Source organism: Leptodactylus fuscus, chromosome 2 (genome assembly GCF_031893055.1).
Source record: "Leptodactylus fuscus isolate aLepFus1 chromosome 2, aLepFus1.hap2, whole genome shotgun sequence".
Classification (NCBI taxonomy): Eukaryota; Metazoa; Chordata; class Amphibia; order Anura; family Leptodactylidae; genus Leptodactylus; species Leptodactylus fuscus.
Genome location: NC_134266.1, coordinates 220228008 through 220372186, shown reverse-complemented (window position 1 = coordinate 220372186; position 144179 = coordinate 220228008). Strand labels below are relative to the sequence as shown.

The window sequence follows — 144179 nt, the reverse complement described above, 5'->3', positions numbered from 1 at the left end:
GGACCGCTCAGATGTCAACAGACTGACCCCCACAATCACAGGATTCAAGAAGGCCCTAAAGACTCACCTATTCAGGTAGGCCTACAACCTCCAATAACACTACTGTCACCACACCGCCATCTGAACTGTCTCCCCCTCTCCTTCTGTCTCTACCCCCTTCCCCCATAGATTGTAAGCCCTCGCGGGCAGGGCCCTCTACCCCACTGTGCCAGTCGGTCACTGTTAGTTTTATATCTACCTGTATATTTTGTGTATTCTATGTAACCCCCAAATGTAAAGCACCATGGAATTAATGGTGCTATATAAATAAACAATAATAATAATAATAACAGACTTATGAAATATTTGGCCCCTGAAGATTCTAATTGATGAAACGCGTAGGGATAGGCTTTTCATAGATATTTAGTGGAGCTTTGGTGTAGATGTACCGTGGCTTTAAGGCTTGCACCATAGGAGCAGTTGGTATTCATCCTTTACCCCTGTTGGCGTGGTATTAGACCAGTAGCCTCTGGGGAGGGGGTGATATTGCTTCTCCACACGATTGTGAGGTGTATGTCCCCGTGTATGCATGAGCCAGAGGACATCTGCCCATTGCTTTTTTGTCTATGAGGGAGATAGATATGTGAGGTGATAGAATATGGGCAGGAGCGATATTTCCATTTTGACTCCCACGTGAGATATGATACAAATGTGCACAGTGATGTGCTGATGGTATCAGTTTGACCGTTGTGTTACCCTGAAATGTATAGTAACACGTTCCATTCGTTACTAAAATAAGAAACTCATGCACTGGGTTACCAGAGCTCAAGAATAGCAGGTCTAAATTATCTATCTGGGCTTTTGAGCAAGCTGAAAATTTGCTTTGGAAGTGGAAACTTGATGGAATCTTTCCGATTACTAGAGCACTGTCTACAGTCAATGAGTAGTCCCTGATTCACACACAACATTATGAATTTCTCAATAGGGAAACTCTTCATAGTCTTTTCTTTTGTACCCAAGAATTCCCAAATGTAAAATTTTCTAACTAGGGCTTCTGCTTTGTCCAAGGCAAGATATGATCAACGACAGACTTTTAGTAAGATAAGAAAAGTGTTACAACTACCATGGATTACACAATTGTGAAAGGTTACATGATGATTCTGTAAGAATCCGAACCACAGCTTTCTACAATAACCAACTGAACGGGCTTCCTATTTCTATAAAAAGGACAGTGAAAAAACAGAACATATAAAGCCTTTGATTTAGTTAAATTTAAGGGGTGTCCCAACTTTACCCATTTCTTACAGGATCTCCCATTCTAGTGACTGTGGTGTCTCCTACTGCAGCAGATGTTGTTTGCAATGCTCTAACATTTTTATTCTTTTAATACAAAAATAGAGAGAATTTAATTTTAGTTAGTATTATAAATTGTAATAATAATACAATACAGTACAATAATACTTGTATAGATGGTAGAATCCATTGCTGACTGTATGGCTAAAAAATGTGACACAGGGGAGGTACAACACTTTATCACATCACAAATAGGATAGAAAAAAAAATCTTTATTTAATTTAGCCCATATAGATTTTATATATACTGTATGATACAATTTAACCACAGAAAATCCCCATGGTCTATGATCCATATCCACCAAAAAAAATAGATAAAAACTTAAATTCGTCAAAAAATACTCTGAAAATTACAGTAAATCAATATACCAAATAAATAATATATCACAAGTCACAAATGCAAAGTAAATCACAAATAAATCACATTTATGTATACAGAAGTGTCAGCATTGTTGGTATCCTTCTGTATACATAAATGTGATTTCATTGGCATTTGTGACTTTTTATATATTATTCATTTATAATAAACTAGCCTCTGCCCGTGACTTCGTCTGCATGTTGTTGGCGTCGATGATCCACCTATATTCAGCAAATTGTTGGCCTCGATGGTTTGCCTGCTCCACCGTTTCGGCAGCTCTTAAACTGTCCTGCTGCTGAACTCATTCCTCGTGCTGTGCCTGTGATTGTTCCGGCATCTCAGCAGCTCGCTTGGACACCATATAATGACCTTGTTGTTGGCGCCGATGATCCCAGTCAGCTCCACTTGAGAAGAACTCTGTTGACTTCTGGCTACATTCATAGCTGTCATTGTTTTAGAATTTTGCAACAAATTAGATTTTCGTTTTCCCGGCATGTTTAAAAGTAGCAAACTGCCAATTTGTATTAAAGGGGTTTTCCAATCCAGTGTGTCAGCAGTGCCTGGAGCAGATCAGATAATATACAAATGTGTGTACAGAATGGACTGAGGGTCAGCTGAGTGTTTACATATATACCTAACAGAGCAGCTTTATCAGCAATCTCCAATTAACTGAGATAAGCTGCTGCCAAGAGCAGTGTAATATAGTATATGAATATAAATTCATAAGAGTCGTGAAGCCATGTCATTTAGTGGGATAAAAAGTAGCCTGTGTGTTAATGGGGCCACACGGTGGTTCAGTGGTTAACACTGCAGTCCTGCAGCGCTGGAGTCCTGGTATTCAAATCCCGCCAAGGGCAAAAAAACCATCTGCAAGGAGTTTGTATGTTCACCCTGTGTTTGCATGGATTTCCATCCCATAGTCCAAAAAGACATACTGATAGGGAAAAATTGTACATTGTGAGCTCTATGTGGGGGTCACAATCTACATAAAAAAAAAAAAAAAGTAGCCTGTGTGTTAATCGAGGTTACAAACTTTCTATGTGTTAAATTTCATTCAAATCAGTTCAGCCGTTTTTGCGTGATTGAGGAACAAACATCTAAACATCAAAACACAAACTTTCATTTATAATATTAGAATTAAAATAATTATTTGGCATATTGGTTTACAGTCCATGTGCATTTTTTTATGTATTTATGATTTTTTATTTATTCTAAATTAAAGATGTTTTATATCCTATTAGTGGTTGTGCGGTTTTACATTTGTAGGTGGTATAGATTTATATACACAGCATTAGGAATGCTTTGCTAATATGTCCCTAAATTTAGCTCTACTTCTATAATTCTTTGTACATCTTACAGGGGTTGTCCAGGCAAAAATTTTAGATTTTAAACTGTTTCCCAGTGTTCCGGTGCCTCCCAGAATGTTCCGGTTCTGCTGGTCCATTGTTATCTCCCAGTGGAAGTCCCTGCCAAATGTGACTGGTGAGACAAATCAGCGGCCTCAGCGAAGGACATATGATGTCACTACCTTGCTTCCCTTGTTTTATAGTTACAGTGTTGGCCAAAAGTATTGGCACCCCTGCAATTCTGTCAGATAATACTCGTTGTCTTCCAGAAAATGATTGCAAGCACAAACTGTTTGGTATTAATATCTTCATTTATTTTGCTTGCAATGAAAAAACACAAAAGAGAATGAAAAAAAAGTCAAATCATTGATCATTTTACACAAAACTCCAAAAATGGGCCGGACAAAAGTATTGGCACCCTCAGCCTAATACTTGGTAGTACAACCTTTAGACAAAATAACTGCGAACAACCGCTTCCGGTAACCATCAATGAGTTTCTTACAATGCTCTGCTGGAATTTTAGACCATTCTTCTTTGGCATACTGCTCCAGGTCCCTGAGATGTGAAGGGGGCCTTCTCCAAACTGCCATCAAGAGATCTCTCCCCCACAGGTGTTCTATGGGATTCAGGTCTGGACTCATTGTTCCAATGTTCTTCCTCTGTGTTGCCGTCGAAGGCAATGTTTTTGTCTTTTCATGCGAATGCTTTTCATCCTATAGGCAGGGTCTAGATCCATGTGGTTTCTGTTGCCTTAGACCCACATTGGCCTGATAGCAGTCATATTGCTCACCCTCAAGATTACTTTGTTTTCTTTTCATGTTAAACCAAAAATTCTTCAATAAAAGTTGATTAAACATAAAATTATGAACAATGGAGGGTTGAGCTTTTTGTTTTAGTTTTAGAGATTGCCGCATCAGTGGTGGCAGTCTGTTATTTTGTTTGATCACCAATAAATTCAAGTGTGAATGCAGGATCTTCTCCTACATGTCGTGTCCCTGAATGATATCCTGTCCACAATTAGGAAATCATGGCTGGGTTTCTCACAAGTCTCAGACCCTGCGGGGTTCCAGCATTCGTGGTCATGTGTGTGGGTAGCTGATTAAGATGGGGGACTGTCGCCACCAGTGGTGTAAGTAGGAATGGCGGGGCCCCGTGGTGAACTTTTGACATGGTGAGACCCGCATCTTTCAGATATTTATGCCATATAAAGAACTGTAAGTTTTTAAAATAGTCTGGACATCTCTATGTTCAAATTGTATTTGATTGCTTAAAGGAAAATCTCCAAATTTTTTCATGTAAAAATACTTATAGCATAACATCATTATCACCTATTGAGTCATGAGCCAAATTGCATATGCCACTAGAGAAAGCCAAATGAAGTCTCCACATTTATACTACAAAAATATGTATGTCAAGTACACAAATAATTTATATAAGGCTAAGGCCACTTGTATCGGAAATGCAGCATTTTTTGTTGCAGATTTTGCTGCTTTTTTTTTTTTTTTTTTTGAGCCAAAGTCAGGAGTGGCTTGGGATAGAAATTATAAAGGAAACACTCAGACATTTCCTTTCTGTTATAGGAGTTTTCCAGGTAGAAAAATCTTTTTTTTTTCTTTTAGAAAGGTCTATTAAGTGCTAGTAATGGGTTAATAAGTACACCCATATACCTTTAGCAGTGTTTGGAGTGATTTCTGGGTGTCTCTGATTGCTGCTAGCATCCTCTGCTCTTCTGCCTTTGTTTACTTGGTGTTAGCTTCCTGCTGTGCAGCTTCCTGTGTAGCTTCTACACGAGTTCCCTCTCAGTCAGTCCCCTCCCTCCATTACAAAACCCTCCCTGTCTCACTAAGCGTAGCAATCCAGGCCATTACTAGCCCCTCTCACTCTCCCCCATCTCCATAATCTAGCGATCCTACCCATTACTAGCCTCTCCAACCCTACCCCATCTCTCTCTAGCCTAGCAATCCAGCCTATTACTATCCCCTCTCAACCTCCCCCATCTCCCTAGCTAACCTATTCCGTCCACTACTAGCAGACAGGAAGAGGGGATAAACCTTTCCCCAGACACAGGAATGCTTGATAAGTATTAAAGGGGATAGAAGCGGTGAAAAAGAACGTCACTGGATTATCAGAAAGTGTCCCTAGGATGGTCACATGACCGCTCCAGGGATATGGGTGATTATAGATTTTGTTTACTTGAAGTAAATTAGAAGTTAGGCGGGGGGAGGGAGCTTAGTTTAGTGGTTAACTGTCAGTTTATCCTGGGTAACCCCTATAAATCCACTCCTGACTTTGGCAGCAAAATCTGCAACAAAAAAACACATTTGCAACATGGAGCTTTAGTCTAAGGCTAGTCAAAAAGTGTAGCATTTTTTTTGCGACTCCCATCCACACATTGCTGAAAAATATGTGTCAGCAGTTTTGGAAATCTCAGCATGTAAATATACCTACAGAAAGGTTGGCAGTTTCCCTAATGGTATAATGGAAGCTGAAAGTCAGCAGAGGAAATCTCTGCAAACTTTCAGTAAAAAGCGCTGTGGGAAAAACCGCGATGTGTTGCCACTGTGGTTTTTCCCGCAGCATTTTATTGCTGCCTAATGCTGGATTTATACAGCACATTTTTGCAGAAGTACTGTATACTATGAATAGTATATTTCTATTTTGTCAGTAAACCACAGAATTTCAGTGTTCATTGGCATATAGGTGAAATGTATAGTAACATGTGCTGGACATTACGGTATGCAGTTCTTCAGAAAAGAAAAAAAAGCCCAACTTCAGGAGGAATTGCCAATGTGCAGTTAGGAAGTGTGGTTTTCACTAGGAAAGTAGACAGTCACATGCCCTATTATAAAGACTGCCCACTCCGGCCATTGTAAGCTGAAAATGTAATGGAACTATGGGGGTGCAGATCTTGGAAGTAAGGACACGTAGGATGTGGGTGAAGTCACAGGTACAGTGCAGATGGGTTATCCATATGGTTGCTAAAGTTTTGTCAAAAGTTGCATGTTTGGAAAATCCCTTTAACCCTGACTGCAGGGTTAAGATCTGCCATTAAAGAAATTGGACAAATAATGCATCAGCTAAATCCTACTAGGGGGACAAGGAACTGAAATATCTAAAAAAAAATGTCAATCGCTGTTTAAAGTGAGCACTATATTTAGAACTGGATGAGTAAGCAAGTGTCCACAATTGGATGATTGCTAAGAAAATCCATGATGTTGAAATGACATCCATCTGACATATGCATCAGGGGTGCTGGTAGGCAGAGAACTGTCTCCTCTCTTCATTTCTGTAGATGTAGATTACTAGTAATAGTAATATAGTCACTGGTATACATTATCATGTATGAGATACATAAAGATGAACATTTCTCCAAGCCAAGTAACATAAAACAAAAGTGACAAAAATCTCATAGGCTAAGGACTCACGTAGTCGAAAGGCAGAGTTTTTGGATGCTGAGGAAAAAAAACCCTGCGTTTTACAGTACCAGCAAAGTGAATGAGATTTCATTAGTATTGCAGATTAGTGTCGGACTGGGGTGTCTAGGGCCCACCAGTGGAATTATTTCTAGGGGCCCACCATCAGGACCCTGCAGACCAGTGATACTGAGACAGGGCGGCTAAAGGTAACATGTCGGGAGCCATGCTGCTCACCCACCATACACTGTGCACCACTTCACTACCTAAACCCACTGCTACACCCTGTATGGCAAATGAACAGCGCGGCTCCTAGAAATGTTACCATTACCTGCAGCCACACCGTCCTGGAAGAGCTGATCTGCAGAGGTCCTGGCTGTTGTATCACCGCAGATGTAATACTGACGGCCTATCCTAAGGACAGACCATCAATATTCGAAAGGTGGATAAGTCCTTTAAAGATTTGTCCAGGAATTGGAACAACCCATGTGCCGGGCGGGAGGTGTAAAATTAAAAAAAAAAAAAAAAAAAAGAAGCACACTCATCTGTCCTTGGTGCTGGGTTGTCCGCGGCCAGTGTCCACTCAGTCTCGTGCTGCCACCTCCTTGCTGGGAGTCCTGCACCTCATGTGACTGCTAAGAACAATTAGGTACAGGATTTCCAGAAATTAGGCGCTACTATGAGACTTAGACACAGGCGGGGAAACAATGGGGTGCTGGGGACAGGTGAGAAGGCTTTTTTTATTTCTACACCTCCCTGGTGGCCGCCACAGTGATCGCTCGAGTTTGTGGACAACCTCTTTAAGCTAAAGCCTCACACTGCAGAAACACAGCGTTTTTGGCTACGGCAGAAAAAAAAATTATGTGTTTTACAAAACAAGCAAAGTGAATGAAATTTAATCAAATTTACCTCATCCACACATTGCAGGAAAAAAAAAGTACTCAATACATTGTATATACTACACTATAAGGCTAAGGCCCCATGTAGCAAGCCGTAGCAAAAAAGCGCTGAGGGAAAACACGAGTTTTTCCTGCAGCGCTTTTTGCAGAAACTCCACAGAGGTTTCCTCCGAGGACTTTCTGCTTCCATTATACCTATAGGGACACTGTAAGTGATTCTGTAGATATAAGTAACATGCTGCGATTTCCAAAACCGCAACGGTTTTGGAAATTGCAGCATTTCCGCTTTGTGTATTTTTCTGTAATGTGTGGATGGGATTGCGCACACTATATACCTACACACAGGGGCGTAACTACCATAGAGGCAGCAGAGGCGGCTGCCACAGGGCCCGGGCCATTAGGGGGCCCGGTGACAGCCGCTACCGCTGCGGTGCAGGGGCCACTAAGGGACATAATACTGTGTGCAGGGGCCACTAATGGACATAATACTGTGTGCAGGGCTTACTAAGGGATATAATAGAGTGCGGAGGAGGGGGTCGGTCGAGGTCTTCGGCGTCGGTGTCAGTTGGGGGGGGGGGCCCATGTCAAAAGTTCGCCACGGGGCCCCGCCATTCCTAGTTACGCCACTGCCTACACACTCATAGATATACATTCATATGCCATATATAAGCCATATATACACTTATATGAATGTATGAATACTATATATACATATACACATTATTATAGCATACTGTATACAATCACACATACCTGTATCCAAGCATACAGTCCTCATACAGTATACAAGACACATGCTTTAACCCTTAAGTACTATCATGCTGTCTATCATAGTGATATGTGTATGGTAGTGGTGCATGATAGACACCATGATAGGACTTAAGGGTTAAACAAATGTACACATATACATAATAAATATTACATTTTACCATAAAAAAGAAAAAAAATATACTCACATTTGTGAAGCAGATCATCGCAGCAGCAGACTCCTCTGTCCCCACACGGTCCGATGTAAGCGATGACTCACTGCTGGGAGGGGGAGGGGAAGGAAGTCCGGGCTGCAGACAGATCGCTTCTAAAGATTGTAGGGAGAGCTGCTGCCCCTGGTGTGCTCCCGAGCCCCGATGTATACTTTCCCCATAATAATAGGGAAAGTATAGCACTGGCAGGAGGCCCCTCTGTGCAAGTGTCGGGGCCCTGGGAAACTGCCGGCAGCTGGGCATCTTTAATCATTACAGTGCTGCCGGCAGCCTGGGGCCCCGAACTGATAGTCAAGGCTTGGGCCCACCGGGGGATTCACTGGTACCCTGGCGGGCCAGTCCAACCCTGTTGCAGATGGCCATGTTTAGTGTGCTATCTGTGTATTTCACGAATAGCATACTGACCCTTTCATTTCAATGGGCCCATAAACACGACTGTGAATTTCACAGTCCCATGTGCAGCCACAAAATATAGAACGGGTCCTATTCCTGTCCTAGTTTAGAGCCCTTGGTTCCATGTCTCTTATTCAATTAATGAAAGGAGTTGCAGAAGCACAGTCTGTGCACAGATGGCACACGGGAACATCCCTGTGTCGCCCATGTGCCTCCTGTGCTTTTAATTCATGGCTGGCAGGTTACAGCACCATCGTTTGCAACTGGCCTTTCCCACACATTGCAGAAAATAAAAGAGCTATAGAAAAATTACATTTTCAAAATCACTAAGTCCCCACTTAAAGGGATTGTCCAGGATAACTGGAAATCCCTACACTAATCTAAACTCCATGGGAAGAATATGCAAATCTGTCTTCCATGATGTAATTAGGAAAACAGCTGCTGCCTCAGTATTGCAAACCAATAGAGGGCGCTCACTGGAATGTGCAAGCCTGTCTTCCCTGATGTAATTAGGAAGACAGAACTCCAGTGAAATAACCCTTAACCCTAATCTAAACTCCCTCACCCTCCTACTTTCTAAATAACATAATTGATCAAAATGTATAATTACCCATATCCTGGGGCAGTCACGTGACATTATCCGGTGACAATCTGTTTCACCATTTCTGGAAACAGATCATCACTACTACTCCCACCCATCCACCCCATTATACTTACCCTCCAGGGTTCTTCCTTTGAGATGGCTCCTCCTCCTTTACTGATTCTGCAGGTGCACCCTTTTCTCCAAGTGCTGTCGATAATCCTCTTCTAGTACACAGCTTACACACATGTGCAGTAGAGGTGGATCATTGTTGTAGAGAATAGAGTAGCGATGGAGAAGATGCTGAACCATGTAAACAAATGAAGATACCAGGAGATACCAGAGACACACAGGAATCACTCAAAACACAGCTAAAAGTATATGGGTGCATTTATTAACCCATTAATAGCAATAATAGAAATTAAAAAATAAAACAAAAAAAACAAAACACTTTTTTTTTGCCCCAAAAAACCCCTTTAAACTAAGGCTCCACATTGCAGAAACACAGGGTTTTGGGCAGCAAAGTGAATGAGATTCTGATTAATTATGGAAAAAAAAAACCTGCTTTAACAAATTAACCGTGGAACTGTGAGTGATTTCCCTATAGCTTTAAAAAGGGAAGGAAAAAGGCATGGGCAAATTGGCACATGAATAAAATATGGAGGTTGTGTGTTAAAGTCTTGTAAAATATGGAGGGATGCAACATAGGGATCCTGGCATTTTACCAGCATGCTGCAATTTTTTTTTGGATGATTTTTTTTTACTTGTAAATAGGGGATGTTACCTGTAATCAGGAGGCATAGCATGTAAACAAGTGGTATGACCTGAAAACTTTTTTTTTTATACTTAAACGGGTTTTATTAAAGATTTTTCAATAAAATACAGAACGAACAGAAGAAATACAGTCGAGCAACAATGCAGGAGCATACAAATCAGCGGGCAGGGAAGCCAAAAGGGCCCCCCTCCACACAAACCAAATACAGCCCAACAAGAGAAGGAAAAGGGAAACAAGAGAGGAACACAGAACAAACAAACAAGCACAAGACAAATACGGAGAAACAATAAGTAAGACAAGAAAAGCAAGGAAAAAAGGGAGAAAGAAAATAGACGGCCAGGTGACACTCAAGCGAAGGCAGAAGAGAAGGCAGATGATTCCTGAAACATAACCCAGGGACGCCATCGAAGTTCAAACTGGGGATAAGAGGGAGAGTCTTCCACCACCAAAGTCTCCATCCGCTGAATAAGAAGGAACTCCTGGAGGAAGTCAAGCATGGAGGGGGGAGTAGGGCTGCGCCAGCGTCTAGGAATGACAGCCCTGGCGGCCGTGAGGAAGTGCCCCAGAAGGTCCTTCTTAATCTCCGACAGACGGCCAGGGATGACCGACAGCAGTGCCAGCTGAGGAGAAACAGCCACCGAGCGCCCACTGACCCTGGAATACAAAGAAAACACCGCATCCCAGAAGGGGCGCAGAACGTCACAATCCCACCAAATATGAAGCATAGTACCCCTAGCGGAACCACAGCGCCAACATGAGTCCGAAACAGCAGGAAAGATCCTATGAAGAAGCACTGGACACCTATACCACCGGGACAGAATCTTATAATTCCTTTCCTGAGCGCTACACGGGAGGGCCATCTTGTGAGAGAGCAGGAAGGACCTGTCCCAATCCGCAGACGACAGACTCACAGGAAGATCGGCATTCCAGGCGGCAACGTATGAGGGGAGTTCCGCAGTGACATCCGAGAGGAGCACATCGTACAACAGTGAAAGGGCTCGAGGAGGGGAGGACCGTCGCCCGACATAGGATTCCAAAGCCAAGGCAGGAGAAGAGAGGCGAGAAGTGAGTGAGAACCGCTGCAGAAAGGATTGAAGCTGGGCATACTCCAACCATGAGAGGCGCAAGTCGGGGTGAGAACTACATAGCTGGGCAAAAGGAAGGAGCGGGGAATCGCCCGCCACCTCCTGAAGACAAGTACAATCCAATCTGTCCCAACAAAGGAACCGATCAACCAAACAGCCAGGGGGGAACATAGGATTGTCAAAGAGGGGAGTCAGCGGGCCCGGAACACGGGCCAAACGGCCAGAGGAACAAACCGAATCCCACACTTTCAGGAAGTGCGAAGGGAGGATGTAAAGGCCAGGGGATTTGGGACGAAAGTGCGGTGGAATCCAGGGCCAAGAGGACAACGAGGACGAAATCAGGTCAAATTCAATGGAGACCCACTGCTTATCACGGCAACGGAACTGCCAATCAAACAAACGAAGCAAGACCGAGGCCCGATAGTAAAGGCGCACATCCGGGAGGCCGACGCCTCCCCTGTTCTTGCGCCGGACAAGGGTACTAAACCCAAGTCTGCTCCGGGAGGAACCCCACACAAATTTCCCAAACAGAGACTGTACCCGAGCTAAAAAAGCACGTGGGAGAGGGATGGGAAGGGCCTGGAATAAGTACAGGAACCGAGGGAGGACATCCATCTTAAGGGCATGAATTCGGCTAAACCAGGAGGGGAGACGGGTGCCATAAGAACGTAGGTCAGCAGCAATGGAGTCCAGAAGCGGGATATAGTTAAGCTGGAACAGGGAAGAAGGATCAGGGGAAATGTGAATCCCCAAGTATGTGAAGGAGGTAGGTTGCCACCTAAAAGGGAAAGACTGCGCCAGGAATTCAGCCTCGGGAGAGGGAAGCGAAACATTAAGGGCCTCGCTCTTGGACAAGTTGACCTTAAAGTTACTAAGGGCACCGAATCGGGAAAATTCACGCAAGACCGCCGGAAACGATACTCGCGGTTCCGAGACGTACAGTAAAAGGTCATCCGCATATAGGGCCGCCTTGACCATACGGGATCCTAATTGAATACCATGAACATCGGGGCAACAACGCAGAGCAACCGCCAGATGTTCCATCACCAAAGCAAAAAGCAACGGCGAGAGGGGGCAACCTTGGCGGGTACCGTTCCGGACCGGAAAAGGATCTGAAATTACGCCATTCACCCGAACACGCGCCGACGCAGCCCCATAGAGAGCCAAGATCTTGCCCAAAAATCCCGAGCCAACCCCGATCTGTGCGAGAGTCTCCCTAAGAAATCCCCAGTGAATGCGATCGAACGCCTTTTCGGCGTCAAGCGAAAGCAAACAAAGAGGAACCCCAGAGGAGCGGGCAACCGAGACGGCCAAAACAGTTTTGCAAACATTATCGCGCGCCTCCCGACCCGGGATAAAGCTGATCACTGTGAACCAAAGCGGGCATGAAAGGAGAAAGACGGTTAGCCAACAATTTCGCATACAATTTCACATCAATGTTGATTAAGGAGATAGGCCGGTAACTCCCCGGACATACAGGATCTTTACCAGGCTTAGGGATCACAGTGATCAGAGCAGACAGGGATTGCGCGGAGAACGGAGACGAGTCCCCCACACTATTAAACACCCGCGCCAAATCCGGGGAAAGGAGAGAACTGAAACATTTAAAAAAGCGAGCAGTGAACCCGCAGGCGTGGACTGGATTACCGCGGCAACTTCCTCCAACGAGAACGGTGCCTCAAGAGCTTCCGCGTCGTCACAAGAGAGGGAAGGGAGAGCAGTGTCAGAGACATACTGACGGATCTTACCTCTAAGCACAGACGGATCCAAATCCGCGTATTGACCGTGAATATTATACAAGTCTGAGTAGAACGAGCGGAACCCCGCGGCAATGTCAGAGGGATTGTGAACGAGACCACCCGAATCCTTACGCAGACGCGGAACGTACGCAGGGGAATCTCGCAGATGAAGACGACGAGCCAACGACCGACCACATTTATCAGCAAACTCATAATAATGTTTTTTAACGCGGTCCCGGAAGCGCAAATATTTCCCATCTAAGAGGGCGCGAAGTTCCTCCCTAGCATTAAGAAGCTCCGTATAGGTTGAGCGGGAGCCGGACTGTTTATGAGATAACTCCAGATCATGGATCCGGGTCAAAAGGGTGGCAACCCCAACGGCTCGTTCTCTCTTGAGACGAGCGCCATGCTGGATAAGGACCCCCCTTACCACGCACTTCAAAGCCTCCCATTGCATAGGGAGGGAAGTAGGATCAGAAGCGTGATCCAGCCAAAAATTCCGGATGGTCTCCCCGACAGCCTCCTTATAGGGGATATCTTTCAACAGGCAAAACGAAACAAAGAATCCAGCTCCACTCCTTGTGTCCCTTCCGTTTCTTTAAAACATAACTTTTATTTTCATCTTGACATAAAAGTCCAAATTATGTTACAGGCATGATGGATCATATTATATTCCCATGTCTCAGGAAAAAAGAAAAGCCAGCTAACGCGTTTCGAGGACCGTGGTCCCCTTAGTCATAGCATGACTTAACCCACCTCGAAAAGGCTATAAATACCTTATCCACAATTACGGACACCTGTGAATACCGGAAGAGAAATTAACCCCTTCATACGCCGTAAACACAGGATTAAAAACAACAAGTTAAAATAACGAACACAAATTCAAATCCAAACTAAACATGGTATATATGTATGACATCTCATTTCAAAATGATACTCTATTGAAACATGAAGAATACTACTTGAGTTGAGAAAAATATGCATTCTGAAGAAAATACAATTAAATAACAGATCTCCAATAGTCAGTGGCATGAAAGAAAACGCCAAAGAGTCGCAACAAAATTCTGTAGAATCCAAAGCGATAATTAGGACCAATACTAACACATAAAGATATAAGCCCTATATATATGTTCAGCCAATTGTAATGGTTAGCACATAACATATTCCTGTATAGGCCCAAAATATAGACAATTCCTAATTTTTCGAAATAAATTATTCAAAAAACCTTTCTAACGCAATTCATCCTCAGTACAAAGTCCTGAGTAGTACTCACATATGACGGTAACCTGATTATCCACAACTCAGTCAATGCCGCTACACGCATGCGTCTATCTTCTTTCATAAACTACGGTCCCTTATCGGCCGCCGTAGTTTATGAAAGAAGATAGACGCATGCGTGTAGCGGCATTGACTGAGTTGTGGATAATCAGGTTACCGTCATATGTGAGTACTACTCAGGACTTTGTACTGAGGATGAATTGCGTTAGAAAGGTTTTTTGAATAATTTATTTCGAAAAATTAGGAATTGTCTATATTTTGGGCCTATACAGGAATATGTTATGTGCTAACCATTACAATTGGCTGAACATATATATAGGGCTTATATCTTTATGTGTTAGTATTGGTCCTAATTATCGCTTTGGATTCTACAGAATTTTGTTGCGACTCTTTGGCGTTTTCTTTCATGCCACTGACTATTGGAGATCTGTTATTTAATTGTATTTTCTTCAGAATGCATATTTTTCTCAACTCAAGTAGTATTCTTCATGTTTCAATAGAGTATCATTTTGAAATGAGATGTCATACATATATACCATGTTTAGTTTGGATTTGAATTTGTGTTCGTTATTTTAACTTGTTGTTTTTAATCCTGTGTTTACGGCGTATGAAGGGGTTAATTTCTCTTCCGGTATTCACAGGTGTCCGTAATTGTGGATAAGGTATTTATAGCCTTTTCGAGGTGGGTTAAGTCATGCTATGACTAAGGGGACCACGGTCCTCGAAACGCGTTAGCTGGCTTTTCTTTTTTCCTGAGACATGGGAATATAATATGATCCATCATGCCTGTAACATAATTTGGACTTTTATGTCAAGATGAAAATAAAAGTTATGTTTTAAAGAAACGGAAGGGACACAAGGAGTGGAGCTGGATTCTTTGTTTCGTTTTGCATGAATTTTTCCCACAGCCGATGGGTAGCATCCGATTGCAACCTCCGTCCCGGGACTTAAGGATCATCAACCACCAACATTTACTCATCTGAACATAGTTCAAGTAAGTGGGCTGTATTTTCCCTTCCCCACACCCTTGTTTTTCACATCTTTCAACAGGCCCTCGTTCAAGCGCCAGTTGAAAGGGCGCTGCAGTAAACCAGGGATGTCCAAAGTTAAATGGACAGGGGCATGGTCCGACCAAAGAGTCGAGTCAATACGGACTGCCGGGGACCAAGACAGGGCGTGATGGCTGGTCAAAAAAAAGTCAATGCGACTATGCGAATTATGAGCCGGGGAAAAGTAAGTATAATCCCTACCCTGAGGATGTAGGATACGCCAAACATCAACCAGTTGGGAATTGTGAAGGGCCGACAATAAACGGCGCAATTGTGAGGGAGCATGGGAAGGGGTGCGGGGGGGAGGAGTCAACCTGAGGGTCCAGGACGAAGTTAAAATCACCACCCAAAACCACAACCCCTTCGCTGAAGTCTGCCAGTCTGCGGATAAGGGATCTACAGAACGCCAGCTGACCCTGATTCGGGAGATAACAACCGGCCACGGTGAGAACCGTACCTCCCGTACGCAATTTCAAGAAGAGGAACCTACCCTCAGGGTCGATACAGGTGTCCAGGACCTCGTGCTGTAAGGAACGGTGGATAGCAATCGAGACTCCCTTGGACTTAGCAACTGGATTGACGCTGTGGAACCACTTAGGGAAGTGACGGCTGCGAATATCCGGGACGTGATCCTTCTTAAAATGGGTCTCCTGCAAAATAAGGACATGTGAGCGCTGTTTATGCAACTGATACAAAATTTGGTTACGCTTCTGAGGGACATTTAGGTCCCTAGCATTGAGGGTGCAAAAGTTGACTGAGGACATGGCCAAGAAAAAAGAGAAGAAAGAAGAGAGAGACGAGACAACCAGAAGAAAAACAAAAAACAGTCAGGGGGTACAAACAAGAGAGGAAAAAGGGGAGAAGAAACAGACCGAAGGGAGACACAAAAGGAAGAAAAGCACGAAAGACAAAACCAACTAAGTGGGGTGGAGGGAAGAACTCCACACAAGAAGGTGGGGAGACGGCAAAGAAAGAGTTGCCAAAGACCACGCAAACAGAAAGCGTGGAGACCCCGGTGGGAAACGGGCTTTTCCAAATAAAGAAGCCGGCACCCCATCCCGGGCCCCCAGGCGAAAACGCCATAACCATGAATACTCTAACACAAAATGCTGACCAACCAGAATATCACAACAGAGGTCCGTACAACGCCCCATAGGGCATTCTAACAAAAAAAATAAAGAGAATAATGCAGGCGGACCAAACAAAACCACCTAGGCTTCAGAGAGGGTGGGAACCCACAAGCAAAATATGTCCCAAAACCCTCCCACAAATGTCCCCAAAAAAAAAGAAGAGAGTCCACTTCGGGCAAACAGGGATAACAGCGGGCATTTCAGCCATCCGCCCCCTCCGGGGAGCGGGTCTTACGATGCCTCCTAGAGCGCCTCTGAGGACGAGCAGGAGGAGCCGACAGAAGATCACCAGGGAACGGGGGCCAGGAGAGGGCGGGAACCGACGGGAGACCCAAGGTAGAAGCAAAATCATAAAGTTCATCCGGATGAGACATGGAGACGACACGACCACCATGACGGACCTGTAGGCGGAAAGGGAAGCCCCATGTATACGGAACTTGGTGCTGGTTGAGAACTTCCAGGAGGGGTTTCAGTGCTCTCCGTTTAGCAAGGGTGAGGCGAGACAAATCTGGAAGCAGTTGCAACTCAAAGTCCTGAAACAGAACCTTCGGGACTTCCAGGACTTTGCGCATAATCGCCTCCTTCAGCTGGTAACGGTGAACCCTGCAAATGACATCACGAGGCCTATTGTCACCAGGAGGGCGCACACCCAGAGAGCGGTGCGCGCGGTCAAGTTCAATAGACGAGTCCAAGGGGCCCCCAGGATGGAATTGAAGATGGTGCGCAAAGTAGCATCCAAATTTTGCGGTTCAACGGATTCAGGAAGACCCCGCACTCTAATGTTATTACGCCGGTTGCGATTCTCCAGGTCATCCAACATATCGGACCTGAAAACTTTTGAACTGTTTCTCCCTCAAAATAATTTTCAAAAGTTGGCAAGTATGGTTAAAATTCCTGCAGACTGCTCCTTTGCCCCTCACGTAATCTGCTCCCTACAACCCCTCTTTCACATAATACCCGTAGTTTCCCCCTCATTGGTCATCAAGACTCCACACCTTCCACAATGCTATCAGCAGCAGTTGGTGCAACTTTACAAGGACCTTTCAGAACCTATGGTAACATCATCCTCACAGTCTAAGGTCCTGGAATTTTCAAAAGCATTAACTAGACATAGGTACAGGTACTAGATATGGGTGAAAGCATCAGCAATAGCATATTTTAAAACTAATTTGGCTGGGTTCACAAATTGCGGCCGCCGCAAAATCACGCGTATACGGTCCCGGCTCCCATCGAAATCAATGGGAGCGTATACGGCCCGCAAAAGCTCCCGTGGCGTCTACGTGCCAAATTACGAGCCAAAATACATCGTGTGAACCCAGCCTTTGATGACTACCTTGATTGTTTCTTTAACCCCTTCCCAACATACCCCGTACTAGTACGGCGGATGTCGTATATTTAGCTATGGCGGCCGCCCAGGAGCCGAGTGGCCGCCATAGCCACCAGGTGTCTACTGTTTTATACAGTAGACACCCAGCGCTAATGCCTCCGTTTGGTGCCCACATCGATGGGGGGGCATTAACCTGTCCGGCACCTCGACCAAAGCTTTGACCGAGGCACCATTTTCCCGGTGGCGCGTGGGCGCCACCATTTTCCCGGCGATCGCCAGCATTAGGAGCAAGCTCCGGGTCCGGGATCGTGTTGCCATGACAGCGGGGAGCCCTGTGAAGGCTCCCCGGCCTATCATTCACTGGCTTCTATTGCAGGCTACTCTACAGCCCCACTTGTAAACTTGCCCAGGGCCCCACTTTGTCTAAAACCTGCCATATACTCTGCTACTATGTGAGTGAGGGAAACTTTTTGACACTACTGTGTCTTCAAGATAAGAGTTTACTACTGCATTGAAAGAGTCAATAAGTCAATTAACAGCCTCTTTCTCCACCCTCCCTTCTCTGTAGCATTCTGTGTGGGCTGGATACAAATAAGGACTATATGTAAACAAACAGTCTGAGTGAAGCTAAAGAGGAGGAGTCAGCTTAATAAGTGGAGAAGGAAACAGATTTCTTTATTAAGATACATTACAAAGTTTCACCTTGACTGTTTTGATTTGTGGTTTTATAATTGGCATGGATTAAGAGAACAAAACTGTTATAAATTAGAGAAGAATATGCAAATCTGACTTCCAGGATGTAACTAGGATGTCAGTGCCTCAAGTGTGCACACCAATAGAGGGCGCTGACTGAGAATGTGCAAGTCTATCTTCCATGATGTAATTAGGAAGAGAGTCTCAGTCAAACATCAAACACACCTATAGAGGGCGCTCCCTTTAACATCATGCCGACCTACTCAGAGGCCTTTGTTTGCAATGATGTTGGTATTATACCAGATACAGTCTACTCAGCCAAGGACTGCCGTTTCGATGTATTTGCATCTCATCAGTTTGGCGTAGAGAGGACTGATCTGGCAAACGGCTGTCCTTGGCTGAGAAAACTGTATCTGGTATAATCCCAACATGGGGTCTGTGTGCTTTCACTGTACACCACTTGCTAATGTGTTCAGTAGTCTGTTTGGGGGGGGTCCCCATGTGGACTTCCTGAATGGATTACTGAACGCAGATGTGAACCAAGCCAGAGTGTGTAGGTATATATTGAGGGCAATCCCATCCACACATTGCAGAAAAATACACACACAATTTCCAAAACTGTTGCAGTTTTGGAAATCGCAGCATGTCACTTATACCTACAGAAACCCCTGCAGTTTCCCTATAGGTATAAGGCTTAGTTTACACAGGGTTTTTTGGATTGGAACCTCCTCAGGTTCCGATCAAAAAAACGGGTCACCACGACTGAAAGCCGGTGCACTGCACTGGCATCCAGCCGCGCATTCTGCTCCAGATTAGGCCCAATGAATGGGCCTAGTCTGGAGGAGGGAGTATCTTCAGGCCAAATTGCGAGGCGACTCGGCCTGAAGAATGAGCATCTTACTACTTTTTTCTGGGAGCCGGAAGAGAAAAAAGACCTGAGCAGCTCCATTGATTTCAATGGGAGCCGTCTTTTTGGCCTCAAAACCCTGACCAAAAAAACTCTGTGTGAACTCATCCTTATAGTAAGATGCTTAGTATATTGAGATAAGTATCAGGCCCAACAGTGAAATGCAAACAATAAACACTGTGGAAAAAAATTGCGGCGAATCTCAATGTATTTTTTCCACAGTGTTTTTTCATTGCACTTTTGATGCATTTCCCCCGCACTTTCTCCGGCCATGTTTTTAGAAGCGCACACATTTTAGAATTTGTGGCTGTTCCACATCTTTTTTCCTGCAATGTGCAAATGAGGTAAATTTGATTACATTTCATTCACTTTGCTGGTTTCGTAAAACACATAATTTTTTTTTTCTATAGTAGCCAAAAATGTTGTGTTTCTGCAATGTGAGGTTTGAGGTATTTATGGCTTATTCTGAGCAAAGGCAAACACCAAACTTAAACAACAGGCTGCAGACACAAATTTACACAGTCTATATATATATATATATATATATATATATATATATATATATATATATATATATAAAATGTTATAATTTTTATTATTCAAAGAATCATAAAAGTTTTCTTAGATCAGCAAGACAGATGGAAAAGTAGTGAATACACGGATACAAACCAATGCAACAACCGACAAAACAAACACAATCATGCTACTGAATAGCAATCTGAAACACACATAAAGGTCATAAATATGCATACATACACCTCATAAATATAAAAATGAAAATATTCAGAGTGTGTAAAAAATAGGCACTAAACCTCTATATCAACAAATATAAATGGTGTGTCAGAATATAAGGTATCAAAACTGATTACAGGTGAGTATAATAGCTAACACTGCATTGAAGATAAATATCCATATAAACAAAGTGCAAACATATCAAATATCTATTAGTACCTACAGAGTGTATAATACATTCCACAATAGTAGAATCTGCAGGAACTATAAATGGCAACCACCACAAATAAATTGGAATTGAAATTGAAGAATAAAGATGCGGAGCACCTGTTGTAAAGAGTGATCGTATATAGACCAGGCGGAATGTGGTACAACAACAAAAGGGAAACCTCCTCCCACGGCTGTTAACCCCAACATACAATAAAAACTCTAACACGCACTTGGATGGTAAAATAGTGGGGGTCGGCCACAGCTTTATTAAACTATAAACATATCGGCAGGCCCTGCTATCCCCCTCCCCTTTACTCTTGGACCAAGCGCGTCACCAGAATGCCCCGCCACCGCCTGCGGTGTGCATGTGTATGATGTTCAACGGGTGACGCGCTCCATCTTCTACCACCGATGACCAGAAGGGGAAGGGAGGGGAAAGGCGCAAGGTCCCGCCAACATGCAAGCTGTGACACCTGAAAAAAATAAACCAGAATAAATAACAAGGCAAAGAAACAACGAAACCAATAAATAATAAACAACCGTAATAATACACAGAGAACCAACAACAGTGGGGAGGGCGGGAGGGAAACACGTCCTGCTTCGACGCTGGCGGGGATCCGAAAGGAAGTCCCCGCCCAGCGCCGGAAGTTACATAGGACTCGTAACCCCGCCTCCTCCGAAAACCCCGCCCCGGACAGCAACAGCCGCCGGGAGGGGAAAAGAGAGGAGGGAGGGGGAGCCACACGCCCGGTCAAGACCCGGACAGCTTAGGCAGCCGTCCGGGTCACAGACCAGGCGGAATGTGGTACAACAACAAAAGGGAAACCTCCTCCCACGGCTGTTAACCCCAACATACAATAAAAACTCTAACACGCACTTGGATGGTAAAATAGTGGGGGTCGGCCACAGCTTTATTAAACTATAAACATATCGGCAGGCCCTGCTATCCCCCTCCCCTTTACTCTTGGACCAAGCGCGTCACCAGAATGCCCCGCCACCGCCTGCGGTGTGCATGTGTATGATGTTCAACGGGTGACGCGCTCCATCTTCTACCACCGATGACCAGAAGGGGAAGGGAGGGGAAAGGCGCAAGGTCCCGCCACCGGACCCCGACGTAAACCTACAAAGGGGTCCGACCCCCCTCCAAGAGCATGAAGAGCGCACGCTCAATGCCATCCTGAAGCCCAGACAAGAAAATGTCTAGGCCAATATCAGACAAATGGACACCATCCCTCCGGAGCAGCACCCTGTTATCACCCTCAAGCTGCCTGTGCCGAACCACGACTCCCGATCGGGAGCGCACGTGGCGCGAAACACGCAAATTGAGCAGGCGCCTTGCACGCTCCAAAGCTGCTGGGTCTCGAGCATCACGCCATCTGGCCCGGGGAACAATTTCGGACCATACAATAACAACATCCTGAAAAAAGGCAGGAAAGCGGTCAATATCAGATCTAATCAACGAAATCAATTCGGACAAGCGTATCACGCCCAAATCGTTGCCCCCGGCATGAAACACCAGCACCACTGGGGCCTGGGAGGTCCTCCCAATTTCGACAACTTGAGGCAACATTTCCGACCAACTCATCCCTCGGACTCCATGCCAGCGCAGCTCCGCCTCTTGAAAACCAAGCTGCAAACCTCCAGGCCGGATGGCAGCGCGCCGCGCCGCCCAATAGATGTACGAGTGGCCTAGAATCCAAACCACCGGATATGGACCTAAAATAGAGAACAAAGTTAATGACCCTTTTTTTTTTTTTTTTTATAAGTTATCAAAGAAAAATAAACACCACAAACCGCAAAAGGTAAAAAACAAAGCTAAGCCGTGAGGAGACCCGGGCGTACGTAACGCCGATAACAATTAGACCGCCAGCGGCCAATACGCTTAATTTCCTCCTCAGTGAGGCCCGCCGCATCGGCCGCGGTAGCTGCCCCGATGCGAAAAGAGTGGGTGCCAAAGTCCTCAGACGGAACCCCTAACGCGGAAAGACAGCGCTTAAACAACGATTCGAACTGGAACCTCGTAAAAAATGAGCCATCAGCATGAACTAAGAACTGGCTAGACAAGGGGCGAACCGCAACAAAACAACGCACTCTATCAACGGGGCATAAGGGGCCTTCTAAACGCGAAATAGTCAACCAAGTACCTTGCCCGTAGGGATCCGTCTTAGACCGTTTAACCCGAACACGAATGGAATCCTGCAACACCACCACATCGTCTGCAGCCAACCCACCCGCTGCTCGCCGAGACGGAGCGACTAATTCACCCACACGCAAGGCACCGAAAAAGGCTAAAACAAAAGCGCAACTCAACAACAACGCCTCAAACGGAGACGAACAAACCGACTCAGATATCCCGACCAGGCGACGCAACAGGAAAAACGAAATCGGTCGACGTTTATCAACCGGGCGGGCCGCCTTCTTCCAACCACGCAAGATCAACTGAAAAGCAAACTCTTTCGTCACATCCGGAAAACCCAACAACTTAAGCCCAAAGGCTACACCCGACAACCTTCTGGCCGCGGTAGCGGCCGACACAGCATCTGACCTCAAACGAGCTAAGTAAGCAAACGTTAAGTCCCTACAGCAGTCAGGATCTAACAAACTCTCCGGGGAACCAAAGGACAGCCACTCATTCCACGCCTTACCATGCGCTGCCCACGTCGCCGGCGTAACAGAATCTTGCAATAACGGGCTCAAGACCGCAGAACCAGGTCCCACAGCAAAGGAGGGCACGGGCAGCCCACCAAATCCGCTCTCGGGTGCAGGTCTCTGAAGCGCTCCCACTGAAAACGAGAAAGAGAATCAGCAACAGTATTATCAACACCCGGGACATGGCGAGCCCTGAAAACCAAATTAAACTGTAAACATTTCAAGACTAAACGACGAAGCAAAGCTAAAACAGGTAAAGAGCTGGAAGAGAGGCTATTTATCACAGATACCACACTCTCATTGTCACACCAAAACAAAACCCGCTGGTCCGCCATGTCCGCACCCCATAACTCCAAAGCCACTACAATAGGAAACAGCTCCAACAAAGTGAGATTACGGGTAAAACCCTCGGACAACCAGCTTTGAGGCCATGGAGCAGCGGACCAGCGGGAACCAAAAACGGCTCCATAACCAGACGAACCCGCAGCATCAGTGAAAAGCTGAAAGCAACAGGCGAAACGCAGATTCGATATCCGATTTCGCCATGAGAGCACCCCTGCCAGCATTGACCACCAAAGAGACCGCTTTATCAAAAGAAACATAGGACACCACCGTCTCCTCCTTCGGGATACCATCATTCACGGATTCACCCGGAGGAAATGACAAGTGATGTATCAATCTGTATTTGCCGGCCTCCTTCTTCGGGACCAAACCCAGCGGGGACACCCTGAAATTTGGAAAAGGGGGTTGCGCAAATGGGCCGGCTAAACGGCCCAACTCAACTTCTTTATCAATTTTGGCCTGAGCCACAACTAAATCTTTCTGAACAGACCGTAGATTATCAGTAAACATAACAGAACAACTAGGAACGTGAGGTATATAGAAACCGAACATAAAACCATTAAACAGTAGGTCTGCTTCCTGTCTCTTGGGGTACCTGTCGAGCCAGGGGCGCATCCTTACTGCGCTCACCGGCGTCCTCGGGTTTACCCGCACCAGACTTGGCGGCTCTGCCGCGCTTGGCGCAACGCAGAGCGGAATGTGCTCCTCCGCAAATCGAACATTCATGCTTGAAACGGCATGAGGTGAAGAAACGACAGTGTCCTTCATTAAACATCCAGCAGGCACCTGGCCTGCGAACGGCCGCGGAGGGAGAACCAGCTCCCCCAGCGGCCGCGGATGGAAAGGGAGAAGAAACCGGCTTCGGCGAGAGCATCAACTGAATCCAAATGTCGGTAGCCTTAGAGGCCCAACCAACTTCCGGCTGAAGCGCCAACCTACGCCGGAACTCCTCGTCGTATCTCCACCATGCCGTTCCACCATAGAGCTTGTGAGCAGTAAAGATAGTTTCCAAATACACGAAAAGATCAGCCGCCAAAGATGGTGCTGACTGACACAATATACAAGCATAAATAGCAAAAGCTTGTAACCAATTAGAAAATGTCTTGGCTACTTTGGGCTTCTTATCTTCACCCCGACCAAACCCTCTCTCCTTATCAACCGTCATCTGATCGGGGGACAACAAGAGCCAGATGTCAACATACTCATTAGCCGTGATCTTGTGGCGAAGCTCAGCTGGGACATGGGTACCCAACGGAGCCACCGCGCAAAAATAAGAATCACGGAACCTCAAACCGGAAGGAGGGGGAACCGGCTCAGGCTGTGCACTAGTTGCCCCTGGAGAAGCAAGTGACTGCCCCCTACCTTCCAACTGACTAACCATTGCTTTTAACACATCCAATACATCACCACCAGCCGGTGGTGTTTGCGAAGACCAAGCCTGTGAACAGGACAACTCACCAGCCGGAATCACTGGGATCTGCGACGAAGCGACCAGGGGTGGAGGCAACGGAGCCACAACAGGAGGAGGTTCAGGAACCACAACAGCAGGCACGACTGGAACGCCCTGGGCGGAACCGTATTCTCTCCTCCCACTCCGCCTCCTGGAACTCCTGCTATAATGCGAACGCCGGGACCTACGGGAATCACGTGAGGAGGAGGACGAACGAGACTCCGACCGACGCTGGCTATAGCGAGACCCACGACGCCTCCGGCGACTTCGCGACCTAGAACGACTACGATACCGCCGAGACCGCCCAGAACGCATCGACACATCATCCTCCGGCCCAAAACTCCTGTAGGAGCGGGCCCCAGACCCCGGCGCATGACTAGACAGGGAACGGGAGTGACCAGGTGGCAAAACATGAGGAGTTCCAGGCACATACTCTACATCAAAGAACTCCTCTTCGCTCTCCTGAAACAACACTGGGGAGGCTGCGGCCGGCAACGGAGCCAACGCAGACACATGATCTAAAGTGCCAGCCGCCGTATCCTGGGCTGGTGCAGCACTGTCAACCCCCGCAGGGGTGGTAGATGCCCTCCCAAACCACCGCGCCAATCTACCCGGCGGCGGTGGGGGTGCCCCAGGAGGAACCGCAGCCGCAGCTGCACTAGGCCCCACAGGGGGCGCTACAACTAAGGCCTCTTGGGAGGCTTCCCTAGGGGGAGCACTCCCTGAAACATGCTGGGAGGAGGGCGGGGGGCCCATCGCCGGCCTAACCGAAGGGCCACTGCCACTGGAGACCGGTGGGGGGGGAAGGGGAGGAGGGGGGGCGCCCCCCCCCCGCACTGGCTGCCATAACGGAGACCGGGGGGCGGCGCCCGCGAGCCCGGGTGCCCGCACCCCCAGACAGGGAAGCTGCGCGCCGCCCGGTGCGCGCAGGAGCCCGGGCGGCACGCGATACTGAGCGGGCGACCCCCCGCGCCGGAGCCCTGCTCCGGCTACTGGGGGCCGCATCAGGGGACAGCCGCACGGGAGGCCTCGCCGTCCTGCTAGGCCGGGTAGAGGCCTCACGCTGCGGCATCGGTGGAGCGGGAGGCAGGCTGGAGCCGCCGCTCGCAGTGAGCAGCGTCTCCAACCATGCCGTCCCCTCGTCCCTTACCCTCTGTTGCAGCAGCTCCATGAGCTGCTGTTGACGAGCCGTCGGGTCCATCGGCGCTGCAGGGAAACACGTCCTGCTCCGACGCTGGCGGGGATCCGAAAGGAAGTCCCCGCCCAGCGCCGGAAGTTACATAGGACTCGTAACCCCGCCTCCTCCGAAAACCCCGCCCCGGACAGCAACAGCCGCCGGGAGGGGAAAAGAGAGGAGGGAGGGGGAGCCACACGCCCGGTCAAGACCCGGACAGCTTAGGCAGCCGTCCGGGTCACAGATGTCAAATACACTATTTCACATAGCCAAAACTCCACCTGAACTAAATATATGTTGTAAACATTAGATACCTGTAGACTTGATGGTGTGACTCGTACGGCTGCTACACTGGAGACCCCTTGGTTACAACGCCTCGACGCGTTTCGCCTGGCAACAGGCTTCCTCAGGAGGCATATGCTGAGCATAGGCCATAAAAAAGATGAACCCTGAACAACCCCTTTAATATACATTACACAGTTTAACGTCCCCCTTCTGCATAGGATGTTCACCCCATCACTGCTCCCACACAATATAATGGCCCCGTCACTGTTCCCCATACATTATGGGGGACCAGTGAAGAGGCCACTGTATGGGGGGACCAGTGAAGTGGCCATAAAAAATTTGGCCCAGACAACCCCTTAAAACAGGTTGTCTATAAACTGGAGTGATCATTGTGGTGGCCGCCAGGGAAGTGTTAAAAAAAAAAAAAAAGCATACTCAGCTGTCCCCAGCACCCCGTTGCCCCCCGCCTGTGTCTGTTCAGTCTCATGGCCTCATTTCTGGAAATCCTGTACCTAACTAGTCTCAGCGATCACATGAGGTGCAGGACTCCCAGCAAGGAGGCTCCAGCACAAGATCGATTGGACACTGGTGGCGGACAAGGGAGCGCTGAGGACAGATGAGTATTCTTTTTATATATATTTATTTTTTATTTTACACCTCCCGCCCGGCACATGAGTTGCTCCAATTACTGGACAACCACTTTAAAGGATTTATCCATGTTTCTAATATTGATGGCCTGTCCTTAGGATAGGCTTTCAATATTAAATCTGGGATGATACAACAGCCAGGACCTCTGCAGATCAGCTTTTCCAGGACACTGCAGCTACAGGTAATGGTAACATTTCTAGGAGCCGCACTGTTCACTTGCCATAAAAGGTGTAGCAGTAGGTATATGTAGTGCACATTGTATAGTGGATGAACAGCATGGCTCCCGACATGTTATTACCTTTATCTGTCAAGTCTCGGTGTTGCTGGTCCGCGGGGGTCCTGATGGTGGGCCCCTAGAAACAATTCCACTGGTTGGCCATAGACACCCCAGTCTGACCCTGTTAACAGTGGATCAATTTTTCATCTATATCTAAATACCTGCTGTCCTTGGTTGACAAGGATGAGCTGTCATGTGTATCAAAAGTAAAGTGGTGGACACATAACTGTACTGACCCTATTAATGAAATGAAATGAATATGTTATAAAGCAGGCAAACAGGACAACATGTAAATGACTACATAAATGGCAGAATGGCTGTTGTCTCACACTGCACTCCCTAGAAAGAGTTAATAGAAGTTGATCAATAAGTAATATGGACGTCATCCTGCAATAAACAATCTTCATACATCAATGTGTATGAAACATGTCATCATGGTAACAGCATCCACCAGCAACCAATAGGATTGCTGGATCTGAGTTTGAAATGACAGTTGGCTGCTGTCAGTTACTTGTCAGTGATGGCGGGAGAAGGTGGACATGTGTGTGCGGAGCTGCAGCAGTGACACCTTCAGTAAGTGACCGGGAGCTAATCGAAATACTGAAGATCTAAGACGTGACTGATCATTAGCCAGACATCTTACAGATAGTGGATGGGGGCGACTGTTAGTAAATGTCCAGTATTGGTCTCTGTACACATGAGCTTCTCTGGACATTATTCTGCTCCATCATTCAGATAACATAACAATCTCTCCGCTCATTTCTACATGTTTTTCCCTAACACCAAAGGCATCATTTGTCATCAGATCGCTCTGCTCAGTCAGGCCTGGGCTGTTATGGGGGCAGACAGGGTAGCGCAGTCAGGGGGCAGGCAGGGTAGCGCAGTCAGGGGGCAGGCAGGGTAGCGCAGTCAGGGGGCAGGCAGGGTAGCGCAGTCAGGGGGCAGGCAGGGTAGCGCAGTCAGGGGGCAGGCAGGGTAGCGCGGTCAGGGGGCAAGCAGGGTAGCGCAGTCAGGGGGCAGGCAGGGTAGCGCGGTCAGGGGGCAGGCAGGGTAGCGCGGTCAGGGGGCAGGCAGGGTAGCGCGGTCAGGGGGCAGGCAGGGTAGCGCGGTCAGGGGGCAGGCAGGGTAGCGCGGTCAGGGGGCAGGCAGGGTAGCGCGGTCAGGGGGCAGGCAGGGTAGCGCGGTCAGGGGGCAGGCAGGGTAGCGCGGTCAGGGGGCAGGCAGGGTAGCGCAGTCAGCTCTGCTACTCTACATAGTTATATAAGTGAGAACCTGACGTACTGATATTACATTTCTACTATTATTATTAATGACATCTGCCTTCTATTTGCATCCATTAGGAGCCAAAGTTATAGGCTTTCTTAAATTAGTATATGTTTGTCTATAGCTTCCTATGGGGTCAACAGATGTCACAACATGGCTGCAATATATTTGTAGTCAATACATAGAGAGTACACTTATATTCACTGTATAAGAAAGCACAGGCTGCAGTCAGAATGTATACTGTCTGCAATGTGTTTTGGCAGTAGTAGCCTAAATATATGTACTTGTGATGCATATAGGTTCATGCAATGGAAACATCTACCAGAGATTTATGTCAGCAATGTTACCAGACATGTATGTAATGTAATGTGAATAGAGCCTAACCAGCGGTAATGTTGTCTACCTTGTAGCTCGGCTTTTCTCCCTTCCCGTCAGGTCCTTCAACTTCACTGGAAGCTGAATAGAGAGTCGGGCACTATAGCTAGATGTCGGGCCCTATACATAGATGTGATCATTATAAGTAACATTAATATACTATATATAATATAAAGCACATCAGATGTATAACAATGTCATTACATATGCTCCATAGAAAACGTTTTGTCTTCTCTTCGGAAATATTTACTTGTGGTTCAGCCTGTCTCCAAGTGATATACTTTACTGGAGGGAAATATCTTATAGTTAAAGGGGCTATCCAGTTTCTAAAATTATTGGTCTAACCTTTGGATAGCCCATCAATATAAGATCTGCGTGGGTTCAAAACCCGGGACCCTTGCAGATCACCAGTACCAACGAAGTGTGCTTGTACTCGCTACAAATTGTAGCAACGAGTGTAGGTACTGATGTCTATGGGGCAGTTTTGAATTACCTACATTCGCCACAACAGTTTGTACAGCAATGTGGCTCTCCTGCGTTGCGTGGGTATCTGCAAAGTCAGATAACCCCTTTAATACCCTCCCAATTGAATACAAAAGCAGCAATGTTTATTGTTATAGCATACATCCCAACATTCAGACAGAAAGAAGGACAGAATGTGAGGCGCCATGGCAAATTTATTGTCCCACAGTCCCTCTCCTCCTGACACACTTTAAATTGGAGACAAATAGAGGTGGGCATTAAAATGGGGTAGCTGGAAGAGGACATTAAACTGAGGCAACTAGAGACAGACCTGATTAAGGTCCTCCTCCATCTATACCCATTTTAATATTCCCCCTTCATCTGCCACCAGTTTACTTGCCCTCCTTCAATTGCCACCGGTTTAATGCCCCACCTCCATCTGCCATCAATTTATTTCCCTTCCTTCATCTGTCGCCAATTTAATGCCCCCCTCCCTCTGCCCCCAGTTTAACAGTGGTGAAGCAAGCACTGTCCACGGACGGGTCCTGCTTCACCATTGTATTCAACTCATCTGCGTCCTCTCCTGATACAGTTGAATCCGGGACATACCTCATGCCAATGGGGACCACAGGAGAGGACCCACAATCAGGGACTGTCCTTCAGAATCCAGGACGGTTGGAAGGTATGGTTATAGGGCCAGTGCAGACTATATTGCCTATGGCACAAAAACTGATCATTCTTGATCCTTCCAACACATGACTCTGACAGACATGATTAGTTTATTGTACCTCATTATAATATATTGTTTTATTTATCAATATGTGATATAGTACAATGTCACTTTAAGACCTGTCAGCCCACTTGAGGAAATTATTGACAATACATATCTACTATGACTTCTATCATAAACCTTGTTATTATCTAACTTACATAGTTTTAATTTCATATCTACACAGGATAACATAGAATGAAAGCATCAGAAGCACAGAAGCATTGAGGTGCCATGTAGAGAGTGTCCATGTGTAATGTCTTTATATTTATGTAATGTACTGTACTGTGTGTGTAGATAGATAGATAGATAGATAGATAGATAGATAGATAGATAGATAGATAGATAGATATGTCTGTAAATAGTGACTACTTCTAAAGAACTTACTGAATGTGTGATTAGCTTGTGATGTTGTGTTGCACTACCACAGAATTAATCTGAATTACAGGATGGTCCCTGCATGTATTTGCATTTCAGGGCTTGCCCAGCAATTCATTTGAAATACTAGCTGGCCTCTGAGGAGGAGATGCTACTTGACAATTCATTTGAATTAATGGGCTGCTCCTGCTAAGACTTCTGCCATGTAGCTGGTGACATATTGTGCCAGCTTCAAGTTAGACTTGATCTTAAAAAGGATTTAAATATCATTGTGTGCTTCACATAGTGTAAGCATATCCATGAGTGTGTGCTGCACATTGAGTAAGTGTATATATAAGTGTGCTGGAGATAGGGTAAGTGTATTGGGTATATTTGGGTGTGTGCAGCTCCTAGAGTAATCGTATTTATGTGTATGTGCAACACATTGGTTAAATGCATATATAAGTGTGTGCTGTACATAGGTAACTGTATACATGAGTGTGCTGCACATAGGGTAACTATATATGAGTTTGTGCAGCAAATAAGTTAAGTGTATATATAACTGTGTACGGCACAGAAAATAAATGTATATATTAGTATGTGCAGCTCATATAGTAAGTGTTTATGGGAATATCTGCTACACTTCGAGTAAGTGTATTTATCATTAGGTATGTGAGTATGAGCAACACATAAGTTAAGTGTTTTTAGGTGTTCAGCACGTAGGGTAAGAGTATATATGAGTGTGTACCGAACATAATGTAAATGGATATATGCAACTCATAGATGAATACGTATGCATGAAATTTTGCAGCATGTAAATTAAGTGTTTATATGGATGTCTGCAGTTCATAACTATATATATATATATATATATATATATATATATATATATATATATATATCATTGTATACATAAGAAGCATGTGCTGCACATAGAGTAAGTATACATATACTTAATGTGTGTGTATATATATATATATATATATATATATAGTGCTTTACATACTGTAAGCATTTCTCTTAGTGTATGTTGTACATTGAGTAAGTGTGTGCTGCAGATATGGTAAGTGTATATTTGAGTGTGTGCAGCACATAGAGTAATTGTATATATGAGTGTGTGCAGCACAAAAGGTAAGTGAATATGTGTATCTGCTGCACTTATAGTAAGGATATGTATTCTTGTCGCCTGTCCAAAGTGTAAGCTTGCATATTAACCCCTTAAGGACCAGGCCATTTTTTGGTTTCGCATTTTCGTTTTTCCCTCCTCACATTTCAAGAGCCATAACTTTTTCATTTTTCAGTTCACAGAGTCACATGATAGCTTATTGTTTGCGGGACAAATTGTACTTTGTAATGGCACCATTCAATATGCTGTGCAATGTACTGGGAAGCTGGAAAAAAATTCAGAATGAGGCGCAATTGGAGAAAAAATGCATTTGCGCCATTTTCTTATGGGTTTAATTTTTACAGCATTCACTGTTTGGTACAAATGACATGTTACCTGTGTTCTACGTGTCAGTACAAACGCGGTGATACCAAATTTATATAGTATTTGAAATTTTTTGATACTTTTAAAAAAATGATAAACTTTGCAAAATAGAAAAAAAAATTTGTGTCATCATGTTCTAACACCTGTAACTTTTTCATATTTCCATGTATGGAGCTGGTTGTGGTGTCTTTTTATGCGGGACAAGATGACGTTTCTATTGATACCATTTGGGGAAAGATCCGATGGTTTGATCACTTTTTATTCAATTTTTTATAGGAGGCAAAGTGTTGAAAAAAACGCTTTTTGGCTGTTTTTATTTTTTTTGCCGCTACGCCGTTCGCAGTACGGGATAAATGTTTTAATATTCTAATAGTTCAGGCATTTTGGAGCGCAGGGATACCTAATATGTTTATGTTTAATGTTCTTTAATTACTTTTATAGCTGATCTAGGGAAAGGGGGGTGATTTGAACTTTTATATTTTTTTAATTTTTTTAATACTTTTAAAAACTTTTTTTTTTCTTCTGTTACATTTATGATCAGACCCCTTAGGTACCTTGAAACCTAGGGAGTCTGATCGCTCATACTATTCACTGCAATACTACAGTACTGCAGTGAATAGGAAAATCGCAGCACTTCTATTAGACGATGCCTCTGGCATCGTCTAATAGATCTAGTGCAGAGACAAGCCTGGAAGCCTTCAATAGGCTTCCGGCTGTCATAGCAACCGATCACCGCCCTCTTGTGACGTTCAGGAGGGCGGCGATCGGCAAAACATGGCGGCGCCCATGCCGCCGGCGCCGTTTACACACTGCGGTCACGTTTGACCGCAGTGTGTAAAGGGTTAACAGCAGCAATCGGCTCGGGCACCGACCGCTGCTGTTAGTGGCAGGTCCTGGCTGTATTATACAGCCGGCATCTGCCGTGTATGGAGCGAGCTCAGCGTGTGAGCTCGCTCCATACATCCCCATGCGACCCATGACGTACAGTTACGTCAAGGGTCGCTAAGGGGTTAATGTGCCCAACACATAAGTTAAGCACTTGTTTGTTTTCAGTATATAGGTTAGGTTTATGTATGACTGAGTGCAGTACATTATGTAAGTGTATGTGAGTTTGTGCAGCTCATAGGGTAATTGTATTTATGTGTATGTGCGGCACATTGGTTAAGTGTATATATAGGTTTGTGCGGCACATAGGTAACGGTATACATGAGTGTATGCGGCATGTGATGTAAGTGTATATAAGAGTATGTGCAGCACATATAGAAATTGTATATAAAAGTGTGCTGCACATATGGTAACTATATATGTGTTTGTGCTGCAAATAAGTTAAGTGTATATATGACTGTGTAAGGCACATAAAATAAATGTATATATTAGTATGTGCAGCTCATATAGTAAGTGTTTATGGGAGTATCTGCTGCACTTAGAGTAAGTGTATTTATCATGTATGTGAGTAAGTGCAACACATAAGTTAAGTGTTTTTAGGTGTTCAGCACATAGGGTAAGAGTATATATGAGTGTGTACCGAACATAGAGTAAATGGATATATGACTATATGCAGCTCATAGATTAAAACATATGTATGAAATTTTGCATCATGTAAATTAAATGTACCGTATATACTCGAGTATAAGCCGACCCGAATATAAGCCGACCCCCCTAATTTTACCACAAAAAACTGGGAAAACTTATTGACTCGAGTATAAGCCTAGGGGGGGAATTCAGCAGCTACTGGAAAATTTTCAAAAATTAAAATGGTCTGAGTTTTTGGGTGCAGTAGTTGCTGGGGAAGGGGAGGGGGTGTTTTGGTTGTCTGTCTGCTCCTTCCCTGAGCTTGAGGACTGTTTTTTCTCCCCCCACTTGGAATTCAGCCTGGCTGTATATAGGGTATCTGCAGTGCTCCTATTAATCCCTTCCCGACGGAACAGGAGCACTGCAGATAACCTATATTCAGTAGACCGGGCACTGTCAGACACAGGGATACCTAATGTGTTTGTGTTTCACAGTCATTTTCTACTTTTGTATGTATTCTAGGGAAAGGAGGGATTAAGAACGTAATTTTTAAATCTTTTATTTTTTTGCACTGTTTTATGGGAGATTCTACACATTGATATTGTGGCTGGTCATAGACCCCTACCACCCTCCTAAAAAAAAAAAAATTTTTTTTTTTTTTTTGCTGACTCGAGTATAAGCCGAGGGAGGCTTTTTCAACACAAAAACTGGGCTGAAAAATTCAGCTTATACTCGAGTATATACGGTATATATGGATGTGTGCAGTTCATAATTGTATATACATCATATAATTGTATACATGAGTGTGTGCAGCAGATATGGTAAATAATTAAATATATATTTATATGAGCGTGTGCTGCACATAGGGTAAGTATATATACTTATATATATACATATATATATGAGAATCTGCTGTTGCTAGAATAAGTGTATAAATGATTGTGTGCTTCACATAGTGTAAGTGTATCTATGAGTGTGTGCAGCACATTGAGGACGTGTGCGCTGCAGATAGGGTAAGTGTATATTAAGTCTATGCATGTACATGCAATGTATATTGTAACTGAATATATAATTGTATGCTACACATAGCATAAGAGCATATATAAGTGTGTGTACCTCATAGGTTAATTGTAAGTATAGGTATTTGCAGCATATATGGTAAGTGTATATAGAAATATTGTCTGCACATATATTTATGTATGAGTGTGTGCAGCAGATAGGGTAAGTGTACACATAAGTACTTGTCTCACACATGGTAAGTGTATTCATGAGTGAGTGCTGCATATTAAGTAAATGTAGCTATAAGAGTATACAGCTTGTAGAGTAGTTGAATATATGAGTGTGTGCTGCCCATAGGAAAATGTATATAAAATGTTGGCACCTCATAGGTCGAGATTATGTATCAGTATGTCCAGGATATACGGTAAGTCTATAAATGTGAGTGAGCTTCATATATGCTAAGAGTATATATAAGTGTTTGGAGTTATAGTTTAAGTGTATATATGGGTATGTGTAACACATGACGTAAGTATATATGAGTGTATTCAGCACAAAGGGTAAGTATATATCTATAGAGTAAATGTCTGTATCATTGTGACCTTCACATAGTGTAAGTGCATCTGAATTTGTGAAACACAAGTGTTTGTGTTGCACATTTGTTAAATGTATGTGTGTGTGCTGCACATTGAGCAATTGTATATATAAATGTGTGGAGCACATAGCATAAATGTATATATAAGTGTGTGATGTACATAGAGTAAGTGTATATATAAGTGTATGGAGCACATCGAGTAAGTGTATATATGAGAATCTGCTGTAGCTACAATAAGTATATAAACCATTGTGTGGGTCACATGGTGTAAGCGTATCTATGAGTGTGTGCAGCACATAAGTGGTTTTATGTGTTCAGCACACAGGGTAAGTGTATTCATGAGTTTGTGCTGCTCATAGACTAAGTATATGTAACATTATTTACTTCAGTTTCTGCGAGAGAATCTTTTAGTATGTGCAACACATAAATTAAGTGTTTATGTCTGTGCAGTTCTATGTAGGGTAATAATATGTATGACTATGTGCAGCATATATACTAAGTGTATATATAAGTGTGTGCAGCACATTATGTAAGTGTATTTATGAGGCTGTGCAGCACAAAGAGATAAGTGTATATGTGTATCTGCTGCACTTATAGTAAGGATATGTATTCTTGTCAGCTGTCCAAAGTGTAAACTTACCTATTACTGTCCACAATACGTAAGTTAAGCACCGGTTTATTTTCAGCATGTAGGTTGTTTATGTATGACTGAGTGCAGTACATTATGTAAGTGTATGTGTGAGTTTGAGCAGCTCATAGGGTAATTGTATTTATGTGTATGTGCGGCACATTGGTTAAGTGTATATACAGGTGTGTGCTGTACATACGTAACGGTATACATGAGTGTATGCTGCATGTGATGTAAGTGTATATAAGAGTGTGTGCAGCACATATAGAAATTGTATATAAGAGTGTGTGCTGCACATAGGGTAACTATATATGAGTTTGTGCTGCAAATAAGTTAAGTGTATATACAGTCCTATGAAAAAGTTTGGGCACCCCTATTAATCTTAATAATTTTTAGTTCTAAATATTTTGGTGTTTGCAACAGCCATTTCAGTTTGCTATATCTAATAACTGATGGACACAGTAATATTTCAGGATTCAAATGAGGTTTATTGTACTAACAGAAAATGTGCAATATGCATTAAACCAAAATTTGACTGGTGCAAAAGTATGGGCACCTCAACAGAAAAGTGACATTAATATTTAGTAGATCCTCCTTTTGCAAAGATAACAGCCTCTAATCGCTTCCTGTAGCTTTTAATCAGTTCCTGGATCCTGGATGAAGGTATTTTGGACCATTCCTCTTTACAAAACAATTCAAGTTCAGTTAAGTTTGATGGTCGCCGAGCATGGACAGCCTGCTTCAAATCATCCCACAGATGTTCAATGATATTCAGGTCTGGGGACTGGGATGGCCATTCCAGAACATTGTAATTGTTCCTCTGAATGAATGCCTGAGTCGATTTGGAGCGGTGTTTTGGATCATTGTCTTGCTGAAATATCCATCCCCGACGTAACTTCAACTTCGTCACTGATTCTTGAACATTATTCTCAAGAATCTGCTGATACTGAGTGGAATCCATGCGATCCTCAACTTTAACAAGATTCCTGGTGCTGGCATTGGCCACACAGCCCCAAAGCATGATGGAACCTCCACCTAATTTTACAGTGGGTAGCAAGTGTTTTTCTTGGAATGCTGCTTTTTTTGTATGCCATGCATAACACTTTTTTATATGACCAAACAACTCAATCTTTGTTTCATCAGCCCACAGGACCTTCTTCCAAAATGAAGCTGCCTTGTCCAAATGTGCTTTTGCATACTTCAGGTGACTCTGTTTGTGGTGTGCTTGCAGAAACGGCTTCTTTCTCATCACTCTCCCATACAGCTTCTCCTTGTGCAAAGTGTGCTGTATTGTTGACCGATGCACAGTGACACCATCTGCAGTAAGATGATGCTGCAGCTCTTTGGAGGTGGTCTGTGGATTGTCCTTGACTGTTCTCACCATTCTTCTTCTCTGCCTCTCTGATATTTTTCTTGGCCTGACACTTCTGGGCTTAACAAGAACTGTCCCTGTGGTCTTCCATTTCCTTACTATGTTCCTCACAGTGGAAACTGACAGGTTAAATCTCTGAGACAACTTTTTGTATCCTTCCCCTGAACAACTATGTTGAACAATCTTTGTTTTCAGATCATTTGAGAGCGGGCTGTCCATGCTCGGTGACCATCAAACTTAACTGAACTTGAATTGTTTTGTAAAGAGGAATGGTCCAAAATACCTTCATCCAGGATCCAGGAACTGATTAAAAGCTACAGGAAGCGACTAGAGGCTGTTATCTTTGCAAAAGGAGGATCTACTAAATATTAATGTCACTTTTCTGTTGAGGTGCCCATACTTTTGCACCGGTCAAATTTTGGTTTAATGCATATTGCACATTTTCTATTAGTACAATAAACCTCATTTCAATCCTGAAATATTACTGTGTCCATCAGTTATTAGATATATCAAACTGAAATGGCTGCTGCAAACACCAAAATATTTAGAACTAAAAATGATTACGATTAATAAGGGTGCCCAAACTTTTTCATAGGACTGTATGACTGTGTACGGCACAGAAAATAAATGTATATATTAGTATGTGCAGCTCATATAGTAAGTGTTTATGGGGGTCTCTGCTGCACTTCGAGTAAGTGTATTTATCATGTATGTGAGTAAGTGCAACACATAAGTTAAGTCTTTTTAGGTGTTCAGCACATAGGGTAAGAGTATATAGGAGTGTGTACCGAACATAGAGTAAATGGATATGAGTTTATGTAGCCTATAGATGAAAACCTATGTATGAAATTTTGCAGCATGTAAATTAAGTGTATATATGGATGTGTGCAGTTCATAATTGTGTGTGTGTGTGTGTGTATATATATATATATATATATGTATATTTATATTCATATTAATACTGTCGGCAGTTCAACTTATATAATTTCTGTGTATGATGTACGTGTATTGTTTTTGTATATGTGTATAGTGATGTTTTAGTAATAGTTATAGAAATAAGTTAAATCACAACTTTTATATGATATTTCTGTGCCCATCAACCACTTATTGGTCTTATTACGATGGGTCCCTACACTAACACTTTATACATAGGGCAAGAGATAATGTTCTAACATATTCACTGTTAAAACGCAGTCTGTTAGATCTTGATCTCTGGGGTCTCGTCTATAGGGGAGGTATATCAGTATAACATTTCTTATATAAAGTCTTAGTGTAGGGACCCATCTGAATGAGGTCGCCGTGACGTGGCAGATGGGCTCGCACAATTCACAAAACTGTGCGCTAAGAACCTCACATTTGTAGCTGTAGTCAGTGATACATGATAGTGTTCTTGTAACATTTTATCATTTCAAGTCCCTTACAAGAAGTATAAGCTGACGTGTCAGATCGGGTCTAGTCTATTGTTTTTCTAAATCTATTCTAGATGCATCAGTCCTCATCAAATCTACCTGATCTTTCAGTTTCCCCTCCATTAATTTACATTTTAGCTTGACCAGCAGGAATATCCCATCAAGAAATATTTATCAACAATCCACAGGGTAGATGGCATATATTAGGGAGCCTTCACACGGCGTTACGCTGCGCTCATTCTGATTGTAAAAACATGTTCAGAATGCGCGCGTAAAAAGCAGCTCCCATTGACTTGAATGGGAGCCGGCATACGTGCGCTCCCCATTGAAATCAATGGGAGGCTTTTTTCCCTATTGCTTTCAATGTGATACGCGCATAATACATTGAAAGCAATAGGGGAAAAAAGCCTCCCATTGATTTCAATGGGGAGCGCACGTATGCCGGCTCCCATTCAAGTCAATCCCCTACATAAAACTAAAGGCTAGCTTCACACTAGCGCTTGTTGCCTACTTATCAGTGGCATAACTAGTAATGGCGGGGTCCCAAGGTGAACATTTGAAAAGACCCCCTGAGTATAATGGTAGCTGTGTTTATGGGGTTTGTGGGCCTGCAGCCTTACTTACCGATCCCAGCGCCTGCTCACAGCTGTCTCCGCAGAAGTGGAAGTGCCGACGGCTGAGAGCAGGCGCCAGGATCGGTTACTGCAGCAGGTAATGGCCTATAAACAAAAAAAAGTAGTGGTAGTGGCTGCCACCAGGCCCCCTGTCCCCAAGCCTGACACTAGTGTGACCTAGAACAAGCCACATAAAGTTATGATTGATATAAAAATAAAAAGTGATGAAAGTAAAAGAAAAAACAGGGCGCAAAACCCCACAGCCTTGGTGAAGGCTCATAGAGGCCCCACATTAGGCTTCTCCCTGCACACTCCTCACTTCTCAAGCTGCTCCTGCTACACACAAAGTAAAATGGCGCCACAATTATGCTGATTGGTCCCAGGTCCTCTCCGTTCCAATGGGCGTGGCGCGGCCAGGTCACGTGATGTAAACAGTCGGTTTCTATGACATTGCTGTGTACATTTCATGTTTTTCCTAGCTGCCTTCTTCATGCTACCTCTGTCTGTTCCAGCCGTGACCTGCGCAGCCGTAAATGGCGTGGGTAACATAAGCCGCCATTAATCCCGCGCCGCCATGTCGCTGTATCGGGTTTCTCCTCCCTCAGTCTTTGCCTCGACCCACCTATGACGTCACACAAGCAGGTGTCGGAAGGAAACGTGGTGAGAGGACCAAGATGGCGACTCCCTATGTGACCGATGAATCCGGTGAGTGTAGCACCGGGAGAGGACAGGCGTGCCTGGGTCCTAGTCACTTACGGCGGATGTATAGTAGTGGGTGCATAATGCTGCAGCGTGTGGTGAATGACAGTGGGTAGAGGTGTGTACGGGGAGCCCGCCATTCATCCATCAGTGTGCGCCTCAGAGCTCCGGGCATCCCCTGTCACAAGATACAGTGTCCTACCAGTCATCCACCGATGTGTAGTATATATATATATATATATATATATATATATATATATATATATATATACACACCACCTATACACACTTACTACAGGGGCTCTACAATACAGGTAACCTCAGTGTGCAGAGCATACATTGTACATAAGCTGTCCATATCTATTATACAGACGAGCTGTAGTTGTATAGTTGCCCAATGACCTCACAGGGGAGTTTTAGTTCATTTATTCTGTTACCCCGTTAGTGAGGCGTAAAATAATAAACACTATGGTGCACATTTGTAATAACTGGCACCAGTCTACATAACCTCTGATACAGTGGTCACATCTGCACCGCTGTGCCTGGTATTGTCTGCCATTGACTATAGTGACATCTGTCAGTGTCTGGTCCTTTAATCTGAATCCGCCAGATGATATTTAGCAGTTACTGCAACGGAGTCTCTAAACAGATACTTTCATGTAGATATGAACCCGACACAAGTCGGTGGAGGGTGCGCCTTATATATGACGAGACGCCTCCATTTTCATAAATGATACACACCCTTTCACTAGGCCCTGTGCATGGAGGGGAAATGTACGCCAGTTCATAACTATCTTACGTTCCCCACAATTTATTCCACATTTCCGGGAAATTGATTGCTCTGCCCCTTTTGAGGAAAGTGGGGAGGAAAGTTACATTTTTTATTTTGCCCAAAACACATGATTTGAACAAAAAAAAACACAAAAAAACTAACTTTTTATTCCTCAATATGTTCACCTGTCTATTTTGCCAGGAATTCAGAGAGTCTGAGTTCTAGTTCCTGGGCTTCACCAGTACATCAACCAGTTAGTGACTGAGCCCTTATACCCAGCATCAGCGCCCAACCAGATGCGTTCCAGATCTCTGCCTACTGTCATTCATTCTAGTTACTCCCAGAGGATAACACAATCAGTCCATGGTCATGTGATGGACAGACAGATTCTCAGCTCATTACCAGGCAGACGTCTGATTACCGTGCTGTGACTATAAAAAGCTGTTCACCTGTGTGTCCATGACATGACCGTTGACTGTACATCACATGACCGTGGACTGATATTTATCCACTGGCAGTAAACACAATGAATGACAGCAAGCAGATTTTTTTTTTATTTTGGAAAATTGTAGAATTTTTCATTGTACAAACAATAACATTTGTCTGTCAATATTGGACAGACAAAATCCTGCATGTCCGGCCGAAAAAAAAACTTTCCCCGTGGAGAGGCTGCAGGCAGACACTGGGGGTCACCTTTAAAAATCCATTCAAATGAATGGATTTTAAAGCTGGCCTCCGGGAAGCTGCCTCCTGTCCAGTTTCTTGGGGCTAAGGACAGAAACCCGGCGGAATGACACAGGACGGACATGGGTGCAAGTGTGAGTGCCCCCTAAGGAGTAAAAACATAAACTAGAACACCCTTTTAAATTTTGCCAATTGTCCACAGATGCCCCTTTTTCAGACTAGATTTATCGCCGTTTCTATTTATGATTTGGGGATATTTTTTGGCTATGTGCACTTTCCCTCTGTTTATAAAGGCATACTTGCGCCTTTTTAGTGCTGTTTGAAATGACAGGCTTTTTTGCACTGCTTACCGTATTTTTCGGACTATAAGACGCACTTTTTTTCCCCAAAATTTGGGGGGAAAAGAAGGGTGCGTCTTATAGTCTGAATGTGGCGCCTGGCATCCGCTGTACTAGAGAGACGGATGCCGGCAAGGGATAGACGCCGGGGCCTGAGACATCGCTGCGCTCCTCTGTCCTGCATGAAGCCGGCAGCGGGAGGAGTGATGCTATTCCGCTCCTCTGTCCCCCCGCCGCTGGCTTCATGCAGGACAGTGGAGCGCAGCGATGTCTCAGGCCCGGCACCTGTGCTGGCGTCTATCCCTCCCCGGCATCCGCCTCTCTAGTACAGCGGATGCCGGGTCAGTATCGGTGGCCCCTTCTCCCCCGGGGCCGGTCCCCACCGGCCCCGTACCTGTGAAGTTGCAGGCCGGCTGCTGCGCAGCGATATCGCAGGAGCCGACCTGTTCGGGTGAGAGCTGGGAGCCTAATGAGGCTCCCAGGCCTGTCACTGCTGTATTAGTATTGCGGCTGGTCTCTATGACCAGCCGTAATACTAATAGACAGAATGTCCCATAGACGGCAATACAGTTGTATTGCCGTCTATGGGACTTGCAATCAAGTGACCGCAGGTTCAAGCCCCCGGGGGGGAATAAAATAGTAAAAAAAAAAAAAAAAGCTTTAAAAATATAAATAAAAGTTCTAAATCACCTCCTGTCCCTAGGAAAAAAAAAAAAAATATATATATATATATATATATCATATATCATAAACCACCGGGTTTTTTTTCAATACAAGGTGATCTAAGCAATAGATATTCCCCAAAATGGTATAACTAAAAAGTACAGCTGGCCCCGCAAAAAAAACGCCCTATACATCCCCGTACAGCTGCAGGGTCACCTGTCAATGTGGCCTTGCAGCTGTTGCAAAACTGCAACTCCCATATATTAAATATTTTACCATTTTTTGCTTCAAAATTTTTTTCCCCTATTTTCCTCCTCTAAAACCTAGGTGCGTCTTATAGTCGGAAAAATACGGTATGTATTGGTGTGCATTTAGGGATAAAAGGCCAAAAATGCATTATAAAGTAGAGTGAAAAAACAAGTAAAATATGCAGAATTTACACCAAAAATGCAAGACCTTTCTCCAGCTCCACGTCAGGCTGACTGTGGATGGGACTAGTGGTAGATGGCTATCCCATTCACTTCAATTGGAGCACCAGAAATAGCCAAGGTACAGCACTCCATTGCTCCCATGTGGAGAGGGGAAAGGGTTCTGCAGTCTTCTCCTTGTGGGAAAACCCCTTTAGTTATTGCTGTGTTTTTTGAGCCAAAACCAGGAGTAAATTCAGAAGGTATGGGAATTTAAAACGTGAGAATTTGTACTTCTTCCTTTGTCATAAATGCATGTTGAAGTGTTACTATAGATAAACCACCCACACATTCCCTGACAAGAAAGCAAAGTGACTGGCCTTTCATAGAAGCTTTCTAAATAAGTGCAGACACATGATTCTTACAGAAACAAGCTGAAAACCAGACAGAATGAGAAGAAAATAGGCATGAGAGGCTTAATAAACACCCTCCATTGTGTGTTGTTAGATTACCTATTTAAAGGGGTTCTCCAAGATTTCAGGTTAATGATGGCACTGGTCATCAACATGCGATTTAGCCCCCCCCCCCCATCGATCAGCAGTTTTTTGCATTGTGTACTGAGCCATATAGCTCTGTATCTTATTCAGTAGTTGTGCCCTCCTGTTACATTATACAATAGTGCATGTAGACCATTGTATGGAGCCAGCTGTAAACGCCGATCAAAAAACAGCTGATCGATGTGGGTGCTGAGTGTTGGATGGAATACATCGCTAACATAAACTTTGACGTTTCCATATGTTACCATGTACCCAGCAAATTCCATAAGATTATCCTTTTGGCATACTGTTGGCTATTATACAACTGCATACCCTTTTTCACTGTGTGCAGTGGGTAAGAGCAAATAAAGATCTGTCCCTTGTGGTGTACTGTATGCTTGTCTTACAGTGCTAGTGATGAGTGATATACAGTATAGAGCACTGTATGCTTGTTGGTGGTATACTACTAGAGGTGTACATTGGGAATACTTGCAGTATACACCTCAGACCTATAATGTGGATAGAGGCTAATGTGTATGAGCAGCTTTCATCCACTCCTCAGCACTTCTCTACATTGTGTTGTCTTACATTTTACACAAACTACCATTCTGAAGTGCCTGCTAAATAAATGATGTGTTCCTTGTTGTTTGTGGGGACAAGTTCAATGAAACGAAATTCAATCCATGTAACACTACAGTACTATGCCTTGCCAGAAATCAATATGCTACGGCACGAGTGTATGGTAGACAGATCTCGCGTGCTATCGGTACAGAGAAAATTGGAAAGTAGATGCTGTAGGAACAATTCACAAAGTGCTGACATAAGACAGTGCCCATGGTTGTTATAATCAGATCTTTGTAAAGATATGCCATTATCGTTGCTGAGCAGTGACCCCGACAGCTCCCTAATGTAAATTACTGTGGGGAACTTGTATTTACTGGACCCTTAAGTGTTAAAGGGGTGTCCCCAGACATATATATATATATATATTATTTTTTTTTTTATTATTTTATACTGCTGCTATTGGGTCAATATTCACAAAAAACAAGTTGTCACTTTTCCCCGGCCTTCATCTCCAGTGGTGGCAGGTCAGTTAGTTTGTATATAGGTCCCATGCTGTTTGTATGAGGAGACCTCAGCAGCCACCTCTTCATAAACAGCACATCGCAGCAGTAACGTACCATTTGTGATTGGCTGCTTACCAGTAATCCAGCACTTCATTAAAAGTCCATCATTTTATTAGTAAGCCATTAAAATCTATCTATCCATCAATAAATACGAAAGCAGGCCAGCACAAACATCTAAAATCCATGCAGTGCTGGCGAAGTTCAGACCAGCCCTTGGTCATAACCTTATACCTCCTGCACCTGGGTTATGAGTAAAGACATTTTACATTGGACAACAGATTCAGTTTTAACATTAAGAATTTTATGGATTTTTTTTTTTTGTTGTTGTTGTTTTATTTGCTACAAATCAAATAAGAAATCAAAAATAATGGGCATACAAGGGGGTGATGGGGAGGGCCGGGAAAACCAGAAACGGCATAAAAATACAGGAAGGAAACGTAGGGGACACACACACACACAAAAGCTCTGTTGCAGCAGAGCCGCATAATTAGCGCATAAACATTGAATTCACTTCAAATACCATGAGAAACAAACCTAACGTCATGTAAGAAAGGAAGAAAAAATAGCGAGAGAAAGGGGGGAAAAGGAGAAATCAGGAGGGCACAGAAGGAAAGCTAGACCAAAATTCAGCGGAGTAGTAGAAATGATGCTACAAGAGCCATGTGCGCTGGTGGGCGCTATCGTCATGTTTCAGCTCTGCGATTAGATTTTCCGTACTGCGCATGTTTAGGACCTCCTGAAGCCAAGACAATAAAGAAGGGGGGAGTCGTGGATTTCCACAGCCTAGGGATAACCGTTCTCGCTGCTACTAGTAGGAAACCCAGAAGCCTGCGGGTACACTTCTGGAACTTAGTGGGAAAATAGAGAGGAGCAGGGTCATCTTCCAAGGCAATACCAGTGACCGTCTGAATAACACGACAGACACCTGACCAAAAGGGTTGTAGGAGTGTGCATCTTCACCATACGTGCGCCATCGTGCCCCGGCCAACATTATATCTCCAGCAGCGGCCCGAAGTGGAGGGGCACAACTAACAGATTCAGATTTAAATGAGGTTAATGTTTAGATGGAATTTTTTAAAGGGGTTGTCCAGTTTGTTAATGACCTCTCCTCAGGTTAGGTCATAAATAAAATTTAAGTGGAAGTTCCACACCCTGGACCGCCACTGATTAGCTGTTTGAAGGTGTTGCAGAGCTCATGCAAGCGTCATGACGCCTTCTCTGTTTACATTGCACGCTGTTTTATGGCAGCCATGTGATGTAATTACGTCCTGGCCCCATATAACTGAATGGGACAAAGTTGTAATTACATTGCGTGGCTGTAATAAAAATAACACACAAACCGTGAAGAGGTCACTGCGCTAGCACAAGTGTTCTGACCCATTCAAACCGCTGATCAGTGGGAAATGAACCGCGCTAAAGTCTTATTGATGACCTATCTAGAGGAGAGGTCATTAAAGGGGTTATCCGGTTTCTAACATTATGGCCTACTCTTAGGATAGGTAATCATAATAGATTTGCAGAGTCTGATACCGTGCTGCTCACTTACCAGACAAAAAGTAGCTGTGTTTGCAAATATTGCAGCGTTGTCTTATAGATTTTATTGGGGAAACATTGTCTCTGACTCACAGCCTTGATCATAATTGTATCACGGATGTGAGTCAAGTTGTCAGGTACACTTGTATCATATGTAAAATTCATGTGAGTTATATATAATTAACGCTCATCCGGATCTCTTGTGGCTATAACATATTGAATGCAGTACAGTCAACAGGGCAATCCAAAGCTCATCTAGCCCCGCCACAGTATATAGCAGGATCACTATATATCAATTGTGACACATCCAGCATCATATAAGCTTGTAAGCATGGGCAATGTTATGTTTAACTCCAGCTGCTGCCCAGCAAAGTGATTTATTTATTGTCCTTTGTGTATAAGTGATTTATTAGGCTGTGCTGGTCATAAAATATTTATCCCTGAGTACCAAGCACAGTGCTGTTCATCGTGTATGGGATGTGTTTGGCATTGAGTTCAGTCCAATTTACTTGAATGGGACTGAGCTGCAGCTGTATCATGTAGCAGCTTTAAGCCAGGGCCCTACGCTGTGTATTACAACATTGCATATTAAAATACATGCAATATGGCTAATCCCATCCACACATTGCAGTGGAAATGCTGCGATCTCAAAGATCGTTGCGTTTGTAAACTGCAACATGTCAATTATACTCATGGAAACGCTGACATTTTCCGTATAGGTGTGATAGAAACAGAAAGTCTGAAGAGGAAAACCCTTAGGACTTTCTGTGAAAAACACTGCAGAAAAAAAATTACAATGCGTTTCCTCCGCCGTCCTCCCTGCACCGCTTCAGGTCCTTTCAGGTTGCTATATAGCCTAAAGGGGTTTTCTGTTCTAAAAATATTGCTGATATCCTAAGGATAGGGCAGCAGTATTTTAGTTCTAAAAAAACCCCTTTTAAGCTTCCTTCCAGATTATGTATTTCTGAAGTTGATTATCTAATATCTACAATATCTGCACTAACATAACTTTCATGGTGTGACACAGTTTGCTCGATACTGAAAGAAACCGTTTTAGAAATTCTTCTTCTGGGACTGCTAACAAAGTTAGAGGAAATTTAAAAATAGAAGATAATGGAAATAACAAGATAATGGAAATAATAAAAAAAAAATCTTTCTAAAAATAATTTCCTATTTTAAGCTTTATAAACAGGTGAGTTTATTCTCAAGGAACTGGAAGTAGCAAGTTAGGATAGGGGAAATAAGAAGCATTTTACATCCTTTCCCACCTCCAGTCATAACAAGGGCTCATTCATACTTGACTATGAAAATACAGATTTGCAGTAGTTTTGTTTCTGTTTTGTATTCTGAGGCTTATTTCACATCTGTACCGGAGTCCGTCGCAGAAAACACCGAAGATTGACAGTTGCGAGGAAAGTACTACATGGAGGAATTTTATTTTTGCTTTTATCTCGACCGCTGTCTGGCGGACTCCTGACAGTCCCCATTATAGTCATAGGGGTCCACCGGCCAACGCAAACGACTAAGACCATGGGCAGTTGTGAACTTAGCCCGAGTAGTCCATTTTTCGGCAGTATTTGTTTTTGTTTGAAAAAAGAATGTTTCTTGGTTTGCTAATGTTGCTGAAATACAGGTACTAAAATATGTAACCAATGTGAACTATGCACATACAGCAAACGTGCGCTCCACCTAACTATCACTCCATCTCACTACTCCCATTTGCTTCAAATACTCCTTGAACAACAAATCCATATTGTGTTTCCACCATTTCTGCCGAGAGAAATCCAAGTCTAATGGAGACTCCTACGCAGATTTGATCACTATGGGGTATGAATGCTAGTACAGTACAGTGCAGCGCTTCTATATTGCAATGTACTGTAGTTTACAAAGTGAAAGGAAATCTATAAGACTCTTATAGGCCAACTTATGATGTGTGGCCCTTACAATGACAACACATCCACACTCTGTGATCACATGGCACCAACTCAGTTCCCGATCAGCACCATCTTGATAATGTAATAGTACTTCATTTTGCATTACGTCAATTGAATGGTTAAGGCCTCATTTACTCAGGTACAAAGCTGTTAGCCACTGCAGCAGTTCACTTGAGTATTATTTATGTCTTTATTTATGGGATCTATCTTTATTTAAAGGGGATGGACCAAATTTATAAAGCTTAGACCCATCTATAGAATAGGTTATAACTTGCCGATTGGTAGGATCTAACCATTGGGACCTCCACCCAAGTACAGTACTTGGCTATCTCTTAAAGTAACAGATAAAAGCAGCCACAACATTCCTGCACAACCTACATCTCCATTCATATGGGGGGAAAAGGACCCCTGTTCTCATGATAGGTGGGGATTTAGTGGTTGGACCCCCTCATCCAGCGCCTATAAGTATGGGATCTATAAATGGTCTGTCAGAGGTAATGCCCAGTGGAGACGGCGTTTCATTTTCATTTGTAGCAAGTGTGGCTCTGTTTCTGATAGAAAACAGCCATGTTTTTTTTCAGTCCTGGACAACCCATTGTCTACTTTAATGTGCTGATGGTAGTCCCAAAATATATTAGATAAGGTAAAAACATTACAACTAAGTCTGTATTATATACCCAGATATTTAGTCTTATTGTATAAATATAGGCATTATTCATATTGTAATGCTACATTTTATTTTCTCAAATGAAAGGGAAGTACATAGCAGCGACCCAGCGTCCTGATGGCACCTGGAGGAAGCAGAGAAAAGTAAAGGAGGGATACGTGCCTCAAGAAGAAGTCCCTGTGTATGTATCTGCCATTATGCATCTAATATAACAGCTTTAAGATATTTAACACTGGTCATCTACAATAAGCATGCAGTAGATATTACTATACCAGTTTAATCTTGTTTTTCCTATTTTTATTTTTCATCCACATGAAAAAGCTACCTAATTGAATCAAAGGTCTTCTTCCTAGTGTTGTTTATTAGTAGCTCTCCCGAGTCCCTCGCTGTCCACTGCTGGAAAATGTGTAGTCCTTACTTGAGGTCACATGACCTTGTCACATGTACAGCACCATAGTTATTGATCACTGTGGTGTCGATATAACTTTTTTGTATTTTTTGCTTCATTTACATAAATGCACAAATACACATTCACACATAAACAAGCAGTTTGGATTTGGGGTGGAATCTATTTTAAAGTCTAACATTTGTATTTACGGTCAGAGGTTAAAGAGTTTAAAAAAAAAGTGGTTGCCTTATGAACGTCTATCCATATATCCTGTTATACCCCTTTTTATCAACCAGAATGAAGAGCCTCTGTATAAGCAGATCACATTGTGGTGGATTAAAGCTGCCTTGCATTACTGCCATGATTGATAATGTAATACTGTATTCTTCCTACATGGAAAAGTCAGACAGGAGCAGAAGTCTCATTCAGAAAGGAGCAGGATGAAATAATTTTCCGAGAAGCAGCTCTAGTCTAATCTATGGTTTGTCACTGAGCTGCAATACCAGACACAGGCCATGGACAAGTGTGGCACTCTTCTTTGAGAATAGCTGAGGTTTTTCCTAATATCTCACAGCCTATTATGTGAAAATTAAATGTAGGTACAGGGTTATTGCATAATTTAATTATTTGACACACTTTGCATTTTTTCCTTACTTATCTTAACTGTGTTCTTGCAGGTACGAAAACAAGTATGTCAAGTTTTTCAAAAGCAAACCCTCACTTCCTCCTGGACTTAGCCAAGTTGAGCCCCCTGCTAACAAAACTCAACAGTCCGCCAAGCCGGAAATGGAAACCCCTCTGTCTAAAACAGCCAAAAGGAATCTGAAGCGCAAAGAGAAAAGGAAGCAAGAAAAAGGAGAGCGAGAAGCGGTGGAAGATGCCAGGCAGGACATGGAGAAGGTTAGCATTTCGGAAACTGATGTGCAAAAGGACAAAGCAAATAGTGAAAATGCTGCTGCTGAGAAGGCCAAGAAACTCAAGAATCTGCGCAAGAAGCTTCGGCAGGTGGAGGACCTACAGCAGAAAATAGACTCTGGAGAGATCAAGCAGCCTTCCAAGGAGCAGTTAGAAAAGCTGGCTAGGAGGAAAGCACTAGAGGAAGAGATAGAGGACCTGGAACTGGACTTGTAGAAGAGAAGGCATCCATCACTAGCTAGACTGCCAGAGGACATATTAGGCATTTTCTTTTATTTCCCATTCATGTTCCAGTGTAGTTTCCCAGAGAAAGCGGTTTCTGCTATTCCAAAGGACCTCTAATGGAGATCTAATTTCCAGCTCGTGAGCACATACATGAGGAGAAAGATACCATCTACACAGATAAATGTGAACTGACTATCATGTTTAGGTATCTCAAAACCACATTATGTAGCGCTCCATGTTTTCATTGTGGAGAACTTATCATGTCATGACCATCCATGTTTTGTGTTGTGCCGACAAGATTAGTCTCTAAATTTGTCAAAGGGTTCTCGAATTGCAGAGAGTGCTGACCTTTGGAGGCTGTACAAGATTAAAGCAATAATTTGTTTAAAGTACATTATGTATCTCTTCTATAGCAAAGTGTATAATTTACTTACGTACCATATTGTTAATGAAGTTGTAGACAAAGAACAATATCCCAGTGTCCCAAAGAACATCACATATTACGCTGAAATGGCATCTGAAGAAGGACATGCGCATTAGCAATAATGAAAGTATCATGGTACATCAGAATGCAGGTACACATGTTCTTTACATTTTACCAAATTTGTGGAGTTTAATTATTTGTTTTTTTTTTCTTTAAGGTGGGTGGGGTGTTAAAGTTAACTAGTAGAAATGTAGAGTGTTTCTGCTTCAGTCTGATACACAAAGAGATATGTCCATCATGTATTGGTAAGCCATAACATAATCACTGGGGGTCTGGCTGTTGGGACCCCTAGTGATTTCCTCAGCTTTACCTAGTGAAATGCCTTGACTTTCTAGAAAGGTAGAAACCCTTTAAGAAGCAAGAATTGGTTACGTATCTATACCTGGCCCAGGTTTATGTTCTACTGCAGGGTGTCCTATTAAGTGACTTAAGTTGAGTTTTGTACTTGATAACAGGGACTCAAATGTCTCCAAAAATATCCCATCACTTATTAAGAAAAAGCGACTCTTCTGTACGGCATATATAAATGTGCCCTGATACAGGAGGTCAGCTAGTTAACGCCCCGTCCCCTGACCTATTGTGTGATGGACATTTTGTTCCCTTTGCTTTGCGAATGATGTGAGATGGTGCTCAGTACACAGAGATTTTCCATCATGTTGGGAAATCAAACATGACACAAGCGTTTTAAAATGTAGTACTCATTATTCCTCGTCCCTGTGGGACATACAGTCATAAACTTACCAGCAACCGTAAAACAGGAAAAAAGAGGAATACCACAGTATTAGGAAACGCTGCCTCACATGCACTGACTGTACACTAGTGCAGCTAAGGGTTCATGGTGCGTACACTAGGTATGGAAGATGCGGTCATGTTATATAATGTACAGTCCTCGTCTTACAAATCCTTTGTTTTAAGTGATTAAGTTTAATAAAGTTACAACCAGGTGACATATACGTGTATACAGAAGAGTACATATACCATGTAAGTAAGTTAGGATCACCTAATATCTCATTATGTGCAGACCACTTTAGTAGCGTCTGTGTCATATGCATATTATTCTTGGCCCCTTCTTTTGTGTTGGGGAAATCATCCTTGCATTTATTTGAACTGTATTGTATTGTTTGTTACTATTGTTTGTTTTTTTGGTTTTGTTTTTTACAAAAAAAAAGGTGTAATAAATATCATGTTGCACCAAAGAAATTAGTGGATGTTCATTGTGTTGCATATTGCGTAATTTACCACTAGAGGGAGCTAAGAGTTTTGCAGAGGAGCATGCCTTGACTTTTGCCTTTCAACTAATCTTTGAGAAAAGCCATAGCAAAAATTAATAATTGTTTTCAATTAATTGCATATAAACAAAAATGGCTAAAGAATTTTTTTTTTTAACAAATGTTATAACCTCTTCAGTGTGAATGAAAGTGTATCTTAGTTTTCATGAAAAGTTGATCTATCTGCAGGGTCTTGTTGGGCAGTCTGTTCTATGACTGTGTAACCCTTCATACATGGTGTCCTATCAGAGTTTCTGCTGCTAATATCTCCATTATGGCTGACGCACAATTTAAATTTGTTTCTGAGGCTGTGAGTGTGTACAATAATGAGCTGTCTGTCCCCCTCCCCTAACCATTATATGGTTTGCTATTGTACTCCTGGCAGAATTGTATGTAAACAAACCAAAAAATAGATGAGAAAAGCCCAAGTGACCATCATATAGAAGATCCAAGAACATTGAACTGCAAATATATGCAGGCAAGACCTAAGAAAAGAGCAATTTATGAGCACAGGTGAGTAAGCTGCTTGCTGTCTGTGAATACAAGTACATAGAAGACTTTTCTTACACTGTAAGATGTGAGATTTGCAGAATGTTCATACCTTTAGACTAGTGATGTATCGTTCACGAATGAGCTGCCCCTTTGTATTGACGGAAGGCAACTCCTAGCTGGAAGCCAGCAGTTTACCTTTTTTCTTGTTGACACGACAGAATAGCCTTAAGAAAGGCTATTCTTCTCCTACCTCTAGATGTCTTCTCCGCCCCACTGTTCGGTTAAAATCCCGTTTTTCGACGGTATGCAAATGAGTCCTCTCGCAGCACTGGGGTGGCCTCCAGTGCTCAAACGGCACTGGGGGGCTACCCCAATGCTGCAAGAGAACTCTCCAACGCCGCTTCCATCTTCTTCAGGAACTGGATCTTCACGCATCTTCTTCCAGGGGTTGGCTTCAAACTTCTAGGCCTAGGGAAAAGCTGACTGCACATGCCCGCCGGCCACAAGAAAATAGCTTATTGGTGTAAGCGGCCATTTTCTTGTGGCCTGGCGGGCATGTGCAGTCAGCTTTACCCTAGGCCCGAGGCCTAGAAGTTTGAAGCCAACCCCCGGAAGAAGACGCGTGAAGACCCCGTTACTGAAGAAGATGGAGGTGGCACTGGAGAGTTCTCTCACAGCATTGGGGACACCCCCAGTGCTGTTTGAGTACTGGGGCCTGCCCCCAGTGCTGCGAGAGAACTCCTTTCCATACCAGCGAAAAATGGGATTTTAACTGAACAGCGGGGCGGAGAAGACTTCTAAACGTAAGAGAAAAATAGCCTTTCTTAAGGCTATTCTGTCGTGTCAATGAAAAAAAAAAAAAAAAGTTTTTAATGGTATAATCTATTTCATAGCCTCATGAATATGCGGTTTTATATACCACTAGAAAACTGTAGGCTTTCCCAGTTTGTGCCCCTGTGGTGGAGGTATCGGTGCCATTAATTTTGGCACTAATATCTCCCCACTGTCAGGTGATCCTCACAGCCTAGCGTCATCATTGTTGGCTTTCTAGTGGTATATAATACTGCACATTCATGAGGACATGAAAGGTCTTTAAACTTGCCCCCTTAATTACAAAGACCGCCCCATATGTGGGTAACCCCACCCCTACTGGTCTAACCCTCCTGAGAATAGGTAACAGAATCATTTGAACCTAATTTTATGACTTCCAGTAGTTAACAGCAGCCATTAGGGTAAAAGGAGGAGTAATAGGGTGTCTGACTGTCTAAGCAGATCCAAATGATCCAGTGCACTAAAAAGAGCCGAAGTTCCCATCATTACTTTGCATGAAGTCAGTTTGCAGATGTGCTGTGAGGAGAATCAGCCCCTCCCATCTGCATTCACTGTATGAAGAGTGGAAAGAAACTCCCCTAGTAATGGAGTGAACTGCAAATTAGCTAGAAGGGAGACACCTAGTGGCAGGAACTTTACAGAGGTTTTTCAGGCATAAAGCATTAATTAAAATGCATTATGTTTTGTTCCAGAAGCACATGTTCCATTAAATGAGACTAAGTTGTCTGATAAGTGACGCTGGTTTCACACCTGCGCCCGGACTCCGTTCTGAGTTTTCTGTCTTCTGCATGCAGAAAACGGAAAGCTGTCAGACCGGGTCCGGCTGTGAGCACCGGTGAGCGTTTTATGCCCTCCGCCGCTAAATCGTTTTTTTTTAAACCGGACACAGAGTACTGCATGTCCAACTGAAATGAATGGGTATGAAAGAGTCCCGCAGCTTTCCGTCTCCTGCTCTGTTTTGTGCAGGAAACGGAAACCTGTATGAACGGAGACCGGGCGCAGATGTGAGCGAGCCCTGAGTGACCATTTAAAGTTATCCTGACAGAACTCATGGTAGCCAATCACATTAAACAAATATTGGCTGAACCACTAAGTTCAGCATGATGCAATACATGTAATGTGTGCTTCCCCGATAACATATGTAATAAGGGAAAGAAGGGTGGCTTATGTTGGATATCAGCATGACTAATTCTTTTGTTGCCATCAGAGGTGTCTGGCAGCAGCTTATTCCCCTCTCCCTTCTGAGTTCTGAATTCAGCTTCACTGTCGGCTTTCTAGTGGTATATGAAACCGCATATGCCTGAGGACATGAAAGGTCCTCCTTAAGTGTCGAACTACCAAGTATCATCAATGGATGACCTATCCTGAAGTTCCGCAATTGAAAAGTGTCAGCCCCTTTCCTACATGTGCCAAACATAAGAGCATTTTCTTTGTCCTTGGAGCCTACCCTAAGCAAGATCCAGAAATTCTTCTATCTTCCCTGCTGTCTGAATACATTGCTTATTCAGATTAAAATAATTGGAAATAAGCAAAATTAGGTGCTAAAATTAGACATTTACATTTTCCTGTTACTAATACATGACTGAAAATGAGACATCAGGAGCAAGAATTAAAGTTTGCGAGGATCAGTGGTGGAATGACACTGAGCTTCATGCCAGGATTTTCTAAGATGGCACCTGGACTGTTACAAGGTACAAGATAAGGTTACAAACAAGCAATATGGTAAGATGTAGCGTTAAAAATTGGCCTGAGAAGTGTTATTTTTGCATATCATATCTTGTATCCCCCCGAAAAGAACCTGTAAGCATCATTACTGTGGAAAGCTGGTATGTGTCTTTGTACTTTATTATCAGTATGGCTTTCACATTTTCTTCTGTTTGTTTTGTTTTTGTTTTTTTAAAAATGCCAATTTTCTTCTGTTTGCATCTCAAATTCTGATCAGAGAAATTGGTCATGTGACTTCAGGTGATGACAGGACCATGAGTTAGGCCCCATGCACACAATAGTTTGTGTTTTGAATATGAGTGTTTTTACATCTGTTTCTGATCCATGTATCCGTTTTTAATGTTGGTGTTTCATCTATTTTTCAGGGTTGTTTTTTTTTGTTTGTTTGTTTTTTAAATTTTTTAACTGTCTTCTGGCAATGGTTCAGTGAAAAATGGATGTCAACCGGCTGAGATAAGACTGCTGTCCAGAGACTTCAGTGGACTTCAGCTTAGGTCTGTAAAAATGGAGTGTTGATTCACACGACCACGCTGTGTGCTCTGCTGTGAAAAAGTATATTTTTTACAGCTGAGCGTAGACCCGAGGGCAACCTGTTTTCACAGGATCCTTATATAATTTATCTATTGAGAGACAGCTAAATCCTACATGTAGGATTAAGCTGTCGGCTTGAAAAATCAGACAACTTTGTGAACGGACACTTAAGGACAGACACGGACTCAATGCAAAATGTAACGGACACAGCTAGTGTCCGATGCTAATGTCCGTGCACTATTTTGAAACCTGCCTAACTGAGCCAAGGCCCTTATGAGGGCCCTATCAGGATTCGGTCTGCTATCCAGTGGATTTAGTCTGCTATCAGGGAGGTCTGTCGGCTTAAGGACAGGTTACCACCTCTACATACAGTATGACTGCTCATTCCACCAGAGCTGTTGGTGTCTCCTGAGCTGTTCGACATCAGGCTTCTGTCACCCAGGTCTGCAAGGCTACCACCTGGGCTACTGTCATCCCTTCACTAGGTTCTATCAGATTGATTCTCTGCCAATGCCAGTTTGGGTCATAAGGTTCTGCAAGCGGTTATACACTACATTGATTGCATATTCGTGTCATTCCCTCCCTCTGGGACTGCTTTAGAACATCCAATGGAGTTGTGTCCTCCAATGAAATAAGTGAGAGAACTGGATTTTTGTACTCTCCATAAAATAGTTTTCTTGGGGGACACAGATACCACCGTATTTTCTTGTTGTTCCAGTCTCAGGCTGATCTGGTTCTGTTCTGGGTTTAGGACATGTTGGTGGCTGCTGGTTCTCTGTTCTGCTTTTTTCTTAGTCTTCTCTCTCCTTCTGCTGCGGTACAAATTGGTTAGTATAGAGTCTCTGGAGACGGTATAACCCACAGGCAGAGCTGACATCTTTTTCTATTCCAAATGGCCAGGTCTATACCCCTGGTGCTGTGTCCCCCCAATGAATACAACGAGAAAAGGATTTTACAGTGAGAACAAAAATACAGTTTTCATAGTCCACAGTATATACTGCTGATGCTCCTATAACTTATTCTGATTTATAGATATCTACATCTTCCTGGTACACATCTTTTTTTAGTCACATAGCTTATATTTCTGTTGATGAACTTTATAAGATAAGATAATCCTTTAATAGTCCCACCGTGGGGAAATTTCAGTGTGTTACAGCAGCATAGTAATACAGATACAGGGTAATACACAGTAATATATTACAGAAGGACATACACATAAGCTCAGAATAGCAGATAGGAGAAAAATACTAGGAATCAATAGCAGCTAAGGAAAAGAAAGAAGAAGACTTCAGGATCATTTAGCTCTCTCTCGTCGCTTGGTCTGATGTAGATCATGTAGTTTGTTTTAGGGGTGTGATATGTCAGATCTGGAAAAAGTCTGACAAAACATTTAAAATATCCTCCCTGGAAATCGAAAAATATCCAAACCAACATATTAGTTTTTGACTGATAACAGCAATTGTTGTTTTGGGTAAAAGAATGTGACGTATCAATGGCGAAGACTCAAAAATGTATACTAATTCTCTGCTAGTGACACCTAGTCAGTGACACACATAGGCAGCCCACTAGGATATGTCCAGACACATTAAATGCATGTTGGAAAAAGTCTACAACACAAATGAAAACTGTCAGTGACCGACTGCTTCACCCAATTGGAGATCCTTCCTCCCAATGGCGGTCAGGCTGTATAATCTACATCAGGCTAAGCGGAGGTCACTCCGCACAGAGAACTAAATGATCCTGAGTCTTTCTTTTCTTTGTAGTTGCTATGACTCCAAGTATCTTTCTATCTGCTATGAACTTGTATGTGATCTTTCTTATAATATATTACTGTATTATCCATGCTGCTGTAACACACTGAATTTCCCCATGGTGGGACTATTAAAGGATTATCTTATCTTATAGTTTGAGCTGCTGGTGATTCGCACTTTCATCAGAGGCAGATCCTAGAGTCAAGATGGTGAATCTCCTGAAATTTGATTTAGCTTAGATTTTCTTGAACAGTCAGTCATTTTGGTCCAAATAAATTAGTTCCAAATTTGATGGTGCCCTAAAAGTAATTTCTTGGACTTTTTTTTTAGAAAGTGAATGACCAACTGGTGTAGATCATCTGGTCTGGAAGGTTAATTTTCATCACTATAGCTAGGTCAAGGACTTAGCTTCAGTGAAATAAAGGAACCACCTAAATCTAAACCAGTCAATGACAGCTGTAAACTTACTATTATTATTGAAAATCAGTAATGGCCTGGTATCAATGACCAAGAGCTAAGTCATTTTGAGCAATTTCATCTAAAACAAATTTCAGAGGTTTCGGATTTGATGGAACCCAAAACTTCAAGAATTTGGGAAAAACTGATTTATAATTATTTGATTTGCTCATGGAAGTTTCCATGCAAATGTAGGCATCAAAATCTCCATAAAGAATCTTCCATGAACCTACACTTGGACATCTTATGACATCTTGCTAACATCAGTTATTTCTTCTTCAGCAGTTCTCATGATGAAACGTCTGCCTTATGTTTTGTGGTGCTATTGTCACCTATTCAGCAGACAGTCACATGCTTCTTAAACACAGTGCACACAGTACATTGAATTTCCTGCGAATAACATTGCCTTACAATACATAAGCTGATGTTTCTGCAAACACTTCACACCGCCACATTGTGTAAGCATGCCATGGTGTCTGGGTATGGTGAGTCACAGCACAATATTGGCTTGCGTGTTTCTGGTGCTGGCAGTTTTATTTTTGCCTGGTAGAACTTGTGGATTAATCACATTGCTGCCATCACAAGGATGTGGGCACTATTTGAGGAAGGGTGTGAATTTGTCATATACTTTTTTGTCATTAGAAATTTTTATAGGCAATGTAACTTTCCCTATTTTGGTAATGAAAAGAGTGCCATTCTAGGTTATTAAGTATGTACTTAAAAGGACAGAATCATCTCTAATAGGCAAGTATTTGACATGTGGAAGTAGGCTATGGAATGCAAAGGGGACCATACAGAAGGCAAAATTTGTTGGGGCTCTGTATTGGTACTGTACCCTTTGGTGGCCATCACTGTATATGGTGGCATGCAGGTACAGCTGTGACTCTTACTTTATTTGTATCTGATAAAGGGGGGGGGGGGTCACAATCTCATTCACTGGGATGTCACTTAAGTGAGTGTGGCCAATGGCACACATCATCTCGTAGTGAGATATTGCTTTCTCTTTATATGTATGCATGTAAGTCAGAAGCAGGAGAGGGGTTGTCAAGGTCTCACTATGTGACTGGGCACTGTCAGGCCGGTAAAAAAAACCCCACCTCTGGCAATGGAAGATTTACAAAACCTAGCTGGAGACGTAAATGTCACTTTACATGTTGGTCAAAAAATATTACAACCACCATTTAAGAAAATGAGTGTTGGGGGACAATGTCAGAGCGCAGTCATGTCCCCTTGTTGTCTCTGACCTCCAAACCACCTACTTGACAGTAGAAGCCTAATTAACATGTCATGTGCTGAGCCTGACTGCACTGATTGGTCAGGATTGGTGGGAGCTAGAGGAAAAAAAATCCAAATGTGCTGCAATCAGTGAGATGTACCCTGTAGAAGGATGAAAGCATATGTGGATGTGGTGAAAAGAGCTCTTTAAGATGCCTCAGAGATCACCTAGTAAAGTAGAGCACAAAAATTACCAGAGGACAAACCAGAACCTAGTGTCTCCTTTATTGGAATATATCACAGGCAGCTTTGGGAAGCTTTTCCTGTTATTCTCTAATGGGACCTGCTTTTTATATGAATATGACGTGCACCATATAAAACCAGCCTATAGATCACCTTTGTCAGTCTGAGCTCTCTGTAATTGTGCTGAGATCTATGAACTCCTAATGCTTCTCTGTTTGTGTAAGTGACCCCGCATTCTCCACCATGTTTGATTTTCCACTTCTGTGCTTTGTTCATTTAATTTTTAGATCGATGTGTAGAAACGTAGACAACATTATATGTTAATACTCATTGATTTTATTCGATGACAGGGCAGCTGGTGGCTCAGTGGTTAGCTCTGTAGTCTTACAGTGCTGGAGTCCTGGGCTTGAATCCAGGCAAGGACAGCATCTGCAAGGAGTTTGTATGTTCTCCCCATGTTTGCCTGTGTTTTGCTCACACACTCTAAAGACTTACTGATAGGGAATGTACATTGTGAGCCCTATATGCCGTGACTATTAATAGTAAAGTGCTTTATTTAGGGGGTCTAGTCTGGGGACCATTTTTAGGCTTTTTTTTTTTTTTTTTTATCTGGGATATATATTATTTTGAGCTCTGAATTAAAGTGGTAGTCTGGTCCCAAAATGATTTTTCATACTGATGACCTATTCACGTGAACAGGAGCTGCAGCAAGTGCTCCCTGCCCACTGCCATAACTTCTGACACCCGCGCACTGCCAAAGCAGCTGATCTGTATTGGGTTTAAGTGTGGGACCCCCACAGATCACATACTGATGACCTACGCATTAGATGGGTCATCAGTATGAAAAATCATTTAAGGGCCAGACACCCTCTTTAATTTATTGCTCTGATACAGGGCCTGAATGTATTTGTGTAGCTAGAAAGGATTAGTCAGGAAATAATTTAGGAGTCTGATCTGGGGTCTGAATTTATTTTGGAACCTGGTCTGTGATAAATTTAACTTGGAGATGGGTCTGTGGTCTGTATTTACTTGTGCTTCTATAGACCCTGGGGTTGACGGCAGGAGCAAACCCTGAAGTTGTCATGAGTTGTCTTGGTGGTATGGTCCAGATGAAGAAGAAAAGGTAAGAAAACATCTACAGTCAGAGAGAACATACCTGTGAGTCACTGGATATAGAGAGAGTAGTCACACAGTTGTCAATACTAGCACACAAAGGTGGTGATTTCTATATTCATGGCATGGCAGGATGACTTTGGGATAAGGGGTTGCCCAAGTTTGGGGAACATCCCAGGACCTATGTTCAACTCAGTCTGCCACTGTATATTATCATAGATATACTATGGATTATACATCTACATGCTTTAAACATAGAAACATACTGATGTACAGAACAAGAATCCATTATAGGAGAGATTAAGACCTCACATGCTCTTTTTGTAAGAAGTAACATAGGTAAATATTTGTTTTGCAATGAATGTCCTATCCCGCTATGGCCTGAGTTATCTCCTCTATATAGACACTTGGATCATCAAGGCACAGATCCAGATGTTGCATGAAAGGCAGCTCGCTTCCTGGAAGTGTATTCATGTTTTGCGCAGTGAGTAACCATAGAGAACTTATGACAAACACAGAGTAGGTCAGGACATGAGGCAGATTCTGATGAATATTGCTGTGAAACATCATCTCCACATATAAGACACATTGCGCAATACAGTACACTCATAGTGTGGTCTGCTTACAAGCATATGTAAAAAGATAAAATTTTGCAACGTACTATTAAACTTGATTTGCAAAATGTGGCAAGTGCAGCATGTAATACGTCCTAGACGGGCATATGAACAAAAATGGTGCCCACTTGATTCTAAATGCTAATACTTGACCTACCTACAGCTTAACAGTACGCAGATTCAATGCTTTAGAATACATATGCTTGGTAAGCAATATTCTCAACCATCACCACATGGAAGGCATTGCATCGTGCAGCCGATTTGGGGATATACAACACTGATCTATTACTCACTCTGGCCACATGACCATTTTACTGAATACTCTAGTCACAGCATGTAAGGAGTGACTGCAGCCACAAGCATGAGTGTAGGGAGCACTGCAGGAAAACAGGCCCCAGCAGCCAGTCAATCTTCACTGAAAAGGGCAGGGTAAGCGCTCCCCTCCTGTATACACCATTAGTCTGCTGTATTATTACTGCTATTAGCCTAGTGACTGAATACAGCCATGGCCTCTGGCGTAGACTACTAATCTAACAGGTCCTGTTCTGTTCTTTCTTCCAAAGAAAAACTCAAGTTCAGATCTTCCATTATTTAGCCTAGGGCTGGATAAAGTTTGACAGAGGCCCCTGGGCAAAAGAATCCATTTCTGGGAAGGCGGAATATAATGAATGCAGATATACTGCCATAATACTTTCCAAAAAAAGTTCTGTGCCAAAACAAGTGCAATAAACATAGTGCTGATATCATAGTTCCATACAGATGCCAAGTAACAGTGCCCAAATAATACCGTAACTATCAATCTAAGATAACACTGACATTACCTGCCAGGGAGAAAATTTAGAGTAGACTGAAGACAGGAAGGAGTGCTAGAGGGTTTTGTCCATGCTACGATCCAGGCCTTATTCTGAGCTGCATCACCTACTCTTATTTTTGTAAAATCCACAACTTTCTTACATATCCAGCCTTATTTTTAGTCTTCCATTTTAGTAGCTTAGTGCTGTACGAGGCAAAAAGGATGTATCCCCCTTTCCCCTTAAGGTGCCCATCTGCATAGATGTACAATATATCACAATAATTAAAATATAATATGGAAAATCAGACAACACTGTTCGGGTGCACGTTGAGAGACAGTATGCAAAATAGCTGTCCTCAAAAGTAAGAAAACCGTCTATCCAGTGTCACCTTCAGCTTGCAAAAGTATTCATATCCCTTGAACATTTTGTCACCTTACAATCACAAACTTAAAAGTATGTTATTGATATTTTAAGTGATAATCAACAGAAAGTGGCAGATAATTGTGAAGTGGAATGATACATGGTTTTCAAAATCTAATCAAATAAATATTAATCAAATAGAAATCTGAAACGTGTGACGTGTAAAAGTATTCAGCCCCCTGTACTCTGATATCCCTAAATAAAATCCAGTGCACACAACTGTCTTCACAAGTCACTTAATGAGTTAATAGAGTCCAGCTTTGTGTAATTTCGTCTCAGTATAAATATACCTGTCCTGTGAAGGCCTCAGTGGTTTGTTCGAGAACACTAGTGAACAAACAGCATCATGAAGACCAAGGAACTCACCAGAAAGGTCAGAGAAAAAGCTGTGGAGAAACTTAAAGCAGAGTTGGGTTATAAAACCATATCCCAAGCTTTGAGCAGTGAGTACTGTTCAATCCATCGTCCAATAATGGAAAAAGTATTCTATAGCTGCAAACCTACCAAGACATGGCCGTCCACTTAAAGTAACAGACCGAGCAAGGAGAGCACTGGTCAGAGAAGCAACCAAGAGGCCCATGGTCACTCTGGAGGAGATGCAGAAATCCACAGCTCAGGTGGGAGAATCTGTCCACAGGATAACTATAAGTCGTACACTCCACAAATCTGGCCTTTATAGAAGAGTGACAAGAAGAAAACCATTATTAAAAGAAATACATAAGAAGTGCCATTTGCAATTTACCACAAACCATAAATGGACACAGCCAGCAAACACGTGGAAGAAGGTGTTCTGGTCAGAGGAGAACAAAGTTGAACTTTTTGGCCTAAGGGGGCATTCACACGGAGTAACGCCGGGCATGTATCACAGCCGTACACGCCGGCGTTACGGCAGACTGCCGAACACTTCCCATTCACTTCAATGGGAGCGCTCGTAACAGCGGCGTTTACGAGAGCTCCCATTGAAGTGAATGGGAAGTGTTCGGCAGTCTGCCGTAACGCCGGCGTGTATGGCTGTGATACACGCCCGGCGTTACTCTGTGTGAATGCCCCCTAAATGCAAAGCGCTATGTGTGGTGGAAAGGTAACACTGCTCCTTCTGAACACACCATCCCACTGTGACACATGGTGGTAGGAGCATCATACTGTGGGGAGGACTTTCTTCAGCAGGGACAAGGAAGCTGGTCAGAGTTGATGGGAAGATGGATGGAGCGAAATACGGAAAATCCTGGAAGAAAACTTTTTGGAGGCTGCAAAAGACTTGAGACTGGGAAGGGGATTCACCTTCCAGCAAGACAATGACCCTAAATATACAACCAGAACTACAGTGGAATGGTTCAGATCAAAGAATATTCATGTGTTAGAATGGCCCAGTCAAAGTCCAGACCTAAATCCCATTGCGCATCTGGGGCAAGACATGAAAATTCTGTTCACAGACGCTCTTCATCCAATTTGGTTGAGCTTGAGCTATTTTACAAAGAATAATGGGCAAAAATCTCAGATGTGTAAAACTGGTAGAGACAGACCCCAAAAGTCTTGCAGCTGTAATTGCAGTGAAACCTGGCTCTATAAAGTATTGATGTAGAGGGCTGAATACTTTTGCACATCACACTTTTTTGATTAAAATTTTGAAAACCATAGATCATTTTCCATCCACTTCACAATTATTTGCTACTTTGTGTTGGTTATCACTTAAAATCTCAAGAAAAATACATTTAAGTTTGTGGTTGTAAGGTGACAAAATGTGAAGAAGTTAAAGGGATATGAATACTTTTGCAAGCCACTGTCTGAGCCATTTTAGAGCCCTTGAGACATGACTGGAGCTATTGGCAAAACTCTGTTTTTCCCAAGGAGCATTTCCTGTACGTCTCCTTACCACTGCTGGGTCTCTGAAGGAAGAAACAGAACCTTCCAGGAGCTTAAATGTAGAGAAAGAAACTGAGACCTTTCTTTCACGGACTTGCGTAATAACATATGGTGAACATGCCACTTAAGTACTCTGAGGAGCGGCATTGTATTATGTCTTCTGTACCTGCACAACAACTGGCTCCAATAGAAAGTGGAGACTACTTGGTATGATTTCCTAAATGTGTCTTTGTGTGAATCTGGCCAGGCTTAGAAATCCTTTGTTCAATGAACTGGGCTTGTTTTGTACAAGTGCAAGACCTGAAACTTTGTGCCTTTAGAAAGCCTGGCTTGTCACAAAATGCCTTTCTAAATGACTCTGTGCTCCAGGAATTGATGCTTGTTACGGTCATGTCCTACCTGCAATTGTGCAGTATTCAGAATATTACTACCGTAATAATGTCTGCTCTACTATTTCATCCAGAGGTGTCACCTGAAGCTCTTGACTCTACTGTTTAACCCCTTTGCGCTCCATGCCATGCTATTATATCGCGCTGAGCATGTAGTTAACGGAGGAGCTGGACCTGTGGCATTACTTCCAGCACACAACTATATTACACAGCCAAAGCCTTAGACTAGTCACTGGAGTTGGAAGATAGACAGATTCTGGCGGATTAACCCCTTGGATACTGTGATCAACAGCAATCATGGCATCCAGAGGAGGTTTGCAGACAAGATTGCCCTCCCCTTGACACTCCTCAGATCCCCTGCAATAAGATTGCGAGGTCCGAGGGGTTGTCAAAGCAGCCAGGGGGACGAGCATTGGATCCCTCACTGCCTATGTACAAACAACATGATGGACATACATGACTTTATCTTCCATTACAAAAGTAAACATGATGAAAGCTAGCTTACGTCGTGTTGTTTACATTAGTGTCAATGGGAATGGACACAGAATCAGTCTGTGACAGTTTAATGTCCATTGCTGTCATCCTAAAATGGAAGACAGCAATGGACATTATCAGGTAGTGTGAATTCCCCTTACATGCAGCTTTATGAGAACCCTGCTTTTACTTTGATATATGTTGCCAGCATTGTTATAGTAACCGCATACCTTGTTTCAGCAAGCTTTAGTTTTGGAACTGAGCAAGCTAGGCAGTAAGTTCGTGTTGGTCATGTCCTTCAGACATTCTGTGAATCTGACTAGATCTGCTAAATCACGGTATTACGAATGCTTCGTTATTGCATAATATCTTACATTCATAGTACAGGATATGATCTATAACATCTGCTTTGCCTGTTGTAGCATTTCCATTGTAAGTGCATGTTGTGAACTCGATGTTGGGGGCTATTGGGCCCCGTGAACGCTTTTAAAGGTCCATTTTCTGTTGGTTCAAATTAACCCCCAGAGATTTTGTGTGTCACTGTATAGATTCATTCCATAGACACAACTTTTCTTGGTCTTGCTTGGTTGCATCAATTATCAGCCATACTTGCCAACTCTCCCGCAACATCCAGGAGGCTCTCAAAAAATGGGATGACTTAAGAACAGCGGGCAAATCTCCAGGACCTGTCATCTTATATGTGATTTAGGCACCTTTTGTGTGTCTGAAAAAAGGGGAAGGCCAGCACATTTAGTGCCCACCTCATCATAAAGGGGGCATGGTCATGAGGCTTTAGCTACGTCCAGAAGGGAGTGTGGCCACAACCATAAATATTAGTTATGCGCTCTGTTGACAGCCATTGTGTTGTTTTTGTGGTGGCCATACTGACCTTTGTGTGTCCTTTATGTGAAATGCCTTTTAAAGTTTTTAGACAAAATCTGACCCCAGATGGTCCAGAGTACCCAATGTGTATAGCTGTCCCTGCCACACAGAAAAACATACAAAGGAGGGCTTTAATTTACATTCTGTTAGGTTTATCTTTTTCTATCTAAGGCTGTAATTTTGGTTTATGCTGGGTGTTCAGTTTTATATCTTAAAAGGAGATGGAATAAGATCAACCAAAGCCTCTGGCAGTGAATGTAACTGCAACACCCACAAACATTCTGAGCTGCAATATTAATATTACAGGTTCATGGCCCCAAGGAGGTTTTACAGATGCAAATATTTTGCAACACCAACTGTATAGAAAAAAAACACAACAAAAACACGACATATAATGTTATGGTGCAAAAAAAGAAGACACCATAAAATAAAGTTGCTGAAAAACAGAGTCACACTAGACCACCAGTCTACCCCACACATTACAGTGAATCTATCAGCTTCCTCAAGCATATTCAACCTAATAATGTAAATTTGTAGATTAACAACTTTGAAGTCTTATGCAAAAGACAAAGTAGGTGCCCTGATCTTGATACTTAGTAATGGGTGATGTCATAGCAATGGAAGAATCAGCTCACAGTTAAGGGGTAGGACAGATGGGAGGTGGTAGAGCAATACCGATGCTCTAAAAAACTGAAGTTCTGCCCCCAGTGCACCAACTAGCTCATTTTGCTAAAACGTCAAAGCTATAAAAGTAACATATATAACAAAGGTTTATTATTCATCATTGTAATGTGCTTCGTAATATGGTGTTGGCAGGTGCGTATACTTGGAGAAAGTGATAGACTCCTATTAATAGAAAACTGTCAGGTTGATTTGGGACACTAAACAATCTTATGGTGTGTCGTCCAAATAACTGTGTAATGTAATGTAGTCTATGCCCCAATAACCCCTTCACACAAAATCACGTACGTGATTAGGTGTGAAGTTGTGTATGAACAGGACTCCAGAGCTGAGCTCTCTCCATACATGGCAGATGCCGGCTGTATAATACAGCCAGCACCCATTGTTAACAGCTTTGTTCAGCGCTGACAATGTTCGCAGCTGTTAACACTTTATATACCATGGTTAAACGCAACCACAACCAGGTTCAAGCTCCCTAGGGGGTCTGAGAATAAAAGTAAAATAATTTATTTATTTATTTTAAGTATACAAAAAACACAAAAGTTTAAATCTCCCCCATTTCCCTACATCAGATATACAAATAAATTAAAAAAAAGTAAACTTAAACACTTTAGGTGTCCCTGCACTTAAAAATGCCCAAACTATTAAAACATTAAAATATTTATCCCATACGGTGAACGGCGTAGTGGGGGAAATAAATCAAAATGGTCAAATAGGTGTTTTTTTTTCAACTTTTTGACTCCTATAAAAAGTGTAATAAAAAGTGATCAAGCTATCAGATCTTCCCCAAAATGGTATCAATAAAAATGCCATCTTCTGCTTTTTTTCCAATTCCATTTTATTCAGATTTTTTTTCCCCAGCTTTCCAGTACATTGCACAGAATATTGAATGGTGCCATTACAAAGTACAATTTGTTTCGCAAACAATAAGTCACTATGTGACCCTGTGAGCTGAAAAATTATAGCTCTTGGAATGGGGGGAGGGAAAAATAGAATGCAAAATGCAAAAACAAAAATTGGCTGTGGCATGAAGGGATTAAAAAAACTTTGTACTTCCCCAGTGGTTGCAATCCCACTGCCTTGTAGTTCTTTAGTAATGCTGGTAATGAGTACAACTTGGCTTTAATGTGCATCAGACCACAGCACCATACTGAAGTGTACCTCCCCGGCTTCTTCGAAAACGTGCAGGAGGTGAATGTGCTAGGAATGAGTTTAGGTGCAGTTTGTTTTCTGCAATGCGGGTGCAGACAGTATTACAACAGGCCAACTTGGGACTATAAACCACTAGTCCATAGGGACCTGTGGGTAGTTTAGTGTCCCAAATCAACCTGACAGGTTCCCTTTAATCAGATCTTCCTAGATTCACAATAAGCCTTCTGGGGTCTGGCATTTATTCTGCTTTGCCTTGTACTGATTTTGGCCCTGGCACAAACCATAGGTTGTGCTGAATATTTGTAAATATTGGGCCCCATTTATCAAAACTGCCTAAAGGTATGTTCACACAGAGGAATTTGTTGTGGATTTCGCACCCGAATCTGGGGTAGATACCTTCTGGAATCTGCCTCCCATTATTTTCAATGGGAGGCAGAAATTGCAGCAGGATGTGGAAAAAAGAAGCATCTTGCTTGATCTTGCGCGGATTCTGTAGCTGATTCAGCCGTGGAGTCCACAACTCAAGATTCCTTGTAAAAAAAAGAAATAAGCTGTGCTGCCATAGGTTGCTATGGACAGCGGTTTGCAAAATTGCCAAAAGTAGATTATGGTGACTGTACTTAACCCCAAGTCAGTTTTATTCTGGTTGTGAAATGTTTAGTCTTGTATAAGTTTTCTATGATAATGTATCTCTATGGGGCAGACAGATAGCTACATGTTGTGGCACTATGTTACTTATTCCTTAGCTAAGGGCAATGCTCTTCTAATTTGGATTGACTTTAAAAGACAGTTATTTAATCCATCTGGCCAAGAATGTATTTACCATCATTATTAATGAATTGGCAGGCTATCTAAGTGTTATGAAATATGTCATTACATAGAGTTTATTCATCCGTTTTATAAGTCATTGCCCTAGGTTTAAAGCAAATATACCAGCGCCGTGATCTGTCTAAATATAATACTGTGGTTGAAGAACAAATGTTATGTAAACTATATAAAAACAGCAACCAACACAACACGAGAAAAAGGTACTTAGGAAAATAAAGAATCCAGAGTTGTACAATATATATGTAACAAAGGGAATACATTGACAACCTAGGGGTGGGAGACTTGGCAATTCTTGCTGAAAATGATTTACCTTTCATGTTACTGTCCACCATTGATCACCGTGTTGGCTCTTCTGTGTACATAGGCACAAACTGTTTGCTGCCGTTACTTATAGAGACTGGAGCGCTATTTCTCTGAAAGAGAGACCCAAATAGATCCAAAATTACAGTGTACCTAAACCTTAGACAAACATTGCAGACATAGTAGTACAGCGTGTGTAAATGGGGCCTAACACTATTTCTGGCCACTACATGACTTGTATGTGCAATGTCTAGCAGTCTTCCCCTCCACAGCTTTCTGTGTAATTTTCCCTGAGAAGGTTGGCAGGGATACGAGGTTCACTCAACAAATACTTTAAGTGCTCCTGCCCTCAGACACAGCTGCTTCTCCCTTCAGCCTCCAGGAGGTCCCCTGCGCCATGCTGCATAGTGTCCCCTTGAGGGCTGAAGGGGAAGCAGTGGCAGCTGTGGACAGGATTGGGAATTGACAGCTAATTCAGTAGCTGTTACCTGAATGACATCACATTAGGAGGCCTCACCTCACTTGTTCAGGTCACTGTTCCATATGGAACAACGCCTTATGACTTAGATAAGTTGCATTTCTGGAATTTGAAGTTCTATGATCAACCTAATTCTATGCCTCAGTTAGTCTTACTCTCCCTTCTATAGTATTTTTCACCTCTTTATTGAAAAGGGTAGATAGAGTAGGGGGTCACCTTATTGAGTTTTCTCACTGCCACTGCCAAGATCCTCTAATCTTCTCCAGACCAAAACTGAGATGTCTTCAGTTCCTTACTGCGACTGTATCACACAGGATTCCCATTGACACTTCCAGGTGCAAGCAGTAACTTTCTACCAGATTTTTCTAGGTGTTCCTTAAAACAAAGGTTGGCCCTTTGCCCTTTATGAGGCTCATCTACAGACCCACAATATATCCTACAGATGGTGGTTTCCCTTTGCTCTTCCCATGCAGAAGGGATACATGAATATCTCATGACCATTCTGAATTGCAGGGTTTCTTCTGTGAGATAGAGCTACCAGACTTCTGTCCCCAACTGGACTATGACCTCTATGACAACAACCCTGGTTTCTGACAAGCCTTTGTCTTGATCTGCCATGACCCGCAAGAACTCCAGGTAACCACGTTATGTTTTTGTTGCCTATCTCACTTGCATACTTACCTTGATCTACTCTCTAATAGAGTGACGTAGCTTGTTTCCGGTCTTTATGCATTAGAGCAGGGGTCCTCAAACTTTTCAAACAGGGGGCCAGTTCACTGTCTCTCAAACCAGTGGAGGGCCGAAATAGAGTTTAAAAAAAAAAATTAAGATTATATACTCCACAGTAGCGCCCCCCCCCCCCCACAGTATTATATGCTCCTAAGTATACCCCTACCCACAGTATTATATGCTCCTCAGTACGATCCCCCACCCCACTGTATTATATGCTCCTCATTACACCCCCCTCCACTGTATTTTATGCTTGTCAGTACAACAAACACACACACAAACAAACACATACAAACAACACACTCTATTATACTTAACTATGAAGAGCGTCCTTCTCCTTCAGACTGCAAGCGCGATGACGTCATGGCGTTTGTGTTGGGGCAGTGGTCACTCTCTGCAGTCAGTGTAGGCCGTACACTGACAGCTTTCAACTGTATGCGCAGCGATCAGCTCACTATCGGGGAATCTGATTCAGGGCGGGCCACATGCAGCTGGCCGAATGAATGTCCTCGGCGGGCTGCATGTGGCCCGTGGGCCGTAGTTTGAGGAACCCTGCTTTAGAGGGAGTCTATCATTGAAAAAAAAAAAACATTTTTTTTTTTTTTTTAAACTATTAACACTGTATTGTAGCCTTTATAAAGGCTATTCCAGCGGTACCTTTATTTTCAGGATGCAATATGTAGACTTTGAGCACAGCCGCGTCATCAATCTATTCCAGATGAAATAACATTTGTCTCTCAATATGGATCTGAAGTTCACAACCCCTTTAAGGTGAAAACACGATAAGGAAAGACACTGCAAGTAAACAACTATTACTATTGAGGAGATAGTCTTTAAGCCAATATAAAAGTTGAGAAGGAACATTTTTACCCATAATTATAAGTGACTAGCAGGAGGACCCGGCTTCGCACTGGTATATTTCATTTTTTGTTTGTGTAGTGGCCCCATAAGAATTGTCCAGTTTTGCACTGGTGTATTTTGTATATCGTTTGTGTGTTTCCATAAGCATCTCAATTCGGATATCAGTGAAAAAAGTGCGATCGGTTGTTATGGAGACCTGGAGTAAAGCTGTGTGTATGTGAACTTGTGTAACAGTGTCATCCACAGCGCCCTGACATAAGGCAGTGAAGAAGAATGGCTGGGTTGCTATGGAAACCTGGAGTAAAACTCTAATATGTGTTAATCTGTGCAGAGCCGTGTATCTAATCCTCCGGCTGTGGTATTGTGTGTAGATGCACATATCTAATCCTGTGGCGTGTGTAACTATGCATTGGCATGTATCTAATCCTCCGGCGTGTGGCATTGTGTGCAGTTGCACATAGCTAATCCTGTGGTGTGTGGAACTGTGTGCAGATGTGCTAATCTAATCCTCCTGCATATGGTAGTGTGTGAAGATGTGCGTATCTAATCCTCCAGCGTGTGGTACTGTGTGCAGACGTACATTTCTAATCCTCCGGCAGGCATGTGGTACTGTGTGAATACGCATGTATCTAATCCTCTGGTGTGTGATACTGTGTGCTGACTTGTGTATTTAATCCTCTGGCGTGTGGTACTTTGTGCAGATGCGCATATCTAATCCTCTGGCATGTGGAACTGTGTGCAGATGCTCATATCTGATCTTTTGGCATGTGGAACTGTGTGCAACGCGTGTATCTAATCCTCTGGCATGTGATGTTGTGTGCTGACTTGTGCATCTAATCCTCCAGCGTGTGGTGCTGTGTGTAGACAAGTATCTAATCCTCTGGCATGTGGAACTGTGTGCAGATGCACGTACCTAATCTTCTGGAATGTGTTACTGTGTGCTGACTTGTGTATCTAATCCTCCCACGTGTGGTACTGTGTGCTGACATGTGTATCTAATCCTCTGGCATGTGGTACTGTGTGCAGACCCGTGTATGTAACCCTCTCCGTGTGGTACTGAGTGCAGACGTGCATATCTAATCCTCCAGCATGTGGTATTGTGTGCAGTGGCGCGTATCTAATCCTCCGGCATGTGGTATTGTGTGCAGTGGCGCGTATCCAATCCTCCGGCGTATGGTATTGTGTGCAGTGTGGCGTATCTAATCCTCTGGCATGTGGTATTGTGTGAAGACGTGCGTATCTAATCCTCCGGCTTGTGGTACTGTGTGCAGATGCGCGTATCTAATCCTCCGGCTAGAGTGTGGTACTGTGTGAAGATGCACGTATCTAGTCCTCTGGTGTGTGATACTATGTGCTGACTTGTGTATCTAATCCTCTGGAGTGTGGTTCTTTGTGCAGATGTGTGTATCTAATCCTCTGGCATGTGGAACTGTGTGTAGACGCGTTTATCTAATCCTCTGGCATGTGATACTGTGTGCTGACCTGTGTATCTAATCCTTCAGCATGTGGTACTTTGTGCAGACGTACGTATCTCATCCTCTGGCATGTGGAACTGTGTGCAGATGCACATATCTAATCTTTCGGCGTGTGGTACTTTGTGCAGACATGCGTATCTAATCCTCCGTAGTGTGGTACTTTGTGCAGATGCGAGTATCTAATCTTCTGGCGTGTAATAAGATAAAATAAGATAAGTTAATCCTTTAATAGTCCCACGTTGGGGAAATTTCAGCATGTTACAGCAGCATAGTAATACAGGTACAGGATAATACACAGTAATATAATACAGACGTAGACACACATATGCTGAAAAGAGAAGATATACTAGGAGTCCATAGCAGCTATGGAACGGAAGAGAAAGAAGGAAGACTTCATGGTCATCGTCATAATAATCATTAGTTCTCTGTGCGGAGTGATCTTCGCTTGGTTTGATGTAGATTATACAGCCTGGTCGCGGTTGGAAGGAAGGACCTGCGATAGCGCTCCTTCTCACACTTGGGGTGAAGCAGACGGTCACTTATAGTGCTGCCAAGTCCCATCAAGGTCCCATACAAGGGGTGGGATTTGTTCTCCCGCATGGAGGTCACCACGGAAAGTATCCTTCTGTCACCCACCACCTGTACTGGGTCCAAGGGGCTCCCCAGGACAGAGCTGGCCCTCCTGATCAGCCTGTCAAGTCTATTTCTGTCCCTGGTTGATATACTGTTCCCTCAGCAGGCCACACCGAAAAAGATGGCTGAAGCAACCACAGAGTTGAAGAAGGCCCTAAGAAGTGGCCCCTGGACTCCGAAGGCCCTCAGCCTCCTGAGCAGGTAGAGTCTGCTGTGGCCCTTTCTGTGCAGCGCCTCCAGGTGATCAGCCCAGTCTAGTTTATTATTGAGGAGCACGCCCAGATACTTATAGGTCCTGACTATCTCAATACATATTCCTTGGATCTCCACCGGGGTCAGAGCACCTCTCCATTTACTAAAATCCACCACCATCTCCTTGGTCTTCCCAGCATTAATCCTGAGCTGGTTCCGCTGGCACCATTCAACAAAATCCTGGTTTACGTCTCTGTATTCCCTATCGTTGCCATCAGTGATAAGGCCTACTATAGCAGAGTCATCGGAATGTGTACTGACCTGTGTATCTAATCCTCCAGCATGTGGTGCTTTGTGCAGACGCATGTATCTAATCCTCTGGCATGTGGAACTGTGTGCAGACGAGTGTATCTAATCCTCTGGGGCGTGATTCTGTGTGCTGACCTATGTATCTAATCCTCCAGCGTGTGGTACTTTGTGCAGGTGCATGTATCTAATCCTCTGGCATGTGGAACTGTGTGCAGACGCGTGTATCTAATCTTTCACCTTTTGGAAATGTGTGCAGACGCACGTATCTAATCTTTCGGCTTGTGGAACTGTGTACAGACGCGTATATCTAATCCTCTGACATGTGATACTGTGTGCTGACCTGTGTGTTTAATGCTCTGATGCGTGTATCTCAGCTTGGATATCAGTGTTGGATTGTAGATGTGGAGTGACCGTGTGTATGGCAGTTGGAATATGAGTGAAAGACTTGCAGGTTTGTTTTGGCTAATGGGGGATCAGAGTTTTGGGAAAGCTATATCTTCGGAACGGTATGTCCAAGTGAGTTGGGTTCTTGTCTTAAACCTTCCCAGACACTTGAAGAATCTGTGTACCAAATTTGGTGAAGATCAGTCCAGTCGTTTGGTTGCGCATAAAGAACAGAAAGATAGACAGACAGAAATTCATTTTTATAAGATAGAGAGATATATGCATGCTCTATAAGAAGCCTAACCCTCTCTGTAAACCCTTTATATAATTACCTATTGTAATACATGAAAAACATTTTTTTTTTTTAAATACTCTCTGTATACTTCTGAACATACGGATTGACTTTACTGAATGATGATGAATACTCATTGTAACAATTAGTCCTATTAGGAAAAACTTTTATTATCAACTCCTGTATCTTGCTGAGCATATGAAATGATTTCTGAGTTTAAATTAGGGACATGGAGTTTATTTGGAAAGGGCAGAGACATGGTGACCTTGAAAAGAATGCAGTGCGACAATTCTTCACATGCTAAATATCAGCTGTTCTCACGCTTCTTTACCAAAACCACAGAGTGATGACCTACTACAGGACTCTTTGTAGCAAGCAAGTGAGATAAGTAGCAGGAAAAACATAGCGGAAAGGACATGTGTTTACTAAATTATGATAAATATAGTATCAAAATGATTCTAAGACCTTGAAACTTACCTTACAGTGACCCCGTCAGGTCGTTGTTTATTGACCATACACATATTGTAAAGGTAGCTGACTGATAAGGTGCTACCTCTAATGTAAAGCAAGCCGTCCCCTGTCCCCTGTCCAGTGTCCCGGGGGTTTAGGACGGAAACCCCTGGGTGGACAGCAGCGGTGGTGTGAACGCCCCCTAAGATAGTATTGGTTAATACACTTGGCATTAATGTGTATGTCACCTATGCATCACTATTGATATCATACAGAGATGGAAACCAGTTGATGCCAGGCTTTTGCCATTGCTTGGCTTCCATAAGAATAAAGGATTGGGCGTGTTGATATTTCCCCAATACTTGTACTATTGTTCAAAAGGATGTAACTTTATATGCAGTTATATAGTTGTGATAAAGCTAAGCAAATATATAATGATTGATGTAATAGGATAATTGCACAAGTTCTTGATGCCACCGCTCATTCTGGTATTTTCATAGCCCAAATGGTCACTAACATTTTTAACAACTTCGTCTTGTTTAATATTGTATGTGATTATGTTAAAAATTTAAATGTTTTCTGCCTGAAAAATCAATCTAAGGCTGAGGTCATGTATTAACCTCCCACTGTTGTCTCCAAGACTTCTCTTGTGTAGCACCAGTTTTCTAGAATACACTATGCTGGACAAACAGATTAACCCATTTATGCTTAAAATTCCATTATTACAACTCAAAAATTTCAAGCTCCGACATAAATGGGTTAAGACAGGCAATAAACATTTTGTAGTCTAACACTTCTGGCTTGCTCTCCGTAAACTAACCCTCCTCTGTTCACCCTCCCTTCACCCAACACTATCCCACGGGGCTTGATATCTTTATCTAATGGTTACTCTATACACCCAGGCTCTTTGAATCTGTACATAAAAGGACCCTGGTTGGTGTCTATTCCATACAGCTTCAATTATTTGTGTAACCTTGTCTCATAAGAATGGCTGGATCACTTCTACTACTTCTTCTATAAGCTGGACTACTTCTAGTTCTTCTATCAGCACTGTAAGCTCTTGCAGGTAGAGCCCTCACTCCTATTGTGTGAAAGTGCTGTCTAACATGCTGACAGTGGCGTAACTACCACCGTAGCAGCAGAGGCAGTTGCCACAGGGCCCGGGACATTAGGGGCCCAGTGACAGCTGCTACCGCTGCTATCATTATACTCGGGGGGTCTTTTTGGACCCCCGAGTATAATGATTGGCAGCCCGGGAGAGGTAAGAAACATAAAAAACGCTGTTACTTACCTCTCCACAATCCGGGCAGGCTTCGGCCTAGTCGTGTGACATCTCATGACCCTGGCCTGCGTCCCTGGTCATGTGACGTCTGATGTAATTGAAGATGGACTACTTCGGAGGCCGAAATCGTAGGAGCCGGGAGATAGGTGAGTAACAGAGGTTTTTTTTTAAAAAAAATGTTTTTCTGACCCCTGGGTCTCCAATTATTATACTCTGGGGTCTGTAAAACCGCCCTCAGTATGTGAGAGCGTAGGACTGTGTGTGTGACACTGTGATCTGTAGTACGGGGGCACCACAAGGTACAGTTCTTGCCCCTTTTCTCTTCACACTGTACACTGCTGACTTTAGGTACAACTCATCCAACTGTTACCTACAGAAGTACTCCGATGACTCTGCTATAGTAGGCCTTATCACTGATGGCGACGATAGGGAATACAGAGACTTAAACTGGGACTTTGTTGAATGGTGCCAGCGGAACCAGCTAAGGATTAATGATGGGAAGACCAAGGAGATGGTGGTGGACTTTAGTAAATGGAGAAGTGCTCCGACCCCGGTGGAGATCCAAGGGACATGCATTGAGATAGTCAGGACCTATAAGTATCTGGGTGTGCTTCTCAATAATAAACTGGACTGGGCTGATCACCTGGAGGCGCTGCACAGAAAGGGTCACAGCAGACTCTACCTGCTCAGGAGGCTGAGGGCCTTCGGAGTCCAGGGGACACTTCTTAGGGCCTTTTTCAACTCTGTGGTTGCTTCAGCCATCTTTTTTGGTGTGGCCTGCTGGGGGAGCAGTATATCAACCAGGGACAGAAATAGACTTGACAGGCTGATCAGAAGGGCCAGCTCTGTCCTGGGGAGCCCCTTGGACCCAGTACAGGTGGTGGGTGACAGAAGGATACTGTCTATGGTGACCTCCATGCGGGAGAACAAATCCCACCCTATGTATGGGACCCTGATGGGACTTGGCAGCACTGTAAGTGACCGTCTGCTTCACCCCAAGTGTGAGAAGGAGCTATTGCAGGTCCTTCCTTCCAACCATGACCAGGCTGTATAATCTACATCAGACCAAGCGAAGACACACTGTACAGAAAACTAATGATTATGAAGTCTTCCTTCTTTCTTCTTCTGTTCCTTAGCTGCTATGGACTCCTAGTATATCTTCTTTTCTCAGCTTATGTGTGTCCTGTAATATACTACTGTGTATTATCCTGTATCTGTATTACTGTGCTGCTGTAACATGGGAAGAATATGCAAATCTGACTTCCATGGTGTAATTAGGATGCCAGTGCCTCAAGTGTGCACACCAATAGAGGGCGCTGACTGAGAATGTGCAAGTCTAACTTCCATGAAGTAATTAGGAAGACAGAGTATCAGTCAAACACACCTATAGAGGGCGCTCTCTTTATAGGGAGCGCCCTCGGCATGATGTTAAAGGGAGCCAGTGGAGCGCTCATGGCTTAATAAGACTCCACACACCTATATGGTGGTCTCTTCCTATGGAGTGATGATATCCCCTATGCTGCTGTAACATACTGAAATTTTCCCACTGTGGGACTATTAAAGGATTATCTTATCTTATCTTATACAGTCCATGGTCATGTGATGGTCAGGTGGACAGCTTGTTATAGTCACAGCACAGTAGTCAGACATCTGCGTGGTAACGAGCCATGCACCTGTGTGTCCATCACATGACCATGGACTGTATATCACATGACCATGGTCAGAATTTCATCACATATCGGAGGAAGCTTCACTGACTACTTCTATTTTATGCCAAGAAGACTATACTGTTGAATTGGAAAGTCCCTTCCCTCACAAAATGTGTGCAAGTCATGGACACAGATTTCCCCAAATATAAATTGATTTATGCAGCCAGAGCTGCCCCAGTCCACTTCATGTAAATTTGGGATCCACGGATCAATTCACAGACAGCTATTAGCCATTGCTGTCTTAGATCTCTCTGGCCAAAGAGGTGCACAAGTGTGGATGTGCGTGGAAGGGAGGTGGAGGGTGAGATTTCCAAATCCCCTGTACTAGTTAACACCAACCGCACAATGTCAATGTGTGTGTGGCTATTAGTGGCGCCATAGTTTTGTTCGAACTCAGGGAATAACTAAGGCAATTCTTTTTACTTGACATACATCTGATTATTCTGCTGCGGACACTTCTACATTGTCTACAATATCCACATTGTCTCCACTGACCGCTAACCTATTTCCCTATTTCTGGCCCTGAGTGCCTACGTTGGTTTTCTTCTGTATTTTGTACTTCTGTTCTATTTAAAAATGGAACAATAAATTAATTGATAAAAAAAAGATCAATCTCTTCTATTTTATGTAAAAATCTCTTTTTACTTAATAGCACAAGATTTAAATTGAAACAGATGAACACAAAATCCTTCAAACGTCTGCTTATACACTTCAGACACACATAGTAACCAATGTCACAGTATGACTAAGGCTTCTCTATGATTAAGAGCTTGTCTGAACGTGAGAGCAGCATGTTATCTGTTATAGCTGCAATCTTGTGCCTTGAACTATAACAAAAGATTTTATTGATATTCTCTGGTGTCCGAATCCACAGTTCTGTACCATTCGCTGCCAGTGGTTTCTGAAGCTTTTCACTTGAAGACCAACATATTATTCCCATGAGAACCAAAATGGCTGATAAGAAGTAGCTTATCCATAAAAACTTGGAAACTTAGCACAGGGAAAGAATATTTCACATAGTTTCTGCATAAAAGGATAGTCTTTGAGACAAACTATGAAACATCATTGTATGAAACGCAAACTGATGACGTGGTCTAGAACAAAATAAGGAAAAGCTTATTCCGGTGATCGGTATTCTTTATCTGATTTTCCTTTTCAGTGGTAATATTTATGCCTGTAATTTAACCATATATATCTAAAATACAAAGTACAATTACATTATATATAATACTAGCCTCTGCCTGCAACTTCGTCTGCATATTGTTGGCGTTGATGAAACGCCTATATTCAGCAAATTGCTGCTGTCGATGGTTTGCCTGCTCCGGCATTTTGGCAGCTCTCACGCGTGCCTTTGATTGTTTGAGCATATCAGCAGCTCGCTGGGACACCATATAATGAAAGTGTTGTAGGCGTTGATGATCCACTTATTTCAGCAGGTGTCAAGCTAGCCTGCTGTTGAACTCATTCCTCGCGCTGTGCCCATGATTGTTCCGGCATCTTAACAGCTCGCTGGGAAGCCATATAATGAGTGTGTTGTTGGTGCCGATGATCCCCATCAGCTCCGCTTGAGGAGAACTCTGTTGACTTCTGGCTACATTCATAGCTGTTGTTGTTTTAGAATTTTGCAACAAATTAGATTTTCTTTTTCCTGCCATGCTTAAAAATAGAAAACTGCCAATTTGGATTAAAGGTGTTTTCCCATCCAGTGTGTCAGCAGTGATTGGAGCAGATCATATAATATGCAAATGCTGTACACAATGGACTGAGGGTTAGGTGAGTGCTTACATACAGAGGTAACAGACCTGGCTTTACCAGAACCAGAGATAAGCTGCTGCCACCGCAGTGTAATATAGTATGTGAACATAAATTCATAACAGTCATGAAGCCATGTCATTTACTGGGATAAAAAGTAGCCTATGTTTTAATCGAGGTTACAAACTATCTATGTGTCAAGTTTCATCTAAATCCATTCAGCGTTTTTATTTGTGATTGAGGAACAAACATCCATACACACAAAGATTCATATTTATAATATTAGTAGGATATATTACACACACACATACAGTGGCGTAATTAGGAATGCCTGAGCCCGAAGGTGAACATTTGAGACAACCGTAAACTCCTCTCAATCCCAAAGTATTCTAGAGTCATATGTGAGGCCATTTATCCAACAGCTAAGGCTTATCATGCTTCTGGACAATGATCCCAAGCACAGCAGCAAATCTACAACTGCATAGCCAAAAACAGAAAATAATTAAGGGGTTGCAATACCCCAACCAAAGTCCAAACCTAAACCCAATTGAAATGCTGTGGCGGGACATTAAGAGCCGTGCTTAAGGGAATGCCCACAAATCCCAATGAACTGAAGCAATTCAGGTGATATACTTATACTTCTACATAAATGGCATTTCTATTTTGGCTGTATTTTGTAGTATGATGTGCTATGTATTAAGAATTGTTTAATTTTAGCTGCAGTGGGATTAAAAACTATACTATCGTTCCCTAGGGCAAGGTAGTTCATGACACATTATTCACATAGATACCTTACTTGTTCTGTCGTGTGCTGTCTTGAGCTTACACTAATCACTTTTCCATTTGATTTAAGAACACATTGCTCTCTTCATCCTTGAAGGGGATGGCAATATTGTATAATGACAATAGTATAATAATGTAGGGGCAACATGGTAACTCAGTGGTTAGCTTTGCAGCGCTAGAGTCCTGGGTTCGAATCCTACTAGGAACAACATCTGCAAGGAGTTTGTATGTTCTCCCTGTGTTTGCAGGGATTTCCTCCCATTCTACAAAGAGATACTGATAGGGAAAAAAACAACCATATAAATTTGTGATCCCTATATGGAGCTCACAATCTACATTTAAAAAAAAATAGTATAATAATGTAAAAACTGTAGACTTTGATGTTACAGTCATTGTAAGAGCTGTGTGTATTCAAAATGCCCTTAGGCCCGGTTCACATCTGCGTTTAGTATTCTGTTCAGGGAGTCCGCTTGGGGATCCCCCCAAACAGAATACTGAACGCAATGACAAGCGGTGAGCAGTGAAAGCACACGGACCCTATAGACTATAATGGGGTCCGTGTGTTTTCCACGCGGTGTCCACACGAGTCATACAAAGAGGAAAGTAGTTCATGAAGTACTTTTCTCTCCACATGTTCCGTGCAGAATGTTCAGGGGGTCCTCAAGCAGACCCCCCTCAATGGAATACCGAAGGCAGATGAGAACCAGGCATTACACGTAATGGTACAGAATAGATGTAGAATAATTAATACAGATTTTGCATTAAGGCCCAGGAACCTTAAGGGCCCGTTCACGCGGAGTAAACGTGCGTGTATTTTGGCAAAATACACGTGTAAAAAATACACGTGGAAAAATAAGACTCCCATTGACTTCAATGACATTTTTTTCAGCATAAAACGCTCACCGGCGCTCACGGCCAGACACTTTTCAAACCCATTCCGTTTCCTGCCCTGTTTTGTGCAGGAAACAGAAACCTGCAGAACGGAGTCCCGGGCGCACATGTGAATGAGCCCTGAGCTTGACAATCACTGAACATGCTGTGAGGAATTTAATAGGAGTGTGTACATCTCAGGGCCGTGGATAGTACCTTGCCGCAGAGGTAAGGCAATGGGAAATGGAGATCTTGACTTTATACACTCTCTCTCCACGCACTTGACTTAAAAAACCCTCATCTATATATTGAATAGAAGTAACTGAAGGCAGTGCTCAGACATTATATAGACAACACTTGGCAAAATGTGAGATGCCATCTCGGGTACTAAACTAAACTGATGGTTTAAGGGGGAACATTGTGCTGACAGGTTCCCTTTATAGACTTGTTCTGGCCCTTTAAGTAGTCTGCTGGTTCATATGTGTACAGTCCCCTCAAACTGTAGCTGCTGCAGTGGTTTATATGTGTCCATGTATGTATGTTGGTATAGTTTTTCCCTCCTGTAGATTCGAGTACCATTGGTGACTCTCACAACTGGGGAGCAGGTAGTGTCCAGCATTGGAATAGTGCTGGATTTGGAGCACTGGTATGATTTGGCCATTAGATGGTATCGTTATCCAATTATTATATTAAAATCTGCTCTGTGTGCTCTTGGACATCTGCCTAGTAACAAGTTGTGCACCTGTCACCATCACATGACCATGATTTTTATTCACTGGAAGTAAGGGCTCGTTCACATCTGCGCCCGGTCTCCGTTCTGCAGGTTTCCGTTTCCTGCACAAAACAGAGGCAGGAGACGGAAACCTGCAGGAGTCTCTCTCACCCATTCATTTGAATGGGTTTGAAAAGTGTCTGGCCGTGAGCGGCGGTGAGCGTTTTATGCTCTCCGCTGCGAAACCATTTTTTTAGAATCGGACACAGTCGGACATGCAGTACTCTGTGTCTGGTTTTAAAAAAAACAGTTTCACGGTGGAGAGCATAAAACGCTCACCACCGCTCACTGCCGGACCCGCTCTGACAGCTTTCCGTATTCTGCCTGCAGAAGACGGAAAGCTGAGAACGGAGACCCGAACGCTAGTGTGAACCTAGCATAAGCAGAAAGTATGAAAGCAAGCAGAGATCTAGAAAACTGTGAGGGACTGATACCCTGAGGATTTTTGGTTAAAACATAAAAAAAACCCGTATAAATCTAGTATCAATGTAATTGTATCGACCCACAGAATACAGATGTCATGTCATTTTGGCAGCATAGTCAATGCTGTAAAAACAAAACCCGTAAGAAAGTCGTAAAAACACAGTTTTTCTCTAATTCTATTCCATTCAGATTTTTCCCCAGCTTACCTGTCCAACATGTGGAATATTAAATAGCACCATTACGAAGTACAGCGCGCATGGCCCTCTGGAATAGTTTCAATTTCTTATGCGGCCCCATGGGAAAATTAATTGCCCACCCCTGAGGTATGTTCAGTCTTATAGGTAATGAATCAACCTACATGCAATAGTCCTAGGTGATCGCCTACAAAGCTAGATCCAGACAGAAGGGCCCTCTGTGGGCCAATCTGACCCTGTACACACATTGATGAATTTAGTATTGTCAGAACTTGTCCATTCCTAAGAAGTGCAGTAGAATAAGATATTACACAGTTATTACTATGGCAGTCAGGATAAACTCATGACTATTCAACAAGCTGTTACCAAATATAATTGTTGGGGCATAGTTACAGGGGGCACAGCGGTATCAGCCACAGTTAAGCTTTGGTGCCTGGTTTTTTTTTTCCAAAGGCTTTTATGTTGAGGGGAGGATTAAAGCTACCATGGTTTATGGGCTGAATGAAAATGAAGGGTCCTCCACCAGTCTATTTTAACAACTTATTAAAGTCATCTGACATTTACAAAAGAAAAAGAAACAAAAAACAGAGAGCCAAATACAGGGAAAGTCTTCTGATTGTAACCATCTATGGCATTTCTGTGTCTGTTGTTCTGATCCTCTGATGTATCAGAACAATGAACCTAAAGACAGTGGTGTGAAAACAACCTAGGAGAAATATTATACTGTGCAATTCCTAGATAAAGAGAGACATTCAGAGAAGAGATAGTGTGCAGTGCCATACAGTATATACAGGAGTGGCACTGTACTTTGCTTACACAGTATATGTAGGATTAGAGAAGTGGTACTGTGCTGTGCCAATGTATGCAGGAAAAGAGAAGAGACTTTTTGCCAATTCCCATATATGGAGTATAAAAGTAGTTGGACTGTTTAATGTTTGTATAGGAAGTGGTACTGTGCATGGGTTATATGTGCAGGGTAAAAGAAGTGGTCCCGTGCATTGCTTCTTTATGAAGGGTAGAAGAAGTGATACTGTGCATGGGCTATTTATGTAGTATAAAAGAAGTGGTACTGTGCAGCAGCCACACATAGGATAAGAGCCGGACTAGACATTCACAGACACACAACTATCACAACACACAACTATCTTTATACATTCTCTTCTCTTGCACTTTATAGGGAGTCTGTCAGTACCACACTGATCACAGCGCCTCTCTAAGTCTGCATTGCAGATCTATTTTCATGAAAATCTTTTATTTTTATCAAATCAGCTGAAAATTGCTTTAGAGGGGTTTCTTCTCTATATCTGCCCCCCCCCACCCCCCACCCCATTTTCTTCCTTGGCATCTTTCCCCAGTGCTCATCATCTGGATTGACCATGGCAAGCTCAGTACTGACATCAAGCTGTGCACAGATAAGCAGGAGCTCTTCTTCAGGCGAGACAGCTGCAGACAAAATGTAGCAAAGTGGGAGATGTCACTCACACAATGGAGGTGCAGAGCTGGGCCACAGTTATTGCCTGTTATCTAGAGAGGAAAGTGAAACCCTGGCAGGAGAAGAAATGCCCCTAAAGCAATTGTTGGCTACTATGCATAAGAATAAAATGCCCATTTTCATGAAAATGGAGCTACAACACAGAATAAAAAAGGCATATTTGGAAAGTGTCAAAGCAGCTCTATGGCAAATATAGAAGCAGCTCTACAAGTTTGATACTGATTTTCCTGATAACAGACTCCCTTAACAGAACCTATATACATTTATGTCAGACACCAGCACACATGTATACAGGAGTAGATACTCCGTGATAATTGTATAAGCCTAAATCAAACTTGTTTGGGCAGCCATGGTCCCCCAGCAGCCTTAGGCCTCGGACGACCACCCACGTCTGTATTATAGTCTGCTATAGTTTATGCTACATTGAAAATTCAGTATTATAAATGACATATGGATGGGGCTCTGTTACAGATTTACATGCATTGGACAGGATCTTCAAGCAATATAATATGTAAGATTATGTAAGGACCTCTAACTTTACAACAGTATACCATAACTCCAAAAAGTCAGCGTAGAAATAAGTGATGTTACATCCTGGAATCACTGCAAATACCTGTGCTATGAGTATATGACTTAAACAGATGCACGTCTCAGGCCGTGACTCATTGTAAGTGAGTGTTCTCTTATCCGCAGATTTTACCTGTCAACAAGTAATGACCAGAAGATAAATGAAGAATTGTAAATGACTACAAACAGATATTTTTTTTCTAAAGTTGAATAAAATTATTCACACTGAGTCTGCAGGAAAGGGTTAATTCTGCATTCCATGGACATTTCTCAAGGAGGAAGATGCAAGTGGGAGGTTTGGGAGGAGGAAGGAGTAAAGAGTGTTTGTGAGTCATTCTGGCAGGACTCTTAAAGGCTTGCAGGGGGAACCAAGAGCAAAGGAGCAGAGACTAAGTCACTAGGACCTCTACAAGGAGAACTCCATCAGGATGCTGCTGCTGCCTTTGCTAGGGGCTCTGGCCTTCTCTGCTTATGCTGCAACCCTGGTAGACCCTGCAGCTGAAGAAGAAGCCATGGTAAGTTCATTGACATATCCTTTAGTCTGTAACAAAGTCTATGCATTATAATTCTACAAAGATCTGCCTTCATGGCATGTGTACTTCCCTTTACTAAAATATGCATGTAGTAAGCTTCATCTATATATATATAGTATAATATTTGTGCACTTTGTACAATTTTCTTTTATGTGACTTCCATCTCAGTAAAATGTGTGCAGAGTTTCACTTACACATGTTTTTGGGAAAGCTGAAAATAGAGAACTTTCCTATTTCTGTTCTGTAACAGTCACATCATCTATTGCCAGATTATTGTGTGCAGAGGTGGACCTGCATTTTTACATAGTAGGGTATACAGAGTCCAAGGACAGATGAGTGACTGATCATACAAACAAGGGTTCCCCTATCCTCCTGTAAGAGTGAAGCAGTGGTCAGACATGTATGCTGCTTCTCCATCATCCCTGTGGGACTGTCACAAAGCAATCTTTCCCATATACATGATTTAAGAGGAAGCATGCATGCTCAACCTCTTCTTCATTCATTGTTCTCTTACTTATATAGTGCTAACATATTCTGCAGAGATGTACAGTCATTGACAGTCACTGTCCCATATGGGGTTTACGATATAAGTTTCCTATTAGTATGTCTATGGAGTGTGACCCCGTTTTCATGATTGGTGGATGCCCTACCAGTTAGATCCCCAACAATCTGATAATTATCACCTATCCTGTGCAGAGGTAACAATATTAAATCTTAGAACAAGGATTATTACAAGGGGGTCGCTTGTTCTTCACTTACTTGGAGCAGAGAGAGGCGGCAAAGAGTATCTGTGTCTGGAGTGCCCAACACAGATGTCTATTACATATACGTAGGTATCATGTAATGCTTCATTTCTCCTGTGGTGGTGCTGTAGGTGCTTCCAGGTTCCTCTACACATTTCAACTGACTGTCAGTGGAGCAAACTGTAATCTGGTTATTATCGGAGGGGCTGTAAAAAGTAGACATCCCCTTATACAACCACAAGATGGTCCAGTGTATGACAGCTTAGTATATATATTACTATAAATGCAACCTCTCCTACACTTATTGTAGCCCAATTCTTGTTTAAGACGGTAGATCCTGACGGTTGTGAGACATAGCCAGTTTTCTGTTATCTTAAAGGGATTATTCAGGGGCTGTTGAAATCCTTCCCCTGGGATTCTATTTGGGTTGTACCTTGGGTCATGTAATCAAAACCAGCTCCTGGCACCAAATCCCTCCTCCCCTGTGTTCACCAGTGCCATGAGGGCTGGCTTTAGTATTGCAACGATCTAGTCTGCCAGCCCCATAGTACAGGTAAATATCAGTGAGCAAGTTGGATCGACTCGGGTACCAGGTGCTGATTCCAATCATGTGGCCCAGGATCCGAACCTGTCCAGAAACCCAAGGTTCACCCCAAATAGAAACCCAAAGACGGTAAACAGTCCCTGGATAACCCCTTTGTTTGATCACTAAATTTCTTCTTCTGTGTTCAACAATACAAAACGGTAATTCTAAAATTGGCCCCTCATCTGCTACTCAGTAGTGACATACAGTGTGGTATACGTACATTTTTTCATGGGTGGAACATAGAAGGCATGGTAATACTATCAGTATTTAAGGTGCCTTACTTACTATATGAGTACAATGAAGATTTATGGCTTTGATTACTAGATTCTAATTTGGATACAAACAACCGCTCAGTAATGTAACGTAATGTCATCCTTAGGAGATTTGGGAAGATTTACATGGCAATATAGGCCGGCAATTAAGATATTTTTCCGTGACTCAGCGGAAGTTACATTTGCTAGAGGATTTATGTGACTAAATACAAGTTAAATGAAAAAATGGACAGAAGGAAAACGTCATGGATGGATTTAGAACATCAAGTGAAAAATAACAGACGAGAAAGAACAGAATATCTATCCTTATGTGCATGCAACCTACTGTAATGTAAACCATTAGAAGCTGATGAATTTTGTGTATTTAACTTTCCACTCTCTTTCCAGAAATATCTAAAGCAGTTTGGATACCTACAAAAGCCACTTGAAAGTGACAGTGAAGATTTCAGCCCCGAGGAAATTCAGGAAGCTATACGGTAAGTTGACGTATGGAAAAAGAAAGCCATACTACTTTCTTACAAAAAACAATACCACTCTTGTCAATGGACCATGTTTGGTATGGCAGCTTTGTTCACGTTGACTTTAGTTCTTCCATTCTTACAGAATCCATTACAGATATAACATGATTTGGAATAATTTGTTAGATAGTGTGAACAGAACCTTAAAGAGGGAGCAGCTACCATTGCCCCATGAAACATGCATAGGAGAGTATACACTTAAATATTAGGAAGAGATATACAGGGCTACATCTATAAATACAACAAGGATTCTCAGGTGAAGAGCTGTCATCGTAAGCTTCTTGCCAGACAGATAAGAGGAGTCATCTACTTCCTATGTGATGCCTAAAAAGCTGCACATGCAAATACAGAGGACATTGGAGTCCTTTCAGCTTAGGTCTAATTGTGTTCTTAATGCATTTACCCGTACAGAATATACCAGCTGGCATCTCAGCTACCCGGAACAGGGGTCCTGGACAATGAGACACTGGAGAAGATGAATCAGCCAAGGTGTGGTTTAGAAGATCCATTTAACCAGAAGACTCTGCGATATCTGCTATTAGGTACTCTATTGCGATAGATATCATATAGGGGTGTACATACACATAAGTGTTCCATTCATACAATGTCATAACACGTAATAAAATGTGCAAAGATTCTTAAGTGTAACAGTACATGATAGATAGTCCATCATTAAAATCCCAGTGTATTATACTGACACATAGGCTGGTTGAGATGCTGTATGATGAGTATCTGCCGGGTCTAGTTGGGGGTCAATTGGGGGATTCACCTCTGGGCCAGTCTGAGCCTGATCTAAGTTGAGTTATGTCTGTATATGGAACCCTACAATGTGGCCATATTTTCAGCCAGAGTGTGTAAATTTGGTCAATAAAGTATCAAAAAGTAGTAGAAACTAATGGGGAACTGACTTGGCTTGGTCACTGGTAAATTGTGAGATTTGGGTACATCATACCAAGGACTTTATGACTGTATTAGAAAAGTTTTGCAGTGCCATTAATCTCAGTTTTCCAGAAGCCACACTGTATTGTATGTGTTGGGATATACCAAGGAAGCAGCGCTAATATCCTACATTATTAGAAAATATTCTTCATTGTGGTTTTCTCAACACAACAGGTCGGTGGAGAAAAAAGAACTTGACCTATCGTATATATAACTATACACCGGACATGACAAAGGATGAGGTGAGGACCGCCATCAAATCTGCTTTTAAATACTGGAGTGATGTCACCCCTCTGACGTTCAAGGAGATCACATATGGAAGAGCGGACATAAGAATTTCATTCCACAGGAAGGGAGAGAGCTGCTCACGTCCATTCGATGGCGCTGGTATGTATTACTCTAACCATCCGTACTTCCATACAACCATGAGATGTAACAGTCTTGGTTGATCTTGTGTTGTATATATATTAAGTTGCATTATATAAGTTGCATATATAGTGTATATGGTGTGGCTATTGTGTATAGTGTAGGAGACATAATGTAGTAAGAGTCTGATATTCTTCTTTAGAAAGATAAGAAAAGCTAAAACATCATTGCCAGGCACCAGCAGAGTCTGTGTTTTTCCAAAGTAGGAGTTTCAGTAAATCCTGTAATATCCCAAATACAACCATGATCATAAGACCACCTCATATTCTCCATGTGAACATACCCTTAGTCTATGCTTATTTAGGTGTGGCTATTATTGCATTATTATTGCGGATTGTTATGATGGATGAGAAGGACACTTATCTGGGCCCTTTGTGTCATTGTGGAGTCATATCTACGTCTGTAACGCTAGAATACAGTGTTCCTATGAGATACCACAGTCTGCTAATTCTTCAGTCTTTAAATGGAAAAAGTTGTTCTTGTCCTGTCCAGAGACCCTGAACCTGTCTGTACACAATGTCTTAAACATTTGGAGAGAGTCCAGTGTTATCTTTCCTCATTCCCGTCAGGCAGCAGCTTGTGTAATGGCAGAGTTTAGTCTAATGGTAAGATTGCCAGTTGGTGCTTTATATTACTGGAGGTAAACCAGTGAATTCTGTAGAAGGAGGCTAGATGATGACGTGTATAGGACAGAGATACTTCATGAAAACATGAACTCTTTGTAGAAAGTAAAACGAACAATCTAGTAGTTAGTTGTTTATTGGCGCTGATCCCATACATTGTACTCCTCATAGTCTGTCTCACTATATATGTAGTCTCACTATATACAGTGGGGCAAAAAAGTATTTAGTCAGTCACCAATAGTGCAAGTTCCACCACTTAAAAAGATGAGAGGCGTCTGTAATTTACATCATAGGTAGACCTCAACTATGAGAGACAAAATGAGGAAAAAAATCCAGAAAATCACATTGTCTGATTTTGTAAGAATTTATTTGCAAATTATGGTGGAAAATAAGTATTTGGTCAGTAACAAAATTTCATCTCAATACTTTGTTCTCTCTCCTTTGTTGGCAATGACAGAGGTCAAACGTTTTCTGTAAGTCTTCACAAGGTTGGCACACACTGTTGTTGGTATGTTGGCCCATTCCTCCATGCAGATCTCCTCTAGAGCAGTGATGTTTTGGGGCTGTCGCTTGGCAACACGGACTGTCAACTCCCTCCAAAGGTTTTCTATAGGGTTGAGATCTGAAGACTGGCGAGGCCACTCCAGGACCTTGAAATGCTTCTTACAAAGCCACTCCTTCGTTGCCCTGGCGGTGTGCTTTGGATCATTGTCATGTTGAAAGACCCAGCCACGTTTCATCTTCAATGCCCTTGCTGATGGAAGGAGGTTTGCACTCAAAATCTCACGATACATGGCCCCATTCATTCTTTCATGTACCCGGATCAGTCGTCCTGGCCCCTTTGCAGAGAAACAGCCCCAAAGCATGATGTTTCCACCCCCATGCTTTACAGTAGGTATGGTGTTTGATGGATGCAACTCAGTATTTTTTTTCCTCCAAATACGAAAAGTTGTGTTTCTACCAAACAGTTCCAGTTTGGTTTCATCAGACCATAGGACATTCGCCCAATACTCTTCTGGATCATCCAAATGCTCTCTAGCAAACTTCAGACGGGCCCGGATATGTACTGGCTTAAGCAGTGGGACACGTCTGGCACTGCAGGATCTGAGTCCCTGGCGGCATAGTGTGTTACTGATGGTAGGCTTTGTTACATTGGTCCCAGCTCTCTGCAGTTCATTCACTAGGTCCCCCCGCGTAGTTCTGGGATATTTGCTCACCGTTCTTGTGATCATTTTGACCCCACGGGGTGAGATTTTGCGTGAAGCCCCAGATCGAGGGAGATTATCAGTGGTCTTGTATGTCTTCCATTTCTTCAATCCAAGCTGGTTGCCTATTGCAGATTCAGTCTTCCCAGCCTGGTGCAGGGCTACAATTTTGTTTCTGGTGTCCTTTGACAGCTCTTTGGTCTTCACCATAGTGGAGTTTGGAGTCTGACTGTTTGAGGGTGTGCACAGGTGTCTTTTTATACTGATAACAAGTTTAAACAGGTGCCATTACTACAGGTAATGAGTGGAAGAAAGAGGAGACTCTTAAAGAAGAAGTTACAGGTCTGTGAGAGCCAGAAATCTTGATTGTTTGTAGGTGACCAAATACTTATTTTCCACCATAATTTGAAAATAAATTCTAACAAAATCAGACAATGTGATTTTCTGGATTTGTTTTCTCATTTTGTCTCTCATAGTTGAGGTCTACCTATGATGTAAATTACAGACACCTCTCATCTTTTTAAGTGGTGGAACGTGCACTATTGGTGACTGACTAAATACTTTTTTGCCCCACTGTATATGTCTCACTATACATGTAGTCAGCAAGCAGTTATAAAGCAGGTAGAGCTGAACAGACGAAAGTAAAGATGTATGGGGAAAATATGTAAAGTAACTTGTAATTTATAGACCTAAATCTCTGCTCATTCTGGATTTGTGTCCAGAGGTCTATACAATTCACTGGTTTACAGTTATTACTAGATGCACATTCAGACAGGCAAGACTTTTCATCACTGAGCTGGACCTCCCACTGGACTCCTAAGGCCTTGTGCACACGACCCAGTCTTGGCCATGAAAGCATGTGGCTTTTAGATTTACCGGCCTGGGCAGTATTGTGGTGAGTTGGACGCCTAGCATTATGGTTCTCTGTGATTTCAGGATTGAAATACTGACTTATTATTATAGGACACTAGAGATGAGCGAACACTGTTCGGATCAGCCGATCCGAACAGCACGCACCCATAGAAATGAATGGAAACACCTGTGACGCTGGCCGGCCGCCGGCAAAGTCAGCATCACAGGTGCTTCCATTCATTTCTATGGGTGCGTGCTGTTCGGATAGGCTGATCCAAACAGTGTTCGCTCATCTCTAGACACTATCTTGTGGGAAGGCAAGGACTCCTAATATCATAGAGAACTAATGCTAGGAGTCCGTCTTTCCACATGGTGTTCAGGTCGGTAAATCCAGAAGACACACGGACAAGATTCGGTCATGTGAATAAGGCCTAAAGACTAAAGTCATGATTTTATTTTTCTGTATGTTTTTAATCCTTACACTGTACATCGCACCAGTATTAGACATATGAAAATAATAACAGCAAAGGTTTTGTCACATCATACAGTATGTCTTCATAGACGTATACAACTGATAGGGCATTTACTGCACCCACAGATTAAACCATGGCATGAGAAAGTAATAGCAAGACTGTAAGAGACTAATGCCTGACATCTCCCTATTAATGCTATGAATACTATGTGTTGGTCTTACAGGGAAAGTCCTGGCACACGCTGATATCCCTGAACTTGGCACAGTACATTTTGATGAAGATGAGTATTGGACTGAAGGAACGTACCTTGGTGTCAATCTGCGCATCATTGCAGCGCATGAACTAGGACATGCCTTAGGCCTAGGTCACTCTCGCTTTACAAGTGCGCTAATGGCTCCTGTGTATGCTGGATATAGACCTAAATTTCGTCTCCATGATGATGATATAAAGGGGATTCAGGCTTTGTATGGTAAGTACAGTCAATGCTGATATATTGCTGTTGTATGGTACAGGCAACATAAAGGAAGAGAAAAAAGGTTATAGTTTTCTAAAGAAAGGGGTAAAGGAAATGAAATAAAAACTATATTTTGAAACTATGCAAATAGCACCGATGTGCAGGAAATTGTACTTGTAATTGAGAGAATTAAGCAACTGAAGTGAAGTGACAGCAGGGAAGGAATGTGATGACTTTGTGGAAGAAATTATTCTACATGATTGATTTTGGAATGTATTAAATTAGTTGGCAAGAAAGTAAATGTACAGAACAAGCACCTAATACTCTACTGCCTTTAGATCTTGAAAGTTCTTTAAGGTAAATCCATATTAAATTTGCCTCCATCACTGTACCAGCTCATGTACATAGGCACAGAGCGGGTATGGCAGGGCACAGAGGATGTGAGGCTCCTTAGCACAGAGCGGGTATGGCAGGGCACAGAGGATGTGAGGCTCCTTAGCACAGAGCCGGTATGGCAGGGCACAGAGGATGTGAGGCTCCTTAGCACAGAGCCGGTATGGCAGGGCACAGAGGATGTGAGGCTCCTTAGCACAGAGCCGGTATGCCAGGCCCAGGGCACAGAGGATGTGAGGCTCTTTAGCACAGAGCTGATATGGCAGGGCACAGAGCATGTGAGGCTCCTTAGCACAGAGCCAGTATGGCAGGCCCAGGGCACAGAGGATGTGAGGCTCCTTAGCACAGAGCTGATATGGCAGGGCACAGAGGATTTGAGGCTCCTTAGCACAGAGCCAGTATGCCAGGCCCAGGGCACAGAGGATGTGAGGCTCCTTAGCACAGAGCCGGTATGGCAGGGCACAGAGGTTGTGAGGCTCCTTAGCACAGAGCCGGTATGGCAGGGCACAGAGGATGTGAGGCTCCTTAGCACAGAGCCGGTATGGCAGGGCACAGAGGATGTGAGGTTCCTTAGCACAGAGCCGGTATGGCAGGGCACAGAGGATTTGAGGCTCCTTAGCACAGAGCCGGTATGGCAGGGTACAGAGCATGTGAGGCTCCTTAGCACAGAGCCGGTATGGCAGGGTACAGAGCATGTGAGGCTCCTTAGCACAGAGTCGGTATGGCATGGCACAGAGGATGTGAGGCTCCTTAGCACAGAGCCGGTATGGCAGGGCACAGAGGATGTGAGGCTCCTTAGCACAGAGCCGGTATGGCAGGGCACAGAGGATGTGAGGCTCCTTAGCACAGAGCCGGTATGGCAGGGTACAGAGCATGTGAGGCTCCTTAGCACAGAGCCGGTATGGCAGGGCACAGAGGATGTGAGGCTCCTTAGCACAGAGCCGGTATGGCAGGACACAGAGGATGTGAGGCTCCTTAGCACAGAGCCGGTATGGCAGGGCACAGAGGATGTGAGGCTCCTTAGCACAGAGCCGGTATGGCAGGGTACAGAGCATGTGAGGCTCCTTAGCACAGAGCCGGTATGGCAGGGCACAGAGGATGTGAGGCTCCTTAGCACAGAGCCGGTATGGCAGGACACAGAGGATGTGAGGCTCCTTAGCACAGAGCCGGTATGGCAGGGTACAGAGCATGTGAGGCTCCTTAGCACAGAGCCGGTATGGCAGGGTACAGAGCATGTGAGGCTCCTTAGCACAGAGCCGGTATGGCATGGCACAGAGGATGTGAGGCTCCTTAGCACAGAGCCGGTATGGCAGGGCACAGAGGATGTGAGGCTCCTTAGCACAGAGCCGGTATGGCAGGACACAGAGGATGTGAGGCTCCTTAGCACAGAGCCGGTATGGCAGGGCACAGAGGATGTGAGGCTCCTTAGCACAGAGCCGGTATGGCATGGCACAGAGGATGTGAGGCTCCTTAGCACAGAGCCGGTATGGCAGGGCACAGAGGATGTGAGGCTCCTTAGCACAGAGCCGGTATGGCAGGACACAGAGGATGTGAGGCTCCTTAGCACAGAGCCGGTATGGCATGGCACAGAGGATGTGAGGCTCCTTAGCACAGAGCCGGTATGGCATGGCACAGAGGATGTGAGGCTCCTTAGCACAGAGCCGGTATGGCAGGGCACAGAGGATGTGAGGCTCCTTAGCACAGAGCCGGTATGGCAGGACACAGAGCATGTGAGGCTCCTTAGCACAGAGCCAGTATGCCAGGCCCAGGGCACAGAGGATGTGAGGCTCCTTAGCACAGAGCCGGTATGGCATGGCACAGAGGATGTGAGGCTCCTTAGCACAGAGCCGGTATGGCAGGGCACAGAGGATGTGAGGCTCCTTAGCACAGAGCCGGTATGGCAGGGCACAGAGGATGTGAGGCTCCTTAGCACAGAGCCGGTATGGCATGGCACAGAGGATGTGAGGCTCCTTAGCACAGAGCCGGTATGGCATGGCACAGAGGATGTGAGGCTCCTTAGCACAGAGCCGGTATGGCATGGCACAGAGGATGTGAGGCTCCTTAGCACAGAGCCGGTATGGCAGGGCACAGAGGATGTGAGGCTCCTTAGCACAGAGCCGGTATGGCATGGCACAGAGGATGTGAGGCTCCTTAGCACAGAGCCGGTATGGCATGGCACAGAGGATGTGAGGCTCCTTAGCACAGAGCCGGTATGGCAGGGCACAGAGGATGTGAGGCTCCTTAGCACAGAGCCGGTATGGCAGGACACAGAGGATGTGAGGCTCCTTAGCACAGAGCCGGTATGGCAGGGTACAGAGCATGTGAGGCTCCTTAGCACAGAGCCGGTATGGCAGGGTACAGAGCATGTGAGGCTCCTTAGCACAGAGCCGGTATGGCATGGCACAGAGGATGTGAGGCTCCTTAGCACAGAGCCGGTATGGCATGGCACAGAGGATGTGAGGCTCCTTAGCACAGAGCCGGTATGGCAGGGCACAGAGGATGTGAGGCTCCTTAGCACAGAGCCGGTATGGCAGGGCACAGAGGATGTGAGGCTCCTTAGCACAGAGCCGGTATGGCAGGGCACAGAGGATGTGAGGCTCCTTAGCACAGAGCCGGTATGGCAGGGCACAGAGCATGTGAGGCTCCTTAGCACAGAGCCGGTATGGCAGGGCACAGAGCATGTGAGGCTCCTTAGCACAGAGCCGGTATGGCAGGGCACAGAGGATGTGAGGCTCCTTAGCACAGAGCCGGTATGGCAGGGCACAGAGCATGTGAGGCTCCTTAGCACAGAGTCGGTATGGCAGGGCACAGAGGATGTGAGGCTCCTTAGCACAGAGCCGGTATGGCAGGGCACAGAGGATGTGAGGCTCCTTAGCACAGAGCCGGTATGGCATGGCACAGAGGATGTGAGGCTCCTTAGCACAGAGCCGGTATGGCAGGGCACAGAGGATGTGAGGCTCCTTAGCACAGAGCCGGTATGGCATGGCACAGAGGATGTGAGGCTCCTTAGCACAGAGCCGGTATGGCAGGGTACAGAGGATGTGAGGCTCCTTAGCACAGAGCCGGTATGGCATGGCACAGAGGATGTGAGGCTCCTTAGCACAGAGCCGGTATGGCAGGGCACAGAGGATGTGAGGCTCCTTAGCACAGAGCCGGTATGGCAGGGCACAGAGCATGTGAGGCTCCTTAGCACAGAGCCGGTATGGCAGGGTACAGAGCATGTGAGGCTCCTTAGCACAGAGCCGGTATGGCAGGGTACAGAGGATGTGAGGCTCCTTAGCACAGAGCCGGTATGGCAGGGCACAGAGGATGTGAGGCTCCTTAGCACAGAGCCGGTATGGCAGGGCACAGAGGATGTGAGGCTCCTTAGCACAGAGCCGGTATGGCAGGGCACAGAGGATGTGAGGCTCCTTAGCACAGAGCCGGTATGGCAGGGCACAGAGCATGTGAGGCTCCTTAGCACAGAGCCGGTATGGCAGGGTACAGAGCATGTGAGGCTCCTTAGCACAGAGCCGGTATGGCAGGGCACAGAGGATGTGAGGCTCCTTAGCACAGAGCCGGTATGGCAGGGCACAGAGGATGTGAGGCTCCTTAGCACAGAGCCGGTATGGCAGGGCACAGAGGATGTGAGGCTCCTTAGCACAGAGCCGGTATGGCAGGGCACAGAGCATGTGAGGCTCCTTAGCACAGAGCCGGTATGGCAGGGCACAGAGCATGTGAGGCTCCTTAGCACAGAGCCGGTATGGCAGGGTACAGAGGATGTGAGGCTCCTTAGCACAGAGCCGGTATGGCAGGGCACAGAGGATGTGAGGCTCCTTAGCACAGAGCCGGTATGGCAGGGCACAGAGGATGTGAGGCTCCTTAGCACAGAGCCGGTATGGCAGGGCACAGAGGATGTGAGGCTCCTTAGCACAGAGCCGGTATGGCAGGGCACAGAGCATGTGAGGCTCCTTAGCACAGAGCTGGATAGATTTGTTTATTGCTGTACTGACTCCTTCAAGTAATGCTTCTATGGGAGAAGTTTGATATAGCCTTCTTTTCACAATAAAGAACTCTGTATGTCATAATGTAGAGGTATAGTATAGGCCTCTTGTACCTTAGGGACCCTGTACAAAATAAGCCATGATATTGGACATGGGAACTAATATATGTTGGCCCATTTCATATCCTAGAGTTACACGCTGCATCGCTCTCCTGTACAGCTTTGAGTACCTCCTTCTTCAAGGCAATATTTGTTTTATATACTCTGCAAGAGTAAAACTTTCTAAGAACTAGCTGTATCCGGATGTCTATAATGAAACCCAGCCTTGTCTACATTCAGCTTTAGCTTAGGGTTACAGGATCAGCGAGGAAATACTTAACTCTTCCTCTGCTTCGCTTAGAGAAAAAAAAACTTGGCTGCTATTAATGGTCAAGAATATACACAGTATTGTGTTTGCAAGTTTCCTGCAGGTTTCCTGTGCGGAATCTCAGAAGGACAGACAATGAAAGGAAAAGATTCCTCCCTGAATTAAAATAGAATTTGCTCAATACATTTTTATACAAGTGTGGCTTATTGCAGAAATTCCAGCACTTACATATCTAAATACATTCATAGGTAAAAGCAGTCACAATGAAGATGACAAAGAAGACCGCATCACAACAACTGTACCACCTACTCTTTCACCAACTCCCACCAGTCCAATGCCTGATCCATGCCAGGACAACCTTGATGCAATGATTCTTGGTGAGTATCAGTCCCATGAACATGCATCAATATAATTCACTATTCAGTTATATCAACAGATTGTAACACTTCTCAATGTCTTACTTATAGGGCCTTATGGGAAAACATATGCATTTAAAGGAGACTATGTGTGGACAATCACTGACTATGGCATTGGTCCTCTCATGAGAATCCAGTCCCTATGGAAAGGACTACCAGGAAACTTAGATGCTGCTGTTCATTCCAAACGTACCAAGCGAACATATTTCTTTAAAGGTGAGATACCTTGTGTCTTATAGTTAGATGGTCTTTAATTGGAAATCTACAGTATGTTGTGTGGTAGTAATTCCAGAGGTGCCATCATATGGCTGTATGATATAGCTAGAGAGGAAGAAACCAGAATCAACCCAAATTTTACAAAAGTTTCGGGTACAATTTGAGCCTGAAACTTCTCCGCCCATTAATCACTTTTACGCTCTGTAGGCCCTTCAGACCCATAGTATAATCGACACAGCGGAGATGCAGAAACATAACAAACATCGATACTCACCTCTCCTGGGCTCACTTGTGGTCCACTTGCATTAAAGTTCCATGGCAATGGTCCACCCTATGTGACCACTGAGACTCAATCACAGGCCTCAGCAGTCCAGAAGATTATTGAAGAAGTAACTGATGGATGCTGTAAGGGAGACCAGGAGAGATGAGGAAAGGGGAGAAGGCTGTTGACCCTCCTTTACTACTATTCTAAGAAGGGAAATCTGTGCACGCCCTTGGACTGCTTTACTTTACCTAGGGGCAGAGCTTCAGAATTTTAAGCATTTTTCAATGTTTTAATGAGATGATATTAGGTAGTTCCTAACAGACCTGTTTCCTACAAGTATGTTAAATCAAGCAAAAGCAGCCAGCCCCGTTAATGAGTGAAATGTAGGAGTAAGGAAGGAAATAGTTTTATTTAATCTATTATAATAACATCAGTTGTGTTTTCCCATTATAGGAGACAAATTATGGAGGTACACAGATTTTAAATTAAACTATGGATACCCTAAAGCTTTAACTAGGGTACCCCCAAATCTTGAAGCAGCCTTATACTGGGAAGGAAACCAGAAGATATTTTTGTTTAAGGTAAGAACCTGTCTGCCTAATAACACACATATTACATAGCGAATCATGTATACTGTTTAGCTCGATGCTCTACTTTAACTCTTTCATACATAATTTGGTAGTTGAAGAGTGACACCTGAGGACAACACTAACCAAAGTGGCTACAGAACTGCCTTGTTTGACAAGGTAGAAGTTAAAATCTTCTTACCTCATTACACTCTTTGATCCTGCAAATACAATAGGTTATTGCACTATGCGGTTCCAGCCATTATGTAAACCTAAAGGAACAGATCACAAATTAAAGGGATTCTACCATTAAAAATCTTTTTTCTGTGGCTAACACGTCGGAATAGCCTTCTTACCTTTAGATGTGATCTCCGCCGCGCCGTTCCTTAGTAATACCGGTTTTTACCGGTATGTAAATTAGTTCTCTGGCAGCGATGGGGGCGGGCCCCAGTGCTGAAAATGCGATGAGGGCGTCCCCACCTCTGCCCGAGAACAGGATCCTGCGCCGCCTCTATCTTCTGCTGGATCCTCCCCTTCTTTCTTCATCTTTCTTCGGCGGCTTCACCTCTGTCGGCTCTGACACTAGTAGAGCCGACTTCGCATGCGTGGCCATAGTTCCAATTGCGCGCATACGCAGTCAGCTCTACTAGTGTCTCAGTGGCAGAGCCAACTGCGCAGGCGTCAGAAGAAAGACAAAGAAAGAAGGGGAGGATCCAGCAGAAGATAGAGGCGGCGCAGGATCCTGTTCTCGGGCAGCGGTGGGGACGCTCTCATCGCATTTTCAAAGCTGGGGCCCGCCCCCATCGCTACCAGAGAACTAATTTACATAGTGGTAAAAACCGGTATTACTAAGGAACGGCACGGCGGAGATCCCATCTAAAGGTAGGAGACGAATAGCCTTTCTAAAAGCTATTCCGACGTGTTAGCCACAGAAAAAAGATTTTTAATGGTAGAATCCCTTTAAGCTTCTAATACTGATGTAGAGATCTCTTTAGAATCACCGTAGATTAAGTATAATAATAAATAATAATAAATTTTATTTATATAGCACCAACATATTCCGCAGCGCTGTACAATTTGTAGGGTTCAACTACAGACAGAAAGATACATTACAAAGAAAGTCATTTCACACAATGGGACTGAGGGCCCTGCTCGCAAGAGCTTACAATCTATGAGGTAGAGGGGGTGACACAAGAGGTATATACAATATATATAGAAGTATACATTCTATAAATTGTATTTTCACTTTGACAGAGCAGCTATCTTGGTCTTTGCTATGTACAACAGCTGCTGATATTTGCTTTGCAATCGGCATCTGGACAGAAGTCCAAAATGACTCATTGATTTTAATGTCAGAGTTTTGTGGGCAAGCTCTGTGACATGTGCAGAAGTCAATGTGCATAGTAAGCGAGGAGGCGCTGTGACCCTGAATTCTCTGCCTCAGTCCGCCAGGTCTCTATGGTTAACTGCAATACTTCAATATTGTTTAATACAGATAATATGAAAAATTAAAACCATGCACCGTTTTGGCTTTGCATTTTATAAATTGTAATCTTTGTGCTCCATAGGGCGATGACTATTGGCAGTGGGATGAGTTGGCCTGGAGTAACCTACAGCCCAAGAAAATCACTAGTTTATTTTCGGGAGTTCCTAATAAGTTGGATGCAGCTCTGACCTGGAAGAATGGAAAGATTTACTTCTTTAAAGGAGACAAGTATTGGAGAGTGAACAAGCAGCTACGTGTGGATCGTGGATACCCCCTGAGCAAGTCTGAGCGGTGGATGCAGTGCTACAACATGGATTAATGGCACAGAGAACTAAACTACTGTAACTGAATAATGCTTTTGGCAAATAATGATGATAAAATTCACCCGCAAGAAATTGGACTATAGACTGATAAATCCGAGACATGCTCGCCAATTAGACAGCGACATAAAAGATATTTGTGAAATATCGTTAAGAAATAATAATTTCTTGTAAGACAACCTAAAGACGTTTTTTTAATATATTCTTCAGTTTTTATTCACTGCTCGGAGAACATGCTGCTGTTACTAATTGCCGAGTCAGCTTCTGGACCAATGAGCAAGCACAGTCTACAGAACTTGACAATTAAACACTGCCACCTATGGACCAACATCAATACTGCAAGTCAAATGTATCTTCAGTCTGCAACAATTCAACCATTATATATATATATATATTTATATAAAGCATTGTATATTTATCAAGTTAACAGGTCTAAAGCAAGGCCAGGTTCACAGCTGCATAGTGTAGTGTGTGAGACAACCATGTTTTTTTCAGTTTTGCTCATATCTGGGCAGTTTGGGGGGGGGGGGGGAATAGTACAGAAGGCAATAAAATGTGGAATAAAGACTCCAAGGCATTCAATAGGGATATCCAGGTTTAGAAAAATAGTCTTTTTTCCTCCAGAAACAGCACCTTTCTCGTCTATAGGTTGTGTTTGCTATTACCGTGTAGAACCATTGTCTAATCCTGACAACCCCTTTTAGGCTAGATGCATGCGTAGACGCATTTGTTGCATATTTTACCAAGCTCATTAAAATAAGTGAAATCCGTAGAAATAATTGACAGATTCAAGATGATAAAATCTGCACCATTGAGAAATAGAAGTGTTAATACTTTATTTTTGGTCAATTAACAAAAAAAGGAACCTAAATCCATATTCATATATTTGGTGTGACTACCTTTTAGAAGAGGCGTTCTGGAAGTGATGTCATGGCCCTGATCTCAATAGCATCCAGTCTGTCTGGGGTTAAATGAAAAGACAGAAGGATAAGAACGTCTACATCCACAAAGGATCCTCCCTGCCAAGTTCCTTTAAAATCCGTGAGCAAGTGTATCTAGAAGAATTGATGCTACTTGTACGCAAAGGGGAGGTCACACCAAATAATGATGGGATGTAGATTTCTTTTTTGTTCATTCACTTAAAGGGGCGTTCACACTTGCACCCAATGTCCGTCCGCTGCCACTCCGACGGGTTTCCATCCTCAGCCCTGAGAAACTGGACAGGGGATGGAAACCCAGCAGTCATCTTTGAAACTCATTCATTTTAATGGGTTTTTAAAGGTGACCACCGATGTCCACCTGCGGCCTCTCAGTGGGGAAGGCGTTTTTTTCGACCGGACACAAAGTCGGACATGCATTTTTTGCTTGCAGAAAGTCAGCATTGCGTATATGATAGTAAGAAAATCTCATTGAATTCATGAGTTAAATGTTACTCTATTATGCTGTGAAATTTCCACATAAGATTCCATATGTAAACCCCAACTTGTGCATGTAGCCTTGAGGGGGAATATCGGAATCTAAACCATTCGGTTGTTATATTGAAATCTTGCTCATGCGACTTATTTGTTCTTGATTTAGATAATATATTTGTTGCTTTGTGCATAAGGATCACCGTGCAGACTAGTCTTTGCCTGTACAAAAAATGCCTTTAGTGCATGCATTTGGAAAATTTGCCCTCTTCAATAAATGCAGATGTCTATAGTGCCTCCTGCTGGCAGGTGACACAAACTACATTCAAATAAATGAAATATGATAAAATTATTTTCTGTGTGATGTCATTGTTGATAGTAATGGTATACTGGATAGCATATATTGCGAGTGGGTCAGTAGTATATAGTATGCTCTTATTTTTAAATGTGAAGCCACATAAGCTGTATATACCCTGAAATGACATATTATCATTGCAATTAGAGATGAGCGAACAGTGTTCTATCGAACACATGTTCGATCGGATATCAGGGTGTTCGCCATGTTCGAATCGAATCGAACACCGCGTGGTAAAGTGCGCCAAAATTCGATTCCCCTCCCACCTTCCCTGGCGCCTTTTTTGCACCAATAACAGCGCAGGGGAGGTGGGACAGGAACTACGACACTGGGGGCATTGAAAAAAATTGGAAAAAGTCATTGGCTGCCGAAATCAGGTGACCTCCATTTTAGACGAATAGTGGATTTCAAATCCGGGTCATATGAGAATGTGAACTTTGTGACTATGAGACAGGGATAGCTGTACAGGCAGGGATAGCTAGGGATAACCTTTATTTAGGGGGGAATGTTATTAAAAATAACTTTTTGGGGCTCTATCGGGTGTGTAATTGTGATTTTTGTGAGATAAACTTTTTCCCATAGGGATGCATTGGCCAGCGCTGATTGGCCGAATTCCGTACTCTGGCCAATCAGTGCTGGCCAATGCATTCTATTAGCTTGATGAAGCAGAGTGTGCACAAGGGTTCAAGCGCACCCTCGGCTCTGATGTAGCAGAGCTGAGGCTGCACAAGGGTTCAAGCGCACCCTCGGCTCTGATGTAGGAGAGCCGAGGGTGCACTTGAACCCTTGTGCACCCTCGGCTCTGCTACATCAGAGCCGAGGGTGCGCTTGAACCCTTGTGCACACTCTGCTTCATCGGGCTAATAGAATGCATTGGCCAGCGCTGATTGGCCAGAGTACGGAATTCGGCCAATCAGCGCTGGCTCTGCTGGAGGAGGCGGAGTCTAAGATCGCTCCACACCAGTCTCCATTCAGGTCCGACCTTAGACTCCGCCTCCTCCAGCAGAGCCAGCGCTGATTGGCCGAATTCCGTACTCTGGCCAATCAGCACTGGCTAATGCATTGTATTGGCGTGATGAAGCAGTGCTGAATGTGTGTGCTTAGCACACACATTCAGCTCTACTTCATCGGGCTAATAGAATGCATTGGCCAGCGCTGATTGGCCAGAGTACGGAATTCGGCCAATCAGCGCTGGCTCTGCTGGAGGAGGCGGAGTCTAAGATCGCTCCACACCAGTCTCCATTCAGGTCCGACCTTAGACTCCGCCTCCTCCAGCAGAGCCAGCGCTGATTGGCCGAATTCCGTACTCTGGCCAATCAGCACTGGCTAATGCATTGTATTGGCGTGATGAAGCAGTGCTGAATGTGTGTGCTTAACACACACATTCAGCTCTACTTCATCGGGCTAATAGAATGCATTGGCCAATCAGCGCTGGCCAATGCATTCTATTAGCGTGAACTGAGATTGCACAGGGGTTCTAGTGCACCCTCGGCTCTGCTACATCAGATTGCTACATCTGATGTAGCAGTGCCGAGTGTGCATCAGATGTGTAGTTGAGCAAAACTGACTCAGCACTGCTAAGTCTCTGCATTCGCATAGGAATGCATTGGCCAGCCTTCGGCCAATCAGCACTGGCTCTGCCGGAGGAGGCGGAGTCTAAGGTCGGACCTGAATGGAGACTGGTGTGGAGCGATCTTAGACTCCGCCTCCTCCAGCAGAGCCAGCGCTGATTGGTCGAGTTCCGTACTCTGGCCAATCAGCACTGGCCAATGCATTTCTATGGGGAAAAGTTAGCTTGCGAAAATCGCAAACTGACAGGGATTTCCATGAAATAAAGTGACTTTTATGCCCCCAGACATGCTTCCCCTGCTGTCCCAGTGTCATTCCAGGGTGTTGGTATCATTTCCTGGGGTGTCATAGTGGACTTGGTGACCCTCCAGACACGAATTTGGGTTTCCCCCTTAACGAGTTTATGTTCCCCATAGACTATAATGGGGTTCGAAACCCATTCGAACACTCGAACAGTGAGCGGCTGTTCGAATCGAATTTCGAACCTCGAACATTTTAGTGTTCGCTCATCTCTAATTGCAATATTATATGTTACTATAAAGTTGTCACCGATGATAACTAGATACAGATGTAGCAGAGTTAACCCAAACATCTGCAATTACTTAAACTGCTGCAGCAGGATATCGTATTACAGAAGACAACAAAAACCAATACAAAAAAAGTCATTGGAAAAACACTTGTGTTGGATTTAGTGAAATCTCACCCATTATATTGCTGCTGTACAACGCAGCGACTTAACCATTGATGGGTAGGGCCATTTTAATCAGTGGCAGATCCAGGCTTTGCGGGGCCCTGGGCAATTGACTTTGGCGGGGTCCTACTTACCGGGGGTCTGGAATGCCCCCCCAGGGGAACGGGGGGTGTGGGGGTCCCCCCCCATGATTTTTTGAAAATATTAGCCCCAAAAATGCATTTTTGAGGCGTTTTTTTAACTAGTTAGCTGTGCTTGACCAACTTATAAAACTGACCTTATTTGTGTACTATTAGCTGCATTGGGAGCGTGCACGCAAGGCCCCAGTGTCATGCCGTTCCCCCCCCTTCATCTGCCCCAGTGTCATGCCGTTCTCCCCCCCTTCATCTGCCCGTGTCATGCCGTTCCCCCCCCCCTTCATCTGCCCCAGTGTCATGCCGTTCTCCCCCCTCCCCCTAGTTTCATGGGCCCCCTATATTATGTTCCATCTTAATGTTTAACACAAAAAAAAAACCACACTCCCCTTCCATCGCTCCCCCACCGCTTTCTCCGCAGTCTCACTCATACACATATTGTAGGCGCGATGTGACGTCATCACATCGTAGCTACAAATACCGGAGCACAGCGTTAAAGCAGGAGCTGAACTTTGACAGCTCCTGCTTTAAACACCTATGTATTCAGCTCCTACGGACGCCGATGAGTTAAAATCGGGGCATACCTCCCGCCGACCGGGACCATTTTGTTAGGTCCACGTCGCGCCGCAGGGCCCCGCTGGGCGGGGACCCCAGGAGGTTGCCCGGCTCTGGATCCGCCCAAGTAATACCACCCATTTATGAGGACATGACTGGTCTAGGTGTAGGACACATATAGGACCTGCTCGATAATTTGCAGCTCTTCAATTTGGCCCTAACACACAACTGCAAAAACAATGGCTGTGTGTACTGGGCCCATTGAAATATAATAATCCATACTTTTATCCACAATTGAGGATATAAAATACAGTCATGTGCATTACAGCTTAGATACTCCATGGGCCTCATATTAATAGCAATTAACCCTATCATGTCCCTCACATTAACCCCCTGTGTGCCTCACATAAGAGTTACTGATATGTGAGAGCCATGGAGGTAATAATCTTCATGATTAGTACCCCCATATATCTCACATATCAGTAACCCTTATGGTGAAGTACACAGGGGGTTAATGTGAGGGACATGATGGGGTTAGTTACTATTAATATGAGGCACATGGAGTTACCAAAACTAAATGAATAACTCCAAATGCCTGACAGTAATAGGCATAGTAACCCCCCTCCAGCCTGTACCTGTGTGTTCTTTCTTTACTTTCACTTTGCTGAAGCTTCCTCTTCTCCCTCTCACGTGTGCAAGATGCAGGACGGCAGGGTTCATCTTCTGTATAGCGCTAAGCTCCGCCTCCTGGGCTCTCCTCACCCTCTCATTGGTTGACAGAGGACAGCCAGAGAAGGGGGGTGAGGAGGAGCGTCCTGAGAGCTGAGTGGAGCTTCCTTTATCCATAGCTGCAGCTCCCTGTGCTGGCTGCTGTCTATTAGCCGCTGCTGCAGGTACACAGTGTGCTTCACACATATACTTTCCCTATACTAATAGGGAAAGTATTCCACTGACAGGGGGCCCCTGCAATTGCTGGGGCCCTCGGCAATTGCACTGCCAACCGACCCGATCTGCATTTTGTTAGGTCCGGGCCCTGCTGCGGGGCCCCGGGCGGTTGCCGGCTTGCCCGGCCCTGGATCCGCCCCTGATTTTAATATATTAGAGGGCCCAGTTCAAATTGGCCCTTTCATATACAGGGTGTCTGGAAAGTAAGTACACAAAATGAAAGGGTGGACTTATTCAGAAACCACTGAGGCAATCTACATACTAAAGGTAGGTGTGGAATAGCCTTTCTAAACCCTATGCAAGGTTGTGCTTAGTTAAAAATGACTTTTCCCAGTGATAGAGCCCCTTTAAAGTGCTTTCTCTTTTTCGTTTCTCCTTTCACATGGTGCAGTAAGGGATAGAAAACCGACATCTTGGTCTACCTGTTGCACAACAATGGTGCATTTCCGGTCACTTGTTCATTAATTAAAAAAAAGAAAGCTTCATATACCAGCTAAAGTCCACCCTTTCATTTTGTGTACTTACTCTCCGGACACCCTGTATATGAATGGGCCCTCTGTTATATTAAAATGGCTCTGCCCATGACAGTGAGAGTTCTACTCCGCAATAAAGCTGAAAAAGGCATATGAGCTTTACAGCAGTATATAACACGCACAATGTTAGAGGACATGATGCCCCCTCAATCGCCACCCCCCAAAAAAAAGTTAAAACCAGTTATACTCACCAAACCCAGTTCCTATGTTGCTGCCAGCAGTGAAATCCACAGCCGTTTGTTTTATTTCTACAGCTGCCCTGTTGGAGTACACAGCCAATACACCTCTGCCATCGATCACCTGTCACTTTCATCAGAATCCTCATCTCCAAAAACATTCATATTGTATCCATGGGTAGTCCTCGACTTACGACGTTGATCCGTTCTTGTGCGGCGTCGTAAACCGAATTTCGACGTAAGTCGGAACCTACCATACCGACGCCGCGTAGGAACGGATCAACCCCCCCCCCCCCCCTTTAAAATAAAACCCTGAAACAGAATGTGAAACTTACCGTACGGTGCAGGGTGGGCGGGCGGGCATTCAGGCCTCCTCTTTCTCCGATGTTCCGTCCTCCTCCGGCGCTCGCAAGCTGATAATGGCCTGGGCGCATGCGCAGTAGACGTAATAGAAGCATCATGATACTGCGCATGTGCCCTGGCCATTATCAGCTTGCGAGCGCCGGAGGAGGACGGAACATCGGAGAAAGAGGAGGCCTGAATGCCCGCCCGCCCGCCCGCCCACCCTGCACCGTACGGTAAGTTTCACATTCTGTTTCAGGGTTTTATTTTACAAGCTCACTTGTAACAGCAAGCTGCCAGCATTGATTTTCCGCAGGCTAGTCCTTGCTAGCTGGGAGTGCTGGCAGTTTTCTGTTACAAGGGAGCTGTCGTAACCGCGAAACGTCGTAACCCGAGGACTACCATACACTGTAGTGCATCTACTATTAGAAGTTCAGACAAGCCCTTTTCACTACCTGTCAGGGTTTTATTAGCTGTTGGGGCAGCTGCCTGGCACTGACTGCTGGAGAGGGAACAGGAGGACATCACTGGAAGAAGAAAGAAGAAGAGGAAGTTGTGACAGCAAGATGATGTCGGACCGTGGAGGACCGCCCACCGTGCACAATAGGTATGGTTTACAAATATGTTTCTATGGTTTTATTTTAAAACGGGGGGGGGGGTTTAAATAACATTTGCTGTGCCTGAATAGCCTTTTTAAAGGCTATTCACGCAAAAAAATATGTGGGGCTCATGCAGCATAATTTTGCTGATAGAGCCCCTTTAAAAGTACATTCACACAAAAATTTAAGTGACTGAATATCATACCATAATTTCTGGACAAAGATGTTTTGTGTATCATGTGCCTGGATTTCTACATTTGCATTGCTTTTGTTGGTACTTTGTATAAATATATTAGTGTTACCTATGTTTTTGCTTTGTGCATGCACATTTGGGGTTACCAAATACAGTGAGGTTGACAGACACAATGGAAATGTGGGACATAGTAGAGCAGCATGTGTACAATATTTTGTCTGTAGAAACAGACGGCTGGATAGAAAGACAGGACAGGTCTATCGGGGGACATGGATGTATATCATAATTCGGATCAAACACTGCCCGTTATTCACTTTCCTTCTCATCTATCTTATGGGTTATCTATCTATCTTACTGTTCTGAGTCATAGAAGGGAGGGCCCCGGCTGAGGTGGCTCCACAATACAACCATTTTAAAGACGAGGCCACACATTACGGAAAAACTGCATTTGTGTTGTTGCAGATTTTACAGATTTTTTTTTGAGCCACAGCCAAGGAGCGGGTTTAAAAGAAGGCAGAAGTAGAAGCGCTTCCTTTAGATTTCCCATTCTGTATGAAGCCACTCTTGGCTTTGGTCCTCCCCCCCAAAAAAAATATATATATATGCAGCAATATCTGCAAAAAACAAAACAAAAAAAATGCAGATTTTTACACAATGCAAGGTCTCAGCCAAAGGGGAGCAGCACATTGAATCAGCTTGAACTTCATGCTGGGAGTGGGACTCCTAGTAGTAAAGTTATGTATGATACTAGGAATCCCTGCCTCCCAGTGACATACTGTCGCTACGAGGCAGGGACATTATATATCAGATAACTATACTGCTAAGAGTCCCACTACCAGCATGAAGTTCAAGCCAATAAATCTGGCTAACACACAGTTTCACGGGGGAAACACAGTCATGTACTGCTCACCCCTAAGGGAGTTTTACAGACTGGAGGCAGGTTTGGTTTTTTTTTTTAGATTATGAGCCCCATATAGGGGCCCACAATGTACATGTTTTTCCCTATCAGTATGTCTTTGTAGTATGGGAGGAAATTCACGCAAACACGGGGAAAACATACAAACGCCTTACAGATGTTGTCCTTGCTCGGATATGAACCCAGGACTTTGCCGGCGTGCCGGCTGCTTCCATTCATTCCTATGAGTGCGTGCTATTCGAAACGGCCGTTTCGAATAGTACTCGCTCATCTCTAGTGCTAACCACTGAGCCACCGTGTTGCCCCTGACTGGAGGCAGTTTTTGATATGGATGACCTTATCCTTACACAAGTTCACCAGTCTCTGGTTCTGACTCCTGAACCCTGTATCTATCAGCTGTTGTACACCACTTCTAGTACCGGCACCTATGCTGGGAATGTAGCAGGACTTGAATAGGAGCAGAGCTGCAGCACTCCAGCAAGTTTGCTATACGGAGCATTTTGCTTCCAGCATTAACTCTTGTATATTTTCCAGCACTGGCGGCTACATGGAACAGCTTATCAATTGGAGAGGGGTCCATTGGATACTGAAGACCTATCCTAAGGTTAGTGCTTTAGTATCACAAAAACACCACAACCGAAGAAAAGTTTCCGCTGCTGCTTTGTGGAGGGCTTTTTTTTTTTTTCCATGAAATCCAAAGTTGCAATGTTTTTCTAAATTTATTTTCAAGTACAAAGACAATTACAAAAATATTTCTAAAAAGTGCATTTAGAAGTGGTACAGCATGTAGAAGCTGACAATACACTACAACAGAAATAAGAAATGTTTTCCTACCCATAGCACACAAAGAAAAGTAGGTCACATAGCTACAACATTTCTGTTTTTGTGAAAAAAAGAGACAAGGCCAAGTATTGCAAAAGCAAGTGACAGAATTTATGGCCAGAACAAAAGGAGAGAAAAAAAAAAAAGAAAAAAAAAAAAGGTATTTTCTCAAGGTATTCATTTATAAGAGCTATTTTGTGGTATTAGCTACATCAGGGCTGTGTGTTTGATCTCGCTCTCAGATGGAATGAAGTCGAAAGATAAGGACCCATGGGGCGTCCCGCAGCTTTTATTTAAAAAAAAAAAAAAAAAACGCTGCGGGAAAAACCACAGCAGCAACACATCACGGTTCTTCCCACAGCAGTTTGTACCAGAAAGTCCACAAAGGAAGCCTGTCTCCAATTATACCTATAGGGAAACCACCGGCGTTTCCATAGGTATAATTAACATGTTACGATTTCCAAAACCTCGCCGGTTTTGGAAATCGCAGCATGTTCACATCGCGGTTTTTACCGCAAAGTGGGCATGGGATTTGATAGAATCCCATACGCTTTGTCCTAACTATAAAACACTGACTTTTCCTGCAGTGTTTCCACCACAGTAAATCGTGGCGTTTACATCCCGCGGGGCCCTGGTCTATGACAACCTTTCCAAATACTGTTTTATTTGGGAAGAAATACTAAGGATACAATACAATACAAAGGAGTTTGGTTTTTCCTAGGGCTCCTTGTATGCTGTGGGCTCTTAATATGAGAGGGGCGTAGAAAAGGAGATTTCAACTGCATCCAATCTAAAGAAGGAACATATGACCCAATTGGAGTCAATAGGTTATGTCTCGGCAGAGATATGGCCCCCTGTGTAAGGAGGAGACTGGTGGCACGGGTGAAGCCCTTTCACATGGTCTAACATTTGGACACATTTGTTCTGGAGTGGAAGGGCCTCCAGAATTCAAGAATTTTCAACCGTTGACTCCACCTGAATGGCTGGAGGGTTTTCAAGTCTCCAGTAATATTCTGGGAGCATCAGCATATGGCAAACAATTGCCTTGTCCCCAACACTGTGATTATTTGCTATAGAAAGAAGATAGTAGGATGGGTTTTTTTTCATTTTACATGGTAACATTGATTATCACTTTGTACTTGTATGGTTCCAGATGCTTATACATTTCACTAGTATCAGTTTCTCTATATAAGATGGCACGATGTCTGAAATAAAATTAATATGAATTTATTGCCCTGTTATAAGTCTCAAAAATATTCTATCACTTCCCAATGGAATACTGGATACAAGTTCTCTGATTTGGCTTCTAACGTTATTAGAACGAGGAAATGCATAAATTAACTAGAAAATGAAAAAAAAAAATTGAGCACATTTTCTTAGAAGGCTGCTTCCTTTATTATCATTTATGGAAATGTAGGAAAAATCTGGTCACCGGGTGTTACCATTTTGGCTTCAGAATGGCTCAACTTTACACATTGTCCAGTCAGTTTTGACAGGGGTTTAATTTTACTTACACAGATCTTTTGACAAGTTTCTTCTCCTCTTGTCCAAAGTCTTGATGTTCTTGCGAGTTGCAGACATTTTGGTTAAGTGATCTTTGACTTCTATAAGTCCCTAATTCACAGGGATATGAAGACTTCAGAAAGGAGACTGCTGCATAAAAACATGGTTGTGTTCAATGGTGTTGGCAAGCATGCAATCGATAGGGAAAGGAGCCAAATCAGCTCTGACTTGAAACCCTTCTTCTGCCCCACAACTCTCAGCAGCTACGAGGTTTTCCCACATTGGAGGTAGGCCACTAAGTAAATATTTTCCCCATGAATTAACTAATCCCCAGCATCTCTTTTTAAAACTTGTATCCGTTTTTCCTCTATGTATAAATAAATGGACAGCTGGGCATTATCTTTTCTCTTCCCCCTAAAGTGCCCCTGTAAAGTATCACTTCTAATATCTTGTATATAAACACTGTACACAGTACCACTTCCCTTGTCTAGTATGAGGACACTGCACAGTACCACTTCCCTTGTCTAGAATAAATACACTGCACAGTACCACTTCCCTTGTCTAGTATAAGGACACTGCAAAGTATCACTTCAATTACCGTGTATATGAACACTGTACAGCACTCCTTCTCTTATCCTGTATGCTTCCACTTCACTTTTCGCCTCGGGCAGCAGTAAGGTCAGGTGGCCCTGTGTGAACATCTCAATTTTGTCCCATATTTACTGTATAGAAAGAGGGGAAAGGGTGGAAAAAAGGAGTAAACTACACTTTTACATCCTGCGGCATCAAGTACAAAAACCTCACACACCCTGCGGTTCTTCTTTCCCATAAATATCAAAGAGTATCTTAATGGAACATGAAATATTTACACTGATAACATCGTATTCTTCATGTTCAGGTTCAAAAGCTCTCGGGAAATTATAGTAAAACAAGGTCTGTGCAGGGTAATCTGATCAATAGACATCTCTGACTATGTCCAGGTCATAACACAGACAAGGGCAGGGACAAAGATCCAGTTATGTATCTAAACATCTAAATTCACTTAAGACTGGGGAGCTTCACAGTAAGATGGAGCAAGTATTTGTGAAAGTCCAACCCTTCAAGGACTAGAATTCAGTTTTTTATCACTGAGGCATTCCAGGTCAAAGGAAATCTTCATTCCTACCAAATGTATCTGACCAAGCCTATATTTCACATGACAGTGTATATCTGCCTTTTTGTTACACAGCCGTCACGCATCCACATGAATTTCACGGTCAGTGAATGAGGACTATTCACATGACTGATATTTTGACAGTTCATTTTCACAGACTGTCAAAATATAGGTCATGTTCTATTTTTGTCAGTCTTGACAAATCCCCACGCCCCGTACACTGCAATGTTTGAAGAATCTAAAAACCACCGAACCTTAGGAGCAATGGACGTTTTTTTCATGGAGGTTTGCAACAGAGTCATGTGATCAAAGGCTAAGGCCAAGTTCAGACTGGCTTCTTGTTTTGATAGGATCAGAACAACGGACTAAAATGCTGACAGAATGACAAATGCAGACACAGCATATTCTATATGCAACAGTCATTGACTGTAATGTAAATAAAACACAAGATGGAAGCTTTCTTTAGGTATGTTTACTTTTCAAACATTATTAGTCCAACGAAGGATCAGAACAATGGACTAAAGGAAGTCAGTGGGAACGTACAGTTTTATACAGTCTTCTACAGATTAATATTTTTTAGAATATGCACTTACAATGCATAAGGACCTAAGTCTGAAGAGGAAGATTGAACCACTATTTTTGCCAGAGAGGCCCAGTTTCTTAAAGGTGTATTTCTGAACCCCTGATGCACAAAATAAAGGAAACAGCGACAACGGGTGCCTTCACAGTATACATAGGCATATAGTCTCATCTGTATGAGCAGTGGTGCCTGGTATTGTAGTTCATCTTATTTAACCAATTCTTGTATCCCATTGTACAATACCAATAATTGTAGAACAATAATCATTCTATTCTGTAACTGGAGTCGGTAACTTTATTCCTCAACTCCACCCAAAAGTGGCCTGACTTCGAACTCGCTGCCCTGTAGTGAACACATGACCATGTCTGGTGAGCTTTACATAGGACACAAATAACCAAATCAGATATAAACCTTCTTATGTACATTTTATTCTACCGTCGTGGTCATAAGGCAAATCTACAATCCAGGTATGGGACATTATAAAAAGATCCTATTACAAAAGAAAAGAGTAACCTTAATAAAATATAACATTGTTACATGTCACATACATGGTGTTAAAAATACGCTGTAAACACAGGCAGGTAACTGGTAATAGAGCTGAAGTTATCTCAAAGCATCAGCATTATGCAGAAAGATTTCTAGAAAACAGTCCTGGAAATAGTTACAAGTAAAAGAGACATTCACTATTTTCCACTTCACATATAAAATGTCGCGAGGTCAAAAATCAGTATATCGCTGTCTTAATAATAGCAAATGAAAGTGAACGCGGGCACGTTTTTTTTTATTTAGGGATCCATTCACACGGAGGAAAATGGTGAGGAATTTGGTGTGGAATTTCAGCGCTGGGAAAAAAAAAAAAGCCTTTTTTTTCAGCGCTGAAATTCCACACCATTTTCCTCTGTGTGAATGGACCCTAAAAGTTGCAGATCTGCAACATAATAGGTGGAAAAAAAAAATCCTGATCATGTTATGAGTTGCCACATGACCATATTGACTTTCTTTACCTGCGCTGAAGGCAGTGCTGCACTGCGATCTCTGGCTGTGCATTGTTGTCACGGTCAAAGTTCTTGCGTAGCTTCAGACTACAAGACTTATTACGTTACTAATCTCCTACTGATCCGGAATTAAAGCCCATTTTACAATCCAGGGCTGCATTCTCAATTCTTCAGATTTGAAGTCCCCGGCTAAACTGGGGTCTGTATGGAGCTTGCTCTAGAATTTCGTATTCTGGGAAGTCCACCTGCCAATGAACAGTAAGCTCTTGTTACAGGATCTTAGCTGAACTCTTAGAGATGTGCATGGCCGACCTTTTGCAATAACAATCATCCCAATTGTGAATACGGCCCTGGCTTGTAACATATGCCTGTCATACAAGACCAATAGAAGAATGAAATCACACACAGTTCTTAACGCATTCTTCTTGTAGTCAAAGCCACGAATGAACCATAACATAACGAAATGGCAATATTCAATTATGAACACAAGGGGGAGACATAGCAGCTGGTAATATCTTACACACGGCATCTGGTAAATATTAACTACAAATCCTTGGAACAAAATGGAAAAAAATAATAAAACCCAAGACAGAAAGAAGACAGTCATTGTGTATCAGGAATTGTACCTTCAGAGTTTCCAATACATTAGTAATACAAACTTAGACAAGATGTAGTGGTTTGGTAGAAGATATTCAACAAAGTGTACAATACTAAGATACAATAAGGGCTTTAATCTTGGAGAGCACATTTAGGATTGTAGGTTTAATGGAAATCTGGAGCAGAACCTTGTGTGAACTGTGGGTGTTGATACACAATGTTAGACTGGGGCCCCACGTTGCAGAAACGCAACTTCTTTTGTCGCAGATTTTGCTGTGGTTTTATGAGCCAAACCTAGAAATGGCTAAAAAAGGAATGGGACATATTTAGGAAGCTCTTAGGGCAAGTTCACACAGGGTTTTTTAAACTGGATTTTGACACGGGAATCTGCCTCAGTATCAGGTCCAAAAAACGCCTATCACGACTGTCGCGGAATTCTGCTCTAGATTAGGTCGGGAGGGAGTGTCACACTGAGGACGCTCACAGTTGATTCAGCCACGGAATCCGCAGTAAGATAAGGCAGCTCGCTTCTTTTTCCACAAGCGAGAAAAAACGCTTGCAGAAAAAGTAAGTTAACAGCTCCCATTGAAGTCAATTGAGGCGTTTTTTGAGCCGGATTCTGAGGAGGATTCTGCGTCACAATCCAGTCCAAAAAAAACCCGTGTACCTTTATTCTTCTACCATCTGTTCAATCCACTCTTGACTTTGGCCAAAAAAAAAAACCACAACAAAATCTGCAACAAAAAGAGCTGCATTTCTGCAACGTGGGCCTCAGCCTTAATGTTTGTGCATCCACATCTGAAGCCCTTTCCTCATACTCACTAGGTGACGAGTCGTAGGAATTAAAAACAAAACAAAACGTATTTGTCTTCATAATGTAAAGATAAAAAAAAAAAAAAAAAATGTATACCAAGAGCACAGCTTAAAGGGGACCTGTCCGTATTTCTCGTGTGTCGGTGATAGCAATTATTTGGATTATTCACAAAATGTCAATTCTAAAAATGTTTTTTTTTTGGACTGGACATTGTGCTGTTCCTACTACGAACAGACAGGTCAGGAGATGTTGCTGCCAGTAATTGCTATCCAGCATTGGAGTCACAGCTGTATCTTGAGGTTTCTTGAGATGTGATATAACAGCTGCTGGCAGAGGGGAGCGGTGACCACTGGTGCCCACTACATAACCCTGGATATTTTTGTTATTTGTCATAATATGGCAGCTATGTTGGCTGGGGTTACTGGCAGAGACTTGTAGTTATCCTGCCAAACGTCTGCTCTAATAAGCACCAAGGTAATGATAGCTGAACGCTGTAATGTCATTTGGAGATGGACACTACATATACCGGCATGTGACAGGGAAGTAGCGCCCTCTGTTCACTTCAATCTGTCACCAAGAAGCTGAGTGAGCGCAGTCCAGTGTTCTAGGGCTTGTACGTGACTTCAGCCAATATAAATAGCATACTACGTGGAGCTAATAGACTAGAAATAGCACCTATACACAGTACATGTAGTCTTCAGAGGTCTAAGGACACAAGTATAGAGAAGTTCAATGACCATTGCCGCCTCAAGATTTCAACCCTTGAAAATCTTTTTCTTCTCAAAGCTATGATTTTCTAACTTCTATGAATCTAACAGTCAGTAGAAATCTGAATTTATCAAATTGGACTTGTGGTCCAAAGTCAAGTAATATAAAACTTTGTAAAATATCTTACTAATGAAAAAATACCTGTCTCTCTACATATCAAACTGGTTCCCTCATCCCTTCCCTAACCTTTTTTTCACTCGGAAATCTCAGCTCAGTCAATCTTGGTCTCCTAGAATGAACTGTCAAATTACTGAAATAGATGCTTACATAGAAGCCTATGGAGAGGAGCTATGTGACAGAGAAGCAAACAAAGGCTGCAGGAGCTAACAGTAAGTCTTAAATCTCACCCAAGTGCTTTCTACACTTTAGTTCTTTTAGTACATCTCTATTATGTCCTATATGGTGCTGCGGCTTTTGAATGAGAGAGAGTTAGAGAGCAGAATCTCCCATGTTTTTCATGTGTTGCCTATTAGAGATGAGCGAGTAGTATTCCCCCTCCCCTGCATAGGTAGTGGTGTAAAAAAAAGTGCCAGGGAAGGTGGGAGGAGAATCAAATTTTTACTGTGTTTACCACGTGGTATTTGACCGAGTACACCAATAACTATGCAGGGGAGGTATTCGTTCGAATACTACTCGCTCATCTCTATTGCCTATAATAGACCTTGTAGCAACTAGTCTTCACCCAACAGCTCAGGGACAACTGAGATTTAGAGATTGTTCATCTCTGCAGGCTCTCTGTTAAAAATGCAGCACAGAAGTCATGTATAGAGTTACTCCACTACACGTGACAGCTTATCCTGGAAAGTCGTCTGAAAGGTTACTACTGTACACTTTAACACTTGTTTGATAACCAGAATACGCAGTCTAAATAATTACTGACTAGGTTTACCTTCTGTCCTATCACAAGAGGACTTGCCAATGACTTTGGCGCACCCTGCACGTAGAATTGTTTTGTCCGTTTTATTATGAGTGCATTTTACTTTAACAACGCGGCAAAACAGTGGTCAGGTTGTTGAAAACGCATAGACAATGTAAAGGTATGGCTGCTATAGTAAGTTCAATATCTTATATACATACATTTTACACAGAGCTCTTCATATATTAAAGTGCTATAAAACAGTGTAATACATTGCAGTGGTTTTATTTCTTTGCCCTATCTAAAATATAGGTTGTATATCTAAATTTCCCATCCTACTACCTTATATCACATTTGCCATTATAGGAGAATGGTTGTACGTGACTTTAGCGAATATAAATAGCCATACTACGTGGAAAGAAATTAAAACAGTCTCATAAGTAGTGAAAAGCATAAAAGAAACCGTACACACCTCACCGCTCCAGGTTAGAGGAAAAGACGTCATAAAGAGGTCATTAAAAAAAAACCTCACAAACTGAAGACTGCCCCAGTCAGGTGATCCCCTAATAACATTACAACCCCGCTATGGGAATAAGATTACATACATAAGGTCCAAACGGACTAAGTAAAGACTCCAACACCCCCCCTGGGAGAAATGTATACCTTCCTCCTATGATAAAGTCTATATAAAGGAAGGAGCACACTAACCCTATACAATTCCCAGTAACACCCAATAAATGTGGCAACAATGTAAGACAATAGAAGGAATAATATTCCAAAAAAATTAATACAGTGCTTGAAAGAGAGAGTGATAAGGTGTTATATGGTCAGCACGCCCCCTACGGTGGGGTTTGTTGGTGGGCTGAGTACCGCTTCTTTTAAGTTTGTAACTTATTCTGAGCCAGGGCAAAAAAAAATAAATTAAAAAAAAAACAAAAAAAACTGAAAAGCCTATAAAACAAAAAGTTTATAACCAGAGCTGCTGAGATCACACAAAGATGAGCATGTAAATATTTCTGGAGGTTTTCAGAATTGGGTATATGCAAGTTACAATAGTGATCGGGGGAGGGGGGGAGGAGATATTATTCTGGTCTTGAGGTGCCTTGTGCAGAACACAACAGTCTCAAACCCCCATACAGCAACTGATAAGGAGAAAAGATTGTATTAAATTGTGCAGGCATTACATAAAATCAAACTGAACTTTCTCATTTTTAGACACCAAATGTATACAAGAGACTGAAGCAGTCAACCCGCCACGATCAGCTTCCATTTTACTAAGGCACATTACAGAATGTAACCAGCAATAAGAGACCCCAGTCAACCACACATTCGTTTGTAAAACCGTTGGGCATCTACCACGTCCACTACGTTACAACAAGTACCTTACCAATAAGTAGGGCAGATAATGGATGCTTCAGGTATAATATATACAACTGAAAAACAAAAATATAGTTATCAAAAAAGGTACAAATTCAGCGCTAGTGTTAAGGCTACTTGAGAAGTTTGCTTAGAGGTTTGACCTTTTCTTCTGTTATAACCAAGTGGTGACTTGCTAGTTCCTGAAGACATGTTCACCTATACATTGGGCAGAATTACAATGAAATCTTCTAGTAAGAGACATTCGTCCATTAGGTGTCTACCGAGCATACACTGTATAAAACAGGCTTAGGAAAAATTGTGTAAACTATCTACAAATTCTGTGTTCCCTCCATTCATGGAGTCCACACAAACAAACAGAAGAGAGTGGTGGCTCTGGCAAATAAGAGGGTGAGATGGACCAAGAGCCATTGTAATAAGGCACAACACTTTGGCCTATCGTCTTGAACCATATGCAGTTTTATTCCCCGACTGCAAGGAGGCTGCAGGACACTTCAGACACGAATCACAGGAGTAGTGGCAGTAAGGGGCACAGTGGAGCCACATTCATAGTCCATGTCCACAATAGTCTGTGTGTTGGTGTTTAGGCTGCTCATGGATGTGCCCGTGCCAGTCTGACGCTCTCTTAAGCTCTGCAAGTAACTCTGCAAGAGAAATCAATGTAAGAAACAGAATGAAAAGTTGAATGAGACTACCATCTGCAATGTCATTCGTCTTCTATAAGTGATAAGTCATGTACTTACTATGGTAAGAGCAACCTGTCCTTAAAGGGCATTGTTTGGACGTGAAAAGTTTAGAGGCCATACAACAAGTACTACCATAATGAAGATTGTAGTGTTGTAAATACGGAGAATCTTTCACAATACAACAATCATTGGCAGCCATGTATGATGTATATTCTGAATACAAAGTAAAGCTGTTCACTTGTCTTAAGACAATGCCCATTATGTGCCAAGCATCAGCAGGCACACGGGGACACTGAATGTACCAGCTGTATTTTCCATGTTACAGTCTACCCCCATGACCCTGCGAATTCTGAATCTTTAGTTTCTACAGTATATTAAGCATTATATAGTGTACCTAGAAACCAATGATATAATCCGATTAATTTCTATAACTAGCGGTGCTTTTATTAAACTTCACACTTGGAGACCCTACACAAAAATCTATATAGAAATAGTCTGCTCCTTGTCTCACAGGGCAACACTGTCTCACTTGGTGACCGACAGGTTGGTGAGGCCAAGGTAGTACTTTTGCAAGAAATCCAGCAGATTGCAGCGTTGCGGCCACAGCAACCTTTCAGAAACAATTCAACTACATTAACACGTTATTTTGCTGTGATGTGAAAGTGTATCATTTGAATGTGTAACATTTATCAAGGCCAAGAGTCACTGTGTAGCCCGAAACCATCTCACTTGGCACCCCCATGGTCCCTTGCCTCAACTGAGTGTACATATGTTCTTAATAGGAAGATGGAGAGAAGCCGCTACCAAACTCTCCTGGTAAACTGATCTCCTGTCATTTGCCTGCCATGGTCAGTGAACACCTAAACATACATCTGAAACAGTCACATTATAAAGTAAAGGTAACAGACTTGCTGTATATACTGTATCAGGATTAGTAATACAGACACTCACCGGTGCAAGGATGTCCCCAGTGTATCTTTTCATAGGGTTGGCCTTACGCCGATAAGTCCCTTCTTGAGCAGTCACACTCTGACGTTTTTTGGCCTCTTTCTGGCGGATCCTCAAAAGCTGGAGGCGCTTCTGGCGTCTGCTTATGATCACTGTCATATTAAGTAAGATACATATACACGGAGTGAGTTTAGAAAAGGTGAAACATACAAAAGATAAAAGTAGGGAAATAATGTTCCCACCATGCACACAATACCAAGCTGGCTGCGTAATAAGAAACGACAACCACCTTATCAGATAAGGCCATGAGAATAGGAGTTATTAAATTGTCTACTATGACAAGGAACAGGCAACAAGTCTGAAAGAATATGGATGTTCATGAGTGCAGGGCCAGGCTTCAGGGTATAGGGCATTGGTGCAGTCTTCATGCGACCCTGATAACCTGGGCACAGGGTCTATACACCTCCAATTTTTCCAGTGTTATTAAAAGTTAAATGTACATAATGGGAAACATCTTTAAGGCTGAAGTCACACGTTGCAGAGAAGGTGAGTTTTACTCTGTAGGAGTCCCGGTTCTTGTCGGTATGCAAATGAGTTCTCTCGCAACACTGGGGGTGGGCCCCAGCGATCAAACAGCACTGGGGGAGTCCAATACTGCGACAGAACTCTCTTCAGCGCCGCCTTCATTTTCGTCAGCAGCGTCCTCTTCATCCTCTTCTTCCGGCGGTGGCTTGTAGCTTCTAGGCCTCGGGCAGAGCAGACTGCGCATGCCCACAGGCCACAAGAAAACGACCGCGTACAATACTGTGCAAGTGGCCAATTTCTCGTGGCCTGTGGACATGCACAGTCTGCTCTGCCTGAGGCCTAGAAGTTACAAGCCACCACTGGAAGAAGAGGATGAAGAGGATGCTGCTGACGAAGATGGAGGCGGCGCTGGAGAGAGTTCTCTCACAGCATTGAGGACGCCCCCAGTGCTGTTTGAACGCTGGAGCCCGCCCCCAGTGCTGCGAGAGAACTCATTTGCATACCGACAAGAACCGGGATTCCTACGGAACGGCGGCATGGAGAAGACAACGAAAGGTAGGAGACAAATAGCCTTTCTTAAGGCTAATCCGACTTGTTACTTAAAAAAAAAAAAAAAAAAAAAAAAAAGGGTTTGTATGATAGGATCCCTTTAATAAGGGAAGGAGGGAGGGATACACATTCATTATATATAAATGGCAATACAAACATGGGTTTAATATCAAAGAGGAGTTTGATTTAGTCCTGCTCAATGGGACATAGGAGTTAAAAAACAAAACAGTGATTCGAAGCCATATAAACAGACACAGACTTGCTGAACAAAGAACAGATCTCCCACTTGTAATGTCTTCCATGTAACAGCTGCATTTGGTTCACAGCAGGAATTGTTGCAGACACAGAACCTGTGAGGTCTTCATCTCATAGTAACCTTAGAGCAGGAAGTCACAATACATCTTCCACCTTCCCCATTAACCTCTAACCCTTGTTAACCTCAACACACACTCCTGAACATCACACAGATGGTAGCGGTCCAAAAATGGGTTGTTCTAGGATTCAAAACGGACTACAATATGCAGCCTACAAGTAACTAGTACGCTACCTTATTTTTCATTTACTGATGGTCCTAAACTAGCACATACAAGGTTATGGAGATAATATCACTCCTTGAGGAGAGATCACCTAGGCAAGGGAGCTTCCCCTAGAGGGCAGCATACAGAGGCACTGTTTCCCTATTTACATCTTTGCATATTCTTCCCATAGCACATACAAGTCAGTCATTTGCATGCAGGGGAGGTACAGAGCCAAAACCGCTGCATACCCTGGAAGATGCCAGCTGTGTTATATACAGTATCTGACAACTGTCTGCAACTTAAAGGAGTTTTCGGGCAAACTTCTTTTTTCTTTTTAAAAGGTCCGTTAGTGTCATTAGTGGGTTAATAAGTGCACCTAAATACTTGTAGCAGAGTTTTGAGTGAATTCTCACTTTCTCTGTGAGCTTCTGGCATCTTCTGCATTTGTTTACAAGGTGTAGCTTCCTGTGTTTCTATCCTACAGCTACCATCATGCTTTGCTCCCTCCCCGAGAAATTGCTTTGGCTGCACAACCCCTTCAACATCTATATGGTCTACGTTCTATATAAATATGTAAGGCTCTGTACATATTCATGCTGGAGGTTTGTCCCCATTATAAGTTAAGAGGAAAAATATTAGAGGGAAACCAAGCTAAATGACCCGTTACTGCTGACCTAATGTAACATCATTTTCCAACCTAAACCTTAACCTTTGTCAAGTAACATTGTTATTTTAGTACACTCCCTCATATTCACACAAAACACAATGAGCGAGCAAACAGACAGAACTGTACTCACCATCAGTATGTGAGAAGCCTTCAGCCGTCAGTTTCCACTGGACTACAATTCCCAGAATGCTTAACACTGGCCAAATGCCAATAACCACCCAACTGAACCAGCAGAGGGGATGTGACACTTCGAGGCGTAGTCGGTCATAGATATACTGCACCAGCAGCATCATTTCAATGAAATAGTCTGAGCACACAGTCAATATAGCAGCTCCAAAAGTGGCCGTGGAGATCACAGTGAAAAGCTTTTGCCACTGTAGAGTCAATACAGCAAAGAGCATAGCAGAACCCATCATCACTCCTATAGGAATCCAGGCTGTGGGTGGATGGTAGAACTGCTCCAAGCCTACAAGGCAAGCAATGGCCAGCAGAAGTCCAAGTATCAGGCCAGTCATAAAAAGGCCCACACTGTGCACAAGCATAGTCACTAGTCCACAAAGTAGGCCAATGCCCAAGGCAATGCCCGCACTTAGCTCCAGGCTCAGCTGAGTTTCCAGAATGCGTTCCTTGTAACACAGTAAAAAAATGACCGCTGAACCAGCCAGCAGACCGGACAGAAACATTATGGCTTTGAAGCACCTGTAACCTGAAAAGAAACACATCTGAAACTTAGGATAACGTATATACAAAAGGCAATACATTATTTCACAATACTGTGCCTAGAGCAGAAAGTTACTTGCTACTACCCAAGTGTTTTGTTTTTTCTTGGAAATTGTGTGTTGTAACGGTTACATTTTATTATTATTTATTTTTTTAAATGACAGAGGTAAAAAACAAAACACAAAAACCTGGAGATGCTGCAACAAAGCTACACGAGTGCATACCTTAAGTGCTGGGGGAAGAATGAATTTTCTCATTCTTAAGCCTCACTAAGGGAATAAATTATAGATTTGCAGTTTTTAATGCAGCCTGGAAAAGGGAGTGACATGGCTTTACTACTGCCAAGGTGTTTTTCCCCCTTCCATGCTGTTAGTGCTAATCCAGATTTGTGCTGAACCGCTAAGACAGGTTTAACACTTTCATTACTAGGGTTATACCACCTAAAAGCATTATCCCAGGACAACAGAAAAGGTGGTAATGTAGGACTGCTGGTGTTCAAGTGCTGGGACTCCATCAAGAGAATCTGCCACTCCATTCAAAGGCTATGGGAGAGACAGTGATATGCAGTACAGCTTTGGTTACCTTCCTCAGTCCATTGATAATGAATGGAATAGCAGGGGGATCATGTACGACCACTGCTTTATTCAGCTGCCTCCCGAATAAGGGGACTCAGGACCTCAGTTATGGTGTTCTCAGGTCAGCCCCTCAGCGTTTATACATCACCACCTCATCTTATTTTGGGATAACCCCTTTTATTTTAGTGCGACCCTAGCAATCAAAGTGTAGAATGTGATTTAGCAATGCAGCACAAGTCTGGATTCGCACCAACACTGGGAAAAACCACCTTGGCAGTAGTGAAGCCATGTCACGTCCTAGTCCAGGCTGCATTAAAATGTATTATCTATCCTGTTGATGGGTTATAAAGGATAATCATTGGGTGAGCCTATAACAACCCAAGCCTTTTCACCAGAGTTATCAGGCAACATTTTCCTAGCAGATTGTCAGCTTGAGACTGAGGTCTTCGGTACATAGAACTGTACAAAATTATATCAATTTATAACTTGCATAGGACAGCCATGTCATGTGTCCTATGTCTGTGTCAACCTTACCTTATTTCAGTAGTGAGAGGAATAAACTGCTAACAGTATCCTTTGACAGCACAATTTCTGTAGTGGGAATTTTGGAATTCAGGCATTTTGGGTACCTATTTTCCCAAGTCCCCAGGCAGATCAGCGCCTTGGGTTATCCTACAGTACACATCACATCTTTAGAAACCCCAGATGAATACTGTAGTGGTCTCCTGGTGGTTTAGTGGCCGTAAAGCTCATGAGAATGAAAGGTTTCCCTTACTTACCAAAAAATATATATACAAGTCCAAAGAGGCAGCACAAAGAACACACCACAGTTGGAACCACATCATAATGCCGTCCACTTTCCAGGTTACACAAGTGCTCATAAGGATCTTCTTGGCCAGTGTCAACAGTCTGAATATTGAAGTGCTGTGAAACACCAGGCAGAACAAAAGGCGACGAATCAAATGCCATTGCTGAACGTGGTCCACCAGCTTAGGTGAGGCTGCCCATTAATGATCAACCTGCAAGAGAAACACATAGTTACACTCATTGTAAAAGTACAGGAAGAAGTAAAAACTTATAAGTCAGATAGATGGAATACTACCTGTGTGTGTGTAATTTTTGAAACCTGTTCATTGAGGGCCACAGACTGACCTCACATGGTGCTACAGTATGACGTCCCATAAGAAGTAGCCTGTTTGACTGCGAGTCAATGACTTGGTAGTTCTACCATCTGCTTTCCACCATGTTCATACAGGGACTCATTCACAGCTCCAAGAAGGGACGTTACATAGCACCGAGTGTTGATGGTAAATTGGTACGCAAGTGAATCTACCTCCTAGTTAATACATAACTACCATTTCCACAAAAGAAGAATTCTCTATTCTAAAGTTTGGTTTTAAGAGAGGACATTCACACGTATCTCATATTGTTTCCACGTAAGCATCAGATGTGGATGCATCAAATGTTCCTTTTACTGGGTCACATAATGAAAGGCACACAGCAGGAATCTCTATTACAGGAAACACACCCAGTCGACAATCACAGGTCCATGTCTGTATTCTAGATGTGAAACAGGAGAATAAGGTAACAGCTGGGAATCCCAACCATTTGTAAGCCCTTCCTAACTCAACATCTGGTGAACACGCAGAACTAGTGGGCTCCCCCCCAGCATGAAACATGAGAAACCCCTGAAACCTTATACATGAGCTAGAGAGTAGCACTTCTGCGACCCAGGGCAAGCACATGTGGATCACCGCTTTCACCTTTTTCATAATGGAAAGATTTAGGAAAAAAAACAAACAAAAAAACCCCAAAAAACAAACTCACAAATTCAGATGAAAGAAAATCAAAAAAATAGACATTCAATCTGCAGTCTCCAGAGTAATGGATGCTTTATGCACATGCAATCCACAGTTTACACCTCAAATGGACCCGTATCAAACCAATGGAACTGCCTCAGTATATAGAGCTGGGATGGCAGTAGTAGAGCTGAGCTAGTTCTATACTGTATAGAGGTTTCACATCTGAAAAAAGTAAAAACCATATTGGTTATGTCACATCAGATGGCATCTTTACTCACAGTTATACATCACATGGCAAACTTCAAGTCACTAGGTGGAAGATGGAAAATATACTATACAGAGAGAAGAGATACTATACAGGGAGAAGATATACTATACAGGGGGAAGATATACTATACAGGGGGAAGATATACTATACAGGGGGAAGATATACTATACGGGGGGGGGGGGGGGGAGCGCTTGAGGCAGGACAACGTACAGTGTTACCCTGATGGACTAACAGGTTAAGCACTAGCTTTCTATGCAACCTCCCCAAATACTCCGAGCTTTGCTCTGTATATAACTCTCTCCAGCGCGCCAGGAGAAGTAATCCTTTGCCCCTCCACGCTCAGGGTGCCAGTGCCATGGCATACAGAACCAGCAGAGTGCCATTGGCATGCTATTCTCTGCCATTTTCGTCACAACCACTGATGTTGAGTGATGTTGCTAATACAATGATCATCGTTTTTGCCAGTTGATGTCACACAGTCGAGTTCTAAAGAAACGTCAGCCATGTTTGAAGTTTTTGCCAGATAGAGCAGGGCATTCTTAATACATCAGTGGGCCCCGTTCAAAAAAGTTTAACAAGTGGGCCCCTCCCCCACAGTCTAATGTCCCTTCATATAGTCTCTTTAAGCAATCCCAACATAATGCTCCCTGCCCCCTCAGCAACCATTCAATCATATTACATATAAATAAAAGGGGGAAAAAAAAAAAAAGAATCCCTTTCCCTTCAAGCTGCTGACTGGCCCCAGCTGTAGGGATGCCTGCGCTTAGTGCACATTGTACATCATCTGCTGAAGCCTGAATGGTGGGACCAGAGCTGACTGCTTTTGGCTTTATAGAGATAGAGTTGTAATTGCTACCTGCCATCCCGAACAGCTCCTCAAATGCAGGACTGTCTCTCTCCATGGAATAAGGAAAACTGCTCATTGCTCAGTCTAGCTCTTTGGCACTTTACCTTTTTTCTAATTTTCTTCTAAATCACAATCAAAACTAAATAATAGAGTGAATACATTTAGAAAATGGCAGACCGACCTGCCCATATGAATCCAGAATCTAATATCACTCCACTCATACCATTCCAAAATATAACTTATGAAATCTAATGCATCACAGACCAAAACAAGCTCCAGCAGTTAAACGGTTCTCAGAAGAAAGCAGAGAAGAATCTGGATGGTGGAAAAAATGACAAGTCTATCCAGGCGCTCTCTGCATGGAAAGTATCTTGTTCTCCTCCAAAACATCTGGCACTGGATGTGCAAACAAAGCAGAGACGGCCGATGAGAAAACGGATGAGCACAGAAGTGTACAGTGTGTAACCGCTCCTGATACTTCACACAGAACATGACTGCGGGCAGTGAGCAACTCATGTCCACAAGTAGGTTTACAAGAGATGATCTGTATACTATATTGCAAGGCTGATCTGCATAAAGTCCAATTACATGTGCTAAATTGAGAATACAACATGACCGACCAAGAATGAAGGCTCAAAGAATTCAGTCATTTTATAACCATGAACGTATCAGTGCTTCGGAACGTGCCAGTCTATGGTAATAAAAGGGATCTTTCTTCCTTGAATTACTTCATGGTTCACAGTATCCACTGTATACTTGTATCAAAGCAGCATCACATAGTGAAACATTGGGAGAAATCATCAACATCCCAATATAGAGCCTAGACGCCGGCCATATCTTGGGATATACTGTGCCCACTGGCAAATGAGCAAAATGTAAATGCTATGGACATCTTTGATAGCTGTAAAAAATTATTTGTGAAAGTTGTCACCCAGTTGCAGTCTGCAATCTTCATAGGAGTCCAGGTCCTGGATAAACAGTTTGGCCCGGCTCTCCATTATTTCTTGGATAACGCTGCCTTCACCAGCTCTGTTATACCTTTACAGCTCAGTTCCTGGATGGATTTCCCCTTTTATAGTTCAGGAGATCATTTTTGAACATTTGGAGAAAAACAACTTTGATGTCTTATGCAAATCAGTGTGTTGGTGCACTTGGGGTGGATCTTCAGCCTTTGGAGCGCTGAACCTGCTGCTCAAGCAGGATAGGAGGAGATGGTAGGGGTTTGAGCAGCAACAACTGTGCTCCAAAAAACTGAAGACTTGCCCATAGTGCACCAACCAGCTCATCTACAAAAATGAAATACATCAGGGGCGTAATTACCAGGGAGGCAAGGGTAGCGGCTGCCACAGGGCCCAGGACATTAATGGCCCAGCAACAGCTGCTACGTTTTTTTTTTTTTCTTAATAGCCCGTTACCGACTGGAGTTAGGACCCGTTACCAGCTGGAGTATTTACTTACCGATCCTGGCAGGGGCCGGGATCGGTAAGTGACAATGCAGGCCCCATAAACACTATTATTATACTCGGGGATCTTTTCAGACCCCCGAGTATAATGATCGGAGGCCCGTGAGAGGTAAAGGAACATAAAAAATAGTGTTACTTACATCTCCGTGCTCCATACAGGCCTCGGGCCTAGTTGTGTGTCGTCCATGACATCACATGACCGAGATCTACGTCCCAGGTCATGTGACATCCCGGACATCATTGAAGACGGCTGACACCACCGAGGAGTGCAGCAGAGCCAGAGATAGGTAAGTGACAGTGTTTTTCATGTTGGTCCCCACCCGGTCTCCAATTATACTCTGGGGCCTGAAAAGACCCCAGAGTATAATAATTGTTCATGGATGTTCACAATGCAGCAAAATGCTGTGTATAGGGGCCACTAGTTACGCCACTGATATACATAACAATGGTATGTTGGCTATCACTGTAATGTGCTCCATAATATTGTAGAAATCATTGTATATGCCCCAGGGAAGTAATAAACTCCACTTAAAGGGGTTGTCCCATCACAAGGATCCTATCTATACTGCTTGATAATGTGGATGCAAGACTTTTCCTTAAATACATTGCTTCAGCAAAACTGCTTTGTTTGTCCATTTATCTCAATTTATTCAATTATTGGTTTACACATCCCTTGACTTATCTGGTCAAAAGTCAAGTGATGTATCTGCTGCCCTGAGGGGGAAGGAGGGGCTAAGTGCACGGGAGCGAGCCTGGGGGGGGGGGGGTAGTTTATACTTTGGGGGGGGGGGGGAGGGGCCGCCAATACAGACCCAGCATCCGCTGTAATAGAGAGGCGGATGCCGGGGAGTGTAGATGCCGGCACAGGTGCCTGCAACATCGCTACTCTCCTGCCCTGCATGAAGCCAGCAGCAGCAGCAGCGATGCTGCTACTCCGGAGGGGAGGGGGGGGGGGGCGGAGGAGCGGAATAGCAGCATTGCTCCTGCCGCTGCTGGCTTCATGCAGGGCAGGAGCGTAGCGATGTTGAAGGCACCTGTGCCGGCGTCTACACTCCCCGGCATCCGCCTATTACAGCGGATGCCGGGTCTGTATTGCATTGTGAAGGCTGTATGTCCGATGCCTAGCTGCATCAGGAGCGCACATGCAGGGCCAGCGGCATAGAAGCGACGACTTCTCACCGTTGGCTTTGCATATGTAACCCCGCCCACCAACGACGCAACAAAGCCAGAAGAAAAAAGAATTTACAGAATCGAAGACTGGTGAGTATGCGACGTGGGAATACCCCTTTAAGTGTGCCCTTTCCCTCTTCCTTACCCTATACACAGCCTATGTGGTTTCCACTCCATGCCACTGTGTGAAGAGGCGGTTGGCAGAAGACGACAGAGACCATCGCTGGAGTTTTCAGATAGCACAGGGGACACCCCCTGTGCGGTCTGAAAACTCATTTACATATGGAAGAAATGACTTTCTCAGGAATGGTGGTGCGAATCAGAAAAAGAAAAGTAAGATAAGAATAGCTTTTCTTAAGGCTGTTCTGACGTGTTCTTAGTTAAAAAAAGGGATTCTATCATTAGAATCCCTCTAAGGCCAGTTGCAGACACCTGTGCCGCAACCGGCCTGCCGTGATTTAAAAGCACGGGCTACACACGGGAATGTCCGTAAAAAACACGGATAGCACACTGACCCACACCATGGTCTAAGCACCTGCAAGGGGTCTAACATGCAAGAAATGCCTGCCTTAGCCAATGATTGACTGAGGGCAGGTTCACATCTGCGCCCTGTCTCCGTTTTGCAGGTTTCCATTTCCTGCCTGAGAAACTGGACAGGAGGCGGAAACCGGAAGGCAGTTTTCAAACCCATTCATTTGAATGGGTTTGCAAAGTGTCCGCCCGTGAGTGTCGTCTTGTCTGCACAGCGAAACAGTTTTTTGTTTAAACTGACACAAAGTTGGACATGAAGGACTTTGTGTCCGGTAAAAGAAAAACGGTTTCGCCGCGGAGACCAGAAGAAGCTCACGGCTGGACACTGAATGCTGGGTATCCGTTTCCTGTCGGCAGAAGACTGAAACCCACAAAGCGGAGACCGTGTGCTGGTGTGAACCCACCCTGAGCAGCATTTCCTACGTGTCAAGCAGAAAGTAACAGGAACCTGGTGAGTGACACAGTTGTCAGTGTATTCATAAGCACCACACAGATATAAGAAAAGAGATTCCCCAATTACTTCAGTGGAGAGTACAAGTATTTCCTAAAATACCTCAGGAGTGGTGATGGGTCCTCTGGATTTAATGGCAGCCTTAAAGCTTTACTTGATTCATTGTAGTAAAATAATAAAAGAGGTAGTCACATATTTTGTTGCTTTTTCCCCCTTTTTTGTATTGAAGTATGTTGTAAACTATTTAGCTTTATTCTTTTTAGTGACTATGTACTTTTGCTGGCACTGCATGGTGAGTAATGAGAAATAGCCTGTAAATACTAGCGTGAAAGTGGCGGCGGTCCCAGCACAGAGTCTGATATCTCAATACCTGCCACCTGTAAAACAAGTCTTGTATTTAAATACAGACAAAAAAATCCCATAACACATTATCAAGGTTTCACTACTTTCTGGCTGCCAGTGTCATAGCATGACCCAGGTAGGAGTCCTCAGGGGAGCCGTACTATATTACTACTACAGTGCACCAAATTGAGAAGGCTACGTGACTATCAACTTGGTTGCCATTAAATCTCCTGTAGGGGGTTGTTAGCCCAAATACTGAACTGCAAAGCAGCTTAGCAATGCGGTGCGGCTTCTCCACAGAAATGGGTATAGTTTTTGTTCCATAAAACAAAAGATTCTTCACGTAGGACTTCATGAAAGCTGTGTGGCTGCAAAAGCATTTCAATATGTGTCTGAGAACATCTCTGTCAGGGAGTGTTTAGGGTCTATAACAGTGTAGTGTAACTATAGACTATCTGAATCACAGAAACCTCCTGATGTCAATGAACTACATAGTAGGAGAATACACTATAATATGTGGTAAGTGACCTGGTAGGCAGCACAACCTTCTGGTAGTCTGAACGTTCCACGGCAGTGACATGGAAGAATAATGAAGGACAGTGAATGGTGCCAAGGCTGATGTGTCAGTGCATGAGAAAAGACTGTGATGTTTATTCATAGCAGCGTCATACTCACCCCTTACATTCCAGAAGAACAGAGAGAGGGCTATTGTGTGCCCCTCAGCCGCCTTTACTCCCCCTCTCTGCTGTCCACCCAGAACCCCAACTCTTTGCCTCAGTCCGCCTACAAGTACTCAGCTCTGACCTGCGAGCCCTGGCTGAATGTCAGAATTGTGCAGAGAAAGCCAGCGGATCCATTAGCTATTCACATGCAGAACTCTTAGCAGGGATGACAGTTTAACCCAATCATACCCGGCAGCCATTGCAGTAATGAGAGGTTAAACAGGACTGGCTATAAGAGCAGCATCTTTTAAAACTGTATGTAGTAAGCCAATGGCAGCATCTGCTCTCCCCGGCGTACTCGCCTCACAATCTGCTATTGTTCTGCATCTTTAACCGTCTCATCTTCTTTCACAGACCTGCTGTTAGGATCCAGTTGTCGGGCTGAGCACTTACTTTACTCATTTACATTATCATGTTAATCACTTTAAGAAAAGAAAAAATCTAATGAAGTGAATTCAGCCAAGATGAACTGCAAAACAAATAAGCTAGTAAATAAAAACGGAAGAGTTTTTATAGAAGATCTCCTGCATATCTGTAGGTAGAGACAGTTCGGGAAACATAGGAACTTAAAAGCTATGTCTTCATATTTCTTCCCCATTTAATTTTTACGTGTTTTGTTGGAAGAAAGAAGAAAAAAATAATAAATAATAAGAACAATAAAAAAACTAAAAATTTCTCAGACTAAGTTCACATCTGCTACCATGGTCTTCATCTTTTGAGTCAGTTAGGAGTAAGACACGGAGACCGCCAGACCCCTGCGACTATAATGGGGTCTGCTGTAATGTAGCAGGACTTTTCTGTGAATTTCAGCAGTTTCTGCTACAGAGTCTCCAATGGACGCTCCGCCACAGATGTAAACCTTAGTTTGGCTTCCGCAGCTTGTACATATACACAAATAATACAAGCTTTAGTATGCTCCAGGTGTCTGACAGGTCCTTTTCCAGCTCCTTTTTATTATAGTTATAATTTTTAGAGCACCAAAGTGGTTTACCGTACAAAATAAAAATTCACAAAAGTAAGTACAATACTTACATAGTGACCAACCGGTACAGTGGGATAGAGGCTCCTGCCCGCACAGGCTTACAATCTACAAGGGAAAGGGGATAGTAACAATAGCTGAAAGGAGAAGCTGTTCAGATGGTGGTGTAATGGCGGCAGCGTTATTGAAGGTTGTAGGCCTTCCCATAGGAGTGAGTCTTCAGAGTCCCCTTGATTGTTGGGGGGCAGTCTTATGTATCATGGTAGCGAGCTCCAGGGTATAGGGGATGCACGGGAGAAGCTTTAAGGAGGTTGTGTGAAGAGTGGATAAGAGAAGAGTGAAGGTCTTGTGAAAATCAGAGATTACGTAGGAAGGGGGGGTAGCGGGAGATTAAGTCAGAGATGTATAAAGGGGACAGGTTGTAGATTGGTTTAAGAATAGATGTTCAGTAAGCTCATAAAGCTGTGATGGTCATACTTTTGGTACATTCTCAAATTCTCGGGAACTGCAACCATTTCTGACAAGTATTTTAGTTAACAGTTGTGTTTTTCTTGAAATAATTCTGGAGCACCATTCGTAGAACTTAGTTGGGTACCCAAAAACAATCACATGGGATGGGCAGTCTCGTAATGAAGATTTCTAGGGGAAAAAAAAGGAAAATTCCCCACAGTAATGAACACAAGTCACCAAAAACATAGATGTCTGTTATCAACAAATGTTGCGATGAGGGTTGAGGTCAATCATTGGATATGTAAGAAGTATTTCAGGTCACTTTCCATAGCCAACCAATGTATTCCTGGAATTCTTGGAAGCCATAGTTCAAATAGCTTTCTAGTCCATCAATGCATTGCAGTGTAGGCTTGAAGGAGCTCAGAAGTAATGTGTGGGAGGTCAAAACAGGGATACAGTTCGATTTCTTAGGGAAACTGATATGCTGGAAAGAAGCAAGACAGTGGGTGCAGCAACACTGCGCATAGTAACAGGAAAGGGTGGTGAGGGAGGATGAATGACATAGCTGACATGACAATGCGGACAAGCAATCTGATACAGAATCACGTCCTAGCCGCATGCACTGACAGAGATAGCTCAGGAGGAGAAGTGTCAGTAGATTAGGAGACATAAGTTACAAGCATGAGAGCAATGCAGGAGTGGCGTCGCAATTTGTCAGTAATGTGGAGCACAGACGGGGCAGAATGGACTTACACAGGACAAAGTAATACGAGTCCTCACTCTGAAAAGCCAAGCCTCTGCACCAGCTGCTGCCATTCCCACGCTAACATAGGGATCAGAGGAAGCCAAAACCAAGTCTGGCACACGGTAGTAATTCAATGGCCAAAAAATTACCAGCCTGACATGGGAAATGTATTTGTGTGCCAGGTGGACAGGATTCCCTGCTTCTCTTAGGATGCCAAAGGACTTAACCCCATTCACTAGCCATAGAGCTAACGTGGTTACATAAGTCCAAGCCTTCTTACATGTGTTTACTACTGTTACAGTAGTCCGTCACATTACAACAGCCCTCAAGCATACATTTCACACTGAACGCTACTAATTCCCAGCTAAGTGCTAAAAATGTTAAAAATCCACCATGCACAGCGGGATTTGTTACCACTGACAGATTATAAGATCTAGTGAGAATAGGATTCTGTAACACCGTTGTGTGATGCATACGCTGGTTTCCATCAGATTTAGGCTAGGTTCACACCTGTGCCTGCATTCCATTCTAGGTTTCCATCCCTGAACCCGCTTAAAAAATGTGGAGACTTTTCTCTCTGCATTTTTCCAGCGGAAACCCAGCAGACCCCATTATAGTTTATTAGGTTCTCCGGTAACTGCTTTTTTACGCGGATTACGTTTCCAATCTTCAGGTCCCCAAGAAACCCAGGCGCAGGTGTGAACCATAGCGTCAGTAAGGCATTAGGGGTAATCCTGTTATAACAAGTAACCCCCAGGCATAGGATATGGGGCAGCTTGCTGATCAGTGGTAGGTCTGATCAGTAAGTCACCCTTTGATCAGAGGTTCCTTGTACCCCTTCCCCTTATGAAAGAAGTGGCCACTTCATTCACCTGTATGGGACTACTGGGACTAGCCAATTACAGTGCTAGTCTGTCTCAGAATGCCCCATTAAGTAGAGGAAGGGTCAGGACCCCCCCCCCCCCCACCCACCCACCCACCCACACACACACACACACACACACACACACACACACACACACACACACACACACACACACATTCTCATGATCAGTGGTTTCGGAGTAACTGGAGCCCTTTTTTGTAAAGACCCTTTTAAAAAGGATTTTCACTACATTCACCAACCCCGAGTCTTTGCATTCAATAAACTCTGCTCCACCATTGGGATTATTTTTCTCTAACCACCACCATTCCTGAGCAATCATTTCTGTTAGTTTCAGCACCCATTATGCTAGGTAATCTCTCTACTATCAGGTGGATAGACCCGGGTTGTATGCCTCAGCTCAGGACCAACCACTTCACAATAGGGAGAAATGATTACAGGAACAGTGGGGGCTAAAGAATAAAACTCCAACTGTGCCAGGATCAGTGGAGCGGCACATAGTGAAGGATAGAACAAGCTGAAGTCAATGTGCTCATGTAAGCAGACATGCGCAGTTGGCTCTGCAAGAAGCCCGATGACAGAGCAGACTGTGCATGCTTAGGATTTAGAAGACGGTGCCGGCAGAGGACTTGGCGGAGAGACGTTCCAGAAGATGAGGCGGCGCTGGAGATTTTTCAAGCAGAACTAGGGACACCCCAAGTGCTGTTTGAGCGAGGGCAAACGGCCTCAGTGCTGCAAGAAAAGTCACTTGCATACTGAAGAAAACCGGGAATATCTAACAAACGGCGGCGAAGTGAAAACTTGTAAAGGTAGGGGAAGAATAGCCTTTCTTAAGGCTATTCCTAAGTGTTAGTATTAAAAAAAAATGGATTCTAATGATAGAATCCCTTTAAAGGCGGGTATCACTTCAAATGAATACATCCCCGACTTTATACCACCTAGAAAGCTGCTTCTGTTGTTGTTTGAAATGTTGTACATATATCTGTAATGGACACAGCTCTCAGCTTTCATATGACACCAGAAGCACTTTCCTAGGGGGTATATAGCTGGAGATATGCTTATTTTAATGGACATCTTTGCTCCCAGTTTGGCATTTCATATAGGTGTATATACTGGGTGAATATGGAATAGATCTTCTTAGCAATGCTAAATAATTGTATTGGTAAGGAACTTTAGAAGTGATTAGGTCAGCAAGTACCCAGGGTAAGAAAGTAAAATAGGTCAATAAAGCATATTAAAAAAAAAAAAAGTTTAGCAAATCCACAAAGCTATCCTTACATAATACAAAAATACAAACAACAGTTACACTTCCAATAAAGGTCTTTAGATAAAAACTAAGAGGTATGTATATTTTATGCCTATTGTCTCAGAAGAGACAGGCTATGTAGACATTATGGTATAAATAATGCAGCTACAAATAAGACCGCCACATACAAGCAGAGTAGTAAGCACTTCCTTCAGTGACCTGATCAAGACATCAATTCCTAAAATATTCAGCACGCAATAGACATCAGCACATAGTGGGGAAGATTTATCATGAATGGCGCAGTATAGGCAGGTCTTGGTAAATATGCCACACCGTGTGACTTTTAACAGCAGATTCTTGTGTGTATATTCCCCCGATAATCTGCACTTGTCCATGTGGGAAGTCCACGCATGAAAACATGTCCAGACAAGAACCCGTAGGCTGGGGCTACATAAAGACTGGAGAACTTGGATTCATAGACGGCATCTGAGAAAACTGCACGCATTTTACAATTGGTTTTTGCACAGTTATTGATGTTAGAAGTGAGGCCTGCTAAATATATGTGTTTTACCTGGAAATTAAAAAGCTGCACCAAAAACCACATCAGGCTAAGACCCCATGTAGCGAGCAGCAGCAAAGAGGTGCTGCTCAAAAAACTGGGGTGAAAAGAAAGTCTTTTCAGGCTAAGGACCCACGTGGCGTCCCACAGCAAAAAACCACGGCACACCACTTCCTGCAGCGCTTTAGACAGAAAATTCACAGAGGTTTCTTCTGTAGACTTCCTGTTCAATTATGCCTATGGGGAAACCGCTGGCATTTCTGTAGGTATAACTGATATGCTGCAATTTCCAGAACAGTGCCAGTTTTTACCAGAAAGTGGGCATGCGATTCACTAGAATCCCATCCACTTCGCTCTGACTGTAAAAAGCCACAGACAAATCACAGGGAGTTGACCCCATGTGGGCCCCCAACCTCATAGACTTACTGCTTCCATTATACCTATAGGGAAACCGCCTGCATTTCCGTAGGTATAATTGACTTGCTGCAATTCATAAAACCACAATGGTTTTTTAAATCACAGCGTTCCCTCTGTGCGTATTTTTCTGCAATGTGTGGATGGGATTCGCTGGAAACACGGCCATTTATACCTTGTGGGGCCCCAGCCTAAGATTTCGACCCCACGTTGCAAAACATTGCATTTATGTTGAGTTTTTCTTAGCGGATTTTCTTCCCTTATCATACCTATATGGAAAACACCAGCATTTCCGCGTCTCTCTCTTGTCAAAACCCGCCTGCCGCGACCATCGCGGTCGCGGCTTTCCCCTCCGCTGTCGGCTCAAATGAATGAACCGACATAGGAGGGAGCTGCCGGGGGCGGAAGCCGCGCGGCTGAGCCCGCACGGCTTCCGCCTGAAGATAGGGCAGGTCGCTTCTTTTCTCCACTAGCGGCAGCCCGCCGCTAGCGGAAAAAAAAAGCCCAGTGGTCTACATAGACCAACATTGTAAAGGGGCGGATTTTGAAGCGAAATCCGCTGTCAAAATCCGCCCCTTTGCCCACGTGTGAACTAGCTCTAAGAGGTGTAATGTAGCTACGTGCATGAGGTCTTAAGCTGCAGACAATTCATCTCTAGGATTCTGCTGACCACACTATTTCTATATAAGCTGGTCTGAGCGGAGAATTGGTCAATGGAAATTAGACGTGCAAAACTTTTGAGATGACTTGCTGCCGTTTTGGCCAGTCACATGACACAAGTTACAGCTTTTGTGCTAAAATAAGTCAACGAAAACCAGAGCTTATCACTGGCGCACATGTATCGGCATCCAATACGATATCAGGGTGCCAAATACCCGGTGAGTGATTTATAAGATAAAAAGAATATATGCAGTTCCCTATAGGGCAGTGGTCTTTAGTCTGTGGCCCTCCAACCTGCAGCATGCAATGATAGAGAATGCTGGAAGCAGTAGCTGGAGTGCCACAGGGTCAAGACCACAACTGGAAAGTATCTGACCACATAATGGTAAAAAAAGAAACGGATTCTCTTTAAAATGTTAGACTAAGTCTCTGGGGCCCCCTAACCTTACAGATCTGTGTATAGCAGAGGCAAGTGGCTATATAGAGTTTCATGAGGAATCGCTAGAGTTCAGCAGAGGAGAGGAACGTCTCCATGCCAAATAAACACACATCTCAAGCATCCCTTCTACTATCACCGGCAAATGGCTGATGTTCTGCTTCGCTCAATGCAAAGCACATTCAGATAAGCATCTTTCAAGATTTGCAAATATGCAAAAAGCACACAGGCCATGGACACAAGCCAACTCTTCTGGATATCAATAGCTGGCAGGAGACAGAAGTCCTACTATGGCTGAAGACACACGTTGCAACAATGCAGTGTTTTTAGCCTTTGTGAAAACTCAGTGCAAAATACATAGGTGGAAATTCATCATAAGAAAACTGGTGTAGAGGGGGGACACTGGGGTGAACTTTGGGAACAAGGCACTTTAGTGTGACAAACATGTGCCTTCTCTGCCACATTCTTGGTGATAGATTGCTCTGTCCTGGGGGGCCCCCTGGACCCAGTACAGGTGGTGGGTGACAGAAGGATACTGTCCGTGGTGACCTCCATGCTGGCGAACAACTCCCACCCCATGTATGAGACCGTGATAGCACTGGGCAGTACTGTCAGTAACCGACTGCTTCACCCCAAGTGTGAGAAGGAGCGCTACCGGACGTCCTTCCTCCCAATTGGGGTCAGGCTGTACAATGAACACCGAGCTAAACATAGATCACTCCATACAAAGAACTGAAAGATCCTGATGTTGTGATATCCCCCTACTATCTTTTTATCTGTACCTACTGTCACTGTAATGCTTATAATATGGAGCTTTTGTATTCTTATTTTGTATTATTATTGTATTACTATGCTGCTGTAACACACTGAATTTCCCTATGGTGGGACTATCAATGGATTATCTTATCTTAATGGAAGTCTATGCTGGTTTCTACCTGGTGCCAATATCCGTTTTAGCGCCGGGAACTACAACTGACTTATAAAAAGACTGCAGCCTCTTCATAAATATCTCAGGCCATTTATTAAGACTGGCATACAATATGTTCACATCAGCATTGGTATCTCCGCAAATGATCCGTTTTTGTGATCCATCAAAAGATCATAACAACGGATTACAACGGGTCGTATTAAAAATCTATTGATTTTGAGGGGGTTTTAAACTACCCACCAGTGTGCATTTGGAGCATCTCCAGCATGTATCCTCTTTTTTTGGATGGAGACAAGATGGATTATCAACACTCCATCCCAAAAAATAAGGATACATGATGGGCAGCAATAGATAAGCGTTTTGTTTTTTTAATATTGAGGGTTATGGAAGGTGAGCACAAACTGATCACCAGTGGATGGTAATCCGTTTGTGTCCGCTTTGCAATCCATTTTTCCCCTCTTCATTCTTCTCTGCACATGCTCTGAATGGAGATGTGGGGGGAGAAAGAAAAACACAGACAGACACAAGCAGACACTTTTATGACAAATACCCCTTGATGGATTGTCAAAAACGCCAATGGGCAGTTAAAATTAGGCTCCGTCTCCATCAAAAGCTGTTTCCAAGTAGCCGCTAGGTGTGCCGTCACTCCTACAGTTATAGGACCCAAGAGTGCAGACATGCTGCAGTTTTGCAATGGTTAAATGCTACGATATTGGGAAAAATCACCGAACATACTAAGATAAGACTGCCCTGTGTAAACACACGCAAAGGCATGGCTAGCAAGATACATTGTAATTATATATATATATATATATATATATATATATATATATGTACTACTTACATAAATGATGGCAGTCAATATGGATCATATGCTTTTTTGAAGGATTTACCCACAGTAGAAAATTTACTCAATGGGTCTCATATTTGACATTTTCTGTGACTTTCCACCAATATAAACACCCCTTGTTGTATTAAGCGATACCACATAATGGAGGATGACAGACCATATAATAAGTCGGCACTGTTGGCGTCTGTCATGTGATGTATATGTCACAGCTTGAATTGTGTTCAAGATGGAACAGAAAAATAGACTTCAGAATGAAGATATAAGCTCAGCCATAATAGACTGACAGACCCTACAGATATATGTGGCATGTTATATGTCTGGTCACATCACAGGGGTGCCCAATCCCCATTCCCTAAAGAGAGGATTCCCATGAGATCAGTCTCTTATGTCTATAAGACATCCAAGTGAGTTGTCTCTGCAGTTTTCCTATCTTGAGTGATCAGACCGCCACCTCCAAGCGTTCCTCTACTTAGATTTACGGGTCCCGACTAAAAATACAAGTAACTGTCCATTCATATTGTGTGTCACAAAAAAGAAAGCAAGTGTGACTATACAATACTTACATTATTAATGTCCCAACACTGCGATCCCCCATAATATGCACAAATCCCTCCATCCCCATTGTGTCCCGACCTGACCGCAGATAATAACACATTATAGCTGATTACATTAACCCCTTAGGACCTGAATGTCAACCATCTAATAAGACTTGCTTGCATGGCCTTCACATCTGCGCTTTGATTTACGTCCATAAGAGGCCAAAAGAACAGAGAAGTGGACAACGATGGATCCGATCAGAGCCCAAGAGACCCCATTGTCCATCGTTGGGACCAAACAAAATCACCAATTCCTGACAGATCTGCAGATGGTCACGCAGCACAGGTGTGAACATAGCCTAATACAAACAAACGTTATACTGTTGCCCTTAGCAACCAACCAAGCTGCAGGCTGAGACATAGGCTCTGATAGGTTGCCATGGGCCACTAACTCCCTTTTCTAAGGCCACCCCATCCTTTGCGACACTGAGGAGCAGTAGCCAAAGGGCTAGCAACAATCCAGATGACTTAGTACAGAGATTCCTTTACCAGATGACTGCAGGCTAGTAGAAGATCTCCAGGCACAAAGTTGTCACTTCCTCCGACAGCAGCCAGGGATCCTGCACAGGGGAGGGGGTGGGGAGATGCTGCTGGCCGTTTGTCCTAACTTTTCAGTGTTGAAGCCGCTTCATGATTACAGACGATGCTCCGTATGAATGGCGGGTCCGTTATCCGGCTCTCAGGCGCTGAGTGTAGCGGCCGGCACCGCTGCCACATCTGCAGCCCTCACACCGGCCATGTCCCACTATCTGTGACCACATTCTAACTCATTACAAGCCTTTCTCCTCAGAACAGCTGAAAGGTGACGTCACCGATCACGACCGCACCATTCTAGTGCCAGGGTAGGGGGCGCCACGTTAGAAGTTATTTGCGGTTTCACATAGATTTACGGAAAATATCCCGTCTGTGGGTTATTCGTAGAAGATGGTGGTAACCGGATTAGGTTCGCAAAGAGTCACGCTTGTATCTGGGGTGAACTAAAATTAAACGCCCCCCTCTTCAGTGGTGAAATGGACTGGTCTGTAGTTGAATGTAACGTGGTGGGAGAATGAGGTGACTGCTCCGGAGCAGAGGATGTGACTGTGTACATAGGATGTCCATAGAGGGACAGCGTGGGAATAGGCCATGTCTTACATGTATGGGCGCTATAGGGGGCGCTATAGGGGCACTTCTTAGGTACACAGTATACAACCTGGCTGCGGTTAACCCCTTCCTGACGCAGTCATTTTGTGGGGTCTTTTTATATATCACCTCCTACTTTCCAAAAACTATCATCTTAAAATTTTTTCGTTATGATTTATTATGAAAAAAAATTAAGAGTAGGGTTGAATTAGAAAACCGCGTTAGACTAATCCCGCAGAAAAAAAGCGCTGCAGGAAAAAACGTGGCGGTAACGCATTGTGGTTCTTCCCGCAGCGCTTTAGACAGAAAGTTTGCAGAGGTTTCAATGACACCTATGTGTAAACTGCCGGCGTTTCCGTAGGTATAATTGAAATTATGTGATCTCACGCCAGTTTTGGAAATTGCAGCGTGTCAGCATTGCGGTTTTTACCACAAAGCAGGCATAGGATTCCCTAGAATCCCATCCACATTGCCCTGACTGTAAAACACTGCATTTTTTCCCCGCGGTATTTCCACGGCAAATGGGGCCCCGTCCTTTGGCTGAAGCCCCACCTTATGAAAACGTTGTGAGTTACAGTACCTGTAAAGTGAATGGGATTCTGACTACTCCCATCCACACATTGCAGAAAACAATCTGCAGCAGAAAATCTGTTTTTTAAATAATACTCACATTTTTGAAAACCGCGTCATTTATACCTGTGGGCTGGTGGTTTCTGTATAGAAATAATAAGGGGAAAAAGTCCACAGAGGAAAACTCTGCAAAAATGCAATGATCAAACCAGTATGCATTCCAGTATGTGGGGCCTTAGCGACATTTTCTTCTTTTTTTTTCCCCTGGCATTTACTGTGCAGAAAACAACATGTTATCTTTATTCAGCAATACTCAATTTAGGCTAAGGCCACACGTGGCGTCCCGCAGCAAAAAAAGCGCTGCATGAAAAACCATGGTGGCAAAGCATCACAGTTCTTCCTGCAGTGCTTTGGACAGAAAGTTTGGAAGCTTTCCCCTGTGGATTTTCTGCTACAGTTATACCTATGGGGAAACCAGTGGTGTTTCCATAGATATAATTGACACACTGCAATTTCCAAAACCGTGTTCAACAGCACGTTTTTTACCGCAAAGTGGGGATGGATTTGCTAGAATCCCATATCCACTTTTCTGTGACTGTAAAACACCACCGCTTTATCCACGCGGTTTCCGCTGCAGGCAAACCGATTCTGATTTTCATCAAAATTGTGAAATTGCTGTTAGCCCCATCTGTACTCTGATATCTTCCATGCAGGCTTTCACTTACTGCTGTAAACTATGATGAACAGTGGTGTAACTAGGAATGACAGGGCCCCGTGGCAAACTTTTGACATAGCCCCCCCCCCCAACCGACGCTGAAAACCCCCATTCATGCGTACTCTATTATGCCCCATAGTGGCCCCTGCCCGTGCTATTATGCCCAATAGTGGCCCCTGCACACACTATTATGCCCCATAGTGGCCCCTGCACAAAGTATTATGCCCCATAGTGGCCCCTGCACACAGTATGATGCCCCATAGTGGCCCGTGCACACAGTATTATGCCCCATAGTGGCCCCTGCACATACTGTTATGCCCCATAGTGGCCCCTGCCCATGCTATTATGCCCCATAGTGGCCCCTGCACACAGTATGATGCCCCATAGTGGCACCTGCACAAAGTATTATGCCCCATAGTGGCCCCTGCACACAGTATGATGCCCCATAGTGGACACCCATGAACGATTATTATACTCTTGTCAGACCCCGGAGTATAATAATCGGAGACTGAGAGGGGATACCAACATAAAATTCACTATTACTTACCTAGCCGCTGCACTCCTCGGTGGTGTCGGCCATCTTCAATGATGTCCGGGATGTCACATGACCCCGGACACAGGCTCTGGTCATGTGACATCAGGGACGTCACAGAATTAGGCCCGAAGCCTATCTGGAACCCGAAGAGGTAAGTAACAGTTCCCTTACCTCTCCTGGTCCTCCGATCATTATACTCGGGGGTCTGAAAAGGTGAAACAAATTCAACATGTTTTACCTGTAAAATTAAAGGGCGATTCCAAGATTATTTATGGCCTATACTGAGTCTAGTGCCAACAGCTGGCGCCTGCATCTGATGCCTGTACTAGCCAGAATCAGATAGCTCCATACCCCATATGGCAAACAGTCTTCCAAACATTAATAGTGCACCATATAATAATGGCGTCCTGCACATCAATAGCACCCCTGTTAGTGCCTGGGCAGAGGTGGTCACAATGATGTCACTGCCTGGTAAGGCCATAGTATATGAAAATGAAAGGAAGAACAAGGAGCCAACTGCTACTTGCTCCACCATAATATTCAGCTGTTTTTCTCGCTGAAGACATGCAGCTTCAGACACAACACAAAAACAAGCAGATTATTACTAAGGCCGGGGCTCCACGGGTCAGAATCGCTGCGGTTTTGGAAATCGCTGCATGTCAATTATATCTACGGAAACACCGGTGGTTTCCCCATAGATATAATTGAAACAGAAGGTCCGCAGAGGAAAATTCTGTGAACTTTCTGTTTACAGTGCTGCGGGAAGAACTGCGATGTGTCACCGCCATGGCTTTTCTTGCAGTTCTTTATAGCTGCAGGTTGTCCCGTCAGTCCTTAGCCTAAGAATCCAATCAGACCAAGTTTTTTTTACATATATTTATCAGTTTCATCTATCAGGTTCAAACACAGACACAAATATCTGTTTACATAGATATCAATGTTTAAAGGGATTCTACCATTAAAAAACAATTTTTTCTAGGTAACACGTCGGAATAGCCTTTAGAAAGGCTATTGGTCTCCTACCTTTGGAAGTGCTCTCCGCTGCGCCGTTCGTTCGAAATACCGGTTTGTTCCGGTATGCTAATTAGTTCTCTCGCAGCGATGGGGGTGTCCCCCAGCGCAGGAGATGAGATGGGGCATCCCCATTGCTGCTCGAAAACCGACTGCAGCGCCGCCTCTATGTTCTTCTGTATCCTCCCCTTCCTTCTTCGGCTTGATGTCGGACGCCTGCGCAGTACGCTCTTTTCGACGAAGACTTCGAGGAACGTACTGCGCATGCGTGAAATTGCGGTGTCGACACTATGGCTGTGGGCATGCGCAGTACGTTCGGCAAAGTTCACGGAACAGAGCGTACTGCATAGGCGTCCGACATCAAGTTGAAGAAGGAAGGGGCGGATACAGAAGAACATAGAGGCAGCGCTGCAGTCGGTTTTCGAGCAGCAATGGGGACGCCCCCATTGCATCTCCTGCGCTGGGGGATGCCCCCCATCGCTGCGAGAGAACTAATTAGCATACCGGTACAAACCGGTATTTCGAACGGCACGGCGGAGAGCACTTCCAAAGGTAGGAGACCAATAGCCTTTCTAAAGGCTATTCCGACGTGTTACCTAGAAAAAATATTTTTTTTAATGGTAGAATCCCTTTAAAAAAAAAGAAAAAAAAAATCGGGTTCCTTTTCTGTACAGACCCAGAAGCATGGCGTACTTTTGTGCTCTTCAAAAAACCTGATAGAAATGGATGGTTTTTTTGCACTGATCTCTATGTAAACAGATGGCCATCCGTTTGCTTCCATTTTTTGCATAATTTAGGCTAGGGCTCCACATAGCAAGCTGTAGTGAAAAAGTGCTACTGGAAAAACAGCAGTGGAACATTGGGACTCGTCGTAAACTCTGGGGAAACTGGACAGGGGACGACTTGGTGGCGGTCAGCTTTAAAACCCATTCAATTAAAAGGGTTTTTAAAGGTGACCGCCGTTGTCTGTATGCAGCCTCTCTGCCTGGAAACTTCAAATGAATGGGTTTTAAAGCTGACTGCAGGCAAGTCATCCCTTGTCCAGTTTCCCCAGGGTTTGCAATGGAAACCCAGGGGCAGACAGCAGCAGCAGGGAGTGCGGGCGTATACAGCAAGCTCTGCTCATGCCGGAGCGTACACGCCGGCACTCCCCATTCACTTCAATGGGACTGCACGGAGTGAAAGAAGCAGCCCATTCATTTCTATGGGGAGCGCTCGTATCCCCGCTCCCATAGAAATGAATGGAG

General features: G+C 43.6%; 3 protein-coding genes across 4 annotated transcripts; 2 read left to right on the top strand and 1 right to left on the bottom strand.

The window, feature by feature from the left end:
- The first annotated feature begins 39450 nt into the window (after window positions 1-39450).
- On the top strand, window positions 39451-51389 carry PYM1 (PYM1 exon junction complex associated factor). The gene is given in 4 exon segments (XM_075265695.1): window positions 39451-39488; window positions 39490-39596; window positions 48339-48432; window positions 49317-51389. Coding segments are annotated over 4 exon segments (678 nt in total). The 5' UTR covers window positions 39451-39465; the 3' UTR covers window positions 49771-51389.
- Window positions 51390-84301: 32912 nt separating this feature from the next.
- Window positions 84302-100083, top strand: MMP19 (matrix metallopeptidase 19). The gene is made up of 9 exons (XM_075262859.1): window positions 84302-84447; window positions 86454-86542; window positions 86996-87126; window positions 87698-87910; window positions 91326-91571; window positions 96547-96675; window positions 96766-96930; window positions 97649-97776; window positions 99330-100083. Exons 1-9 carry the CDS (start codon window positions 84361-84363, stop codon window positions 99564-99566), a joined length of 1425 nt encoding a protein of 474 aa, XP_075118960.1. The 5' UTR covers window positions 84302-84360; the 3' UTR covers window positions 99567-100083.
- A 17248-nt stretch (window positions 100084-117331) lies between these two features.
- LOC142195687 (transmembrane protein 198) lies at window positions 117332-139628 on the bottom strand. 2 transcript variants are annotated; one of them, XM_075265682.1, is made up of 5 exons: window positions 139469-139628; window positions 123417-123656; window positions 121473-122048; window positions 119087-119235; window positions 117332-118093 (listed from the first exon to the last, which is right to left on the bottom strand). In XM_075265682.1, the coding sequence occupies exons 2-5, from the start codon at window positions 123604-123606 to the stop codon at window positions 117944-117946; spliced, it is 1065 nt and encodes a 354-aa protein (XP_075121783.1). In that variant the 5' UTR covers window positions 123607-123656; window positions 139469-139628; the 3' UTR covers window positions 117332-117943. The 2 variants fall into 2 exon arrangements, with proteins under 2 accessions (XP_075121783.1, XP_075121784.1); XM_075265683.1 differs by lacking the exon at window positions 139469-139628 and adding an exon at window positions 125819-125859.
- Window positions 139629-144179: the final 4551 nt, after the last annotated feature.

What these genes read in the sequence shown, in the direction of transcription:
- MMP19 (XM_075262859.1), top strand. Translation starts at nt 84,361, where the DNA reads ATGCTGCTGCTGCCTTTGCTAGGGGCTCTGGCCTTCTCTGCTTATGCT. An exon ending in TCTGCGATATCTGCTATTAG is followed by an intron (nt 87,127 to 87,697) that starts GTACTCTATTGC and finishes TCAACACAACAG; the next exon opens with GTCGGTGGAGAAAAAAGAAC. An exon ending in GCGAACATATTTCTTTAAAG is followed by an intron (nt 96,931 to 97,648) that starts GTGAGATACCTT and finishes TTCCCATTATAG; the next exon opens with GAGACAAATTATGGAGGTAC.
- LOC142195687 (XM_075265682.1), bottom strand. Translation starts at nt 123,606, where the DNA reads ATGGCATTTGATTCGTCGCCTTTTGTTCTGCCTGGTGTTTCACAGCAC. An exon ending in AGGCTTCTCACATACTGATG is followed by an intron (nt 119,236 to 121,472) that starts GTGAGTACAGTT and finishes TTAATATGACAG; the next exon opens with TGATCATAAGCAGACGCCAG. An exon ending in CTGGGGACATCCTTGCACCG is followed by an intron (nt 118,094 to 119,086) that starts GTGAGTGTCTGT and finishes TTTCTCTTGCAG; the next exon opens with AGTTACTTGCAGAGCTTAAG.